At 40.2% G+C, this 143,611-nt stretch overlaps 5 protein-coding genes across 8 annotated transcripts in view; 3 read left to right on the top strand and 2 right to left on the bottom strand.

Moving 5' to 3' along the window:
- LMTK2 (lemur tyrosine kinase 2) overlaps positions 1-24,616 on the top strand; it is a 41,259-nt gene extending 16,643 nt beyond the window's left edge. For both annotated transcript variants that reach the window (XM_065644829.1, XM_065644827.1), the window contains exons 4-14: positions 1,006-1,079; positions 1,596-1,714; positions 3,112-3,199; positions 9,968-10,101; positions 12,733-12,817; positions 13,453-13,574; positions 14,071-14,220; positions 14,477-17,384; positions 18,852-18,987; positions 19,386-19,634; positions 20,751-24,616. In XM_065644829.1, coding sequence (XP_065500901.1) covers positions 1,006-1,079; positions 1,596-1,714; positions 3,112-3,199; positions 9,968-10,101; positions 12,733-12,817; positions 13,453-13,574; positions 14,071-14,220; positions 14,477-17,384; positions 18,852-18,987; positions 19,386-19,634; positions 20,751-20,779 — 4,094 coding nt within the window. In that variant the 3' untranslated portion in view covers positions 20,780-24,616. The remainder of the gene's footprint in view (positions 1-1,005; positions 1,080-1,595; positions 1,715-3,111; positions 3,200-9,967; positions 10,102-12,732; positions 12,818-13,452; positions 13,575-14,070; positions 14,221-14,476; positions 17,385-18,851; positions 18,988-19,385; positions 19,635-20,750) is intronic.
- Positions 24,617-28,528: 3,912 nt separating this feature from the next.
- Positions 28,529-29,029, top strand: BHLHA15 (basic helix-loop-helix family member a15). Its single transcript, XM_065645124.1, has one exon. The coding sequence runs from the start codon at positions 28,529-28,531 to the stop codon at positions 29,027-29,029; it is 501 nt and encodes a 166-aa protein (XP_065501196.1).
- A 3,114-nt stretch (positions 29,030-32,143) lies between these two features.
- TECPR1 (tectonin beta-propeller repeat containing 1) lies at positions 32,144-57,153 on the bottom strand. Of its 3 annotated transcripts, none has more exons than XM_065645063.1 (25): positions 57,070-57,153; positions 54,268-54,500; positions 52,658-52,840; positions 52,105-52,227; positions 51,327-51,452; positions 49,615-49,789; positions 49,418-49,518; positions 47,861-47,962; positions 47,359-47,504; positions 45,992-46,515; positions 45,007-45,152; positions 43,901-44,056; positions 43,234-43,383; positions 42,442-42,599; positions 41,710-41,837; positions 41,336-41,438; positions 40,559-40,655; positions 40,095-40,174; positions 39,711-39,767; positions 38,045-38,219; positions 36,710-36,845; positions 36,271-36,363; positions 35,420-35,526; positions 34,828-34,947; positions 32,144-34,139 (listed from the first exon to the last, which is right to left on the bottom strand). In XM_065645063.1, exons 2-25 carry the CDS (start codon positions 54,496-54,498, stop codon positions 33,942-33,944), a joined length of 3,615 nt encoding a protein of 1,204 aa, XP_065501135.1. In that variant the 5' UTR covers positions 54,499-54,500; positions 57,070-57,153; the 3' UTR covers positions 32,144-33,941. The 3 variants fall into 3 exon arrangements, with proteins under 3 accessions (XP_065501135.1, XP_065501136.1, XP_065501133.1); XM_065645064.1 differs by having other exon boundaries at positions 57,090-57,144; XM_065645061.1 differs by lacking the exon at positions 57,070-57,153 and having other exon boundaries at positions 54,268-54,599.
- Positions 57,154-61,571: 4,418 nt separating this feature from the next.
- On the top strand, positions 61,572-76,531 carry BRI3 (brain protein I3). Its single transcript, XM_065644971.1, has 3 exons — positions 61,572-62,062; positions 63,610-63,724; positions 76,149-76,531. Exons 1-3 carry the CDS (start codon positions 61,897-61,899, stop codon positions 76,279-76,281), a joined length of 414 nt encoding a protein of 137 aa, XP_065501043.1. The 5' UTR covers positions 61,572-61,896; the 3' UTR covers positions 76,282-76,531.
- A 1,079-nt stretch (positions 76,532-77,610) lies between these two features.
- On the bottom strand, positions 77,611-116,574 carry BAIAP2L1 (BAR/IMD domain containing adaptor protein 2 like 1). The gene is made up of 14 exons (XM_065644889.1): positions 116,363-116,574; positions 107,150-107,225; positions 103,521-103,607; positions 86,674-86,735; positions 86,504-86,575; positions 86,039-86,176; positions 84,729-84,881; positions 84,084-84,251; positions 83,228-83,378; positions 81,851-82,058; positions 81,510-81,587; positions 81,001-81,166; positions 78,737-78,777; positions 77,611-78,203 (listed from the first exon to the last, which is right to left on the bottom strand). The coding sequence occupies exons 1-14, from the start codon at positions 116,411-116,413 to the stop codon at positions 78,128-78,130; spliced, it is 1,527 nt and encodes a 508-aa protein (XP_065500961.1). The 5' UTR covers positions 116,414-116,574; the 3' UTR covers positions 77,611-78,127.
- Positions 116,575-143,611: the final 27,037 nt, after the last annotated feature.

The raw sequence follows: 143,611 nt of genomic DNA, 5'->3' as shown, positions 1-143,611 counted from the left end.
TTTATGTCAGCTCTTCTTCATTGCCTTAATTGTTAGACCTATACTTTCTGTCACTAGAAGTTATTTTGGCAGAAGTAAGGCAGTGTACTTGTAAGGTACACTAGTAAGAATGTACTGATACAACATTCTACCTGCTTAGGAGCACGTTGACAGTATATTATGGAGCTATACCTGTTCCAGTAAAAGAATACTGGTATAAATGTGGTTTATGGAACTAAAAATGTGGGTTAGAATTCTCAGTCAGACGTATTTACTATGTATGATGGAAAGTTAGTGTGTCCATCTCTTTGTTGCTCTTCCTCACCAGTTGGGCAGCAGAGGGATAAGCTCCGCTGAATCTCGTGCAGCACAGAGTCTGCCCTTGTTACTGTCCATCCTCTGCCACTGTCTGGGCCTTGTTTTCTGTCCTTTCCATCTCTGGGCTCCTTACGGGAAGGATTTTTAGTTGGAAAATGTCCTCCTTCCAGATGGTGGCGATAAGTAGGGCACTTGGGCTGAAGAGTAAAGCAGTTGAACCTTTTCTCTTAAAATGGTAACTATATAACTATAAATGTTAAAATGTACAAGCAATGAGTGTTGTCTTGGGTTTTCTACTTTTATTTACATAGGAAGCTTTTGTAAGTAGGTTATTTACTTGACCAAACTACAGGATATAATACACTTTTATCTTGGAGTTAGAACTCAGCCTTTTTGCTTGCTTACAAAGTGTGTTAAAAAAAGTTAAAAGTTTACATTTTGTATGGAGAATGAGTGTGTTTTTCTAGGGAGTGTATTCTAGTATGGTTTAGAAGCTGGGGCTGAGAAAAATTTCTCTTGGGTGCTGTTGTCACAATGTTACCTTCATCCTTGATGTATGCCAAACCAGGTTTTGGTGCTTAGTCTGAAAATATGCACATAATTGGGAGTAAATATTGCAGGAGCTTGCATTATTTCCTCAACAGTTAGATAACTCGGGCCATCTGAGTGGTTTAATACATGTTACATTTATTTCTTTGTGTGTGACAGATGGATCAAAGTCTCACGTTGCACGTCAGAGTCTAAACTACATCCAGGAAATTGGAAATGGCTGGTTTGGGAAGGTAAGAAGTTATCTTTTAATATTGTACTGCAGTATGACTCTTATTCCTAACAGACTAGGCTACTGTATTTCCTTTAAAATGGTACTCTAAAAAAACCTGCAAAGTAGTAGCATAAGAAAAAACTGAAGCCGACATTAGATGTTTCATTGCATGCATTTTTTAGCTAGTCAGTGCTGCTTTACTTTGTGTAGTTTCTTACCAGAGTTACTTACTAGGTAGACATTTCACTTCCATGGATTTGAACTAATATGTTCCTGTTATTACCAAATCTTTCTAGTAAAAAAAATCTGAAGTAAATAACTGGTCTTCACTAGAAAATATTTTCTGAAAGTTGATGTGTAGATCAGTTGTCAAGATTTATTAAGTATGGGTGTTTAATTATCAAAACTCTGCATGCATTGACAGAAAAGCCAGAATATCTTTCTTACAACATGCTTTTAGCTCTTGTTTTTCTTTGCAGGGAAACTCTATTTTTTTCCCCTCTGATGAAAGACACAATGGTTATCTTTTTTTCAGGTTCTTCTTGGAGAGATCTACACAGGCACCAGTGTAGCAAGGGTAATAGTGAAGGAGCTGAAAGCAAGTGCAGGTCCCAAGGAGCAAGAACAGTTTTTAAGAAATGGAGAACCATATTAGTAAGTAATGTTTCACAGTGTGGTTAACTTAGACACTTCATATTACTGCGTATGAATTATGGACATTTCTTTTGCTCAGTGTTATTGTCTCTGCTTGCCCTCCCTTATAACTGATACGCTTGTCTTCAAAAAGTGAGAATACAGTCAATCCAAAGTGAGCAAAGTCGAGTTTGCTTAGAAATAAAAATAAGCTCTTTACTTTAAAGTGTTTGGTAGTTATTGCTCATGACTGGAAAACACACTTGGTTTGGTTTATCAGATTTTTTCTACAGCTGTTTGAGACAAACTTGTTGTCTTGCAAACTAACCTTATGCCTTATTACTTGCCTCTGAGAACTGAGGTTCAACTCCTGTACTTGGCTTTACTGTTAGAAGCAGGGGATCTGGCAACACTTTGTCTGCTATCAGACACACATTATTTAAAGTTTCCTTTTTCAAAAATTAAATGCAACATAGTGATAAAACTATTTTTGTTCAGGTAGTTTGCAAGGAGGCTTATGCATACAAAAAACCCCCAGTATTACTTTAACTTTAGTCCAATAGTACTCTAGAACTGAGAAATCACTGATCTGACTGGAAATGCCAATAAACCAGGATTGTTTGGTGTTCTTTTCCTCTTGTGTTATGCTTGGAGGATACTTGCTTCTAGGGGTTGAGCCTTTGTATATTGGAAAGGAATTTGGTATATTAAAGGGAGTGTAACTTCTCTGCCTGTGTTTTGGGAGTAGTGAGAATTCTCTGAAGAGCCAACTGCCACAAATTATTGGCTTTTGTAGATTATTGGGAAAGAGGGGCACGTTGTAGTTCCCCGACACATCTCACAGCGTGTTTTACCTTGCCTGAATATGCTGTGAGTGGTCACAGAGAGCTTTCTGTTCTTAATGCTTTCTAATGTCCTAGTTATATTTGCATCGAGGCTTAAATTGTTGACAGTTGTCAGAAGAAAAGAAATCTCATGCCTTCTGCTGCATTGGCACAAGCGTTTTTGAAGCAATTTAGAAAAAGTAACTGATCTGGCTGGGAACTAACCTGGCTAAAAAAAGGTTTAGATTTTAGCCAGATCAGTTCCTCAGTGTAGTTTGTGAACCAGTTGCATGCTCTGATTTTTGGTACAGAGCTGGTGGGAGGATGAGTGTGACTTTTTTGTGGCAGTGCTGGATTTTGTGGTTTTGAGATCCTCTGAGTTTCAGCTGCTCTCAATGATAAGCTGCAGCGATACAAAGGAGATATAAAGGCGCAAATGGAATCTGTGGCTTTTGGATACTTGCACCTTCTGTTCATGCCACCCCCTGCCAGTGCTATGTGTTGAAACTTCTGGTAGGGATTTTGCTGTGTTGTTACACTGCAAATCATGTATGCTGTGATCTTTCTGGATTTAACTGTATTTTTTTCCTCCAGCATTCTTCAGCATCCGAATGTTCTCCAGTGTATTGGGCAATGTGTGGAAGCCATTCCTTATCTCCTAGTTTTTGAGTTCTGTGACTTGGTAAGTGCACTTATACAAAAGGCTGCAGTTGTTTTTCCATTGGTGTAAATTGTATGTAGTGTATTTACTGCCCTTCACTCATTAAGTGATTTGTTTTCTTTCTGGGAAACTTTTTGAATAACTGGAATTTCGGAAGAGAGACTCTTTTTGGTTTAGGACAGACAATAAGTGTAATTTTTTGTTTATAACTCTTTTCGATTCACTGTGTAAGTTCTAGGTGATAGTGGAATGTTCTGAAGAGGAAAATAGCTGTTACGTCTTTGATAATGGAATTATTAGTCTCTTCTGGCCTGCCTACATCATGTAACATGGAGCTTGGAGGGGAAAGGAGGTCAGAGAAGGAAACGTACTATTGCAGTCCAAGTATCACATGCACATGCTCACAATCACATCCTAAATTCTGTTTGCTGTCTGTGCAGCCTTAATGTACTTTTATTACTATTTCTATGAAAATGTTAATTGAGGAAACAGAAGGAATTTCCTTCCTTCTGCCTCCACCCCTTCCAGAGTGCCTGAATTTTACCGATGCTGTACAGCTTTGGGCTAAAATGCAATGGTGGACTCGCTTCCAGAATCAGTAATGAGCGTATTCTAATAGATAGGATTTTCAGTATCATTGTATTCTCTTCCTGATCCTTTCTGTTACTATATTCTTCTTTTCCCTGCTCTTATCCTTTTCCTTCCGTCCACACCATCCCCAGGCAACTGCCATATTACGCTTCCTGAATACAAAAAGCAGTGCTAAGAGCAGAGTGAAGGGTGTTCTTGCTGCTCTCTGTGGCTCTTAGTGCCACACAGGCTGCTCAAGATGGGAAGGACAGTTGCACAAAAACCTTCCTCAGCCCCCGTGTTCCTGGGCATGTCTTGGAATTTGCATGAATGTTGGGAGAACGGGTTGGTGTGCATGTCTAGAGACTTTGAACCAGGCCCAGTGTACACGGAGTCTTCAGAGAGTAAAATTTGGATGTGGCGATGGATCCATGGTCTGGAAAGACTCGAATTGCTTTACCGTAGCATAACACATTATTAAAAACCAAACCAAGCCAGAACTCCGGGTGGCTATCTAAACATTGTCTGCTTTGAAATTTTGTGGTCTAGATATCATTTAAAGCAGAGCTTCTTGAAAAATGTCAAGACGGAAATGGACTCAGAAGTGCATATATATGTTATTAAGAAATAAGTTTTTTCAGAAGTAAGATAGTTTGCATTTATAAAATTCAGCAAGATCCTTTTTTGTCAGCTTCACTACTATAGAATTTTCCTTTAAACTTGGGTGCACGAATACAGTTCTAGTTGCATCAGTTCCCTCAAGCAATTTAAATAAGAGTTAACATGAACTTTTGAGTTTTCTTGAGAAACATTAGTTAATCTGTGACCTTAAATAACGATATTTTTCATTACTGCTCTTTTGCTCAAATTTATTAGCTATGGTAAATTAATGAGGCAAGAGTGCTTATAAGTGGAAGAAACGCCTGAACTTTGAGTGACTGATCAAAGTGAAATGTTCCGTTTTTGGTAAGAATTAAAAAGTAGGTGCCTAAGGTTATCCAGATAATGGCTTTTATAGCTTTTCATTATATGGAAATTGAATACTTCTTACTGATTTTAAACCTGCTACTCGAATTGGAAGTTCTTTAAAAGGACCCTTGAAAGAGAATTGCATTTTATAGAGTCTAACAGATATACATCCAAATGTTTAATCAGATTTAATTGCTGTCATGTTGTTAAATACTTGTGCTATTTAATCCAACTTTGAATTTGAAGACAGAGTAACTTTTAGAAATTGCCCTACTTTAAGTATACAGAAAAAAAAGTATCCTTGTTTCATGCCTTATGATTAATGCCAGAAATTGTCATGATCCTAGAGAGTAATCTGGAAAGGATTTTACTTAAGGGGATAAAATAGATTTTCACTTTAACTGGGGGCAATAAGCTTGACAGCCAAAATGATAGTTTTATAAATTCAAATGTATTTACGTAATTTCTTCAAAATGGAAAATAAATGTCTGTGCTGATTTCTATTCCCAGTGAAGTAAAACTTGGATTTTAAGAAATTATATATTACAGTGAGTTAAACATGACTTCCATACTGAAAGTCTGGCTTATTTGAAGAGTTCTTACTTGGTAGAGCTGAGTATCTCCTAGACACCATGGCATTTTATTCACTGTGCACACAAATACCCAGGGGCTGGGCAGACAGAACAGCGTTCACTGGAATAGTTTTATGCAGAGACTGAGAGGAGTGCCCTAAGTTAGCACAGTGTTGCTGCATGTCACTAATTCTTGTAGTCCCAGGGCCCAGTGAGGGAGGGAGCAATGTTGGAGCGAGGGGAGAGGAGATGTGAAGAAGGGAGCGATGTGACGGAAGCCAGACGATGCATTTGGAGTAGAAGATACGACTGGATCGCTTTTTATAGGATACAGGTTTTCAGTGGAGCATCAGGAGGCTGATATTCTAGAAGCTGCTTTTTGTCACTGTGCCTGGGATGGCAGTGACTTGGATTTTTCAGGCTTTTAATAAGTGATCTCGAAAGCTGGTAGCTTCTCTTGTACTTTTTTTCTGAGATTGGGTAAACTGGGGGCTGTGGATGTGCTTCCAAAACATGCAAGAGTCTGATTGTTGAACAGAAAGACCATAGGGGCAGAGACAGCTGGAGTGGTTGACTGAAGGTCCTGGTGGCTGAGGTGACTGTGTATTGTTCACGTGGGAAGGATGCGAAACATGTTCCTGTTTTACTAGCAGTGGTATAATGCTATGTTAAAGCTCTTTACCTGCTGTTATTGATGCTGGATATGTATATACAACAAAGAATAAACTTGGTTTAATCCCTTGTACTTACGTGATTAAGAATTTGATGGTTAAGAAAAAAAGGTGACAAATACGTCAACAGTGTAAACATCTTCAGATGACAAGTTCTTTTGAGGTTCATTCAGTGGTGTAGATTTCACTTTGCAAGTCTGGCATATTAAGCAATGAAAAATGTGGCTATTCTACTGACCAACACAGTCTAGACCAGGGGTGTTAAACTCATTTTCACCGGGGGCCACATCAGCCTCACAGTTGCCTTCAAAGGGCCGAACGTAATTTTAGGACTGGATAATGTAGCAGTAGTTACATTTATCCAGTCCTAAAATTACGTTCGGCCCTTTGAAGGCAAGTGAGAGACCGATGTGGCCCCTGGTGAAAATGAGTTTAACACCCCTGCTCTAGAGGGTACAGTGGTCGTCGTCTTCACATTCCTTTGAATTTGTAGCCTGTCACAGCATGTCCCCCTTTTGCAACTTTTCTTGCTGGGATTTGTAGCCTTTTAGGGGCCACTTGACCTTGTCTTGGCTGCCCGGGCAGCCCTGTTGGGTTATTGGTGCCCAGGCTCCTTGGCACTGAAAGCTCTCGGTCAGAAGTGCTGGAAACTGTAGTGCAGAGATACCAGAGCTGGCTGGCATGGTAGCAACGTTGAATGTCATACAGGTTAACTTGTTTTCTTGGCTGTATAAATGGCTTATACGTTTCTGTTACTTGAGATGGTTTGGTTGTATACGCAGTAACTGTATTTGCTACCATTTAGCATATTTTGTAATGTAATCCAAGTTGCTCTGTGACCCTTGCTTAGCAGAGCTGGGCAAAGAGCAAGAGAGGTCAGTTGCACATAAATGATTTAAGGCTTTTAAATCCTTATTTTCCTTTGCCTGTGTTAAAATTGCTTTAAAAAATGGTAAATATAAAAAGAAATGCTCAATAAGTTCTTAAACCACCACACTCCCCACCCTGTATTAGTTTGCTTAGTATGTTGGTGCAGTCTTCTATGAATAGTTAACTGTTCACTGTTAAACATTGTAGAATGATGCCAGGTTAAAAATAGTGGTAGCTGGCTTATTAACTTTAATATATTACTGAGCCACGTGTGGTCAGCATTTTGTCAGCACAGCAAATCCTCTAATGGATTGACATAATTTATGAATAAAGGAAAGCTATTCAAATGTGGAAGTAGCATGTATATTGTGAGGCTGATTTGCCTATCATATTCTTAAAGAAATGGTTCAAGTCTTGCAGTTCCCTGAGCAGCTGAGACAGGCAGGACGCAGCATTCGCCTGGCGTGCCCTGTGGCTTGCTTTGGCAATGCTGCTGTCAGTGGAAGGTGCTTGCAGGGCTTGGTTCTTTCTTTTGTTTGGGCTTTTTCTAATTACTGCCACTTGAACACGTTATTTTCAAATCAAAAAAGACTCTTTGCAATGAAAAATTCTTAATCAAAGGGTTCAACAAATCTATTTAATAGTCATAGTCAATATCAATATGAGGCAAGTAGTAGGAATGTCAGTGGTGTGTGGTTTAAAAAAAGGCTGGGGTTGCGAATTGATGGCAACTTCAGAAATCATGTCTGTGGGTTCAAAGACTTTGTGCTTTCAGAACTGTTTATTATTTCTTAAACTTACACATGCCTGAACAAATTTCTCATGGTGTAAGTGCTCTATACCGTACATTGCTTTCAGGCATTTTAATGCTAGTGACTGCAAGTACTTAAACTGCAAAGCAATGTTGAGGAGGCGGGGGTAGGATTTTGGGTTGTCTGAGAACTTCAAGAGGAGTAATGATGTGATATTGTGTGACTTGGCAGGTAGGTTTCCAACGTGGTAGGAAGTGTTCAGCAGACATAATTTGGTAACCTCTTCACACTTTTAAAACCCTATCATCAGTACCTACTGGTTCAGAAAGTCACGTCTGCTATTTGTTCGGGGTGTCATATGAACCAAATGTGGAATTTGTGCAAACAAGAAAACTACTGAAGAGTATTGTCTGTAGATATACCCCCAGCTTCCGGCTGTTACAGAGATGTTACGGTATGTTTCCAGGCGCTGGATTTAATACAAGTTGTATTTCCTACAAAAATGTGTGCCTACGTGAATTATTTAGTAAATAAGGCATGCCACACAGCACTGCTGTTACTAATGCATTTAAAAAATTAAAAAGTAATTCCTTGGTGCATTTCAGACGTCCTAGGAACTTAATCCACCTAGGACAAACCGTAAGTAACCAGTTGCTGTTGTAATGAATGACAACAATTTTGTAGAGTGTGACTTTCTTCAGGTGTTTGCTGCCACCTAGAGCCAGTTAAGCTCGGTATTTTGTACTTGGTCAGGCTGCACGACTGGGAATCTGCGTGTGTTCACTGTTCATTTTGTGGTTCTTTGGAACTCCACTCTAGTAAATCTGCTCTGGCAAGGTAGAAAGCGGGGTGTGTGTTTGGATATAATGTTTATACATATATACGTGAGCCAGTGTGATATTAAAGCTGTAATTGTAAGTCAAAAATATCTTCCGGGAAACATTTTTAAAAATGTAATTCTGTAGAATGCGAATGTGTAAATGTTACCTAATTAGTAGCTAAAAACAGGATAAAGAGAATGTAATGAAAGCTTCTACAACATTAAACAGGGTTAGAAGTTCTGTATGCTTTCTCCTGAGGTTGTATAGCTACTTGCAGCATAAGCAGGACATATAAAGCAGATGAAAATAGAATGTGTTCTGTAGAATCTATTTGTGTTTTAAAAAATTAAAATGAAGTTTTACGTAAGAGTAATATCTGCTTTCAAGTAGACTGTCCCATTGCTTTTTATTTTATCAAATATAACCCAGGTTGGTCCAGCCAGTCACCTCAGCTGTCACTGCACCAGTAGATTTTAATGCACCACACAGACATCTACTGCTTGAACTAATAGAATTGTAAATTGTCGTCATCAATTAACCACATTAAGGAGAAACTAGATGCTTCAGTTATAACTCCATAATGTACGTGAGCACCAGGCAAACAGGATGTTCAGTGATCTTCAGTTTTTGTGGCTGTCAGAGCGCTTTCCATCCGGTGCCGGATGGTGGTCTGCACGCTCCACCTCCAGAGCGGCTTGCGGGCGCCTGCCTGGCCCCAGGGGACGTGGAGTTACAGCCCAGAATGTCAGTGCTGGTGAAGCAAGTTGCGACATAATATGTTGTGCGGTCTCAATACAAAAATACACTCTGAAATAACTTGCTAATCTTACAGGAAGTCTGTATTTTAAATAAAAAAATATAGGAGTTCTAGGTTAAAAGTTCAATTGTGAAAGTAGGGATGGTAATGGCATGAGAAACTTGTTCTTTTCATTTGCTTGGATTCACTGACTACAGTCTTGCTTTTCCTGAACGCTTGACAACTTTCAGTTATTTTCTCTCTATTTCAAAGCAATTCTTTTTTTTGGTGATTTACGGAGTGCTTCTCTGGCCTCCCTGATTATGTGGCTGTTGCTCGGCATTGCCTGGGTTCAGTAAAACTGCTGCCATCCTCTGAATTCTTTGACCAGAGTGGAGTATACTACTCTACTTTTTATAGCTAAAGCTCTGGTGAGCTGGCAGTGTCTGAAACCCTTTTCTCCGGTCTCTTCCATCCTCTTGCAAATTCCAGACAGTCAGCTGTGATGATTTGGAGAACTTGAACTCATTTCATTTAAAAACAGAAGCTCGTGAAACTCTGTTTTTTAATGGAAAGTATTATTGTCTGGGAGTTTTGTTTTATGTGGCTGTCTGATCTCAGTGTTAATTACTAAATGATTTGACCTAAAACCCTTAAAAGGACAATACCATCTGCCTTAGATGACTTATATAAGAATCCTTATGGGGACTGGAAACCTGCGAATAATTTTTTTATGAAGCACAAATATGTTTAGTTGGTTCTTCAGTAAATATTTTTCAGATACAACCAATATACAAGGCTGATAAGTATTTTCAACTTGTTTTACAGGGTGACCTAAAAACTTATATCTGCAATGAGCAGGAGCACATGAAAGGAGATTCACAAATAATGCTGCTCCAGAGAATGGCGTGCGAGATTGCTGCTGGACTTGCTGTAATGCATAAACATAATTTCGTGCATAGGTATGATTTCCAGATAAATTGTTTTTAGTTATGATGCACTGTAAAATTCACATAGATATTCATTAAAATCCTTGTGTATTGAAGATTGTGTTTTAACAAGCTTCCATCTAATGTGCATATGCTAAGTCATGAAGGTGTGATGCTTGTGAAGATGCTGATTTAACGGTGGTGCTGTGGTGATACAGCTCCCGCCTGGCTCAAAGCCCATCACCTGCCTTTTAGGTTTGCAGCCCTTAGAACACAACCTACCAAGCCAATCCACAAGATGTAGTTTGATTAATTCTTGGTCAAGTTAAATTTGTTTTGTTTATTGGGGTGGGAGGGATGTTAGAATGAATCTTGCCTGCTGTGTAGTTTTGAAAGATCATAGCCATTCAGAACTTGGTTTGGTAATGTTACCTTAGTTATTAAAAATGGAAAAAAAAACCCTGGAAATACTGCCTTTCTGATGCAGTAAGGGAGAAGCTGACTTTAGATGAGAAATCTGACTGAAGCAGGTGTTCTGTCACTGAATTATTGTTCTTGTAATCTTGTAGTTCTCAGTAATGGAGGCACACAGATTTAGAGGAAATTATAGTGGGAGAAAAAATCTGTTTTAATCAGAGGGAAAAAATGTTGGATTTATTTATTTTTAATTAAAGTTAATGCAGTCAGTAGTGAAAGAATGGCAGTAGTAGTAGTAAAAGGCAGGGGAAAAATGTATTAATGAAACTAATTGCTGAGAAATATGCCAAGATTTTTTTTTTTTGCTTTATATGAAAAGGTATTAAGGATCTGGAAGATATCAACCTTAGACTTGGAATGACTGAAGTACTAAAGAGTACCTGATAAAACCTTGGGTATCACAAGATAGCTTAATTTATTTTGGTTTTATGTTGGGTCTGTCTTTTGCTATAGAAACTAAACTTGCATCATCCCTTTCAGCAAGTTAGGAACTTGTGCTAGAGCTTATCAGTGCACATCTTGCTACTTAGAGAAAGCAGAGACCTTCCGTTCAGGGAGAAGCTGAACTATTAAACTAAGTCTTAAAAGGTGCCAGTGTAAAGCAAGAGCAAAACCCTGAGAAAGGCCCGAAGCCTGGAGGCGGCTGGTGGGCAGAGCTGATTTTGTAACATGTTTAACAATTTCACATGACTTGAGGGGTGGTACCAGTTGAACCTCTCAAACTGAGCGATCACTGTTTCCTGTATTGCAGCAGCAGAGCTTTATAGATATTAAATTTAACAGTAAGTTTCAGTGAAATACACTTAAACTGGATAAATAACTATTCTGCACATCTGCAAGATTCTCTTTGTAAATGTTTACTTCTAGCGACACTATCCTGATGCTGTCAGAGTAAGTGGTAAAGCTCCAGCATCAGTGATTTTGTTGTTAGTGGTAAATTCAAGCAGCCAGAAATGTATTTTTTTCTTCCAGGATATTTATTTTAAAAGTATAAAAGAAGCTGGAAAGCTTTTGAGGGTTACATATGTGTTTCTGACCTGTATAGTTCAATGATTCTGGAAAGGAAAACATTTTCTTCCCTCTTTGAAGTAGGGAAACTGTGTGGCTTTCAGATCATTTGTAGTTCAGAGACTCTTTTTAAAGCCGCACAGAAGCAATGATAGAATTCTTCCAGTGCACTTCATTGCCTGGACCTTCTGTGAAACTGAGAAGCAAAATATTTGAGCAATTAGTGTGCGGAGCTCTTTGCTGTCACAGCTACTGTTCCACAGTGAGCGCGCAGCTTCAATAAATGTGCATAAATTGGAGTTTGCACAGTGAGTTTTCTAAAACAGCTTCTTGGTATTATTGCAGCAGCACTGGGGCTATAAATTCTTGTGGTCTGGTTTATGGTTGGAAACTGGGAACAACTTCTGTGTGTATTCAAGAGCTTTTTGATTTGTTTATTAGAGGACTTTTGTGAAATGCATTACTCTTCCTGAAATGCATTATTTTTCCTGACGGTCTTTTTCAAAGTCTTTCTGTAGTTCTAGTTCATAAGTAATATATGGTTGTGTTATTTACAGGAACTTATCTATAGGTGTAAAATATTACTAGTTGCTTAGTATCATATTGTAAATTGTTAAGTGTTTAAGTATCATATTGTAATTGTTAAGTATTTAAACTTTGCTTGTGACAATTAAAATGCAAGACGTGCAGTGACAAGTGTTGGGTAAAGAGGGACCTACATCACTCTTGAATGTGCACAGCCTAAATAACCTATGTCATGGTGTTATTAGTAGAACAAAATAATTGCATACAAATTCTGGTTGTAATTGAGATACTTATGAGTATACTTTACTACTCTAGAGAAGTGAACACATTTTGAAAGTTTTTTTGAAGGGCAGCATTATAGTCTAGGGGTTTTTGTATAAAATCTTTAAGTGTGATGCCTTGTCATTATGTTTAGTTTTATTTGGATTGCAGAACACAGATTCTGCTTGATTGTGTGACTCTAAATTGATTCTCTTTTGAAAACGTGGGTTGTTTTTTTTTTTTTTTTTTTTAGAATTCTGTTGGCTTTTTGATTGATACTTTAAGCTGTGGTCTGAGTGTTCTAAGAACTGTCACTTCTGTTACCCCTCTTGTCTTAATTTGCATCAAAGATTTCTTGGTTTGTTCTCATTACTTATTTGTTTGCTTTTTCAGTGACTTGGCCTTACGGAATTGCTTTCTTACATCTGATTTAAATGTCAAAGTAGGAGATTATGGTATAGGATTCAGTAGATATCAGGTGAGCTAATCTAGTCATATGCCACTTTTCTTAAAAGATTTGGGGCCTAAAAGTTATAACAAGCATACCCTAGAGTTATAAACTGATAGTAGATTGTCCTCTATCCGAATAATGGACTTTCAAAATATAACTGGCAAATAACTGTAGCAAGCTCATGTAACAGAATAGATGAGCTTTCTAGAGATGAGTGGAGTTTATGCTTGTAGAAGGAAGCTTCTGGTTAAATCTACATTTTTTTAGGTCCTATTTACAGTAGTCCTAAAACATGCACAAATTTGTTGTATATGTTTTAAGAAATAAAAAATTCAATCAAATTTCTTAATGAAAATTGTTCAAAGTATTAAATATATCAAGACAGTGAAAAATTCAAGTAATTAAAAATGTTTTCTGAGGATGAAACCTTAAATAATAAGGTTGGCATTTAGTTTTTCTGCTGTGCAATGAACAGTGAATGCCTTTCCACTGTAGTAGTATTCTGTGTTACTTGGAGAAAATGGGATTCATTTTAATTCTAATTTTTTGCATAAGGATCACATAAAACCACGTTAAGGAAAGGACCGTCAGCTTCTGGAAGTCGGTCCGATGTTTGATCAGTCTTTTTCAGTTGTTTTTTGTTTGTTTGTTTAATAATTTAGGAAGATTATATTGAGACAGATGAGAAGAAACTTGTTCCTCTCCGATGGACTGCACCTGAGTTAATAACAAGTTTTCAAGACAGACTATTATCAGCAGAGCAAAATAAATACAGTAACATATGGTATGTAGTAACCTTTAAAATAACTTCAATGAGAGATTTGTGAACATATTTTCAAATCTTACACAATGGAGTAAAAAATATTTACACTTAAATTGAATATTGGCCTGATGCGCTGCTTTTTTATTTCAGCGGATGTGCAGTAGATCCTACTATTGGACTAACCACAAGGTTTATTCATCTTGCTTCTCTAAATAGGCGTTTTCTACTTTTTTAATATGTGGCGGGTTCTTCCATAGTTGAATCGTTTGAGGCCTCTTGTATTTTGTTGCCTTCGTTGGTGTTGCCTTCCTCTTCATTGCCTTCAAGCAACTTTATTCTTGAGGCTTCTAGTATTCTATAAAATAAAATGAGTTAAAAGGTTCTGAAGTTATAGAGCCAGTAGGAGAGTGGTATTTGTTTCTTCTTGCAAATTATGCTTTGCATAATCCTTACTTTCTTAGAAAATCAGCTTTAAAATAGTTGTTAGAACGCATAGTCATTTGCTGCTCTTTTTCAGGTCCCTGGGTGTGACGCTGTGGGAGCTGTTTGAGAACGCTGCGCAGCCTTACTCCGACTTCTCTGACAGGGAAGTCCTGACCCATGTCATAAAGGAGAAGCAGGTTAAACTCTTCAAGCCGCATCTGGAGCAGCCATACTCTGATAGATGGTAAACTTGAAATGTTTTCATTTATTCTTAAAGCTGCTGAATAAGTTTCTCGAATTACTCAGTTTTTTGAAACATATTGAAATTGCTATATGGAATCTTATTCCTGGCAAAGAAACCCTAGATAAAAATAAAAGGAGTTGCTACAGATAGTAATTCTTGCCAGTGATATTGTTACTCCTTAGCTTGTTAGATATCTGAATTTTAGAAATTCCTTTTCAGTGTGAAACCTATTGAAAGGTGTTTCTTATTTCTATAGGTATGAAGTTCTGCAGTTCTGTTGGCTGCCTCCAGAAAAGAGACCAACAGCAGAAGAAGTGCATAGACTTTTAACTTACCTTCGCATGCAAAGCCAAAGGGACTCAGAGGTTGATTTTGAACAGCAGTGGAATGCTCTTAAACCAAACACCTCAAACAGAGAAACAAATAATTCTGCATTTCCAATCTTGGATCACTTCACAGGAGACAGACTTGGCCATGAGATGGAGGAAGTTCTTACTGTAACAGAAACAAGCCAGGGTCTCAGCTTTGAGTATATCTGGGAGGCAGCTAAACATGATCATTTTGATGAATGTGGTCATGTGAATCCTGATGAAGCAATGACATACACAAGTATTTTCTTCCCAGTGGAGGTTTTTGAGAGGTCCCTTTCAGAGCAAGGGTCAGGAGCACAGGATGGAAGTGGTCAAGAAGCATCCCTTGCTGTCCCTGGGGTGTTACCTGTGTTTGATGCGCACAAGCTTTCTGTTGGAAACGACTACTATATCCAATTAGAGGAAAAAGGAAGTGGCTGCAGCATGAATTTTGATAACCAATCAGTTCTACTAACTACAGAAGTTGATTATCAAGAAGCTGTACAAGAAAAAAGTTCTCATTTTGCCGTTCTCAGGGATCTTGATGTTGAAGAATCTAGCACTGACGGGGACTTCTTCCACTACAATACAGATCCTAAAGAGGATTTTCTGCCTGCTACTAGTAGTCCAGAAAGTCCTTTCCAGAATATCTTTAATGACATTGACAGATCAGAAGAATTGACAAACAGAAAAATACTTGGTTTTGCTGAAGCAAGTGATATTCCTAAAGACTTTAAATCAGTTGTTTTAAACTCAAACACAGATGCCAGAAAGGCAGCAGACCTTTCTGAGAAGGAGCATTCTAGTCATACTTCTGAAAACGAAAGAGTTTCCGTATGTGAAAATATCTCTAACCAGTCTGACTTGGTAACCTTAGAAGAACTTTCTGATAACTTCTTTTTTCTTCAAGAGAAAAACTTATTAACAGGGTTATTGTCTAACAAAACCAGTGGTGATTTTGGGAAGAAAACAGATGATGTTCTAAAAAGTATATTAGAAACCTCAAATAGAAACTCTGTAGAGCCTGAGCCTGTGTTTGCTGAAAATGCACAGGTCTTTTCTTTGATCCATGAAAGTCTTGGAAGAATGAAAGATGAAAATTTTAACCCAGTGACAATGAATAAAGATCTGAATTCTCAGGCTACTGTAGAGATGCAGGCATTCTCTAGTCCATCTGCAGCACATGAGTCATATGAAAAACATGCAAATCTTCCTTATTTGAAGGATGAAGGAAAACTTGTAGAAGTCAACAAAGTCATGTCCTGTAATACTGGTATTCTCTGTCAAGAAGAGCTATCCAATAATGCCCAAACCAATAATGTTGGAAACAATCCATATTACAGTGTTGCTGTTGAAACAGATCAGTGTGATGCACAAAGAAAGCAGGGAATGCTTTTCAGGTCTGATGAAAAAGCTTTTAGTAGAGAAAGATGTAGTGAGCAAGAAGATACAAAAAGAAACTTGCAAGATAAGTCTCCTGTGTTAAAAAATGATGAATGTTTATTGGAGGAAAAACAAGAAATATCAGATAATTTTGAGAACTGTAAGGATGTCCCAGAAGAGGTGACCTTAATTTCTGTTACTACTTCAGACTGTACAAGTCAGGATAGTCTTCTGGAAGACAGCACACCTCCTGTCCAAACTGTAGAACAAGCCCTAGAGACACCAGATTCTTTGGATTCTTTAGATGTAAATGAGGTTTTAGAGTCTTTACAGGCTCAAAGTCCTCAGAAGCTTTTGCCACCTGATAAACCTGCTGACAGTGGCTATGAAACTGAGAACCTGGAATCTCCAGAGTGGACGTCCCATCTCGCTGTTGAGGATGCCTCTAGTGTCGAAACTGCTCTCTGTGTTGTCAGCGAGAGCAACATCAGTGCTTTACCTTCCAATCCAGTCATCGTTGTTTCAGAAGCAGCAGCTTGTTTAGATGCTGTGAACAGCAATTTTGAAATAACCCCAAAGGTTTTTCTAGGTGGAAATCAAAACTCGTATAGAGACTCTGCCTATTTCTCTGATAATGATTCTGAGCCAGATAAAAAAACGGAAGAGACTGTAAATCTTTCAAGAGAGGCTGCGGGGGGTGTTCCTTCAAATGGAGGAGAGAATAATCCTGAAGAGGATTACAGTTTTGAAGAAAGACAGCAAAAGTGTGATGTAAGGAACTACCAGGATATCAATAACCAAAATGTAAAACTAGAACTAAATCACAACTTGGAGATGCAAGAGAGAGATGTAGGGATGCAGGGGTGTCCTGATGAGTGGGCTGAGGCGACTCTGAATTCCCTGGAAGCATCGATGGAAAATAACCTAAGGGATGAAATAGAAGTATCTGAGACTTCCCATAAAACCGTCTCTTGTGTTGGCACTAACACTTCAGAACTTCTTTCACACACAGACTTAAAGTCTGTGCATAACTTACAGAGTCCTTTGGAACTGAGTAACAGTGAGAAGTCCTTCTACCACATTGAAGGACAGAAACTGAAAGAGCCAGATATTGAAGGAAAATACCTCGGCAAACTCAATGTTTCTGGAATGCTTGATTTAGAAGATGGTGATGATGCGGATGAGGAAGATGAAAACAGCGACTCTGAGGATGACATGAGGACTTTTCATATGCATAGTCTGAGTTCTGACAGTGAAGATGAGACTATTCATCAAGTACCCGAGATACTTACCGACAAGGATGATGGAAAACATCTGAGAAGCTTGTTGAAACTTCCAAAATCTCTTAATGAAAGGCAACACGAGCATTGGAAAAATGAGAAAAAGGCTGTGACGTTCTTTGATGATGTGACGGTCTATTTGTTTGATCAGGTATCTTTTTTTTTTTTTTTAATTACAAAGTAAAGCTTATGCTGGTTTGGACTTCTTAAACAAGATGTGGTAGAATACCTTAATATTTGTGGACACATTGTTACAAGATTTATCTTGGCAGGGTTAGATCTTGTTTGTGATGTGAGTTATTTTTTCCTTACAAAGAAAAAATAAGCTTTTTTTCTTGGCTAGGCGCAGTTGTGTGTAGCGGCACTCATTTGAAGTGAAGGAGGGTTTTGCTTTGGGCAGGGTTGGTTGCCAAATGCTTTTGGACCCTAGACGGCATGCGCTGAATGCAACGTGATGTTTATAAGCTGTGTGTAATTTCAGTGTGTGAGACAGCGTCATTATGGACCAGATTTGATTAATTTATTTTACCAGAATGTTGATATAACTTTACTGAAGCAGTTTATCTGTTTAATGAGTTAGAGGACTTTGGGTTTAATTTCAAATGCCTTTACAAAAGAAGAGGGAGGGGGCAGAAAACCCAACATGCAAAAAAAAACCCAAACCCCAGCCTAGCTCTGAACCTTGTGTTAGTTGGCATTAAGGTAAATTTACCTTAAACCTTTATCAATGAAGACAACAGTATTTAGTTGGTAATGCTACTTTTTATTAATGCAGTGTGATTCAAGTTCAATGGAACACCGGTCTACTTATGAATTCAAGGTTACCTTTGTTTCCCTATCTGCTTTATCAATTTTTAACTTCTGTAACTTGATACAGAGGGGATTTCTATTTTAACATTATGGCAACTAAACTAGTATAGTGAGTTTGAAAGAACGGTCACATTGTCAAGCTTTGGAAATGTTGCTTATGATGACGCACACAAATATTGGAGATAATTGTGGTTTGGAATAGAAAACAGGTGCTATATTTGTGTTTAGGCAGTCTATAGAATAGTGATCCTTTTGTCAGAGGGGAAGGAAAAGAGTTAGCTGTGTTTAAACTGCTCTTAGTTTTAGAACTCTTATTATTATAGCAACTGATAAAATGTTGGCTGCTTCAAATAATACCGGTCATACAAAGTCTGTCTCTTTATCCTGAAGCATGATTAAGGAGTAAAAAAAAATTTAAAAAACCGTTGGGAGATGGGATAAGGCTTTATTAAATAGGAAAAAAAACATACCTGTGTCAGACTGATAAGGAAACTATTTTCAATTGGAAGATGTTTTAGCTTTGTTCCTAGAAATATGAAACTTTTTCTATTGTAAATAATGTTTAAATAGTCATTTCCTGCATGGATTTTAGCATTGATTTGATACCGCTTTCTTTAGAAATAGAAGTTAGTGCATATGGTTCATCTAGAACTCAAAGTTTTGTTGTGTGGTAATAACTTAAGAGTTTACAGACCATTTAATTCCACAGTCGATCTGATGGTGGGAGAGTGCACCCCGTGATTGCATCTATAGGCACGGGTATGGTGTGTGTACAAGAGAGTTAACTAAGTTACTTTGTTTGCCTTAGGAAATGCCAACTAAGGAGCTGGGAAACCGTGCAGCGGACTTGAACGGCGAAGGCTCTCACAGCACTCCTGTCCCCACTTCGAGTTTTAGTTACTTAAACAGATTCACAAATTCAGAAAGCTCAACAGATGAAGAAGGTACTTGAATATATTTATACACAGCAGGGGCTGAGACTGTTTTCTGCATAGTTCTTAATTGCCACTTAAATTATACAGGATTTGTAAATTCACTGCACCGTACTGGCTTCAATTTTGCCTCCTAAGCACACCGTTCAGCTGGGCTCAGATCCCGCTGGTACCGAGTGTCACAGCTTGTGGTATCACACTGGTTGTTTATATATTGATGTGTCAAGAGTATCTTGAGGGGCAACCAAACTATAAGTGACAAATCTTTGTGAACCCCAGGGCTAGAACAGAAAAGCTACAAGTTTCATTTTGGGTTAATTCGGTCTTCCAGGGCCTTGCTTTTAAAACTCTATATGACTTTACATTTCTGTAATTTGTCGTCTTTTTTTTTCTTTTTTTCTCTTCCAAAGGTGGGGGTTTTGAATGGGATGATGACTTCTCTTCTCCAGAGCCATCCTTTATATCGAAGGCAGCTAATAATCTTATCAGTTCTAAACCACCTCTTCAGTCATCAAAGTACTTCTCTCCACCTCCACCTTCCCGGACTCTTGATCAGAACTGGTCACACTCATCCCCGTACTCCAGGTTCTCCATCTCTCCTGCAAACATGGCAAGCTTCTCTCTTACGCATCTTACAGATTCAGATATAGAACAAGGAGGTAAGTGATTTAGAACTAATAATTTTAAACTACAAATTGAAAACTTTATGCAGAGATATAAGCAATAGATATGACAAATATTGTTCTATATTAAATACTTCAGGAATGTATTTTCAGTGCTATCGAAGTTATGTCTGGTCTTGTGTTTCAGTTAAGACATAGCTTTCCATTTGGATTGAGATTGTTTGCATCCAAATTGCTACAAACTTGCAACTGAATATTCTACAGAACACTTACAGGACAAGCTCACAATTTTTGTGTTCAAAAAGACCTAGTACTACATTTATTTAAATGAGATCTGTGCAGTCCTTAAGCACTTCTGTTTAGCTGCCACACTGGCAGTTGAATAATTGTCATTATTGCACTCTCATAAGTCGCAATTTTATTTTCGTTGCACAGGGTGAGGTTACTAGGAACATGATGTTTCTGCCACTGTTGTCTAAGCTTATTTCCAGTTCAGTTTCTTTTCATATGGCTTTCTAGAAAGTGCAGTCTCTTGACATTCTCTTAAGAATTGCAGCATGTTTTCTAGAGGTGTGAGTGGACAGTTTCTGTTAGGAGAGTTCATAGCAATATTCAGTACTAACATCGCTTTTTAACAGAAGCTTTCTTGTCTGTAACAAAAGCTTTTTTTAAAGTTTCGATACATTTTGAGGGTTAAGAGAAGCAAAAATAAGCAAACTTGAATCAGTTCAATAGATTATTAATCTTGATTAAATGTTGCATTATTTAAAATTTTACTGATCACTGAGCCTTGCTAATGGTGAATGTCTATAAAAATATAATCAGCGTTTATATATAGGATTGCATTGTTGTGTTGTGCTTATTGATTAGATAATGTTTGCTGCTTAGTAACTTAGAGATAAGAGAGATTATGTTGGAGATCCTACATTGCCTTAGATGCCCCGAGAAGTGACATTGAACTATGCGATTTAAGCAGGTGTCTATGTATAAAAGTACCAAATGTTTACAGTAGTTGAAAGGTCTCGGGAAAGATTAACCAGAGCTTGGAAGCACGAAACGGCAGAATGCCAAGTTCTAGGGAGAGTCTTACAGAGAAGTGAGGGTCGTGCAGAAGGATCTCACTGTACCTTATGACCTTTCCTCTACTAATAGGAAGCAGTGAAGATGGAGAAAAAGATTAAATTAATCAAAACTTCCTCGGACTGCATACATAAACCACACAGATGTTGTGTCTGAAACTTCTTTATCTAAACTCTGGATCCTCCTGGAGTAACACAGGTAATCGAGAAGTTCTAAGAAGTGAAAGTAAACACTGAAAGCAATGTTAAATCAGGACATTAATTTGAATGTGTATTTAACTTTGTAATGTATTTTTAAATCAGTGCAATTTTGCTTTTCATTGAAAGATGATTCTGCCGCTGTTTTCAAGTACTTGAAGTATTTTTCAGATAACTTAAGAAACAAGTAAAGCGATTACACTACAGTCTGGTTTGTGTATGAGATTGTATAATATTCTTTTTATATTTTTCCATGTAGTTCATTACCTATTTGAACATCCACCTGTTGTAGAATTGTGTATAACTGTCCTGTGCAACAGGTGGCTGTGTTGCTGAAACTGTATGAATGATAGTTGATCAGTAGTGAGCCATATTTATTCAAAAAGATATCACTACATATTACTTTGCTTATTACAATTGCACTATGGATTATTCTTCCTTTATTTCCTGATGATGTACAGAATCAAGATCTTAAATCTTTCAAAGAAAATAAGACAAGTTGAATTGGCCCAGTTATCCAGTTTAATTTGTCCTTTTTGTAGCCTTTGCTATGCACGGTACTTGTAAAATGTACATAACTTCTGAGTGTTACATTAGACTTGCTGAAATCTTCTATTCAGTACCATTTCTATATGATAATGATTATAGATTGATTGTTAGTGTTAATGTTTTATAGGAAACTGGAAAAGAATATATGATATACTCTGGAATTTTTAGATGAAAGAGATAATTCCTCTTAATTCCTGAATATGATCCTACTGACTGCTTAAACTGTAGTAGCATCTGACTATATCATAATTAAGGGCCTTCCAGTTTTTATTACAATTTCTGCCTTGAAGAGAGAAGATGAAAAATTGGCTGTACAAAACTGTGGAATTTATGAATCTTATATAAAGACTAATTTCAATAGACTGGATTTGGGCACCCTTGGCCCTTCCGTTGTACCTTCTGTGGATTTTGAAGCTCCCTCCTCTGCTGACTGCAGACTGGGGCTGCCATTCAGAGGCCTGTGGTAAATCTACCTCTCAGTGATGTTGTGACCATTAAGAATTAGATTAACGGTTAATGCCCAATTTTGCACCCTTTATAAGGCCAGACCTATTTTAAGATGTCTGCAAGGCTCCATGGTACATCTTGAAATGCACACTGACCCAAAGATGCGATGGTACAGTTTGCTCTGAAGCTGTCTGTAGGGAAGAGAATACAATGCGCTTGTTTTTAACCTTCATAGTCCACCATGCATTTAGCTAGTTTAATCCTTTAAACTGCTTGAGGAGGGGGGAAATCTTCATTATTTCTCCAAAATAATTCAGTTGAGAAACAAATCCCTGACCTCCTGGGATGCCTTATGCAGCTGCGGAACTGTAGGAAACACTGACAGGAACAGTTTCCCTGGCTTTGTGTTTTGTATTTTAGTGTACTAAAATATGAAATAATTTGTAATTTAGTGGCTATTTTGGCACGGCCTCAGTATAATGGTGGTCCAAGCGCTCTGTGTTCAGATTCAGTCAGAGAATTTTCATGTGAAGTATGGGAGGACTAGATATTTTCAGATGTGTAAAGTTTATTCTTGTGCACCTCTAAATGCATTTTGATTTTTTTAAAGTATGTTTTAAAATGGCAGGAATACTTTAATTGCTTTTTCCCTCATCATTCTTTAGCCCTTAACCAGAATGGTTTATATACTGATCAAAAGGGAGCGATTTAGTTATAATGTTATTTAAAGTTGCCAAGGCATTGTTGAGAACTTTTGTTGCTGAGGCACTCAGGTTCATAGTCAGAACTGGTTTTGCTACGAAGTGAGGAACTGAAGTTTTCACGGACTTTTCCCAAAATGTGATTTAAGAGGCAAAGCCACGTAGTTCTTCATACAGGCTTACAGTAGATACTGTAGAGGGTTTAAGGAAGCTGCGTGCCACTCTCAGTATTTTAAAATATAAGTACTTTGTACACAAATTATTGCTCAGAAATTCTGTAATTCCAACATTAAACTCCTTGATACAGCTAGATTAAGAGATCTCATCTGTCTTCTATAATTCTCACCATAGTAAGAATCAAACTCCATAATGGTCTGCAAGGAACGTGTAGGCTTATCTGCCTCGTGTGGTGAAAAATCTTCTGGGTCAGGCCTGGAGTTCAGCCTTAATTTTGGATCAGTTGCTTTAAAATATCATCCAAGGTTAAATAAAAGCAGAATTTTACAATTTGGTCATATGTTTTGTTTCTTATAAATCTGTAAAATCAGATGTTTATCTTGTACATCAGGAATTTCCTTTTCTTGATGGAAATCTAAGATTTTTATTCTTTACCGGGGTTTAAAGAAAATCTTACATAGGAAGTGAGAGTTTACTCCTTTGTCCAAATGGACTCACTGCTAGTGAATTGCCAAAGGAGCATTTTTTCCAAAACCAGTTGGGATGTCTATGATATTAAGCAAGGTAATGTCCTTTTCAACTGCACGATTAAGAGAAAGAAATATTTAAAGTTGACTCACCTCACTTAAACGGTGAATTTTAATTTCAGTAATCCACTAGGCTGGATTGCATTAATACAACGTGTCTTTTTGGAAAAAAATTGTAGTTAAAAATCTGATGAACTACTAACAATATTTAAATACCTACCTAGCAGTCAGTGGCACAATGAAGATGAATTAGTAATTCCAACATGTTACATTATAATTAGGGGATTTGTTACAAATCATTCATTAACCTATATGTAATTTCTTGCACTAGCTACTTAAGCATGATTTCTGTTTTAGAAGTACATGTATCTATTTTCAATGGTTTATTATGACGACTGGTTACATTTTAATTCCTTCTCTAGTAGAATATACCTTGATTATTTGAATAATGAAGGCATTGTCTCAATTTGGCTACTAAAGTGATTTTTCCCACCTAAGGAAGTTTGTTTAAAAATGAGGGTCTGTAGTGAGAAGCCAACAGAGCAAGAAGAGTTGTCCAGTTTTAATGGAAACACCTGTACTCTCCCAAATAAGCTGCAGATATGTTACCTATATAACTCAATTTATGGAAACTGCATTCACATGGAAACGAGCGGATTAAACATTTTTTCATATCCTTGTTGATGCACTAATGAAAACCATTTAAGCCTCATTCTTTTTATCAGTATTTTTAGCAGATTTTTATGTAGTACTCCATCTTTTTCATGAGGAAGTTGTTTGGTAGAAAGACTTTTTTTTTTTTTTCCTTTACTGATTAAGCACTGTGCTAAAATGTCAGCATTGTCAGGTGTTAGTGACATGGCTACTTTAGTTGGAGTTGGTGAAAGGTGGAATCTAAGTCTATTAGCCTTATAAAAAATAGCCTTAAATAAGAATGGAGTATACAAAATTACTTCAGCTTTAAGTCATACAGAAATATCCTTGTATGTTAATGATTTTGGTACAAGACTGGAAAAAATCTAGAGGGGAGTCAAACATCATATAAACTTATTGAAAATAAGTATTTGTAATACCAGCAGCCTGTTTTTCAGAAACTTGAATATATGACTTACAGTTAGTTTTGTTTATGAAATTGTTTGAACTTGCACAGATGTAGGTGTAACTTAAATGATAAATGGTACTGATGTGTGTGTATATATAATGTTTAATTCTATTTGTAAATGAGAAACTATGTAACAAAATCATAGGTATGAGGTTTTCCTATTGTAATTTAATACAGGTATGAGGTTTATGGCAATATATCATAGTTAATGAAATTTCAGGTCAAAATGTCTTTAAATTGTGTACATTTTTAAATTGTAATTTCTACTGTATATTGATTATCATGCATAGTGTGATTCAAGAAACTGCTTGTAATTTAAAAATATTTAATATTAAAAATAAAATACAATTATATATTTATAATCTTTTTGTCTGTTTGTTCATTCTCAAACAGATGCCAGCAATGGATCAGGTCCACAGTATAGTTCTGCTGTAAGATGTATTTGTTAGTGTCCAGAGGTTGAGAAAGTACCCAAAGCTCAAAGCTACAGTCCAGCAGAGAAGTCTACACTAAATAGTGTAGTCGCCTTTAATTTCTTCTAATATCACCTTTGTGTGAATTTCAGGTAACGTGTATATGCAGTCAGTAGAGAAGCAATACTTGTAATACAAACAGTGTAATTCTAAAAAACTGGATATTTCTTTTAATCTTAGAATTAAGCATCTGTAGGAAGAATGAATATTTCAGAGTTTCTAAGTATCCTTCAGAAAACAGGTTAATTCTATGTTTTCTCAGTATTCGTTGAATTTCTTCCTAGATGATTTTTATTGTGTGGTGTTTCGTTTTTTAAATCTAAGTGCATGCACTGGATGCGTGTGGTGGTGGCTTCTTCCCTGTGAGATGGAGGCTGTTTCAGCCTCACCCCGCGATGCAGAAATCTGCTGGTTTTTAACTCTTAACCTGGCGGCCGTCAGGGTTGTGGTGGCACGGAGCAGCAGTGTCGGCAGTCTGGAGACTGTTGTGGAAGCCCCCGTGTGATATCACAGCTGTTCGAGTCCTGGCAGCTGTTGAGATCTGGGAACGCGAAACTGATACCAATATGACTTAATTAGGTAAAATATAACTACTGGGCTGAAATTTCACCAAGGTGGTGGTCATTGTTGAGAACAGATGGAAAAGATCCCATGGCACTAAACTGGTCATCTTATGTAGAACCTGTTATCAAAGAATTCGAGCTCTTGCCATGTGTATCATCAGCAGCCTTCTTGCAAGGGCTGGAAGGGCTTTGGGGGCTTTTCACAGAGGTGCTGTGACAGAGCTGGGACAGACTTGTTCCTCCTGCACTGGAGGACACCCCACCCGCTGAGGTCAGCGCTGGCCTGACCCTCCGGTGGTGACATTGCTGCTCTGCCCGGCTGAGCGCCCAGCACTCTGGTGACAGCACCTCCGTGCACGGGCCGCTGCGGAGCTGGCTGAGTGCGGTGCCCCCCCGCCTGGCCCTGCTGCCGCGGTACGGGCTGCCCTTCCCATGGGGCCGTGTGGGCCCGGCCGCGGGGCGGCGGGACCCCGGCGGGGGCGGCGGGACCCCGGCGGGGGCGGTGGGAGCCCGGGGAAGCCGCGGTTCCCCGCCCGCGCCGCGCCGGGCCCGCCCCCAACGCCACGGCCACGTGTCGTGGCAGCGCAGCCACCTGCGGGCGCGGGGCCGCCCCTGCCCGGCGGCCGCCGCGGGCACGGCGCGGGCCGCGGGCACCGTCCGGGCCGCGGGCACCGTCCGGGCCGCGGGCACGGCGGCAGCGCCCGCCCGGGGCTCCTGTCAGTGCCTCCCGGCCCGGCGGCTCTTCTCAGTCTGAGGCGGGTCCGCTGCTGACAGACCCCGGCCCGGCCCGGAGGAACCGTCCTGCTGTCCCCGGGATTCACGCAGGTCTCTGCCCTGTCACCCCCTCGGGCACTGCGCACTTTCTCCACGGCTAGTGGCTGCGGTAAGTCACAGAGGAGGGATGTCAGTCCTGATGGGTGGGTGCAAAGGATGGAAAGTTTGTTAGTGTTTGGCTACTCTCTCGCTTTGGTTTCTCTTGACCGCCCCAGTCTGTTGCTCCTGATCCCCTCTCCATCTCCTCCTTGCACACCCACGGGCATCTCCCTGGGGGTCCCAGCAGCCTGGTTGTGGCTCCATGAGGTAGTTTCTCAGGGTTACAGCAGTGTGCAGCAGTCTGAAAGCAAACCTCTGCCAGCTAAGCACCCTCTTATCACACGTCATCCCACTTGCCTTCCCCCAGCCTGCAGTTTTAAAGACTACTTTGCTCACACAGTTGGCTGAAGCTCCTTTCTCTTGGACGTTTCTTCCAGCTTGCTCTGCTGGCTGCCTCCATGAACCTCCTCTTCACCGAGTCCTGCAGGCCGTTTTTCTTTCAAACACCAGTGGCTCATTTTTCTGCTGTCCCCAACAGCACTTTTTGCACTGGAGTGGGGAAGTTGACTGGTCTCCCTTGTGCCCACCTTTACTTTTCTGTCCTGCAGTTGTGCCTTTTCTGCTAAGTGAGTTAAACTCAAAGAGTCCAGAACAAACCCAGTGCTTGGCTTTAGTCCTATTTTCTTGTTTAAGATGCCTGCGTGTCTCCAGCATTTCTTCTAGGCTCTCACAACACAAGCTATTCGGTGCTGACTTTCAGCATTCACCACCTGGTGCTACCTTAACCAAACTGCTTTGTGAATTCCTGTCCTTTGTGGCACAGTTGCTTCCCTGGTAGTGAGGAGCCTGGGGATGGCCAAGGTGCCCTCACAGGCAGAGAACCGAGTCACTTGAATGCTGAGCAGCTGAAGACATCTCTGAAGAAATGAGAGAGGAAGGGATGTTTACTGCAGCACACCTGGGAGCTGCTCACCACCTGCTCCAGCTGAGGCTGATGTTCCGTACTGGGACAGTCAACACCTGTGGCTACTTTTTTTTTTTTTTTCCATTGGCTCACCAACTCTAACCACATCATTGCATCAGCATAAATATATATATTGTTTTTAAGACTGAATCTTTCTATGACTACATGACTGGAAGAAAGTGGAAGGAAGCACTTTGGAAATAAAGCCTCGGTACATTGATCGTTGATGTTAGAGGCAGGGTTGCTGTGAGGCTGCTATCTTCAGATGCTGTGTTGGCACAGAATCAGGGCTGGGGAAGGGTGAAAATTCAATGCTGTCTTCTGCCTTGCTCACACGTGAGGAAGATACATGGCGGTGTCTTTGAATAACCTGGAGAATAAATACAGCTCTGCTGCTGTTGAGCTAGGGCAGAAGCTGCAGTGAAGCCCCACCATTATTTGATTGTTGTTGGAAGAGGCAAATGCTTTTTTGGGTGTGTGGTGGGAAGTAACCCAAAATGCAGATGTGCTGTGGAAATGTGTTGCTGGCTGGGAGTTTCTGAGCCCCTGCATGAGTTAGTGTGTCATGTTTCCCTCTAGTGGACTGCTCATAAATACAGTGGAAACCTATTCCTGCAAAAAGCAATTACTAGGAGCTCAAGGAGAAATTACTTTTTGAGTAAGAGCCTGAGGGTTCTGTCTAATACCCTGCACATAAGCCTGCATATGTACAATGAGATGTATGGTTTTAACTTGTGGTAACTAGAATGGGGAGAAAACAGAAGCATATGAGATCAAAAAAACCAGAGGCAATGTGTTACCAAACCTAAATGACTGTTGTCCTCCTGATATTTTTTTGAGTTGTGGTTCACTCTTCCCATAGGAAGACTGGATCAGTTTTAAGACCATTTTCTTATGTGCAGTAAGAGAGGATAAGTCTCTCCAGTTTAAGGCCTACTGATATGAAAGTAAGCAGGTGTCTGGTTTTCACTTGACTTGCCCTAGGTGAGGACACCAGCAGGTGATTCACTGTATCTTGGTTTCAATGCTTCTATTCACTTGGCCTCTGCTCCCCCTGTAACTTCTTCCTTCTGCTGAAGGAGGTTCTGTTGTTCTCTAAAAAAGTACTCCTCTGTTCGTCTGCACAGATCATCTTCACTAATAACATTCACAACTTCTAAAAGGAACACCACTAAATTAAGAGAGGCCATTATGGTTTTCCGGTAGTAAACAAGTAAACAAAAATATCAAACCTGCATCAGATCATTTGTTCAGCAATGAACTGTGCGATGGTTAAAGATATTGCTGTCATGTTTTTACAGCATGTTGGTGCTTAATACCAGTACATCTACCAAAACATGAAGACTAAAACCAAAGGAAAGAAGCAAAGGTGTACTGTTGACAAAGATGCATTTTCTGAGGAGCCAGCACTGAGGAGAAAAGAACTGGTGAAATGTTTGCAACACAGAGAAAGGAGGAATGGGGGAAGTAAGAAGAGCAGCAAGATCACTGCAGCCAGGACCAAGCATCCTTGGAGCAATAAGGACAGGCGTCTGAGGAGGCTGGAAAGCAACGAGCGGGAGAGGCAGAGAATGCACAAGCTCAACAACGCGTTCCAGGCTTTGCGGGAGGTGATCCCGCATGTGAGAGCTGAGAATAAACTTTCCAAAATAGAGACTCTCACACTGGCCAAAAATTACATTAAATCCTTGACCTCCATTATACTCAATATGTCTAATGGACACTTTCCAGCAGCAGAAGGGATGGGGGGAGCCCGGGGGTCCAAACCGTACCAGCATTATCAACAGCAACAGGGGGATGATGATCATGAGGAACATCTACAAAAATATTCCACATAGGTTCATAGCTTCAGCACACACACCTACAGTTAGTTACTACCGTCATTCTTTTTTCTTCTTGCATGATAATATGTGTCAGCGAATAGAAGTTTTAAGAGATTATTTTTGCCTCCAGCTGTCTGCTATTTTTTCTTAAAAAGAACAACAGGGAACACTCATGGCTATAGCTTATACAGCACATTCAGAATTTAAGGTAATTTTTTAGAATTTTTCAGCTCTTAGTGGTTATATTTGTGCGGTGTGTCGGGATCTGGAAACCTATCCTGTGACACTGTAGTTGATTTGAAAGTGAAGATTTAGTAACTTCTGAAAATCACCCTCCCGGGAAGGGTGGTGAGTTGAGCATTTAAGGCCCCTGAGTTCGCTAGAACATGTTGAGAGTCTTGGCTGTAGCGCTGTTCACCAGCCGTTCAGTGACTTGGTTCCTATCTATCCTGCTACGGAGGAAATTAAAATCGATGTGACAACATTTGATTAACTTGATGAGTGAAGTGACACAAATTTGCCACCAAGTTGGAATATTTATTTATTTTGAATGGTTTGGATCTGCTGTGATAATTCTGAACCTTGCAAAGCACAAAAACTTTTAAAGTACTTGTTAATGTAAACATCTACAAAGCTTTCTTAGATTGTAAGCTCTCTGGAGTAAGGACACTTTCTGGTCTATGATTCCAGTGCGTCCAGCCTCGAAGTTTTTCTTTTGTGGGTCTCTGGGTGCCATTGTAATACAAATAATGAATATGGGACAAATGGCTTATTTTTGGCAAAACTATGATCAAAATGCTGTAGTATAGTCATACGTTAGACAGTGATCTATCAAATTACAAATTATTTGCTAATGAAGCCTGTAATGTGATCAGGATTCTTTCTGGCTTAGTGCTAGATTCTGGTATTATAAAACATAATAAATGAAGCAGGAGCTCTTCAAAACAGGAAAATAAGCTCCTTTTTTCCCCCTTTTTTGTTTCTAATCTTACTGTAAAAAGTTTTATGTCTCTGAACTCCCATTTCCTCTCTACTCCCACACCTGGAGAACAAGCCGAGGTTCCCTCAGCAGGAGGAGCCGCGTTGCCCGTGCAGCCCCCGTCTCACAGCTCTTTGCACCTCCATCCCCTGTGCTGCCAGGACTGGGGTCGCTCTGTGGTGTGGATGGCAAAGGCAGAATCTGGCATCTCGTGCACCAGTAGAATTGATAACAATGTGTGGTGTGGAGATTCTCCCTGCAGAGCAAGAACGGTGTCTGAGGAGGGTTTATTTGATTTATCCATCACAGAAGGGCTGGACTGCACTGCGCAGTTTGTAACCAGCTATTTATTTTGCTCCAGCAGGGCTGATGGGGTGACAGTTCCATTTGGACTACAAGGTTTCCCAGACAGGCTGGTAAGGGATGTGAACTGTTTTTCTTCACCATAGCAATCTACAGGTGTGATGTAGAACTATGTGATGTTTTATATCTGTGGTTGCCTTACTGGAGAAATTATTTGAATCCTGCCTCGACTTTGGATTTTCTTAGTTTTCAAACTGTTTTCACACTGAAATAGTTATGGTTAGCCCTCCTAGTATTCAAGTGTTAAAGTATTACCTGGTCTCCTGCAGATTTGACTTGCTGAGTAGCAGTGCTGTATCTTCATTCAACAGCTGCTCCTTATTGGTAAAGCCCTTAATGTATTTGTATGTTGTCTGCTTAAAATGGGAGAAATCAGTAAGACTCAGGCATTTTCTTTGAGTTGCTCTACGTGGCATCTCTTCAAGCAAGAGTGTGTATGCTGGATGTTGTTTGGCCATTCCTCAGCATATAGGCCAATGCAAACAGGACTTGAAGGACTGTTGGTCACACCAGCAGCGCTGTACGTGACAGAGGGGTGTTGTATCGTGAGAGGCATGTCGGACTGTCCCTGCGGTGCTGCTGCTGGCTGTGACCCTGCCAGCTGCAGGGCTTGGGGGGCCGCTGCTGCCCACACCCCCACAGCACCGTGGTGCCGGTGCCAGGAGCTCGGTGCTGAGGCCGGTTGGACGTGTGGGCTAAATGGATTTGGTGTCAGGATGGATTAATCAGATACATGCGATTTTACAAATTCCACTTGCAGGGGGTCCTGCGGCTCGCACCTGCGGCAGCTCCGGGGTCTGGTGTCTGCGGAGGGACAGACAGACCCACGGGGTGCTCGGGCCGGGATGTGGCCACGGGGCTGGAGAGGTCGAGCAGCTCTGCTGAGGGTTGCTGGGCCGAGGCGCTGCAGGGTGGGACCGCTGCCCCAGGAAGGGTCACTGCTGCGGTGCCTTAAATACCGGCGTCAGCCGGTTCTTGTGGATCCTCCATCCTCGGAGGTGTTCAGACTGACTGGACATGGCTCGGAGTAACCTGAGTGTATGAGCCCCAGAGGGGGCTGGACTTCCCGAGGTCACTTCCAGACTAAATTCTGTGGTTCTGTGTTATGTGGTTCATCATTCACAGCGAATGATGACTAAGCACTTGTAGATTATGTCCTTTTTTTGTGTGTGATTCTTTAAAGGTCATTAGTCCACTAGACCAGTGCATTACAAGGGAGATCTGAGAGTTGCCAGACACTAAATGTCACCCCTGAAATGTTTTTGTGGGATAGCTGTGTTTGAATTGCTACTTGATTACTTTGGCAGAGGAAGGAAACCAAAGAGTTCGGAAAAACAATGCCATTGATGAAGAACTGCACGTCACTTTAAGAACCAATTACTGATACTGCTGTTAAAAATACAGAGTTGAAATGCTTGTGGCAGTGTATTTCTGATAGGACTTCCTGCAAACAAAGAGGCATTATTTAAAATATTAAGCCCCAAATGGCATGTAGTATCTACCTATAAATACAGCAGCAGAGGTGACGGTCACCCCTTCTCTGACCACAGCCATCCCTGATGAATAGTCAGGCACAGGACATGTGTTGTAATGGAATAACAACTGCTTTGCTACAAAGTGCTGCTTTATTGGACATGTCAAAAGGGATAAATTGCTTTTATTTTTCAAAATTGTTTAAAGTAACTTATTCCTTATTTTAACTAGCCATAGCAATGCCATTATATTTTTGAATTAAATAATTTTCTAAATAATAGTTTCAGAAGGCAAATATTTAGTACTCAAACAGAAACAACTTATAAATTATCTCTTGTTCACTTAAACCCAGCTTTTTACAAGTAAAATAACTGAAACTTGGCAATGCAGGGGAAAATGCAAAGGTACATTATAAAGCTTATTGTATGAAATCAGTTTGATTGTTGGACATGTAAACATGGACTATTAAAACAAAAAATCTTTTTGATATGATGCAGAGAAAATACAATCCTAATAACTCTCTAAAAATACATGTAATAAAGTTATTTATTTGGGCAAGATACTGTGCAAGTTATGCAAAACCTATTATGGTAATTAATGCAAACATGTTATCTATGGTACTCCCACAATGTATGTATCAACCAGAAATCTCTAATCACATAGTGTAATGATCAACAGGGGTTTTTTTAAACAGTAAAGCATCTCTTGAATCCTCATTCACATTTGCATTTGGAAACAGTGCTTTCCTTGGCATTAAAATACCAAATATATTCTTTAAATACGTGCAAACAGAAGTTTTACTTCTACAGATACAGTACTAAGACCACACCACACTGCTCATCATATAAAAATAACTTCATATACAGTCACACACAGAGAGGATAAATGATTGTAAACTGCTGCTAGGGGAAAAATGTAGTGCCTTCCTGAAGCTTTTCAGCACTTCCCAAGGACTGGATTTTAAGTAATAATTTCACATCACAGTCAAATTACGTTAAGACAGGATAAAAAGCTTATTTGGAGCATAAAAAGTGGTTTCTTGTTGGAAGAAGGGATGAATCAGTCACTTACTGAAAACAAAGAGCTGAGCTTCATTCCGAACCCATGTTACTATACGTTGGCAAACTCCAGTGGTATCAGTAAAGTTGTTTTGCATTCCTACCACTGTGAAATCAGGATCTTATTTAAAACCTCCTCTTGTCTTTCACACTATGAAAGCATAATTTGCACTGATCTGGAACACAGCCGAACTCCTCAAGTGTCTGGTGCCCTCCAGCCTCCTCAGGTAGGCATCTGTGCGCCTCCGTTGTCGTGGTTCCAGGTAAGATAGAGATGGAACATGATTTACCACCATTTGGACTGACAATTTAGAATGAGCCTTTGTCACTCTTAGTCAAGCTGACCAGGACCATGCTCTGTACATAGACCCGCTGTAACTAGTCGTTTCAGTCGTTGATGAAGGTATTACTCACTGTGAGCAAAGACAGCAAAAATCGGCCCTTACTGGTACCTGCACCCTAAGCTGAGTTGTACAGAATTTAGTTTTACTGACGGGAGCAAGCATAGTGTGACCCAAGCTACATGCTCAGATTAACAGGATTCAGGAGCCGAGTTATATGCATGTATAAATGCTTGTACAGTCAGAACCAGCTGTGTTTGCAGTGCAAATCACAGGAACTGTTGGTAATTCATTTAAACTGCTTATGAAATCTTCATCTCTGCTCAAATATGGATCTAAAGAATAGTGTGCAAGGTGTGTGAACCTGAGAGAAATGTAGGGAACTGTAATATTAATTAAAAAAAGAAGGTAGTGATCACGGCAAAGATATTCACATTCGTATGGTTGTGTAGCAGCTGCGGCAAAGGGTCGGAAATACATTGTGGCTAAAAAGCTTGCCTGCTTTGACAAAACCATTAGCTCTATCAAGTCACATTTTACACATGATGTAGTAGAAGAAACCAGTATTTAAAATACCCCATTGCAAACTCCAGTTCAGTAAAATATATTAGTAGCACAAAAAGGTCAGGTTTTTCTCTCAAGGCAATAGACATTTAGTTTCTTTTTAAATTATACTGACTACTGCTTGTTTGCAAGGTGTAGATGGCAACAACTTAACAATGAACAGCATTTCTGTGCAATTCTTGACTTTCACTGACCATCAGGGGGGTTCTAGAGTGTTCTGTTTTCTCCTTACTCGCCTCATCTTCTACATCCTTTGATACCGCTGAGTTTTCCTCAGAAGTGTCATGCATAGCGACCCTGGATGCTTCGGTTGCATTCCCTCTGACCGTAATGTGCTCCCATCCACCCTGTAAAAACATTGATAGAGAAATATAAAAGGAGAAACATCACTCTGCATTTATAACACCTGATGCGATGCTTTATGTACACTACTGGTTTTGTACTATTTTTTTCAAGAGGAAAGTAATCCTGCTCTGGGCTGAATCAGAAACAGGGTTCCTTGTAAAACAAAACACAACACAACACACACTTCCTGAGAACGAGGTATATAGCTAGTAAGCTTGAGGATCATTTTTATTAAAGAGAATTGAGCTTAGTAGGGTCAGGTGTACAGAACAGAGCCACTGCAGGTTTTCCATCAACTTAAAAGGGGCCAAAACCTTGAAATAGGCTTTCTTAAAACACTGAGAGTAATAAAATGAACAGCGGGAAACAATCATGCGTAGACTCGGAAGGAATCAATTTTTTAAAAATGGTACTTACTTCACTGATTTTTCCATTACAACTTTTAAATTACCTATTTAAAATGAATACTTATCAAATGCAAATAAGCGACTCCCCAGCTATAACTGCATAACCCAGTATATTAACTTAAAAAAGGCACCTAAAGCTGTAGAACAGAGGTCAGTTCCCTGCGGGTATATGCAAGCTCTACAAAGCTGGCCAGCTGGAGGAGGATGGCACTTGCCTTTCCGCACATGCCCATGAGTATTTGGATATAGAACTTTTAGGCAGTATTATGTCCCCAGCACTCACCCCAATACCATAATCCCACGAGAGGCCTTTAGGTTCCATTGGCTGAACACCAGTCCGATGGCAGACGGTCCCACAGCTCAAACTATGGCTTCCTTGCACTTTGTCAGCTATCACCCAGACCTCAAGAAAGCAAAGAGAAACAAGAAAATGTGCATTTTGTGCTGCTCTTCCAGACATGAAAACTGTAAGTCTGTTTGACCACCTTCAGAAATTCATCTTGATCTTGCATAGGCCAAAACTGCTCTAATTTAGTCAGAAAGACACCCAAACAAACAACTGGGTAACAATGTCATAATTAAAACCTTGTCAGATAGTAAGACTCTGCAGGAAAGAGATTTTATAAAATAGTCCTGTTTAAAAAAAAAAAAAAAGGAAAAAATTAAAGAGGATTTTTAGTGAAGGGCTGTATGTATCACCATTTCATTGGCATGGTTTTTGTCTTGCTGTCGGGATTCCAGCATTTAGGCAATCACCTTGTGGAATAAATAAAGGTAAACAAAAATAATTCACCGGAACATTTAATTTAATTACAAGAGTATGTTAAGCACAATTTTTAATAAAGTAATGAGATACAAGGAAGCGTAATACACACCTGGTCTAGGGGCCCTACAGACATTTTACGGATATTATTTGAAACATGATCCCAAGTCGATCCTTGTGGGTAACTTGGTGTGATTCCTTGCCGGTACCAAAGATTGCCTGTGAAATAAATAGTCCTGGTTACAACTCAGGATGTCTGCTCTGTAAAAAGTGCTAGTAAATAAGGTGAAACAGCAGTAGGCAATACTTTCTGTTTTCTTTGGAAATGCCTTATGGTTTTGACTAATATGTTACATTGAAGGACAATGAAATTCCTCCTTTGGAATTCATATTTCTATAGTTATTCTTTATAACTTTTCTGGAAAACAGCAAATACTCTGTTTTGTAAAATTTGTTGGGGAAAAATGTTCATATAAGGAACTATGCACTAGAGAAGGAAAACAAATGAGATTATGATATCTGAAGGAGACTGGTGTTAAAGGCTCGTTTCTTTCACAAAAGGATGCTTTGTAATTTATTTTGCAATGATGATGCTATTTCTAGGTTTTGCAACAGGAAGGTATTCCTCTTTGGTTTTGTACGTTCTAGGGTTTCAGACAAAATCCTGCCATGCAGTTCTCTTCTTGGACATTCATCCATCTCTTCCCTCCAAGAACAGCATAGATGCTGGATTGTTGCTGCCTAGGGCGCTATCAGATATAACAAAAACCAAGTCTTCAAAGGCAGGAGTTAAAAGGGCTGCTGCCTTCATCTCTTTCAATAGCAAATATTACTGCTCTTGGAGCAACAGTAAATCAGCTGTCCAAGCAGAAGCTCTAACTTAGCCTCTCCTTTTTAAATCAGTCTGATGCATACAGATTTATTTTTTGTAACATTGATAAATAATTTCTTTAAAATCCTTACCATTTTTATCCAACACAAACACAGACGTTCGTCCTACTGAGACTTGTTTTAACTTTTGTTTTTGAGGTGAAGGAATATGGTACCAGCAGTCGCCTAAAGGTCAGAAATATTTGAGTAAAACATTGAGAAAACAGAATTATGTATGAGAAGTCTTGGAAATGTCTGCAGTTGAAGTACATAGCTGTGCAAGAAAGGTGTGAATGACACTACACTTAATATATTTTTACTAGCTTGTTTTTAGAAACAAACACTTTAAATCATGCAAGTGAAGAGCAAATTAACTGCTATAGTTATCATGAATATTATTCATATGTGCTGTTTCGCACAGCTATTGGAAAGGCCTCTGCTAAACAGATTTGTCTGTTTCAGACATGGCAGTGTAGTAGACTTTACACAATGTATAAGATGAAGACTGTACTAAAAAAGTACAAGTACTTACCTGCAGGGTTTTTTGGAGACACTGAACCCCGATAGAAGGCAGAACCATCTCTAGCAATAGCCCACACTTGGTAAAATGCTCCAATTGAGACGGAAATGAAGGGCTGATCTGTTCCCACGTGCAGCCAGGATATTCCCTAACAAAACATGGAAGATGAATTATAAAGCAATGGTTAAAAACTCCCAAGACAAAATACTGTTGATGACCAAACAAGAAAATCTCTACATAGTGAAAAATATTTTGAAGAATAATTCTTGCATAACTTTACAACTGAAGAGAAACAAGGTCCCCGATCCTCCCAGGTATTTGGATATATAACTCTTTGAAAATAGCTATGTTGGACTGTAACAGGGTCATTTCTGTTGAAATCACTGGAATTTAGGCACCTACACGTCTCTGAATAGCTGGGCTAGAGCCTTTTTTTTTTTTTTTTTAATAATCCCTTGGTTTTGATTATACAGAACAATAGTCTCACAAAAATCAAATGATATGGGGCTTCAGATTCCAGACACAATATTCCAGTTTTTGCTGTTGCACTGCCTTACAGATCTGTGCTATTGCAACTACTTGAACAGGAAGGAAAAGAAAAAGAATTCCTATAAATTTTCAACTTCTTGCAGTTTTTCTCCAAATTCCACTAAAGTATATTGTTAGATTCTTTCTCCCTGTTGTAAATATGGCTTAAAATCAGTGCATATCAATCCTGATTTGATGTTTCAGCATGTGTCTATTAGTAGGAAATAAGTATTCCTATTGAAGTTACTGGAACTATTTGCTTTTCTGCACGCTTTACTGGACATTCACTCATTTCTGTCCCAGTCCATAAAAAAAGTCAAATCTGCAGGTTAGTCCAGGCCCACCTGTCTTAAATAACCAAGTCAGTTCCAGGCCCAGAAAAGTCAAAGGATAAACTCCTGCTGGTATTAGCAGGCATTAGACTGGGACCGTACTGTAGAGAAATTCTGTTCCTCAGTAGTTCATTTGGATGGGATACACACATTATCAACAAATGAAAAAAATCAAAAGAGAAACTAAACTATCAGTGCAGAAAGTGGAAATAAAATGCTTCACAAGAAGATATACAGGAGCTGAGAGAGGCTGCTGCACGTGACGTGGCACAAGCTGAGGCAGATTATGCAAGAGAAGCGCTGCTGTAAGCACCGTGGGCAGCAAACTGTGCTACAGCTGATGGACAAGGACTTTCATATCTGGGACATAAAAGGGAAAAAAATAACAAGGTGCTTTGAGAGAGGGCACTGCATGATGATGTGTACGTACTTGTATAATTACACTAAATACATCAATAAGGCAGTAAAAATAACCAGGGAGCCTTACAGCTGGGTTGTGCTGTGTCACTCCGAGCCTGCAGAGCACGTCTCCTTTGTCACTGATTGCCCACAATGCTACTGCTTCTTCATCGTCTGCATCTGAGCTGGGCATGATGGAGATGTCCCACAGGGTAACAGGAGGCACTTCCAGCCATGGCCCGTTGGTGACTATCTTACATTTTCTGAAGCAGAAAAAACCCAAACCCGTCAGAAATATGTACTTTCTGTAAGGGAACTTGTTTCCTGGTCCATTGTTGACTTCAGTGCAAACATCCTGAAGTCTTTTCATTAAGTAGGTACAGCAAGGAATAGTATTTTTAATTTGAGAGAGGCTTATGACAATCAGTCATGTTTTGCATCAGGTTTTTAATTTTGATGTATTACTGATTTCTCAAAGCTTGACGTAAAAAAATGTTACTTATAAAACCAAGGTCACCCAAGAAGCCTGCTGCTTGTGCTACCCTGCTCCCTGGCTCTCACTGGGCAACAGGTGGATAACGAGTATTTGACCCCAGCTGAGAATCCCATTGCAGCGAGAATTCCACACCCGGTTCATTCCTTCTTCTGTCTTGATTAAGGGAATAATTTTACAATTAGTTTTTTGGTGAGGCCTGTTAAAAAGTTACGTAGGCAGAGATAAGGCAGCTCTAAATTCAAGAGTTGGAGGTAGGTCATTCTCGGAATTGGTGTAATTTTTTCTATGGAAACTGCAACAAAGTACTGCTGGTTATTAAGGAAATTATGTTAGATTCTATCGTCACAACAGTAATTTCTGTGTATGAAGAATGTTCTAAAAAAACTCAGGACATTCCTCTGTTTCCCAGTTCTGAAAAACTGGATCCAGTCCGGAGCTGTTCCCTATTTGTTTTCAATTTTCAATTGACAGTAAAAACAAGAGGAAATGTTTAAACTTGAGAGTATTCCTCAAGTTGCTCATTTTATTTTAAGTCACCATTTTGATTGATTGGATGTCATTTGTTTTGTTGCATATCCTGGAATAACAAGAGTTTGATGCTTCAGGACTTCAAAGACTTTTGTACAGGGGCCAAAATACTGGCTTTGTAGCATCAGTAACAAACAGAACAATGCGTAAGTTCACAGCAATTTATTAGCATAGCTATTAGACACTCTAGTATAGAAAGCACAGAAAAGCTGGAAAAATAGTGAACGCACAGACTTTTTCTGCTTAATAGAATATAATACAGTGGCAGTTTGCTATTTTCCAGGTTCCACCTGAATACAGTGTCCTGTGACTTAAATGGGGCTGGGATTATCTGAGGCCTAGCATGCAGTGTGTGGAATTCATATCTTAAAACTATTAATGGCCTATTACCAGTTGTTACAAGTGACCTAACAGGCCCTAATATGCCTAGACTCTACCATTCCTTAATCGTTTATCATAAGGAAAATCAGATACAGAGAATAACTAGCTGACTTTTATCTACAGATGCCACAAAGTCAAATAGGGTATCTACCTGTAAAGGCTTAAAATTCAAGCCATAATGCTAAAGATCATCAGCTTCGCTATTGGAGATGGGCTATTTATTGCAGGTTTCTTTACTATTGCTTTTGTTGACTGAGTGACAAGACTCTTCTCCTCATAAGTAAAGGAGACTTCTAGGGAACACTTAGCATTTAAGTTCAAAACTTTTATTTATATCTCGGTTCCTCACCTTGCCCAGCGCCTCCGTCGGACAAAGTCTTTCATTGTCTTGTGACCATGGTAGGACCTACCAAAACAGATTTAAATAGGTCTTGATGAGGATGTCAGAGCATCTCCAATGTCAGTGCCAGCCTGAGAGCACCGTTTATGTATCTGCCCCCCAGACACGCCTGCTGACTTTAAAATACTGGGAACTATAGTTTGCTAAGCTCACCTTGCTGCCCTACCTCCCCGGCAAATTTCAGTGTTAGTGTCCCCATAAAAAGGCAGAAATCAAGGCACGTTTGTCCCTGTTAAGCACAGTTAATGTGCAAAACAGCAAACGAGAAGAAATGAGGACTTAAGTATGGCATTTGCCTGCTAATATTTTAGGTAGAAGAAGGGATCTCCTTACGCTGGAAAGTCTGCTGCATACTGCCAGCCTTCCCGATCAGTTCCGCCTGAAGTATTAAAATCAATATACCAATCGGAAACCTATTGTCAAAAGGAGACAATAACAAGCACAATCAACACCTAATGTAGAATAAAAATAACCTCTTCCACTATTTCCCTCCACCTTTTTGAGTGCAATGACTTGCTAGAAGCCTTCTAATACTTGCACACTTCATACAACGGTTCTTTTCAATTCAGTTGAAAAGGATCAGAGCAGCAGTCTAAGTCCCACTGAACAAAAAATCCCACCCAGTGCTCAACATTCTTTTGACTATGGAAAATTATTGCTATTGCATAGATGGGGAAACAAAGGTTAAATATTACGACGCATAAAATAAGAAAATCTGGGTCACTTAAGCCCAAGTCTTGTATCCTACTTGCTAAGCCTTGCCTTCTTAGTAAAAAGACTTTTAAGACAAAACTTACCCAAGACCATTGTGGAGAAGGAGGCTTGGTATTGAGTTTTGTGCATTCCTGCAGGCCAGATGCATCACTCCACATGTATCTGTCTGTGGGCAGACCTCTGGGGTGGAACAGTGTACAAGGAACGCAAGGTCATTCACAGCAGAGAATTTAAAAGGCAAGGGAAGAAAAGCCTATTTGTAGCACCTCCTGCTTTCGTATGTGAAACAGTCTTCTGTCATTAATCTCTATATTTAGAAATACCATGTGAGTGATGAGGACAGCGGGAAAGAATCTGTACCATTGCTTCCAGTTACACCAAACTTGAGGACCACGTAAACTTTTCTCTGTAGAATTATACTTCTCACTACTATGTAAAATTGGAAGGTGAATCCTGAGTTTCTCTGGCATAGACACCCACATATGTGAAAGCTTTTTCCATATTTTCAAATATACTATTCAAGGGCCCAATGTATTTAGCATAATATGTGTATGAATAGGTAGATCCTAGTAAGAATTTTACTATATGGCCTTAATAATGAAAGGTATTGCAAGTAGGCACACTTTGTGCGCTCATAAAGCACAAATCTGTAATGTTTTGCTACAAATGCATTTCGAATGGATAATTACAAACCTAGACAATTGAGAAACACTGCTTCTTCCATCTCATGTTAACAATAAATGTTGGAGGAGACCAAAGATACTGTAATAATTATTCTGAAAAGCTAGAACGAACCCCTTGTTTCATTTCACCATGGTAAAAAATTACAGTAAATAAATCCAATAAATTGAGTGAATAACCTGCTGCTGTATCCGGTGACTGGGTTCCACCGTTGGTTCTCATAGATGTAAACACATTTCACATCTGACTGCGTATAAATGTTATCAGCACTACTGGCCAGTCCTGTGAGAAATAATTCATTTGGATTACAGTAAAGCTAAACCTCAAAGACACTACATGTTAAATTCCAATATCCACAGTAATATTGTTGATTATTCTATTTCTCACTCTGAAGCTTAAAATATAAATATAAAACTGCAATACCAATTCCTTCCTGATGCGTGGCCTGTTCACTGTATAACCCTACATGTTACTTAGGCTTAGGAAGGACAGCTGAAATAGCTTGAACACTGACCCTGTCAGGAAGAGATGTGCACACTGCAGTCATCCATACCTTGAATGAAGCCACCTCCATATCCACCAGTATAAACCCAAGCTGTGTGATCATATCCTATGCCCCACACTATGCCTCGGTTATTGCACTCTATCATTCGAAGATGACCTCCAACTTGACGCCAGAACCTGCCAGAAAAAGGACATTTTACATTTAGTCTACACCACATCATCAGGAACGTATGCCTTCCCCTCCTACAGCTCAACAACCTCAAGGACAGGCAGTTTAACGTCCTTGCTTGTTCAACATCTGTCCAATTGGCAAGTGAAGGTGGTTGCCAGTTGAAATCATTTCCTTCTGAACAACTACTGAAAAGTAGATGGAAGGAACCCGTCTGCCTCTACTTGAGTTTTCAGGCTTTGAAGTATTTTCCTTTCCTTTTTTTTAATGGCTTGTTTTGTATATATACCAACAATAATCACAGTGATTAGGTTTACTTTTAGTCTAGGCCATCTCTTAATTTAAGTAATTATGACATTAAAGATGCAGTCACAAAAAAAAAGGATCTCAATAAGAAAGGCTTTTGAAATCACATTAATATCTCCAGCATCTAAGAATTACAATATGATTTGGTGACTTTTTTCACGTTCAATCATGAATCTGAAGGCAGCCATGAACCTTGTCATTGACAGACATCTGCAGTGCACAGCCCACCAAAGTCCCTGAACTGACAGGAACGACATCTCTGCTGGACGGCATCCCCAGCTGGGAGAACAGCTGCTGAAACCTTACATTTGATCACAGGGCGTCAGGTGCGGTCCCGCCTCCAGCTCGGGGCTCGGCTCACTGACAAAGATGTCTCCTTTACAGGTAACTGACCAAATGGCATGCTGAGAAGGAGGGCCTTGAATCCGTCTGCTTTCACAACACGACATGGTCAGCAAAGACAGCTACAAAACAACAAGCGGAGAACTAAAAGCTTCCGTTTACAGTGAGAACAAAGATTTCCATATAGATGCTTCGGTATTACAGAAAGAAGTTTTACCTTTGCATGTTCTTGCAAATCAGCAAAGTGAATTTGCAGCTTTTTCTCAAAAGGCACTGGAATTCAGTGTTTTAGAAATGATTAACACAATCACTGACACCAATGTGGTTTGCAGTATCTGATCGCTATGAAGAATCTTTCAGGTTTTCCATTGCTTCAGTGTGTATGTGCCTGCCTGCCTACACACAAGACTCTACAACAGTGACAACAGATAACAGTTCTACCAATGCAGACAAATAGACTAACTGAATTAAACTCTTAACTCATTTGTAGCCTAATCTATGTCCAGAGATAGGAAGGGAAGGAAAAACAATATTGGTTTTACTGCAGATAACTGCAGCATCAGAAAGCATGCAACTCCAGGGGAGATAGGAAGCCTCAGGTGCCTCTAAAGAGGTTTGAACAGACTTTTAAAATCCCTGAATTGTGAACAGATAAGTAGCTTAGATACTGTAAATATAATGCTCAGATTTCAGAGACTAGCTTTTATGTTTTATTTCAGATATTGCCAGCTTGAAATGAAAAATACACAGAATTACCCAGTCATGCATTTCTTGCTCTGTTGCGGCTGCCAGGCGGATTGGCCATCGCTGCTTCGTCCTTTCAGGTGTATACAGTGCAAAGGAGTGTTTGGCTTCATTCAGAACTTCAACTATAATAGTGACTTCATTCAGGAACACATGGATATACTAAGACAAGAAAAAAAAAATGGTGACTAAGCCAAACTCAGATATACCCTCCTCAGAGCCAGCATTTTTGTGCTTCAGGACTATGAATGAGGCATTCTTGCCAAGCATAGCAAAGGATCGGTTCTTGGAAGGAACGAGGCACAGTTTCCAGTCCTGCACTACCTCTGATTCCTCCTGCCCATACACATTAACCCTACTTATGAAGACCCTGCCCTGCCAAGCTTGGCTCTTTCTTCATAATCAAGAACATTGAACTTCCAAAAGAATTCCTAATCAGTGCAAAGCTGATGGTTTAAACAATGTGGCTGGTTGCTGACTGGGTATTTCTGACATAGCATTAACATAGCTACAGCTTAGAAGAGCCTGCAGTTTGCTACTACCCTCGGCTGCATTTGAATTAGTTCCCAAAGCTTAGAACAATAGCATACCATAATTCGCCTCCTTTAAGAAAACTGTTTTCCCTTCAAAGGTTTTCCTTTGCCAAATGCAACTCCCAAGGTTCTCAAGCAGAACACACCTTTTTCTCCTCATGATACATGTAGTAGATGAACAGGATGCTGTCACGCGTTCCATCGCTCCCAGTGAACTGCTCAAGTGCAACTCGAACATCCATCCATTTGTGAGGCTTCCAATTCCTCCACCATTGCAAGGTTCCAGTTTTAACCCAAACCGACTGCAATGCAAACACATCTTTACAGGAGGAAGGACACTGCATGACTCACGCTGTTTCTCCCAAATGGTATTTTACCTGACCACAAGAAATCTCTGCTGCAGGTTAGTCTGTAACATATCAGTTAATTCTGACACAAAGTATACCAGCGTGTTCAGGAAGCTGAAGACAAAATGAAAACTGACAAAACTGGATAGAAAGGCACTGAAATAGCATGTGTACAACAGTATTAACATTTTACCTCTGCAAGAATGCAGTAGCACACAGGTAGTAATTGCCTCTAGTGTGCTCCTCTTATAACGCGACTTCTGTTTGGACTTTGAAGGCTTTTAACATAATCTTTTTAAACTTGATTAAACCCCTGGACTCCAAGTGTTTTTAATCAAAGGAATTCCAGATCTCATTTGGCAATTAGCAATGAAGGGACCAAAAATGTGAATGAATCTGAAAAGAGCCAAGGAGTCATAATAAAGGGAACATCAAACAAAAGTGCTGCTGTTGACATTTGCATCATTGTTTTATTTATGTGAGTTACATTAATCCCTTAATGGTCACAGAAAGGGAAAGTTCACCTACTTGAGTCACTGTTTCAATTAAGAAGTCTCATCTTGCGGTGGAATAATTCATACAATATTCCACTGTTCCAAATATTTCTCTGTGGAACTGAGGTTTCAGTGTGCTCAAATAATGTTGACTAATGCTTCGTTTGCTCCTATAGAAAACTATCAGTGAATGTTTTTAGATAAAGACTTCTGCTCCTCGTTTGATAAGATCCTAGTTTCCCACAGGGATCTCAGACAGTGATAATCCAGGAAAGTCGTCACAGACAGAAATAAGGACAAGAATACAAAGGTGACAGTTCAGTTCAGATCAGTACATCAGAAATGTATTCCTGATGCCCATTATCGATAGATGTGTTTAGGAGACAAGAGATAAGTGTGCTCACTGCTTACCTGCTCAATAGCCTGCTCGTAGTGCCTAAAATTCTCCAGTTCCCGCTTTGTCCTTTCACTGAGCTGCTGAAAAATCTGCTTTCGCCACGCTGCTGTCTGCGCCGGCGTGATGGACAGAGACAGAGATTGCACAGAGGATGACAAGCCTGGAACAGAACCAAAATCCATAAACTCCAGTGAGCTTTGAATACAGTTCTGTGAAAGGTAAAACACGACGCTGAATCAACCCAGTCTAAGACATTTTTTCTAATTATTTTACTTTGGAGTCGATGTACTACAGCCAAACTTTGCAAATGATGCACAGAAATGGGATCACTAGATGTTTATGTAGAATGTTTCAAGGCCAGTACCTTGTAAAATTGGGAGTTTCGTCACTGAACTGCAAAATAATTAGGTAATACAATGCATTAAGAGTTACCCTGTTGTTAAATACTGTGATGTCACAGTTCACGGTTTATTTTGAAAATATGGTTGTATTCCACTGTCTTTCAATAATCTAAATTCTAATGACATCCAGTTATCAGCTGGGCTCACATTCGCAATGGCCCTGAGTAATTTCTGTATCTTACCTTTGTCCCAGTAAGAACGGTAGGAGTGAGGCAGTTATTTGTGGCATCTGCATCTCTCAAGAGAGCCCTTCTCGCTGCTCTCAGTTACTACACAGTGATATTATGGGGTCTGCCTGAAGCTGCAGTTTCAGTCCAATTAAAAATGAGATGCAGAACCAGCACAGATTGTTTTACAAATTCTTACAGAAACTCAGAGAAAAAATCACCTTTACATTTATGTATCTCAATCCCAAAGTGCTGTACAGCTAAATACATACAACACTATCCTCAGACACGGAGCGTATTAACAAACTGCAATAACAGTAAACGGGTTATCAGAAGTTTTATGGCATTGTTTTGTTAAAGAAAAAAACAAATCAACATTTTTCTTAAAAAAGCCTTGGGAAGGAGGGTCTGTTCTGGTGACTGGGTAGTACCTGACGGAACAGTGAACCACTTCAGTGGGCTGTGCAAATCTACAAGGCAGCCTCCCCCGGACACCCAGGCCCACAGTGGGTGCTCGTCGGCTCCATACTGCTCGTCAGCTCCCGCTGAGAACGTGCCAAGGGAAGACAGGCTGGATGTTTCTGCAAAGGTGCTGACGGAGAGGACTGGATGCTTTTGGGCCTCCTTCAAGTCAATGTTTGTCCACTGCAGCTCTGCAGAAGGATTTGGGTTTGCAGAAGTTTTATGCATTTCAAGATCAGCTTTCTCATTAGTCAAAGCAACAGTGGCTTCTCCTTGATCAGAGCCCAGAGGATCCACAGTCAAACCTGCACATGTTTCTGCTGCCTGGTTGCCTGTGCTGTTACCACTGCTGCTGGCTGCAGCTCCCGTCGGGGCGGTGCTGGCAACGTTCATGGGTGCATTTGGAAGCTCTGTATCGGACGAAGTATCTGCATCACCATGAATGATTGTGTTTGTTTGGTTCTGAATATCATCAGTAAAGAAACAGCCAGCACTGAAGGACAAAGAGATAATTATCATTCAAAGCATTATAAATTAGTACAGGCCTGAGACCACAGACATATGGAAATCAACTGAGAGTTTCAGTTTTAGAAGAGAAACAGCAGACTTCTTTTCTGAAGGTCAGACTCCATATCATCCAGAGCAAAGAGTCTACTGCAAATCTGGCAGACCAGTCTAGTAAATCTGAACACAGGAAGATATTTCATTGATCTTTTCAAACAATCGGTGGTGTTGGCTGCCTACAACTCTTAGGAAAACACTGAAGCAACATCACATTTTCTGGATATGAAATAATGAATAGGATTTTTAAAAGCCCATTATTAGCTTTATTATTTTTGTCCTGGCTAGAGAGGGCTTTACTCAGAGCACACTCTGACTCAAACGAGTCACTTCTGCAGCACTCCCAGCTTCATGGGCACGTCTTGCCCAGCCAAGAAGCCAGCAGTCAGCAGAGTTACTGACTGAATCTCTCTAGGAAAGGAAACCTACAGTGACACTCAGGAGAAGGATCATTCCTAAGTAGAGCTTCATGATATTTCACACATAATATTTTCTCTTATTAGAGACTAGTTCCAGATAGTGATAGTAAAGCTCACAGAAACACGCTTTACTGCAAGCATGCAGTGAATTCTAAAGTGGAGCTTCAGTTTCTGCTCCAAGTGCAACAACTGCTGCTTATTGTTGATTTTAATGGCAAAAAAAATGCAAATGCTTTTTGGCATACAAAATGATTAGAGATGCTTTTCCTTCCTGACTGTACATTTCAATGTAAAGAAATATCTCCTAGCACTGAAACTCTTGGCGTACAAAGTCTTGAGCAGGTATTACCAAGTACCTGAGCAGACTTGTCGAGCTCCCGGTCTGAGATCTGTCACTCTCTCGGCCACATACAATTGCCTTCCATGTCTTCCCACTGAGCTCACTTGGCGTGACACCTTGGCGAAAATAAATTGCTCTGTCATCACAGCCAATTCCCCAGACCTAGGGAAGGAAAGGGCTTGGTGAAGGAAATGGCATGGAATGCAGGTGGATACCAGCTACAAAAAAGCTGGAGTTGTGGAAAATACAGCAGAAAAATCTGCTGGACACAGCGTTTTCCTTTTGTGTTCTTCCCTAATGCTGATACTGTAGAGGCTGAATGTGCCATACAGGAGACGTGCTGACTGTTCATGTTCTGGTGAAGAATTCAGCCACACATTCCCTCCCAGCAGCTTAAGCACATGGACCTCTTGTTCAGCTGTCCATAGTGGCACTGCTGACAGTCCTCACCACACGTGAACAGTGCCTGCACAAGGGGGAACATAAATATCTGCATAATTGGTACACAGCTGTCTTACCTGGTTATTTAAGCCTACAGTTACCATCATCATTTCTCCAACCATTTCAATCCAACTTGTTCCACAAGGATTATGTGAGTTCACTCCTCTTCTAAACCACACCTACAACAGCAACAGCAAAAACTCTTAAATTTTGCTCCTTCTGCATTAGCAAGCAGAGAGCTGGAATTTAGTTTCTTTAGTGGATTAGTCTTATTCTCTAATACTGACTGGCTGCATTGAGTTAAGAAGTCTCTTACCTCCTTAGTTCTTTATCAGGTAAATATAAAACAATTATCTTAATAGTACCCAGACTGTGTGTCCTTGTGACCAACTACAGCCAGAACAGTCCATGGCGAGACTTTTTGTTATGACTTCCTGTGACAGAGTTAATTTCTCTGCCATTGGAAAAATACTTTCTATTACATATCAACTGTAGGCTATTTTTGGCCACTCTGAACGGACTTCTAAATAGCGTTCTCGTGTTCAAACTCTAGAAGCAGGGCTGATGGAGGGAACTGTCAGAGGGATCTTGTCAGTGGTACAGCTCTTTAAGTTGTCTCCCCTTGGATTAGGTTTTACTAATCCGAAAGTGTCTGTGGGCTGGGTACCTGGAAAAATTTCCGTCTGTATTTAGTATATAGTCATATAGTGGCAAGCAGCTACTTTAGAAGTTGTTGTCTGAATCCCATAACAGACAGTATACTTTACTATCTTGTGGCAGATCTGAAGAAAAGTATGGAAGCTTATCTACGTTTATTATAGTGGTTTTATTTGGCAGATGTTGCAGGCTGGACACAGTCTTTTACCATGGCTCCGCTGACCGGTAGTGACTCATTAAACCAGAGCAACTCAGTTACTTAAAACTGCTACACATGCACAGAGTTGATCTATGTTTTTGAATTCGATATGAAGGGATTGGATTGTAACCAGCACAAGAGCACTCTAGTACATTCTTCAAGACTTTTGAGACTCCGTGCGAGGCATGGGGAGTTGGACTCTATGATCCTTATGGGTCCCTTCCAACTTGAGATATTCTATAATTCTAAGTTAAAATCCCAGTAAGAAAGTAATCACACATAAACATAACAGGTATGTCACTTAATAAACACAAAAAAACTACATTAAAAGGCTGATGAAGAGTTACAGTAGGAATATAAAAAAAATAGGATCATATAGAAAAGCATAGATGAAAATATTCCCCATGCCTCTTCTGATGTAAGTTTCAGATCATGTGGAAACAAGACTGAGCAGGTAGGAGTCCCTTCAATGTCGATACTTAATATCTCTTAGAAGCAGGTTCTTATTACATCCCCACCCACCTACCACATCTGTCTGGCTCGGGTTTAGAAAATTCATTCCAAGAGAAAAGCAGAAAGTCTTCCTTAATTAAATGCCACTATGTGTATCACAAACCACAGAGTATTCCTGTGACAGCAAGGGGAACTAGAATTCCCCAAACCACGAGGATAGGGAGTCCAAATCACCAGTATTTCCTATGGAAGTTACATGCCTGTTTGAGAAAAGCAGATAGAAAAAAGGAAGAAAAAACCAGAACCAGAGCATGACACCTCTTACTTTTCTATCCTTTGTAACACACCACACCACATCGACACCCACAGAGACGTGCATAATCCCATTTTCAGAGCTTGGAGACTCCACAATATTCCAGGAAACTCCTGCAAGAAACAAAACCCAGAAGGCACTGTAGGTTAGTTTCTTATTCAACACTATACAAATCAAAAGGGTTGCCAGCTAAATTTAACAAACTTTACCTTGCGGGTTATTCCTATCAATTCCTTCTCTCACAATAGCTTGCCCTTCCCAAAGAGTTGCCCAAAGGAGGTCATATGGTCCACAGCTGATCTGTACAACTTCACCCGGGGTGGTGATTAAGGACCACATGGAACCTTCTGGATTGTCATGGCAGACGTTTTCTCTGTACCATACCTAGACAAGTTAAAAAAAACCCAGACAAATAAAACTTAGAAAAATATCACTGCAACAATGAAATCATTGAGAAAAGCATAGAGACAATCTGGAAAGAACAGTCCTCCTTTAACAAGAGGGGGTTTTTATGCAGTGTATGTGCTCTGACCTTTAAAGGTGGTTTTTTTAATGTTGATTATGCAGTTGAAGACTTTTTCCTTATGTACTAAGGGAGGCGGCTTTTCTACAGACTAGCTTTTATCAGGGAAGCAAATCCAGACTGGGCACAGTAACCTACTGCTACAAGTTCTGTGTATATTTCAACATTTAAAAACCACTCCAGTGTATTTCAGGGCATGTTATATAAACCAAGAATGAACAAATACGTAACACAAAAATGTTACTGTTAGATGATAGCCCCACCTCACTTTCACTGAACAAAGCTTGCCGCAATATGGGTAAAAAATCCCATTCCCTGTGCAGCCTTCAGAGACATCCAGCCCATTTGCAAGTCTTGGTCCTACTGTCTGTGAACTTTTCTGTGGAACGCAGTCCAAAGAGGAAGGTCAAACATAAACAGCATCCCGCAGTAGTTGTATGAGTGCTCCAGAACATGACTGCTGAGTGCTAAATCCTCATTTTTAGAAATTTTACTTTATTTCTTTATTTACTTTATTTCTCTGGGGACTTTTACTAGGGAAACAAAAGCATTTTACAGTGTCAGTCAAGTAAGCCTGTAGAATGTGGATGCTTGTCACTTATTACTGGCAAGCATGAAGCACGGGGCATTTTATTTTAAACAATTTAACCAACATTGCTTGCCTCTCCAGGCAGTGCCAAGTGTGACTGAAATCTCAGGCTATCTGTTCAAAGCGGTACACTCTTCCCCATGAGACCACAAGTTAGAAATTGTCTAAAGACAAATGAATGTCAGATACATGGTGTAAGGATGAAGGGTGGAAAGCAAGAATCGAGTCTTTACAGCACTGACCAAAGGAGGAGAGACCTTATTGCCTAAAAACAACAACAAGAAGATGGATGTATAGTTTTCAATAGAAAATAAATTTAAAGCATTCCAGAGCTGGATTCTACATAACCAAGTCAGGAAGTACCACTTTCTGATCAATAAGTCTTAGAAAACCGTTTGTAAACTCTCTCGAGTCATACCTGACTCTCCACCACAGAGACAGGACACAATACTTTGCAATAATCTTTATCAGGTTTTAAGGATCCTTCTCTTTGTTACCAGTGCCATAGTCTGCATTCTGGGCATTTTTCAGGTTGTAAGACACTACGCAGCCCAAGTTTTCAAGGTTCACCTGTTTATAGAGGTTTAAGGCTTCCATAAACCAGCAACCCTATGAGATACTAAGCCTTTCCATTTACAACACAAGTTGTGATATAATCTAGTCCCAAAGCAGCTTTTACATCCTCTGCCAGAGGCGCAAACAGCCTTCTTTATCAACATAAGACAACAACAAACCTGCCTTGCTTTAACAGCACTGAACACCTTTTCAGCAGTAATTTACACTAGAAAACTTCGGGAACATGCACATACCCTTCCTTGTAAAGAAACTGCCCAGACTGACAAACGGCCAAGAGGCTCATCGGTGATCTCCCATCCTCCGATGGAGATGTCATTGAAAGGGTCTGGCAACTGGTCTGGATCATCATGTGATACGATCTGAAGCAAAGAGAAGGGGGGTTGAGGGACAAAAGGCAGTGATGGGCTGGTGGCCTAACTCATTTCTTGCAGATTGGTTTAGGTATCGCTTACTAAGGTGGCTGAGCCTGGAGATTCTTCCTCTCATTGAAGGCTGCGATATGCAGAGAGAGGAGAAATGCTGCTGAAGAAGCACAAAGAAGTCTGTGTTTCATCCCCTAACTAAAGGAAATTTTTACTCACAGAACAGTGCATAAAGACATTATTTGAATTGGAAAGCTGGAACATCACAAATTACAATTTTTGTACATTCTTAGAGTGGAACAATTATTCACCAACAGTTATCCATACGGATAAAGGACAGAGCTGGTGAATGATGCTGGACAGGTGCCACCTCGAGAGTGCTTTATCAAACAACCAGAAGTTAAAAAGTTGGTTTGAAATCTGCAAAGGAGCTGAGCATCTATCTCCAACTGCATTATCATGAGATTTGGCACCTTATTATGGCAGGTTTCTATGAAAATTCCCAGCCTTCCATTGCAAGAATTACAAGTTGGAAGTCAAGGAATCCAGGTTCAGGCTACAGAGTAGTGATACAGAATGAGTTTCCCTGCACCGATAATCCATTAATTCAGAAGATCAGTTTATTTCATATTTAAAAGACATCCAGAACCTTTGCCCAGACGTCCCGTGATTTGTATCTCCTGTATCTGATCCACCTCCTGCGTCTGACACAAGAATTCCATCTCTTATCCTTTGTGTAGGTGCTGGGGAAGTCTATGGCATAAGTCCAGCCCTGCAAACAGAGGTTTTCTTGTATGAAAATCAGGACCAAGGGAAAGCCTGAAATCATAACTTAGAGCAATTCTGCACAAGTCATTACAAATACAGTCCAAGTTACTGTGCATGTCTCAACAGATCAGCTAATTCCATGAACGATATATGAATCATGTCCAAATTCCTTTGCAGGATAGACACAGAACAAACAAGACACAGTAAAGCATTTTACTTGCTTCATAGTAAAGATCCTAAATAACAACGGCATCCAGCTGCCAGCATTTCGTGGCCTGATCAAAAGAAATAAGCCTTCAAACAAGATCCCTGCTTGTGTTGCATTATAGCTGAGCTATTTCCCAGAAACAAGTAGCTATGGGAAGTTAAGTGCCTTTTATTTTCACAGACTAAGGATTCCCAGAATAGATCTCTTTTCGGTATTGTTCACCTACCCCTTTCTCTGTTGGTTCCCCTCCAATATTTTCATCCACATACCAGTCAGACTCCCACTCCCAGTGTGCCGAGGGCAGTGTTAAACTATCAAGCTGCTGGTGTTTCAGCCCGCTCACATCGCTCCACTGCCAGCGGTCACTAGGCAGTAATTTCTCACAAAAGCCACCAACTGGATTCCAGCGCTGCCAGAAATAATAAATAAAACGTTTTATTTGAGATCACATCGTCTCATTGGACATCTACAGGGAGTCATAAATGATACATTTCTTATTTTCTGCAGTGGAAGCATTCACACTGTAAGCCCCTACCTAATGTAGTCTTTGGAGGAAGCTTTTTTAAGTACCAAAGAAGGGCTGACTGCAGAGCTAGTCCCAACCATGTCATTTTCAGCTACATAAATAGGCACATCTGATGATGTGTTTTACCACTAACAGTGCTTTTTCCTTTGGTGATGTGTGGCACCATGATCCTGCAGCATTAGGATAATGCTGTACAGACAGACTTGGGATCTCGAATCTACTCCATAAGAAAGACGATTCGCATCTTGCATGCACGAGAAAAATAACACAGCTGCCGTGCCAGAAACTATGTCAAGATAACTATATCAGTAAATCTTCCCTGAATCTTAAATTATACCAAGGAGGTTTTTTTCCAAATTTGGCTTTAATCAGTTACAGAACAAATAACTTGCTGGGGTTTATGCCAATGCAGCTGTGATTTTTCTTTTTTTTTACCCACACTCTTACCTACTATCAAAACACTGCCAAAATGAGTAGTTCAAAAGCCTTCTATGGTTTTTATGCAAAATATTATTTACTTTTACTACGAATCTGGCTAAATTGCTTTGTATGTTATCTGCAGACTGAGTTTAATTTTGTCATTATGTCTTGCAGAATATTTCCTTTTTGTGCTTTCTAGTATTTTGTTTTCCATTTTTTCGTAGCCTAGGACAAACAAACCAAAAAATTTTACATTTTTAAAGAACACGTTTATATAACAAAAGGAACATTCTTTAATGGCTGGAAAGCTGTGTCAATATTAAATAATGTATAAAATACTATTTTAAAGGTGTTCTTTTTGAAGTACATCATGTAGGAATGATCATCTTAACACTTCTGTGCAAAAAAAAGCTGGGAACATTGTACTTCAATGGAGAGTTATGCCTTTATTAGACAAGTCTTTGAAACACTTTAAAAAAAGCATTTTCGTAAGAATAATATATTTCTGATAAAGTATTTTTGTTGCATGGAAGTTACACTGGACATTTTCTTAAGGGGATTGTGTATTTGTCACTAAGGAAAGGAAGACATCAGGTGAAAAGGTGAATGCTCCTGTCTGAAATGGCTTGCATAAAACAGGCTGAGTACACACTGGTGTTGGTTTTGGTCAGAGCAGGGAACCTTCCTTTGGGAATTAAAATATTAAAAGAATAACCTGCTATTAGGCACGTGTGTACTCTTCAGAAACATCACACAAAAAAGGAAAACAAATAAACCCAAGCAATCTTCCATGACAAAAACATGCAGAGACAGCTGACGTGTGGATCTGCCAGCATTCCCTTCCGACGAATACGTGGCGGTGCGATAGAGGCACCTGTAAGACGCCATACCTGATTCTCATAGGTTTCTTCCTGGTATCTAATAGGAACATCACCCGAGAACACGTAGGTGTATACTTGATGATCACAGGCTATTCCCCAGCAGCACTGTTTGACAGCAGAGACCCGTTTGAATTCCAGCTGTGTGTCCTTACAGAGCTCCCAGTACTGGCCAACGGTGGACAGAGTGTAAACCCTCCCAAAAATGTCCACAGCCCACAAAAGGGAACTGGGCATGGCCATGTCTGAAAGGCAAAAAGGAGGTATTAAAGGAAATGACAGTACATCAGTCCTGCTCTGAGCCATCATCAGTCAAATTAAATAAAGAAGTAAAGAATGATCTTTTGAAGAGTCTATGCAAAGCTGGCAGCCAGATCTCAGTCAGGGCTCTGCAGTTACACCTCTTGGATGGCTCTGTCCATCCTACAAGAGCTGACAGCATGAACAGGACAGCTTTGGCAGGACAGAAGTCAACACTGATCTGAGATGAAGTAGCACAGACCGGTTTATAGCAGAAGGCTTCTTTGTGAAGAGCTGGTAGTGCTGCTGGTGCTCCACACTCCGCTCATCTCAGTTCCACAAAGCCACAGTATCTTACGATACCTCCTTCTGAGCCTCCTCTTGGTGTGTGCCAACATAGCTACACAGGTGCAATGGAAAATTAGTGAAAAGGAGCTTCTCCATAAGCACACATCTAGTTTTAATCCATGGGCATATTTACCTCCTGCTGCCAAGAAACCTCTGTCCAAAGCATTCTGGTGACCACTTTGAGACCTGATCTTTATTTAACATACATAGGTGTGATATTTAAGTATACATAGAGTGTGGTTTGACAGCAGAGACCTGGTTGAGTTCCATTCCAGTCTTATCACTCAACAGCCTGTCATTTTCTGGGCACTGCAGCTCCACCCTTTGTGGAAGAGTCAGCATTTTAGGTGAGGCAGGTGTACGCCAATCCTTCTGGAAGTCAAGAAAGGCCAGCCTATTTCTAGTTTTTATTTAATTTCTTTTTCTCACTGTTGCTGGAAGCCTGAAGGCATGTATAACTGCCTTTGTTTGCCCTCGGACCAGACGTTTATCCTCTTTATATCCTGCCTTTCTACATTAGTAAAAGTAGGACAGTACAGAAGGACAAAGTATGGAGAAAATCGAATGGAACAAAGTGAAGATGAGGTGAAAATTATAATATGCGTACCAATGGGAAAATAAAGGCCATGAAAATAAGCCTTTCAGTTTTAGCACTTAAAATTCTGAAAACAGTATTTATAACAGAGGAAAATATTATGCATTTAATCTTAAGCAACCAGAATTCTGGTGAGTCTGGAGTAAAGGAAGCATTATGGATAATGCAATGAAGATATCTACCTAGCCAGATAATAAAGTGATGCTCAGGTGCGTTAAAGGTGAGCAAATATATAAATGAAGGCCTGTACATCAAATGACAGTGCAGGCAGGCAGGAAAGTACCTGGAACAGTTCTGAAAAATGTAGTGAAAGTTCCAAAGATTATGAAGTTAGGAAAAACATAGACCGGACAGAATTAAGATAATCCAGGCAGATGCAACTGGATTAAAACACTGAAGGCAGCCAAGATGAGTGAGAGTTTCTGCATATTCTTTCTTCTGAACTTTTGAGACTGAGTGGAGAATCATGGAAAAATCCCAAATGCATTTAGGATTATAAACTACTTTTAAGACTCCAGTTTAGGCCCCTTCGCACCGGTTGTGCTGCAGAAGATGAAGACAAATGTTGCCTGAAGGATGCTCAGTGCTTGCAGTTCATGTGCATTTCAGCAAATGCAGAAGTTGCCTGGTGTGCTCAGGGGACTGGAAAACAAAAAAACCTAATCCACCCCTGCTAATTCTTCTCATCCCTCAGGTCAGCCAGGTAATTTCTCACAGAATTAAAACTACTTAAATTAAGATGATATGTTGTTAATTAAAATTTCCAGCTGCCTGGCGTAACACTGCTACAGAATTCAAGGAAAATATCCCAGCTTCGTGCATATTATAAAAGTAATGAAGTTCCTCAGGAGAGAGCTGACATGCCTCTGTCTTCAAACGGCGGTGGTGGCAGGATCTCCTGTGGGTGCCCGGGGTGAATTCAGCGCCACAGGACTCAACGTGCTCAGAAGATAAAATGCGCACGGACAAGCTCTACCTCCCGTGCAAACGAACGCACTTGACAGCTTGTACTCGCACGGAGACATGCGAGCACCGCTTTATATCCGCGGGATCTCCAAGCGCTTTACAAACTTGACAAGGTGAAAATAACAGCCGGGAACAGCCCGAGGTGCGGGGAGCGCCCGCTGCTCTTCCCGGCGGGCATTAAGGTCGGACCGGCTTAAGAGCCCCCGCGGGGCCGGGGCATCCGTGCCCGGGGCATCCGTGCCCGGGGGCCGCGGCATCCGTGCCCGGGGGCCGGGGCTGCTGGCCGGCGGGGCGGCCCTCGGCAGACATGGCGGCCGGTCCGGGCGCCCCCTCCACCGCGCTCCCCCGCACCGAGCAGCCGGCCTGCTGCGGCCACAGCACGGGAGCGGGTCCCCGGCAGCGGCGGTGCGGACCCGCTGCCCGGAAACGCCCCGCGGCCCGCCCCGTGCGCCTTCCCCGAGGGGCTGCGCAAGGCGCCGGCGCCTCCCCGCGGCCCCGCTCACTCCTCCCGCCCGCACCGGGGGCAGGGCCGCGGCGGGGCTGCACCAGGCCCAACGGCGGCCCGATCTCCAGCCGCGCTGCCCTGCCCGCCCCTCTCCCTGCGGCGGGACCGCTCACAGCGAGCGGCTCTGCCCCAGCCCGGCCCCCCGGGGCTCGCCCCTCACCTGCCTCCCGCCGGCCTCACCTCTCCCGGCCGCCGCTGCTGGCGGAAGGAGCCGCCGCGCCCCGCCCCGCCCGGGCGGCCCCGCAGCGGCGCGGATGTAACGGAGAGCGCCGCGCCGCCACCGCCTGCGCCGCCACCGCCTGCGCCGCCACCGCCTGCGCCGCCGCCACTGGCGGGAGGGGCCGCGGCGGGCGCGTCACGGCGCGCGAGGCAGGGCCGCCCCGCGCCGCGCGGGGGCGCTGTGTGAGGCGGGTCCGGGCGGGAGCGGCGCGCGGGGAGCGGGGGCCCGGGGTCTGCGGGGAACCGCGGGGAGCGTGGTTGTGGGAAGTGGTCGTGCCACCGTACTCGGCGCTGGTGAGGCCGCACCGTGAATCGTGTGTTCAGTTTTGGGCCCCTCGTCATAAGAAAGACGTTGCAATACTAGAGAGAGCGCAGAGGAGGTGACGAGGCTGGAGAGGGGCTGGAGCACAAGTGTGAGGGGAGCGGCTGAGGGAGCTGGGGGTTCAGCTGGAGAACAGGAGCTGAGGGGAGACCTGATCACTGGCTGCAACTGCCTGAAAGGAGCTTGGAGCCAGGGGGGGTCGGGCTCTTCTCACAAATACCAAGTGGCACGACAAGAGGAAATGGCCTCAAGTTGCGCCAGGGGAGGTTTAGATTGGATATTAGGAAAAAATTCTTCCTGGAAAGGGCTGTCGGGCATTGGAACAGGCTGCCCAGGGCAGTGGTGGAGTCACCATCCCTGGAAGGGTTTAAAAGGCGTTTAGACGAGGTTCTTAGGGACACGGTTTAGTGCTAGAGTTGGGTTATGGTTGGACTCGATGATCCTGAGGGTCTCTTCCAACCGAAATGATTCTATGAAGAGTTCACCCGTCCGCTCAGCCTGCTGCACAGAGAGGGCAGTGATTGCAGTCGGAGTTGGAAAAAACAGCGTTTGCCTGAAAATATGTTTACTCTTGATGCATTAGTATATGTCTTGCCCGAGGTATAAGGAAGGAGACGGCGTTTACTGTCACAACTTGTAGCTGTGTAGTAGTATCATAGTAGCAGGCCTTCCCAGAACACCAAAGGTGCTGTGTAATATTTATTGCAGGTCATCACTGTGACTTGCCCTGCTACAAAATGGTAAGCTCCGTTTGGAACTGCTTGCTTATAAACCTCATTTTTTGCCATCACATTCCAGTTCATTTTGAATGGTTTCAGAAAATCTAACAAGATAGGCAGGAACTTCCATGCCTGTCTATTCAAATAAACAAGCAAGAAGGAGATCAGCAAAAAGTATCTCAGATCTTTGTGTATCTCAAAGGCACAGTGAAGGAGGGTGGAAAAGCAGTTGTCTTACAGGCCTTTTTCAGAGGGAACTGGCAGATCCAATGTGAATCCAGCCTGAGGAGTTTCTAGTTGCCGGTTAAAGAGAACACATCTGCCTTGCTTTTGTTCTGTGGCCTGTAGGTTAAGATGGTTTTGACGTGCAGAGGGTTGTGGTTTGAAGGGTTGGTATATACATTTAATTCTCTAGAACGATGCCTGTGTGAGGCAAAATCATCCCGTCTGGGTCGTTTCCTTCTGAGCCTCAGGGACACTTGACTCATGCTGCTGTGGTTTGGTCCCTTGCACACATTGGTGCCTACCTCAACCTCTAGTAGAGTTTTTATGATTTGAGCATTGGAGCAAAACATTTTAATAAGAAATCAATTTTGCAAGATTTGTAGCGACTGGGACTCCGATACATTTGACATGTATTCAATCCAGTTGCCATTTTGAGCAGGTGGAAACAAGACTTCCATTGTTTTCCATGCGAACTGGGTTGCAGAAGTATTTAAGGAGCATTTTCTGGAATTTTCTCAGTTTGGCTTTTGAACCACAGTCCGGTAACCCTACAGGATGGCAGCGTGAATGACTGATTATGCAAGGAGTTCACATGATAAATCATTTACAACCAGGACAGTTTGCTTATGCTTATTTTAAGGAGGACCTCACATGTGAAACCAACTGAACGCTCTCTGTAACAGTGGCAGCATGTAACTTTTTGTGGTCTGTGCCCAGCTAACGAGTGTGCTGGCTTTGCTACCTCTGTAATGTGATGTAAAGGTTAGGAATGAACTGATGCCTTATGAAAACTCTTGCTTACTCTGGCTGTCCGATGCTGACCCCTGCTTTGTTCAGTTGCCGTTGTTGCAATAGAGGCTTCTATTCTGTAAGAGGTCACAAGAGAAAGGTTTTGCAAAAACAAACAGCTAAATGTAAACAGATTTTCCTTTTGCCATCAATTTGAACAGTGGATTTGCTGCATAATCCTGGAGCACTGGGTTAACGTGAACCTCACTCCCAGTCTCTGGCTGGTGAAGGGGGTACCCCAAGCCTTCCCTGAATGGAGCTCTGAAGCCTTGCAAAAGAAAGAGGAAACATCCAGTATCCTTTCCCGCTTCTGCCCTTCAGTCTGTGGTTACTGCGTGACTCAGGAGGAAGGAGTCATCTTTGGTGAAACACGTTTCCCTCAGCTAAGGTTGCCCCGGTTGGCCGTGGACATTGCACTCAGTTCCACCTGTAATTGTAGCAGTGTAACCAGCGTACCACGGCAAAGCCGTGGTTTATATTGAAAATGCAGCAAGGGGAGGTCTGCCCCCGCGACTGGGACACATCCCTGACCTGGACAAGGCTAGAGCGCTCCAAAATTAACTTTGCAAGTTTTTAAATCTCTTGTTATTAAGACTTTGCTCTGTCCAAAGCATAGTCAAGATATTTTAAATCATTTCCATTGTTTTGCAGCCACTGTCCTAACGCAGCCAGAGATGGTTCATACAGGTAGTTTCCCTACTGTCAGCTATTCCACACTTTCCCAAATCTCACTTCTTTAAAAGGGGGATTTTTCCTTGTCACTTGACATTAATTTTAGGGAAGTGTCTTTCCCCTAATGAGGAAGTACTGCATTGCATTTGTGCTTTTAGCTTTTTCTTTCAAAAACCTCATGTAATATTTATACCACTACAGTTAGAGTAAGCAAAATCTTTCCTCAGAGCAGGAGCGGTCTGTGAATGTCGCTGCAAACTGTGAGCGGTGCCGCTTCCCGATGAGTCAGGCGCTGCAAACCAGAGGGAGCAGACGGAAAGCAAGAGGGCAGCGACCTTCTCACCATCATGTGATGCTGGCACTGGCTTGGATTTTGGGTTGTGTGCTCTCCATCCCTATCTGTTTCAAGAATCTGTTTGATTTTGAGGCAAATTGTTTAATCTCTTTTCCTTTTTTATGTTTTGTTTTCCCTCCTTACAATGAAACGGGGCCAAACCTTCCCTGCTGCACAGGAGCGCTGCTGTGGGAGTTGCTCAGTGTTTGCTATGGTGGTACCTTTAGGGAAGGACAAACTTGTGCATATTTCAAAACCAAACGATCTGGTGAATCAGACAGCTCATGGGGTTGAAGGTGTGGAGGGAAGAGGCCAGAGTTCTACTGGTGATAAAAGACATTTAAGATCCTTTCAGCATCCAGCTGAGCTGTCCAGCCGTCAAGAACTTGGATTTCAGAAGCAGCTGAGTTAGGTGAAAGCGCTGTTGAACTATTTGCTTTAGTTTGCTGTACAGGAGAAAGCAGCGTCCCTCTTGCTTTTTTTTCTGTTTATTTGATTGATTTTGTTTGGTTGGTTTTAACTTCAGTATTTCTTCTTCTGCTTTTCCCTCAATCTCTTTTCAAAACCTTTCCCTCTTTTTACAACATTCCCATTCTGTGCCTCCACCCCCAGAACTCTTGCTTTTTTCCATTAATACTCAAGTGCGGCTCTTCCCAGTGGGGATGTAAGAGTTTGCAGAAGTCACTGCAGAACGCAGAACTATTTCCTGCTGATTTTTGCTTTTTCCTCAGACTGGGGGTTCTGTGTAAATGCAAACACATATGCGCACACAGAATATGTATATGTATGTACGCACACATGGACACACAGTGTAACTCCCTCAACCTTTCCATGTTTCCAGAGCTCAGCTGGAGTCACTTGGCTACTGTAGGATTCAAAGTGGCTCTTGATGTTGTCACAGATGCAGAATTAACCACCTTCCGCACCCTCTTTTCTGTTGAAGTCCTCGGGGTCGAGCACCCTCAATGGGGACCAACCCAGCAATGAGTCTCGTCCTCGTCTTGTTCGGGTGGCCAGTTTCCAGCAGGGATTGCATTTTGGGAGAGGAGCACTTGAAGGAAAACGATGCATAAAAAAATAAGGGTCTCAGCGAGCATGCTAAAAATCCATCATCGGCTTAATTAAAGAGCAGCCTGCAGGCCCGGTGACCGGCGGTAGCCGGTTCTGCTGGCGGCTGCTCTGCTGCCAATACCCGGGGAGCACAGCGCGCTCACAGCCCCGCTGCAGCCGTGAGAGCGGGGGCAGAGCGGGCAGGCGGCAGAGCGGGCAGGCGGCTGCCGGCGGGCAGGCGGCTGTCGGCGCCCGGCGCGGCCCCTTTAAGGCTGAGGGTTCCGTGCGCCTCTCCGCGAGCCGCCCCGCGCCGCTGGGGAGCGGCGTCACGTGGGGCGCAGTCTTGTGACCGGCCGCGAGCTCACCGCAGCAGCTCCGGAGCCGCGCGCGCCGTGCGGGGCGCTCGGGGAGGGGCCGCCCGCGCGCCAGGGGCCGCTCACCGCCCCCCCCACCCCGCCTCGCGGCCCGTCCCTGGATGCACGAGGCACCGCCGCCGGGGCGCTCGCGCCGCCGCTGAGCTCCGGCGCCCCCGGGCGGGGCGGAGGGGGCGGCGCCCGCCAAGTTGGGCGCTGAGGCGAGGGCGCCGCTTCCTCCCCGCGCTCCCTGCGCTCCCGGCCGCTCGGCTCCGCGGGCAAGGCAGCGCCGCCGCCCCCCGGCATGGACAACAAGCCCCTGCTGCAGGAGCGGCCCCCCGCCTACAGCCCCGCCGCCCAGGGCGCGGGCTACGACTACGGGCAGAGCAACTACGGCGCCATCCCCCCGCCGCAGCCCGGCTTCCAGCCGCCCCCGCCCTACCCCTACCCGGGCGCCGCGGCTGCCGCAGGTGGGTCTGAGGCGGCGGGGGCGAGGGGGCGCCGGGCGTGTGCGGGAGGGCGTGAGCCCCGCTTCCCTGCCCCGGGACGGGGGCGGTGCCCGGGGGCCGCAGGCCGGCAGCGGGCTCTGGGGAGCGGCCGTGGCCTGCGCCGCGCAGGGGCTGCCCGGCGGGAGCGCCGCCAGCTCTGGAGCCTCCGGCGCGGGGCGTCCCTGTCAGGAGCGGGGCGGTTCCGCCGTCTGGGCTCTCACGCCTCAAACGGGCTCAGGGAGGAGGGTGAGCGGGGATCCAGGTGTTTAAAAGCGCCGCCTCCCCTTCCCCTCCTTCTCCGGTGCCTCTGAGGGCTGGCGGCGTGTTTGTTTTGCCCTCCCCAAAACACCGGGTGTGCACACCGCCCTCGTGTGCGGTTTTCCGCCCCAGGACAATGGCAGAGACACGGCTGCGGTACCGGTAAAACGGACCCCCAACCTGCGCTTTTCTTTGCGTGCGCTGCTCTGTCCTCTGGTTAACGTTTGTTCTTTTCTGATACACTTCAGTAGTCTTGGACAGACTTAAGCAGGTGAGTAGACACAGTGCTTCTGTTAAATGAACTCATACCTGCAGCCTCTCTCAAAGAGAGCAGCAGCCCCTCAGGAAAGACTCTGTAGAGTTAAGGGAATGCTTCAAAAATTGAAAAGAATACACTGAATAGAGCAGACGTTAACCCCAGTCATCAAGCATTGGGATGAATATTTGGGCTGTAGACTGATTTCCTGCTAAGAACTTGGAGCTTATTTTCCTACAATACAAATATTGCTGATTATTTTCAGTTTAAGTAGTGGGGTTGGTGGACCAAGAAAATCTGAGAACTGTGCCAGGGAGAGAAGTTCAGAATGGATTTTATCTGGGCAAAGTGTACCTTGAGTGTCTGATACACTGCATACATATAACCATCCCTTTTAAAAGCTTTTTTTTTTTTTAATGTTAGTGTGGTAGTGAAGGGCTTGTGTTTTCTAGCTACAGCTGTTAAAATTACACATTTACTAGCTAACAACATGGATTTTCTGAAAGGCATGGAGTTGGATGGTTTTTGTTTTCCGCTATGCAACCTGTTTCCACTTGCGTCTTATCACTCCTACTTCTCTCTCTAGTTATAAACTTAATATGTGGAAGTTAAGGTGGAAACCCAAGGAAGATTTATTCTGTTTCAACTAGTTTGTCTGCTGGAGTGGGACATATCTCATACGTAACATCTGGAGTGAAAGCTGTGATCAGCGTTTGTTTAAACTGTTTTTTTCCTGGCCCTCAAACAGCATTGAAACAAATTCTCAAAGTTAATTATTAGCTCAGTGTCTTTTTTAGATGGTTAAATTGTACTAGATACTTGGGGTTATGAAGTGGCTTTGCTAATAGATTTGCTGAGTAATATTTTCCAACTGTGATTTTGATAGAGCTTCTTGAAGTGCTCAGTCAAGACTACATTTCTATTTTTTTTCTATGTTCTGTTTCCATACTTTTTAATTATTATCATTGTTCTTTGTACTTCACATGCAGTGATTGAGGTTTTTCTCTTATTTTAGGGTATGCTGTTCCTCCACCGACATCACAGCCAAACTATTCGAGCACGTACACCATTATTCAGCAGCCTGCCACCACCACTTCTGTAGTAGTCGTTGGTGGCTGTCCCGCCTGCAGGTAATATAGCTCTCTAGTTGAGAAATAAATTCAGTCTTAGGTTTTATTTTTTAAATTACAGGTATCCATATAATTCCTTGGTTTTCAATAGTTTCTCATTGTGTGTGTATTAGAATTGAATTAATTGAAAAGCTAAAATTCTATTAGGGGAGAGCTTTAATTTATGAAGTGTGAGCTTGTCCTAATGGGCTTGTGACAACTGCCATAATTAATGTGGTAGACTTTATATATAAACATGAATCTGTTCTTTATGATGGAGGAAGATCTGTAAGTGGTGTTTTTAATGAAAAGGCGGGTCAGTTCTTGAGGGAGAGGATGACAGGAAGCCCTTTCTGATGTGTTTATGCCCTGTGATAGTGAGTAGTGTGATCGTGTTGTGAAACTTTGTAATTTTTGACCATAGTCACTTCTGGTTATCTGGGAGTCCTGTGGAAGGGCTTCCACTGCTGTGGTGTGTGTGTCCCTGTTCCCAACATCCAGACTGCAAAACTAGGTAGGGCGATTGTCAGTGTTAGTTGAAAACGTCAGTATCTTAAGGGTTTAAAAGATGCTTTACTTTAAAAGTCTTTTGACTGCAGAAGAACAGGGACATTAATAGATTTGATTCAAAGTGTTAATCTGATGAAGTGGTGAAAAGCAGAAAAAGTGGTGGGCTATGAGCTGGAGTTGCAACAAAAGAACAGCTTCCCCCTTGGAGATCAACAGCCACAAAAAAAGGGAAGGAGGCCCCTGTTTCGCATCAGTGCTGTAAGCCAGCTGCAGCCCCTGTGCACTTCTCAGTTCTTCTCATCCCAGGCTATTCACTAATGGGTGAGGGCAGCCAGATTGCTGCTGGTGCCGTTCGGACACGAGTGCGCCTGGCCAGCTCTGACTCAAATGCAGAATCATCCCCCTTCTGTTAAAATGTATGGGAGTTACCCTTGTGGTGTCTTGTGAAGAGGTACTTGGTATTCTGCAAGCCTGAGCCCTTGCTTACCCGTTTCAAAAAGTGTAAGAAACGGACATGCTAGAATAGCTGGAGTGATACCAGTTTTCAGTGTGATGAATGTGATAGAGATGGTTGCAGTGGCAGAGGCTTTTGGTTTTGTAAGAGTTGGTGTTTGTCTGAGAGTCAGTACCTGCCTTCAAAGATGGATTCAAATAAGTCTCTTTTGGTGCTGTGTAAAAACAGGTGCCTGCTGAAATGCCACTAGTTAAGGCTGAAAAACCTGCACCAGCTAGAGCTGTTGCTCTAGAACTTGTGAGGGAAAGTAACCACTGAGCTCTTCAGAGGAGGTGGTAGATCCTGCCACCTGAGTAATTACGTTAAAATGCTTATGCTTTAGCTGAACCAGCAGACATGAAAGATGTAGGAGTTGCTTAGTAAAAGGCAGGCAGAGTGTTTATACAGACCTTCTAGCCCTAAATCCAATAAATCTCAAGACATTTTACTGTGGAAGTGGTCTTTGCAATGGCTTAAGATTGGTAGACTATTGCTGCTATCCTTAAGGTTTGTTTTTTTCCTGGAAGCTATCCTGGGATGTTCTAGGGGACACCTTTGAAACAATCATTTGCAAATATAATATCTAACTTTAGCCAAACTTTGGAAAATGAGCTTTCTTTTGTAAGATGTTTTTAAGTGAACTCAGTTGAATAGTTTTAAAGTCATCAGACTTCTCTGCTGGAGGTACCCAGTGCTCTGTACATTGTAGGCTCTTAACTAAAGCAAAATACCCTCCACAAAAGCTTGTTTACTCTTGGATCCTCGGGTTTTGTTTTAGGCTGTGAAGAAGAAAAAAAAAAAGTTGTGAGGAGAACTATGACATGTTGATTACTCTGAGGCATAATAGTGCACTAGTTAAAGTGTAGGACTCTTCTCAGCAGTTCTGAAATACTCCTGGAATCCCAAGGACAAGTAACTGTATCTAGCAACGGTGTGCTATAGTTGTCTTTGCAGTATTACTGTGTTTTTTTCCTAGCCGTCTTTAGACGTGTCAGGGTAAAAGGGAAAAAAAGAATCTCAGATTGCTTGTCTTTTGACTACTTGAGGAGTTTATAGTCTGGTACTTCAAGAGAAAGGACAGGGAGGCTGGGTGGGAAGCATAATATTAGAAATATTCGCAGGAACCCAAAGGGTCAGGGTTCATGTTCTGGGCAGTTACAGTGGCTGATTCTGTTAGAGATAGAGCTCATAATCCTCTTTGACTTCTCAAGACCTTAAACATAGTTCTAGCTTACTTCCTTGGCCTAGAAACCTATTTTATGAAGAATGCAACATGCAGCTATACTCTGAATGCAACACTGAACAAAAAAGTTGTTGAAAGGGCATCGCTAAACATAAAGTTACTAATGATACATAAATAACTTTATTAAACTGCTTTATTATATATATATATATATAAAAACTAACTTTATTAAAGTTAGTTGTACTGTTGCTGTTCTGATTTGATGCTTGATCGTTAGAGAAGTCCATCTGCCTTAGATGATGAGGAAAGACCTTGCTTGTGGCTGTGGAGTAATGTAACTGGTAGTGTGGGCTAGAGCCCATCGAGAGGATTTTTACCATCAGAAATACAAAACAGTCTTTTGCACGGTGGCATTTGTGAATGTTGCTAATTGAAGTAAAAACCATTTCCAACTTAAAATATACACTGTTGAGGAGAAATATGCAGTATTGGCCTGTTATTTGGGTAAGAGTCTGTTTTATTGCAGTCTCAAATGATCTTGAGGTTAATAAACTAGCTACAGTATAGTAGATCTTTAGGCTTGATTTATGCTATGAAGGAATAAAAAGTACAGAGTATCTCCAAAAGTAGCCTCTCTACAAGTAGGTAATATGCTCCTAGTCACTACGTATTTTTTTTCTTCTATCCGTGATGCATTACTGCATCTGAGGGATGACTCTCCAGTCTTGCAAGCTGTGCCTCTTGCTTAGAGTTATTCGTTAGTCACATCATCCTAATTCATCATTGGTCAGTGTTGCTTTGTAGTTACAGACTTCAGTGTTAATGTGTGTTCTATCCTTCCCTGCATTATTAAAACCTCTTAGGTGGTTGTAATTCTGTTGTCTTAGTGCGAATTCTTCTCCCAACCCTGATGTATGGAGAATTAAACTGAGCTGCAGAATATTGTCAGCTTTATTGTTTGTAGTTGACACTGAAGGATCAGCCTAGTCTTGCTTTTCAAATATTTTATGTTGCCAAGTACAGATTGAGTCATTACAGCCACCAACTGTAGAGATCCAGCCATGTAATTTTCTTTTTAGCTTGGAGAGCACAGTCTGGCTGCTTCTCTTGTGGTCACTTTCATTTTCTTTTTCTCTGTCTTGCTTTGCTGGGTAGAACAAACTGCAAAGGAATGATTGCTTGCTTATTACTTAGCAGAAGAAAGGTCCCTTTAAAAACCGTGAAAACATTATCTCCATCTGATGTTTTGCAAAAGCTGGTTCCTTCAAAATCTGGACAGAGCCTGTGATAGACCCTGTTGGGTTTTTATTTTCCTGTTTAACAAGCATTCAGTTGTTTGGAAGGGGTGAGGGAAAGGACATAATGCCACTGCATTGTGGTGGCTTTCTCTTCTGACGATTACAAAACATCTGTTTGAGAAGCACTGCAGTGGGTTCCAGGTTATAACAACACTGAAGCTTCTTCCAGGACTGGAAGATGAGACAAGTTTGATTGAACTGCGTTTATTCTCAGATGTCTTAGAGCCTTCTTCCTACCACACTGGTGGTTTGTTTTGTTTCGTTTTTTGACTTACTATTAAGTTCTCTTGTTTTGGTTGAAATTTTTTCTTCAATAAAGTGCTAATATACTCTGGGAAAATTACACTTAGATTATAAAGTACTTCAAAATTTCAGTCTTCTGGTTTTACTTCAATCATAAATGCTGTGTGTGGTTTGATAGAAGGCTGTTCAGGATACAGGATTTCTATAGTTACTCACAACAACTATATTTAATCTTTATGCAAATATGATTTCATAATATATACTGTCTAAATACACAAGAAATTATTTAGAGAGCATGTCTGATATTCTGAGGAAAACCTGCAGCTTTTCAATTTCTAACAGCAGGCTGACATGCTGGAGGTCCTTTTGAATCCTGTGAGTAAAGCCAACTTTGAAACACCATTTCAGGAGAGCTACAAAGAGGAGAAGCTATAACAGTGCAGCAGCTCCTGACGCTGGTTTTTGTCACAAGGGTGATCAGCCTGTGTTGGGAGTCGGTGTAGCTCCCTTGTACTACAGCGTGCAGCTTTTTGTAGCTGTGTGCTGTTCGGGCAGGCTGGGGCATTCATCCCCTGCTGTGCTGTAATTTGGTGGCTGGAGCAGTTAGGGCATGAAATTCAGCAATGACTTCTGCACGTGACTGCGGAGAAGAAAGCCTTGATACAGCAGACTTGAGCAGATGCCATGAGTCTGCCATTTGGAATTACTGGCTAGGATAGCTGTAACTTTTTTCCCCCCAGCCATACAGCAGGGGCACGCAGCTGCTCAGCAGCACATCTGATACCTAAGCCCAGAAGAGACGAGCTGGTAAGCCTGTTAATAGGGTCCCCAGTGAGAACAGCGTAGCACTCGCTGTTTCTGAGGATTTGTGTTCTACTGGTCTGAACTGATTTGTGGACAATAAGCAAAACACAGTTTTCTAATGAATGAGACTTCATATGATTAATAAGATACAGCAGGATTGTATTCCCTAATGGGGCCAAATAAAAATGATAATCTGGTCCCTAATGCCCGGTCTGTCACGGGGCCTGAGTTGATAGCTTTTTTTTTTTTTTTTTTTAATTAGTGTCACCATTTGTCTTGATGTCTGTATTCTGGCAATTAGGATTTCTTTGTAGCAATGAGTTGTTCTGGGTGAGAGGAGCAAACTGGTCTGGTTTGTTGGTAACCAGAGGTGATACTGATTTGGCTGTGTGTGCAGATGAGTGAGGAAAAAGCTTCCCAGGTCTCAGTCCAGTTCATCATAGATAGGTCTCCACCAGCTACAGGGAATTTTAATTGGCATGTGTAGTCTCATTTGTGAGGCTGGGTTGTTGGTGTGAAGCCATGAGGCTTGTCTCTCAATTAGCGTGTTCTCAGAACTGGAATTAAAGCAGTGGTGCTACTGCATTAGAGAAGGCTGGTGATTTGTAGACACCTAGATAAAGGCTGTTCCCATTGCCAGCATTTCTCTGGCTCTGCACCCAGCCCTCTTTATAGGAAGTGGGGCCTAAAGCATAAGCAGGTTCAGATAAATCTGCAAATACTGTGGTGTCTTTTACTTGAAGGTGACTTTTAAGGGTAATTTTGTTTACATATATGTACAGCTTGTGTTGAGGAGGGCAAGCTAGTTGCCTTGGATAGATTTGGGCTCCTTTCTGTGAATACGGATCAACAACCATTCAATACACCTTCAAACTGAGGCTAGAGGAGCTGGCATCTCTCTTCATGGAAATTAAAACCGTAAGCATCCCATGCATACTTAGTAGTTGCATATATAATTGTCAGTTCTGCTGCTGCCGCAGGTGAAATTTAAACACGCTTGACCTAGCTGCTGCTGTTGTTGCATTAGCTGGGACAAACATGAAGAAAAGCTGTCTGTATTTTTATGTTCAAAAATTGAAGATGCGGTGTGCAGCTTCCAAACTCCATGCTTGTCACCGGTCTGATGTTTCCATTGAAATAAAGTGAAAGACTCCACCAGGCTCAGTGGCAGGAGCGATGGGATACTGACTTGAAAATTCTACTTTCTTGATTAGTGGGAGAGTATCTGTGTAGAACACAGCTGGAAACACCCTTAAGTGAAGTGCAGTTTCTTTTCGGGTCTTGCAGAGCTTGTCGTGCAATCAAAGTAGCTCTGCTTAGCTGGAATGACCTTTTGAGTTTATTTGTAAGGGATGAAAAATGCTGATAAGCACACATTTAAATAGTGTGATGGAGTGTCAAGTCTAAAAATGCATGAGTTAAATTGTACTGATGCTGTGTATGCAGATCTTGCTATTGGCCCTCTGATCTTGAGCATTTGACTTAAGATGTTAATGTTTTAAGACTTACTTTCAAGAAGGGAACTGTCCGAAAAGTAATTTCGTTTTAAATACTTGTCAGTGGGAATAATTGATGTTACTTTATGGAGTTGGCAGCTGCAATTATAGCTTAAATCCATGACACTGCTTGCAGTATAAATAAACCTTTCCGCTTTATTTTTAGATGGGGAGTGGTGCAGTTATAATCAGCTTTTATGTGGTTTATGCTGTAGAACAGAATTTATGTTTGGTTACATTAGTGAATCTACAGTTTGAATATGGAGTCTCTAATTACTCTGTAGCTCAGGTAAGATACATAAGCAAAAACTAAAATACTCGTATTCTCCTTTATAAAAAGTGTTATTTTTTTCCTCTCCTTCTAAATTTAGTAACTGGCTAAGCAGTGATTGAAGTGTTCATCCAAAATTAGGTGGTGACACAAATCACCAGAAGCCAAAAAGTGTTTGTATTCTTACTGCTGTAGTAGTAATCGCCGTGCTACAGATAGGAACTGGCTCTGAAATAACAGGTGTGTGAAGGTGGGGGTCACACAGATACAGTTCTGGTGAGCTTTCCAAATGAGCGTCGTTTGAGCTGACTTGGGGTGGGTGCTGCTTGGCTGTACTGACACAGCAGCACATCCTGGGGCTCGCTCTGTCCCTCGCTGCTGCTTTTCCCTGCGTCTGCTGTTCAATATGGATGATTTTTTTTAATTGATATTTTGCATTACCACAAAACACTTCCTGAATAACTCTCTTTAGGGGGAAGGGATTTTAAAATAAATTCCTGCTAACCAATAGATGTGGGCCTTGCAAGCTGATTTAGAGTGGTGATTGTAATGAGTTAGCCGGTAGTCATCTATGCTTGGGTTTGCACTTACTCAGGGCTGACCAGAAGTACCCTGATTGATTCTTCTCTAATGTTTAATTAGTGTGTTCATTCTTTAACGTCAGATCAAAATTAGGCTGCTTATACTTGTAAAGCACACTGAATTACTTGTCACAAAAGTAGACTTCAGGGCAGGAACTGAATATGGAATTATTAAGAGACAAGGAGAAGACTTAAAAACACCAACAAAGCAGGAGTTCAATGCATGCGGGAAGGGAATGCTCAATCTGTGTGAAAGAAGAAGATGCTATTAGTGTAACAGCAAAACAGGGCAGGAAATAGAATGACCTTAATGTGCTGTGTACCACACTTGGCATGCATTTTCCAAAGTAATGTTACTTTTGGTGTCATTGAAATGTCTGGAAAAGGGACTTTGCCTTTCTTGGATGGATCTGTAGCACTGAAAACTGCCTAAATCTTTAATTACTCAGAAACATCTAGGTCTGGGCCTCTTGGTATATATAGTATGTTACTGGGTTAAACTGTGGCGGCTGGAAAACTAAAGACCTCACCTCTTGTGCTTCTGTTGCTGATTTTTTTTTTTTTGATCTGAGGGTGCTCAGCATTTTATGCATTTCCACAGGTACAAATTGCTATATTCAACTTCTGCATCCAGGTTTGCCATGTTTACTTTCTACCACTGTATCTGTAACCAGTCTGGTTATCTAAACAGTTTTGAATCACTTTGCATTTCAGTCCTATTAGCAGATTCTTCCCGGGAGATGGCACTTCTACTAGCACATCTTCTCCCTGGTGAATGAAGTTGGTGGTATGAGAGCCTTGTTTACTGACTCCATTCTTTAATTGCAGTCTAATTTTGAATGTCATTGGAATGTAGTTTTGCAGTTTTACTCTCCAGATATGCTGTAGGCAAAGTGGGTGTATGGCAAAGAGGGTGTATGGCAAAGAAATTATGCTAAAGCTTTACTGTTAGCCTTAAGACATGCTACATAATTCCCCCTCGTACACAAAAATATGCTCAGGTAGGACAGCTAGTTGGAAATCTCTGGAAACAAGGGTTAGTAGGAGGCTCTTCAACTCTGTTTTAGAAGTCAGTGTAATAAATCATCTCTGCTTGGGTTAGTACGCTCTGAACTCAACCTAGCAAGCAGATTTTGATGCTTCCTGGCACAGGCTAATGGTATAACAGCTGGTTTGGGATTAGGACTTGGAAGTTGGGTAGCAAGGGTAAGTTGATGGGAGCTACATTTTTCTTTACTGTTTTTCTTTCCTTTTGACTCTCAGTAATCCACTTTTTTTTTAATGAGGACAGAAGTCCTGTATACAGTGATCTGGATGAAGCAATAATAATCCAGAGTATATGAGAAAAATTTACTTCATGAAATGCTACTGTATGATACTTGCCTTTTTTCTAGTAGTGACAGTGATTGTGTTCTGTTTGTTGTTTTTCAGTAACTCCTTCCATAGTTCTTTCCTCAGCGGTACTATCCCATCCGACAGTTCTCCCCATTGGTATTTCTCTTTGCTGGGGAACGCTCTGTGGGAAGAAGGGAAGCAGGCATTGCTCCCATGGTCTGGTGGGGATCCTGGGCTAAAGTTCTTTGTAGTGGAACACTAGACACAGACTAAAAAGAAGTATTAACCAAGCTGAGCAAATCTAGTGCTTGTACAAGAGCTGTTTGCTGAGGTGATGTAGGGCAAGTGCTGTGACTCAGTGACTGATGTGCCAAGACCAGGGTGAGTTTCTGCTTTGCAGCAGAAATGGCCGGGCTCCTTCGTGTCGTCTGGCATATGGCGTAATTTGTCAGCACTTTTGCTGTAGAGGTAGAAATGCATTGCACGCCGGGTGGGGGTACATGACACCTTTCCCTCTGACCCTCGTAAACCCACTGGACATACATGTCATCAATCCAGCAGAAGCGTAGAGGCCATTTGATGGCACACAATTGTGTTCGTCATTCCCACAAAAAACGCTTGCGGTATTGGCTGGACAGATGTAGGTGTTACCAAACCTGACCTCCAGGAGAGCTCTGGTAAGCTGCGTCTTGAAGACAAACAGTGGTGTTGTTTCCAAGAAACTTGTTCCTGCTGCTGCTGAGTGTGTCTGTAGTTGATGGTCAGTATTAAAACTCGAAATACCAGAAATGAAAGCGGGATTCTGTGTATTAATTCTGTACATTCTGTAAGTCAGCAACTCATTGTGGCAAGAATCGGTCATTTGAATCAAATACCAGACCCCAGTAGGTAAGGAGGTATGGCAGTCTATTTGTTTAGGTCTCATTGGTGGAGACTGTCATAGCCTTTTGGTGAAGCTGCGAAGAAATCCATTTATAAAGAAAAAAGTTCCACTGTTACCTTATGCTTGATTCCTTAAACATCCCTTTGGCTTCAGCTGCAGAATAAGATACTGATACCACAACTGTTGTACAAAGTACTTTGTAAATGTTAGGGATTTTAGCACTTCTGGTATTAACAGTAGTATCTGTGGGTGACATGCCAGAATCATTGTCCTTTACAACCTGTGCTGACTGTATCAGTGTGCTGAATATGGCGATGCCATCCTGGAGAAAAAGGTCGTTTTGTGAATTTGGGCAGTATCATGGATACTTTTAAGGTGATATCTGTTATGTTGATATCTGGATTTGTGATGTGGTGATAAAGTTATGGGAATAGGAGCTAAAAGAAGACTGGAGAGAGAGGTGAGACATTTTCAGTGTTTGGGGAGGCTTTCCTGAAGTGCTTTAGAGCCGTAGGGAAAAAAAGGTGGTACCTACACTCCTGAAACTAATTCTACAGAATGTATTCCAGCTCTGGGAAAAATGGTAAGATCTGAAGTCCTGGAGAGTTTGTTATGAAAGCAAAACACTTCCGCAGAGCTGATCTCTCATTCTTATCTCTCTGGACACACAGATGTCAGTGTTCAAGGCTAATCTTACATTGTCGTGGTGAAATAAAGTTCTCGCGCTGATAGATGAAGCTCTGATAGTGTACATGCCTGACTTAGCATAACATCACCCCTTTGTTCCGAGTTTGTAGGAGTAGCCACAAGAAGCAGCACAGGCTGCAAAAATCTGAGCTTTGGGACACTTGTGTGCTGAGACTAGAATCTGTATTGTGGTTTGAGCATTAGTCTACATCGTTTAACGTATTACCTCAAAGGAGTGTTATTTGAGGATATGAAACCATAAAACTACTGCTGGGATCAGCTGTACCCTGACAATGCCTTTATACCAAATATAAAGTTGACTTCTATCACAAGAACTCTATAAACAGAAATAAAGTCAGTTCATCAAAAGGAGGCGACCGATATTGAAAACTTAGGTGGAACATGAAGTTGTGTAAGCAGCAGAATATCAGGAACACTTTGAAAAGCCAGTTATGATGGTTGAGGGGAAGGAGAATGGTTCTTAAGTTTAATCAAGTTGTAATGTTTTAGCCAACTGCAGTAAGGAAGTGGTCTCCGAGTCTGCATCTTGTTCCTTTGCTCTATTTACGTGTACAACAGGTTGTCTGTGACTGCTCTGTAGGGAAACAACATCTTGTTGGCCTTGGCACCTTGCTTGTAGCATGTATTTCAAGGCCACTTAGCTCTATTTGTTGACTTTCACTGTACCAGGGAATCTTAAGAGGACATGCGTTGTTCAAGTGTTTTGCTAAACTCCAAATTTTGACTATTTAGTATGGCTGCTTGAATTTCTTAAGTCTGAATACTCAGGCTTTACTGTTTGTCTTCATTTTGAGGGATGTTTAGGTACAGCATTTCAGAAAGAAGTAGGGACTGACATTAGAACTCTGCTCAGGTAAATTTCTGCTCTCACAGAACTGTGCTGAAACAGGATTGCTCAAGTAGGGTGGTCATTGATTCAGGACTCAGCCAAGTGATATCAATAGCAGGTTCTCCTACAGTTCTAAAGGAACATCAGTTTTTGGAAGTACCTACTGAGGGTTATTTTAACAGTGATGTGTGTTTGGCCTTTGGACTTTCCTAGCTACCAGAAATAAACTTGTGAAACGGCGTATGACAGTAGTGCTGCACCTCTGAGCTGTTGGTGACTTAGGAAGTCTGAATGTGAGTAGTGAGCGTAGTCCTGCATATGCTTATTTAACCGGCACCTTCCACAATGAAGTGCTGACATGTGAAGTACTCTTTCACCGTAAATCTACAGTTAGAATTTTTAAAGTTCTCCTTATCCTGCTAAATGGGTCAGAGCCCTAAATGCCCAGTGCACCTACCCCTTTGCACATTAATTATACTGATCTGTGCTCTCTGAAGAAAGATAAGCCAGCACATCTGAGAGAATGTGCTGGCAACTGCAGGAACCAGACATTGCCAAGTTGTGTATTAATTTGCAGTAACAGACTGAAACAAACCTGTTTGCATCTCGCTCTCTGCAATGGTTTTCACTTGCTTAGTGAAAGCATGAGCTGGATGTTTCAGCAGAAGCCCTTAACCAGCATTACACAACTTTCTGCCCATTCAAATCTTTCCCTTAGGAAGAAGCTGAGAAAAAGAACCAAGTCATCAGATGAAAACATTCAGAGAAGGATTTTAAAAATATATTATTTTTATTTTTTTCTCAAAGAGCTGTAGTGCACATATACTGTGGGAGACTTGAGGCTGAATGAACTGAGAGGGTTCACTCCAGGACAACTGTGGAAACTAGGCAGGCAGGGCATATGACACAAGTGTGACTACTGCCTGTTGTAAGAGACCTAAAAAGCTGAGAAATGGAGTTTTTTGGTGTGCAGTAACCAGTATAACAACACTGGTACAGTTACATTTTTAGCATGGTATCATTCTGGAAGAGTCAGTAAATTATTTTAAAAGCAAGCTTCTTTCCATTTTTATGAGAGTAAAATTTAGTGACACTAAGGTTTAGTTCTAGAAAACTGTATCCTCACTTATACAGAAAAACCTGACCCCAAGAAGGACTAACAAGGAATAAAGTTTGATACTTGCTTACAATCTCTGTCCTGAACGTGTGATCTTTTATTCCTGGGTAGTTACTTGGCAAGGTGTGTTGAGCTAGGAAGCAAGAATACATGAGAAGAGCCATAACTTTCAGATTCCTCAGGGACCAGAGGTGGCTTTAACACAAAAGCCTGTGTCTCTGCAGCTTTCTGAATGGAGAGTGTGTGATTTGTTCCCATTGCACAGCAGGTGCTGCACCTGTGTGTGTTCTTCAGTGTACTTGATTAAGCAGTATTTGGAGCTGATACAGCTGCTCAGAGGTGTGCTGGCTGTGTTTTGTTCTAAGTACCAGTCCTGGAGTACAGTGACAGAAAAGTGGTTGCTGTCTGGAACAAAACAGCTACTTTGAATTAAACTTTGTAGACTTCTTATCTACAGTCTGCTCATCTGCATGTTTCCTGTTTTTCTTTAAGTGGTATAATTCAAAATCTTCTGCTACAAGAACAGAAGTCTTTTAATGGGAAAAACAAAAAAAACAAGAAAAAACAAACTCTTTGTGCTTTATTTTGCTTTATAAAAATAGTGTGTTTTTCGGTGACTGCCAGATCATGAAGCGGTAGCTTTTGGGCAGACGTGGTGGTTGTCCTTGACTGAGTCTGTTTTCTGTTTTTGCAGGGTTGGCGTGTTGGAGGACACCTTCACCTGTCTCGGTGTTTTATGTGCCATTGTATTCTTTCCAATTGGGATTCTGTTCTGTCTTGCACTGAGGCAGAGAAGATGCCCTAATTGTGGGGCAGCTTTTGGCTAAGGGGATGAACGTGGACGTGGTTATGGAAGCGACAACTGTTAGCATATTCTTTCTAATGTAAATGTCATGTACAATCATTTTATCTGCTTCAGACCTGTTTTGTAAAGTGTGAAGAAATTCAGTCTCTTGCATGTAATTTAATCTTTTATGAGCATGTGCATTGCAAAACATGAAAACCCAACTTGTTTTCCATGTTTAGTGGCACCTGTTGACAACTAAATAAAACTGCTTTTCCTTTTGCAATCCTCAACTTGTGGCTGGATTATTAAGTATGTGACTAATGTGTCTGATAACATGTACTCCAAAAGTGGAGTTAGTAATCCTAGCTACAAAGAAGGATAAATATTTGGCAGAATCCTTATGATAATAAAAAGACACGGTTTGGAGCTCTACTTGTTGAAGCACATCAGGTGTTTTTGAGGAAAGCGTTGGAAGTTTCTACAGGCCAGGTTGACTTGCGTTGTAATATGCTTTAGAAAACAGGCCCTGGTGTAGGTTATACTTCTGAAAAGCTGGTGTTTCAAAATGGGCTAATGGATATTTCTGCAAGGTTCCATAGCAAGTGAGGTGTCCTCAGCCTTGAACTCACAAGGCAATGAGAGGAGGTGGAATGAGGGGACTCTGCAGCCATCACATGCTCATATACTATTTTTTGATATTAAGTAACCGAAAGGCATTTCACATGACTTGAATTCACTGTTTATAGTAGTAGAAGCAGGCACAACAAGATCGATACTCCTGGGATGGTGCGGGAAGTGTGTACGTCTGTAAAGTGGAATGACTTGGAGTAAGGGTTAATCACTGGCAGTCGTCACAGTACGGACTCCACATGGCAGGTGGGAAATGTCACCTGAACTGTTCTGTGGTAAAAACACCCAGTGTGAAGGGTCAGTTTTTAACATCCTGTATTAATTTCTGAGATGATTATTACTGTAGGAAAAGTCTTTCAGATAATCTATCTCCACTGGGTTCAGACAATCTGAGCCCGAGGTAACAAACGGTGCAACTCTACTTGTGACTGAAGTTAAAAGCAAGATTTCTGTACTATGTGAGCATTTAGGCTTCTTAACCAGAAATTCTCAAGCTGAATCTGTTTGAATCTAGGCTGCAGTAATGGAGTAACTTCAACAGCAGCTTTTCATATTAGCATTTCAGAAAAAAATCATGGCACTGTTTTATTATGACTTTTTATAAGACTCAAGTTTGACAATGTGTTTTAAAGAAAATTATCATTGAAGAATGTGTTGACAGTACATTAGACAAAATAGATTTATGTTAACACTTGAAAATTTATATCTGAACGTTAAGCAAAGCATTACAAATAGTCTATTCCTAAAGGATAAATATTTATTTATAACCTAGGGTGTCTTTTTAAACAAAATAATGCATAATCACTTTATACAGGCAACTCTCTATTCTGGAATAAGGCAGTTGTTACATTGTTCTGTTTAGAAAAAAAAATCATCTTATTTAGTAAGTGGCAGGTGCAGGCTTATATTCTAGAACTTACCATTAGAGTTTCCAAATGATGACTGCCAAAGACTCAGAGTTGTGAGCTATTGGTTACACTGGTTTACAAGAGTATCTAAACTATCTCCAGTATTTTCACAATTCCTACTACAAAAAGGCATACTGTAAAGTCAAGCCAAAGTGCTCAAACATAAGCACAAAGCAATTAACTCATTAGAAAGTACAGGTTTTCCAAAAAATCAGAATCCATTCCAGTATGATTCTATTGTACAGTAATGAAATTTAAATAAGTTTTTAGAACCAGTTTAGATAGTAGTTATCATTACTGAAAATGGTCTTTATGAGGAGGAAGTACAGGGGTATGGACCGTGTATATTCATCGAATAATTGGTGCTGATCTGTCATTTGTTACTGTTGGTCTGAGTTTCACAGTTGCAAAAGGATTTTCTCCGCTGAAAAGAAATGCACAAAGTTACTATAAGGCTTGCTGCAGTACAGAACCAAATTTAAGCCATGCAGTTTCTTCATCTGAGTTGTCTGAAGACAGACTCGTGGTTTTAGACTAAACAAGTCTGTGCAACCCATTAAAACTGCAAGTTAAACTGAAGTTTAACTTGAATTTTTAGAACAAGCTTAGGTATGAAAACTCACACAATTTGAGAAGTTAATGCCCAGTTAGATCTGGACATTTTTTTTTTAAACAGCTCCCAGTCTCACAAGATTTTTGGTTTTAACCCTCGAAGACATAGTTTAAGTTTTGCTTCCTGTTAAATTACTGGAGAAACCCTTATTTTTCCAAGAAGGGCCTGGGCATTGCGTGCCACTTGACGCCACTCTTGAGAGAAGTGCACCCCATTTTAGGCATCGTGTTTTACCAATGCAGAGAGTAATTCAGGAAAACAGCCTTATTTCCCCTCGCAATCAATACAAAAGCAAATATAAACCCCAACACAATTAAATTAGCATAAAGGCTTTAAAAATATACCTTAGAAAAGGTGGTTTTATAATGCCATTCATATCAGGTTTCTGTAAAAGAAAAAGGAGATATTTACATAGATTTACAAAAACATGTTACAGGTGATCTTGTTATCGTGCTAAGAAGACTACTCTGTCATTCCCACAGGCTAAAATATTTTGCCATGTAGAATAATTATTGTGTAGTTTAACTGAACTGTGGACAGGCAGTTGTGGAGAGGAAAATTATCTCAAAGTTATTTAGAAAGTTAAAAACTGGTGTTAGCATTATCTGGCTGGTTTTGTTTGTGGTGTCCATCCTACCCCTCCCAGATTTAAGATCAGCAATCACCTGAGGTCTAGCTGGGCATTTTATAGTTAAAATAGCAAATGAAATGTTGCTGCAACAACCATAAGAAAAAGGACAGAACTACTTGCAGCACAAACATCATACCATACTGGTTTTGTAACGTAACTGATAAACTGCCAGTTGTCACAGCAAAAACGCCAAAACTAGGCTGGAGCAGATCTTGCAGAATAAACAGTGAAGTCATGAAGTTAAATCCAACAAACCAGCAACCAGCATAATGACATATTTAAATATTAAAAGCCTGAATTGAGGGCAGATGTGTGACCTAGAAGTTTTTCTATACAGTACAAGTTCACATATTTCCTGGGATTTTTGCTAGTAGTGGTGGTGAGTAAAAAAATGTGTTCTTGTGGCATTAAGATAACCCAAAGGGTGGCAGTGTCGCTCTGTCGTCGTGCTACTACTGATGCAGTGTTTCAGGTGAGATAAAATGGAAAACTGTTGCAAATTACCTGTCGCTGGCCTGTTGTGCTACGTGGAAGTTTGGGCCAACAGTTAATTTCTACTTTTTTTCCTCCTCTAACTTTTAGTAATAATCATACTTAATGACATATTTCAAACTGCAAACTCATTGCGTTGCTTCTAATAGGTGTCAGATGAAGTTCAAAGTGAAAATTTGAATATACATTCTTGCATGTAGAAGCAGGAATATCCAGTCAGCTTTAACGTAGCAGCTTGACTTGCACGCATCATTCAGTCCATGTGGCCATTTTGGTTTTCATACTTACAATTTCCCTGCTGAACACAGGCCTGGAAGCCTTTCCTTTTCAGGGACACCCTGCATTGTACCAGGGGTTCTGAGCTACCATCTTTGTGATACCACGATGCAGGTGAAGAATTCTCTATTTATTCAGGACATAATTCAGCTGGGTTCTTAAGCACGTGCTTGACTTGTGATTCCAATGAAATTGCTCATGTACATCAGTTGTAGATAGACTCAGACCTTAGAAATAGGGCTAATTAGCCCTTAAAATTAATTAGAATGATCAAATGCCCCAAATACATGCTACTCCTTCCTGAACACCAACCCTCAAAGCTCTGTCAACTACTGTCTTTTTTAGTTGCATTGTTCTGCGTAGTACTGTCCTATGTAACACGGCATGAAGAATTTAACTGGCAAGAACCATTCTTCATCTTTTCTTCTTGAAATCCTAAGCTATATTTTTGTGTCAGAATGCACAGAAAATAGACGCCTCAAAGAAATGTTTCCTGCTTCTGCATAAAGACACCATAAGCACAGTGTTTTACATGTGTGTAAATTGTAAATGAGCCTGCAAGCCAGCCTGGTAAAATGTTTATTTCCAAAGCCACGTGGCAGTGTGGGGGTTGGTACCTTGCACAGAAGTGGGAAAGGCAAGGAAGCTCTGCGAAGTTCCAAAAGAATGAACGTAAATAATGACTTCAGAGCAAAACCATTGGGTGCAAGTGCAGCAACTCTGCACTACAGTTCTCTTCCTTTGGATGGTAACAGGTAAGGACAATCGTGGGGTCACAGTAAGAAATTACCTGCTATGAGTTATGAGGTACCTCAACAAGAACAGCCAGTATTTTATACTCCAGAATTCCTATTTTATTTTTTTATCTTGCTTTACCTGCGGAAATTCAGAATCTGAAAAGAAGATGTATTTGTTTTCCACTCCTAAGAGGCTACAAGGCCATTCTGGCCTCCAAAGAGAATACACTGTTCTAACTAGAATTCCATCCTAGTCTGTCACCTAAATGATCTGCCATTCCTCTTGGTTTTCTAGTTCAACCAGAATGTTTGTCCACAAGCCATGATCCTCCTGGGACAGCTGCATCGAAGGGCCACTGAAAGTACAAGTAGCTAAAGTAGAATTTCCCAGGGCCTCATTTAAAGCTCAGCTACATAGGTCAAGAAAAGCAAACAGGGCAGAACGCTTGGATTCAAGGTATTGATTACTTACCGGAGCTGCATTTTCTGGTCTGTCGGTTGGTGTTTTAACAGTAGCACCTTTGGAAGACTCCATTCTTTTATCTGTTTGTGAAGAGCCCAGATAGTCTGGCAGTGGGAGGACAACATCTCCTCTTTCCACAAGATTTACAGAACTAATACTGCGGATTGGTGCAGGACTGCGAGACAGAACCCAAACAACAGCATCTTCAGTTCCTATAATACATCCCTCTCACTTGTCTTTAGCCCCAGGAAAGCACAGAAGTGCATGAGCTGAAAGTTAATAAGGGTGTAAAGTCCCACTACAGTCAGTGAGACTCTAAATTCTAAAGTTGGGGTGAAGCAAGTTCTTGGTGTAACCATTACAACATGTGAAGTAATCAAGGCATCATACTACAGACTGTTAGAAAGCACTTACTGTATACATTGCTGAATAACAAAGAACATGTGGAGAAAAATAACATTTTTAATAAGTGTTAGAGAAGATTAAGGCATTTCTGCAAGTTCCACACAAAATGTTACCTTGGAACTGGGACAAATGCTTTTTCTCCTGCTGGTTCTTGTAGCGGTCTAGTATACGATGATGGGAACCATCCTTTTCTGTAATGGGAAAGGTTTTCAATGTCATAGTATGTAAAGTTGGAAAGATCTTTCAAAAGACAACAGTGGACAAAACATTAGACTCAGTGAACTGAGATTTAACTTTTAAAGACGCGATTTCTGCTGATACCAAATTAGTGTACAAAATCTCCCTAAAAAGCCAGCAAAAAAGGTGGAAAACCATTTACTAATATCTGCTAACAAAATCTGACGAGACACATTTTCCTTCATGTTCAAACTGGCTAGTCTATGGATTATCTTACAATTTAGTTGAGTCATGTTCCCCGTACAGCCAGCCATCCTTTTCTTCAGCTACAAGAAGCGTGATGATATCGCCCTGTGCAAAGCTGAGCAACGTCTTGTTACTTCCAGCAGTATGTGGGAAAATTGTCTTTACTTTTTGCCTTTTCATTATATTTAGTCCTGTGGCAACAGAAGTTGAGCGCGATAAACTGGCATCATCTGAATTCTCTGTCGAAAAAAGAGAAAGTGAAAACGGCAAAATTAGCCACACACTAGAAAAATTAAATACAATTAGTAGTCTGACAGGAAAAAAGAAGTAGATAAAGGAATACTCAAGTGCAAACCAAGTTCTGAGACTTCGTACTGCTTTGGTTTCCACTTCAACACCTCTCAGTCGCCTGCCAATGTTTCTCATCACCATCAGTTCTTAACAGCATGTGCATCACAGTAGCAATAGCATCACAATAAAGTTGAACCAACAGACATTAAAACTTAGGTAAAGCTTTAACTTGCTACTTCTTTGCTATTTTGGCATGAAAAATGCTAAATGTTCACAGCTGTAAAAAAACCTTTGAGAATTTTCCATTCTAAAGAAATGTGTGTATAAAGTCCAAGATTTCGCTTTCAAATGTGCATTGCACTCGGCTTCAACTGAATCGACAAGAGTTGCAGGTACTTGGCACTTCACAGAGACCAGATGTTTACCAGAAGACAACTTAAAGGAGGTCTCAAAATTATATATTATGTGACCAGTATAATGTATTGTAAACACGTTTTCAAGGAAGAAATGCTGGAATTGCTATTATCACACTGAAGTGTTCCGTGTTTCTTAATGTTGTGATCTAGGCTTAGTTCTTTCCCTTCTTTCCCTACAGCAGAGAAAGTTTAAAAAATCAATATACTAGAAACTTTGAAAAGAAATCTTAATAGGATTTTACGTTTCAGGAAAGAAATACAAGACTGTGCTCCTTTTGTCCCATGTGTGTTCTTCCCTAACTGCCACATGCCCTCAAAGGAAACCAAAGCAAGACTATAATAGTGATTTGTTCGTGTGCACTGGAATAATCACTCAGATGTATCTTGTTCAAAATTACAGAATGTGTTCTTCTGATAAGACTGGAAGTCATAAGAGCAGTTAAACTGGGTTAATCAGGGACACACAGTGATTAAAATAGAATTTACCCATCTTGACCTGGATTTTACTGCAAACAAGTCTTCTCTTCTTATAACGCATATTTCTCCTGTTAGATAACAAGTAAATACTTTATAAAGGTCATTTTCTACTCCTATATGTCGTGGAATTCACATCATCACAGTAGTGAAGAATTCCTGAGATAATTTGGAATGCTATAGTACGCAAACTGTGCAAGTGTAAATGACAATGGAGTGACACTCACCTGCTGAATTATGTGGTTTTTCAGAAGACGGCTTCGGAACCGCTGCAGGATTGTTAAACATGTCAACCAGCGGACTGGTGTAGGCCCTGCCTGGGGGAGCAGGGGGCACCTTCGATGCATTTTCATGATGAGGATAAAAATCACTTCCAATCTAGAGTCACAAGAACAACAGTATCCCAATACAGAGGAGACAGTGACAACTTATTTGCAACATTAAATTCTAGAAAGCAATCTTAAATATTCCCAAATGGTACATATTTAGATGCGTCAGAAAGTCCTCCTGTTCCCATGAAATTGCTGACAGAATAGTTTGTAAGAGGTTTTTGTCCCTTGATAAACGTTTGTTAGTGGGAATGCTATGATAGCCCTTTTATTCCACAAATCATCCATCATATCATTTAGAAATTTAACAACTAATGGCAACACAACATATGAATACGTAGAATTTAACCTGTACTCTGATACGCTATTAAGAATCATGGAGGAACAAGGAAAAAGGAAGGTAAGTAGAAAACATTTTGTTTATATTGAACTACGGAGTATGTAATGAGTCTCACTTGCCGATGAGGACATAGGAAATGGAAGGGTTAGAACAGAAGTAGCCCTGAGGCTGGGCTCTGCATGAAAACTGAGCCTTGCCTCCATACGTGCTTCTGCTGACTAGACTGGGTATTTTTCCAGTAGCAGAGCTTCAGCTTAATGGTTTCGCTTTTGTACCCAGCCCCAGTATATTCCAGCATTATACATTATGTACATTATACACTCAGCCCCAAATGCTCCAGTACAAAAGAAGCCAGTGAAGCTGCTCTGCTCCCCTTTGAGAGAGGGAACCGTTAACCATCAAAGAACAACATACCAGGGAGTTTCTCTCTATCATTGGTGAAGGCTGTGGAGTTCCTGATACTGGAGTGGACCCAGGCGTCCTCATTTCATCAATCATCATTTGGACTTTTTCAGGCACTTTGGTGGCATCACTGCAGATCTCCTGCCACCCGGGCAGCTTGGCTTTTAGGAAGTCTGCACACTGCATCCGAGTTTAAAAGGTACTTGTCAAAGATACGCTTTTTCATAAAATTGCACACATCTACTTGATAATTATTATTATTATACCAAAATAAGAACACTTTCAAAATGCAAGTCTTTGAAAATATTTCCACAAGTAATACGTCTTTGAAACAAATAATATGGTTTAGAAAGAGAGTGTCCTCCTTCTGTGTCAGATACCGGAAATACCTGATCAGTCCATACATTTTTTTCTTAATATATTATTTTTGCAAAGTCACCATATCCCTTTATTGTTGCTATGATACATTTAAGAGAATATTGCATTGTAAACTATTTCTATGAGCTGATCACAACGCTTGTCTGGCACCACAGTGTTCCCCAGTGCTACTGTAGCTATTTATGGCAGTCTGATCTCCATACTGCAGGAGATACTGAACATCTCCCACATCACTCGATTTCAGGAGTTTCCATTTCTGTTTACACTCCTGCCACTGACCTGAACGTGATAGAAGTGCATGTGCTGGGTAAAGCTGCAGTGCTTGTCAACCAGGAAACAGAATCTCCTTTTCTCTTCAAGGAGAGCTTCTCTGCAGCCTTCTGCGATAAATCTCTGAATGTCACTCTGTCGAGAGCTCACGGTTTCCAAATACTAAGGAAAAAGCAAAATAATCACATACAGTCTCCAAGTTCTATTTGAACCTATACCCAATTACTGAGGCAAACTCCAAAAGACTTAGAAAAAGTTTTTGGGCAGGTGGGTAGGGCAGGGTGGCTCTGCTGCCAAGTCATTCTGTTCTCTGTTCATGCACACCCAACTTCCCCAGTCTCATCAGGTAAACGCATCTTCTCATTACAGGCAATCGGGAATCTACTTAGGGGGTGAGGAGGAGGGGGAGTGAACCAAAGCAAGAAACAGACTTTCAGCCTCTAAATAAAATGCTGCAGTAAATAACATGACAAAGCAGCGACTGAGCTGAGCAATTTTAAGGTGTTCTAACTAGACTAATTACCTTCATCTGCTCCATAGCAGTTACATTTACTCTCTCAAAGCTAGGATGAATCTCCATTTTAGAGAGGGGAAAATGAGTTACTAAAAAGACTCATGGATATTTATCTGCATTTATGAGGATTCATGGCTAAGCTGTGATTAAATGCTAATCCTGAATTCTCAGTCCAATACCTTAAAAAAAGAGAACTGTTATGAATGCAGGCTAAAAGACAGGTAGCAAAAAATAGGTGCTAGTACTATTTACTTTTACTGTACCTTGTTATTAACAAAGCTTTCTTTGAAAAGAAAATTAAAATAGAAAAATAAGGAGAAAAAAAATACACAAGCTACCACGAAAAAGTATTGTGCAAATACAAATAACAACAGAAAGTATTTTCTGAGAGATACATGACAACCAGAATATGGCTTGCTATGAAGTCTCCTCATTGCCTTGCCATTTCTTACTTCACCTCAAGATGGCAATGCTGTTCTAAGAGCAGTAGGAAAGGTCAAAATAAGTGATAACAAGTTGGCATTTGCCTACTTTGCGAATTTATAGCAAATTACTACTGAATTTGCATAGCATAGCTGAGTCCCTTTGTAAACCTCTGCCTAAAGGTGTAGTTGCAGAGATACTTAAAACTAAATATAAATATCAAGGAGTGGTCAAGGGTTGAAACATTGCAGATCCAGAAATTGTGGGAAGTTTCACAAGTTTTAAAACAGCCTCAGATGTGACCTGTAATAGCTTAACATGTCCTGTTGACCAGTTCTCATACAAAGAAAGAAACACATAACTTAAGAGACAATGCACTGACCTCCATTTCTTTATGTTCGTATTTCGTTACATTTCGTGTCCCTTGGCTTTTCCTTCTGATTTTTTTCAGCTCAGCCTGAGACTTCTCTAAAGAATCTAATTTGCTTCTGTGTTCAGTTTGGTACCTCTTTAAAGTTGCCTGCAATGAAAGCGTTTAAAACATCTCATCATGCACTCTGCCGTGTAACCGAGTGACTAAAAAGTGTTACCAGAATCTATGAGATATTGCTGTACACATCAAACGAGTTAGGAAATTGCCTTTCTCAACTTTAGTTTAAAAATGCTATTAAGTCATGCATTGGTTCCCTTTTAAACTCAAAAAAGCATTAATTTTTTTGCCATGTTTATGTATCTAAAGCTCAGTTCTAACGTGTTGATTAATTAGCTGTTAGGGAACAGTTTCTGAAAAATTTTTTGACTAGGAATAGATAAATAAAATATGGCTTTTCGAATTGAATGTACTTACAGTCATGTATTTTACATCCAGGTCTGTTTTCCTCTCCAGTTCAGATATAATGTCTTTATGAAATTTTTTGAACTTGAAAAGCAAATAAATGAAGGGTTATTAAAAAACAGAAAAAGTAATTTATAATTTCAAAAGGAAAATAAATTTTGAAAAGAAATTGTTTAACTTACACTCTCCTCTAGACTGTCATTAAGTTTCTTGTGTGTTCTTGAAATTTCTATGAGAACTTGGCCTGTTGATAAACACACAAGCATATTTGTTTCTTTCATAGAGTTCTGAAGTTAGTTAACAAAGCACAGTAATAAAACAGATTTAACTACTATATTTATTAACTAGAATATACATTTAAGAGGGATAGGAAATTTCTTGCTGGTGCTCATCACAGCAGTTTAAATAAATAACTAGATCTGGCCACAGACAAACCAAGAAGCTCATAAGTGATAGAAGAATAATTAATCATCCGTTATTGTGCAAAAGGAACATGGAGTGCCAGGCAAAATAAATCCTTCCTTCTCTCCAGAATAGCTCACACGGATTTAGTAACAGCCTCTTTTCTTGCCAGGTCAGAGAACAGCACACAGGAACTAGAGATAGTTATTACTATCCAAATAGCTGCTATCCATTTTTAGTCTGGAAATTAAACTTTAATGTTTATTAACTAACTGCACCTTCAGAATTAACTAAGTAACCTTTCACATCCATTCACAGCACACCTGCTAAAACAGATCCGATACATACGCTGATTAATTTTCATGCTGTTTTATCAGCGATTGCAGCCTGACTGTACGTCATTAACTCAGCCGAGGAGCAGCACATTCCTCAGCATCCTCTCAACAGCCCCTAAAAACGCCTGTTACACTCCGCTGTCTTCCAGCGCAAGTTACACAGCTCACTCTTAACTGCCAGCACTTAACAGCTGAACTGTTTCATTTTGCTCTGGGAGGATATAGAGGAAAAACTCCTCAGTCCTTTGGGTGTGGTTGTGTTGTGCAAACCAACGTCAGCTGTGCCGGCCGCGGTCCTGCCCTGTGCGCAGCCAGCCACATTGCACCACCCTCTGCCGGGACTGATGCCACATCGCACCACCCTCTGCGGGGACAGATGCCACATCACCCTCTGCCGGGACCGATGCCACATCATCCCCACTCCCTTCTTTGCGCTGGCAGTGACACAGGGCCTGTGTGCCAGTGCTGTCGGGGAGATTGCACCATCCTCCTGAGAGGAGGAGCAGCCAAAAGTGCCGTGAAGTGCCTGGTTTGACTTCACCAAATGAGACCTGTGGACAGTTACCATGTCTCGACCAGGAGCCGTTACAAAAAAATAAAATCTCAAAAGCGGCAGGTTCCCAAACTGTGTCACAACCCCAAGTCTCGACTAGAGACCTGTTTTATGGTCATTCCATCTCCACGGCCAGAACGGCAGGGTCGGTCCCGCAGCTGGTTCACTGGCATGTCTCCTGCAGTGATCCATCAGGTGATCCATCCAGCGAGCCATCCAGTCCCCAGCTGGCCTTGCAGTTCTCCCACCACGCAGGTACTTGCAGAATTAAACCTGCAGTATTGCTGTCCTAACGCACAGGCGGGCCTGACAAAGCCGTGCACAATTCTGCATTTCTGTTATGAATCACCGGCAGAGTCGCTGCCTGGGACTGCTCTGTATGTCCCTTCCCATTTGTTATCTTACACCAGGGCTGTAACTACTCCTACACTTATCCAGTCCTAAAATTACGTTCGGCCCTTTGAAGGCAACCGCCAGGCGGATGTGGCCCCCGGTGAAAATGAGTTTGACAGCCCTGTCTTACACGATTCTCAGTTCCCTTTTCTCTAAGATAAAAGAGAGCATGCATTAACTATTCAGCACGCCGCTTTACAAATCTTGTTTTCTACCATCCATGTTCTTTGAGAACCCCTCCCAAGTTAGTCACCCTGTAATGCTTCAGATCCTTCAGGTGCACACAAAAGCTCCCAAAAGGTGCAGATAATTTTAAAAAATTGGCTAAATAAGATGAATGACAGAACTTTTCGTGAGAACCTTCTCGTTTTCTTTCTCAGCATCTCCCCAGACATCAAAACCTGTCTCCCCATAGTGCACGGTAGTGATTTGGTAACCTTCCCACCCAACATAGATGCCTTCTCAAGTTAAAACATCTCAAAATTTTAGTTTCTTTGAAACGAGAACCACATCTCCTGTCCTGCGAAGCAGATCTTTAACTAAATACTGTAAATGTGGGTCTGCATTATTGCTTATGGGGAAACACGAGGCGGTTCAGGAGAAGCTCACGTCCCTCTTGCTTTTCCAGGAATCCTCTCCATGTCTCAGCCCCACCTCTGCAGCTCTTTGCACAGCAGACTATGGGAGTCTTGGAAGAAGGAATTAGAATATAATGAGAACAGTCAACCCCTTGATTGGTAAAAAAGGGAATTTACACTCAGAATGGTAGATGGGACAGAGGGTGCTGTATTTCTCTCTCGTCCTTGTGTACAGCTGACAGAGTGCTAAACTTTGTTCTTATTTAAAGTTGCTGGTGACTACGGAACTACAAATACTATGAGAACTGAGAGGTGCTGTAGGAAGTAGTTGCTCCCAGGCAATAGAAAAGTAAATACAATGTAGTTACATAAACAGCTGAAGTAACAGACGTGAGTTAAGCCAGGTTATTTTAAGGCTGTAGAAGTGCATACACATTAGCCCACAGTGTTTCTGTTTCACCCAACTCAACTGAAAAGATACATTTTAGACTGTAATAGGCTGTTAAAATTTGAAAAGTTTTGTAAACACTTATCTGCAACTTAAAAAGGAAAACGCGTTAAAAGAAGTCAGGAAAAGAAATTGAAGAAATACAGATCTTAATAAAACTACAGAGTTTGTTTAGTTTTAAATACACAGACTAGAAAGCTATTTGGGAAGTTACAGAAATTCAGTGAGGGTTGAAATGGCCCTCGAAATGATCGCCCTTATAGATTTTTGTTCCTTTTTAGAATGATCTTATTCCCAGTCTTTGTAAAAAGGCCGTTCCAAGACTCTGCTGCCAGAGCAGCTCCCTTAGCTAATGCTTGGCAAGGGGAGCGCGGCCGGCCCGGCGGCTGCGCCTCAGCCCCCGCTCCCTGCCCGGCCACCGCAGGGTAAACGCTCCGTCAAACAGCCCATTCACCTGGGGCGGCAAGAATGGAAAACCTGACGCGGGGAGGTTGTTATTTCGGTCTCGCACAGCACTTGAACTGACTGCAGCCTTCAAGTCTTTAGGCTTTGAACGCTGGGTTAGAAACAGGGGTTTTTTCATCTTCGTAATAAAGAATGCTGCCAAAACATGTCCTGAAATGAAGAGAACTTGACAAGCTACGCTTCCCTCTAAATGGTTTGTGCTGGATTATTTTATGAGTTTATTTTTGAGTGTTCTAGAACACTTTAAAACAGTATTTTTAGACATCAGTGACTGTATCTCTACTTGCATTTTCTTTTTCTCTCCCCCGCAGCCCCTGTGTGCTGTGCACCAGGCAAAGGCCATTTCGTGCTGGAATCCCCCACTGCCACTGCTGTCCAGAGGCGTTGGATGTTCTGCCTCACCCGTTTAATTTCCTCTTTCATGTTTTGAACAAACATTTTGAAAATAACCCATAGTAAGCACACTCTGGCCTATTAAGATTTAAATTATATGTAAATTATAGCTCAGATTCTGCACTTTGAATAGAGAACATTTTTTAGGTGAAGGTATATCATGGTCTTTTCTTGCCAGTTTAAGAGAATGGGTTAGCTACATTTCAATGTCCCTCCCAAATAAGATTTATACAAGGAGACAAGTTTTTGTAGAAGACTAATTCAGGAGGAGCAAAACAACCCCTAGCCCACATGTAATGGTGTCCAAGCAGGACGGAAATTCAACAACTTCAGTATAATATTTTGATTTTAATTACAGCAGTGATTTATAGAATAGCTCTAATGAAGACAATGGGTTATTCTGGATTAATAACAGCATAAACTAAGGCCAGGCTCTAATGTTCAGTAATTATTCATCTTATAACAAGGTACAAAAAACTATTTAAGATGAAGACAAACATTATTTCTCACATCAACTAAAAATATTGTACTGTGTATTAAAGCTGCTCATGATCAGGTTTTATATTTGAGAGCTTGTAATACGCAATAACCAAATATTAACCTTGTCATCCTTTATTGGCAAACCTCAAACCTATTGAACACAATAAACTGACTGTAGTGCATGATAATAGGCCATTTAGGTCCAGTTTGTGGCAGACAGACTGTAAACGTGAACCAGTTTTAGGCATCACATTATACCACAATAAACCAAACCCACTGGTCTTGATGATAAATTGTTAAAATACTTGCCTTTCAAACATACTTTTTTCTACTTTCCATTCCTCCCTCTCTGAACGTGAAATCTTTGTGACATTAAATACTCCCTCATTTGTTTTAGAAAACAAAAACGTAGTTGTAAATGTTTATAGATAGCTGTTCTGCTATTTTCCTATTACAGGGAAGAAAAGAAATAATCTCATGCGTGGTTCTTGAGACCATCCTGCATAACACAGCTATAATACGAAATATGACCATGATCAGTAATACCAAGTTCCACAGTAAATTTATTTTAGTTTCAAATAGGTTCAGTGCACAGGTAGAAAGATATTTTAAACTGAAATTTCAGGAATTTGTGGAATATTTTTAGGCTTAACCAAGGCTATTAGTTGTATCTATATGTTCTATGAGAAAATAAGACAGACTAGAATTCCATTAATGGTGTTGGTTTTGTTACCAAAGAAAAAAATCACTACCCCAAAACGTGTAACAGTTATTTCTCCACACACAGCATCCCGTGAGCAGGAAGACATCCTTAACGGACTGTCTTCATTGCAGATGAAAACCAATTTCTAACAGAAATTCTCACTGTAAGGCCAGAACACAGAACTTCTGCAGCAGCTACACTTCAACCCCCTGTTCACACTGGGTGACTGTACCGCTTATTTGTCTTTTTACCTTATGTCGAGTGTTCTTGCAAATAGAAGACTAGAAGAATTAGTTCAAGTTAGAAACCAAAATGGAGCTCAATCAGTAGAGTTCTATCATAGAAACAAATAGGAACAGCTACCAACAAAATCACTTAAAAATATTAAATGGCTGTATTAGAATCAATACAGTATTAATTGCATCACCTTATTTCAAATATACTTCAATTTTCTTTCATTTAGAGGAGGCCGCTCTTGAAAAATTTCAAGTCTCTTAATAGAGAGACTTCCTTAGATGTCTGGGAACGGACAAAGCGCTTAATTATATCACTCATTTATCTCCTGTTGCCCTAGTTTGCATTCAGGCAGGTCTAGTAACTTCATGTCTTGGAGATGAAACTGCATAATTATATACATTAAGCAAGAGAATGAAAGGCTGAGTCGAAGCTACACATGGAGACAATATGGTACAAATATATTATTATATTATTTCTGTCAAGATGCTCTTTTCCCCAAGTCACCCTTTGCCCAGAAGAAAGGTGTTTATGACAAGGGAAAGTCAGAAACAAAGTCTTTTCAAGCCAATAGCCCCTAAAGATAGTAAAATAGAAAGTTTCAAAGGCATACAGCATACCAAGTAAAAATGATTGAACAAAGCACCTGTAAGCCTCAAATGCATTATATTTAGCATTCTTTCACAAGAGGGATTTATTGCAGAAGGATTTAATTGTGCAACAGATACTTTAAAGAAGGTAAAAAGCCTTAATGGAATTTAATGTGAAAGAATAAAATCATAAAGAAGGAAAAAGTAACGTCAAACTTCCCAAGCTCTAACTGTACTTTGCTTCTAATACAATTTGTCCAGATTGCTTTAAAAAACCCACAAGCTGTAGAATTAATACTAATATGCACATAAATCAACAGGACTAGGTCAAGTCTGCCTTTCCTTACTGCATGAACGGACATGAAATAGGAAGCAAGGAGTAAATATCTCTGTAGTTCATTTTATAGAATGGCACTGACACATGACCATTCAGTGCCCTTTTATGAAGGTGACTGTGGAAGGTGAAGAATAAAAAAAAAGAACAAAACCTAAAATAAAGGAGAAGAGATTTCAGAGTATAATAAAGTATTTTGAGTCCACTATCCACGCTAGATGTATTGCCCTGAAGCAGCACCTCTAAATAGATAGCTATGTTTTGCTAGAGCAGCAGATAAATAAATAAAATATGTAAATAAAACAAAAATAGAAGCAAAGAGAACTTCTTCTAAATGGCATTCTCAGATCAAATTTTATTTTCAAATACACAGAGTTCTCACTAAGGCTGTGAACAACAGATATGTTTCTGTGATATAACTTGCAAATAAGTTCATTAATTTCAAACAGATTAAAAATGGGTTAAAGGAAATGAAATAAACCCCTCCAAGACACAATGGCCAAAATCTGCATTTACATGTACTAGTCCAGTAAAATAAAATCCAAAAGCGATATTGATTATGAACCATGAGGAATGAAATTGAACATGGTGATATTATTGGACATGTAAAAATATAAAGTACTGTAGACTTGAAGATATATAAAGATATGAAAATGTAGTCCTGTTAACAGCATGTGTTGTCCGTTGTTTACATGAGGCTCCCACACAAAATAAACGGCAGCAGTTACTCATTTAACATAGTGTCATGCTTTCAGCTCCCCTTTAACTGTGTCAGCATTTTATATGAAGTTGCTTTAAAAGCATCATTTCTCATCTAAAGGTAGCTCACAATATTTCAAGTAATTATCTGAAACTGATTCAAAGCTCAACTAAGAAGTTTCAATTTCTCCACAGCTCAGTTTTATCACTATTTTTTCAGAAGTTCCATTACTTCTAAATATTTAATCTCTTCAGACATTTTACGATCTCATTGATACACAAGAGGTGAAGTCTTCCGAAGTGCGGAAAGCCCTGGAAGGTGCCCAGCTCTGAGTATCGCGCCTCCGCACCCAGCCCAGCCCCACAGGCGGTACCAGGATTGTTCAGGACACCGCCGCTGATTTGGTGAGCGGCACCGCCGCTGATTTGGTGAGCGGCACCGCTGGTGTGGGGCTGGTGAACCCGGAGCGCTCTGCTCCCCCTTCTCCCGGCTTCACCGCCGACGTTCCTCAAGTGGATCCCTAGTGGAAAAATACCTTCTTGCCCATGCACATGGTTTTCATGTATGTTTGACCAAAGTCAAAGCTTCATCTGCTTGAAATGAAAAATCAAGCAGGGGAAGCAAAAAAGTAAACAAAACCAAACCTCCTACAGCCTCTGTTTTTATCCAGTCAAATAAGTTCTCTCCCGCTACTTTAACAGGAGTCCACAGCTGGTTTAACCTGCAGAGACCACTTTCTAGGTAAAACGTACCTTCTTCTATTGGAAGAAAAGGACCTTTTACCATTTTACTTTTACAGCAAATGCTGTACATCAAGTTCTGTGCTTCCCAAAATATTGGCTTTATTTTGATTTGTACATATTTGTATGTACATATATAGCATATACATACAGATATCTATCTATATCTCACTGCCAGCCTGTTCCCTCTGCACCAGACACAAACAGCATCAGGGGAAAAACAGAAAATGGAGGAGGTGGCCAGGTGCAGGAGGAGGTGGCTAGCAGCACAAGGTGGTGGCCAGCTGCAGGAGGCAGGGGCCAGCTGCAGGAGGGGGTGGCTAGCAGCACAAGGTGGTGGCCAGCTGCAGGAGGAGGTGGCCAGCTGCAGGAGGCGGGGGCCAGCTGCAGGAGGCGGGGGCTAGCAGCACAAGGTGGTGACCAGCTGCAGGAGGAGGTGGCTAGCAGCACAAGGTGGTGGCCAGCTGCAGGAGGCAGGGGCCAGCTGCAGGAGGAGGTGGCCAGCTGCAGGAGGAGGTGGCTAGCAGCACAAGGTGGTGGCCAGCTGCAGGAGGAGGTGGCTAGCAGCACAAGGTGGTGGCCAGCTGCAGGAGGAGGTGGCCAGCTGCAGGAGGAGGTGGCCAGCTGCAGGAGGCAGGGGCCAGCTGCAGGAGGAGGTGGCTAGCAGCACAAGGTGGTGGCCAGCTGCAGGCTGCCTCTGCCGTGTTCTCCTGGTCACCCTCTCTCCCAGCCAGGAGAACAGAGCCACCTGGATAGATTGCACTGGTGGGGACAGCCCAACCGTAGCCACCACCTTCTCAAGGACCTTCTGGTCACAGGCTTATTATGTTGTGGAACTAGCTGGAAAAATGCAGCTACAAGATGATGGCTGGGATTCTACCCAAAATCAATTTCTGTCTCCAAAGGGAAAAAGAAAAAGCCTCACCCCCAATTCTCAGCAGCATAGTTGTATATTATTTAGAAGAACATTTGCCAGAACACATACTCAGCAACACTCTTTAACACTTCACCTGTCATTAGATTACGCATTGCTCGCAGCATGAGGAATATAATCACAGAATCCTGCTATTCAAAAATCCTTTCCCCACTTCATAATTAGACAAACTGAAGGGACAGAGCCCAGTTCATCCGATTCTACTGCGGCAGCCCAGCACCTCTCACTGGTGACAGCATTTTCTTTCATAGTTCAGGATCAAAATTATGCAATAATCTTTTCTTTGTCCTAAAACTTTGTTAATGATCATGTGAAAGAAAATAGTGTAAGACTGCATAGTGAAGTACTTTCCCAATACATAAGATAGAGTTAAAATTATGACTTTTCTTTAAAACTTTGGAATATTTAAGTACTAAAGGATACGGAGAACTTCTCAGCTCTTTATACCTCAGAAAGTCTATGACTGTTTATAAAAAAAGCCATATTCAGTTAAACCCAAGGATCAACTGGCTTTTTAAATATACTTTTCTTAGACTAAAATTAATGCCAATTTCTTTCAGGTTGACACAAGTGATTTTTAAAAGTACTACAAAATTCATACCATGCACTACATGCTATAAAGTGGGCAACGAACTGTTCATAAATCAGCTATTCCCACAAAAGACTTTACAAGAGTGAACACTTCAGAGATTATCGAGACCATTACCATTTCCAGTTACTCTGAGTTTGTTCTTGGTGTGATGCTCCTATTTCACAATTTCAGACAGAACAAAAATATTACCTTACATTGTATTTTAAAGAGGAATGTGACTTTATTACAGTTTTAGCAAAGTTCAGCCTGCTAGTCTGATTCTCCTTTCTCTCCCAAGCTTTTTTGATCTCTTAGTCAAAAGAATTCAGAGATCACAATTTTTTAAACCTGCTATATCATTGAACAGATGTTAATTAACATGAAATATTCATCTTGTTTCAGATGATTGGTAAGCATAGTTACTAGATTTTAATGTTAAAAAAATGAAAGGAAAAGCATATGACACATAAATAATGCATGAAAAGTGGCAAACTTGTTTTTCCACCTGTTATTCCATTACTAATATATATGAAGACTGCTGCAGGCTTTTTTTTTTTTTACCCGAACATATAAACCCACAATATATTAAGGTATGTATGTCAGAGACTGATCTTTCATACGGCCTTAAACGCCTTATATACAACAGTTTTTCATACTTGAGCTGCAATGGTGCTAAACAAGCCACTTGTAACCCTTACATTAGTGAGGTGCAAAGAAAATAGTTTACAATACAACCACAAGCCTGGACTTGTCTGCAAGAACCCTGCTGCTTTCAGCAGATTAGTTAGGAACGATCATACAACAGAGCTAAGCTCCATTTTTCAGCAGGACTGGAACAAACAAATCATGCTGAACAGCAGAAACTGAAGCTCTTTATGGGTTTCCAGTACCAGAAAGGATAAATATGTAAGTTATCATTATAAATGTTACATAAGACTCAATAAAATGCAAGGAATCACTGCAATTTTTACTCCAGCGCTTTAGAACCGCCACCAAGTTTCCCAGTCTTAGCAGCATCCACAAAAAAAAAAAAAAAATCCACACCCAAACTGAGCCAAAAGTTTTGATAAAAGTATTTTTGTCAGAAATCCAAGACAACTGCTTTGGGTTCCTCCCCTCCCCTCCTTAGGAACGTTAATGACATCTACAACTGATACTGGATTTTTTTTTTGTTTAGAAATAATTAAGCAGGAAGAGCTGACTGTACATACAAAATATAGGTAGACCTTTGGTTAAGGGATTTACAAGCTAGTTACACATATAATGTCATTTTCTTTGCGATGTTGTCATTTACTTTCCATTTTCTCTCACTGATAAGACAACTAAATACATTTTCTCTGCACAGGCTCGCAGGTTATTTCTTTGCCAACAGACAGGCACAGGCTCATGAATATCTGAACAGTTAAATTGATTTATAAATCAGTGAATAGATACAGCTTCCAATAGCTCTGCAATAGATGGTCAGGCAAACCATTAGATGTGGAGCTAAGTTGTTCGTATTTAAGAATCTAAGGCAAAAGTTGGTGTTTCTTCCAGCAGGCTTCTATTACAGGTTTACATGTAGAGTACTGAACATCAAAAGCCACAGTATCAGTTCTAGAGAAAAAGGGTTGTCAATATGATCGTTCGGTTTGCTTTAATCTTACAAATTACTCTGAAAAGTAGAAATATGAATAGCAGGAAGTTTCCACTAATGCAGTTACTGTTTTCATCAGTAGAAATGTTCCTAGAAAGGCTGGCTCACCTCCTTCTAGCTTTCTTAGAGCAGACTGGAGGTCTATACAGCACAAACTCGGAATGTTATTATAAAATTAGAAGATACAAAACCTCACTCCTTAAAAAACCCCCAAAGCCACAACACACAACGACTTTGTATTTCCAAGAGAGCTCTCTGTGTACTTTCCTTTTGTAAGATAAGTATGAAGTGGCTTCTTCCAATGCAATTTCATTATAAATACAGTAGCAGAGCATTTTATGAATGCTCCATAGGAAAAGCTGGACCAATGCATCAGAACTTTCCACCAGATGAGGTGCTAAGGGATCCTGTAGTTGCTGGCACACTTCACCTGCCTTTCTCTCCAACACAACCTGTTCCAAAAGCAGAACGTTTTGCTACGGAAGAGACGACACTGATGCAGTAAGTAAGGTGAGAGAAGACGACAGATCTCTTTTCTTTAGCTCACAGGAGCGGGTGATGGGCAGGGTGCAAGGTGTCATCTTTCTAAGACAAGTGAAATAGGATTCCAGCTGAAGAGGTCAATTTATATACTAAAGGAAGCCAACAACTCCATCCCTTGCCCTTTCTTTTTTTTTTCTTTTTTTTTTTTTTGGCTTTCTCAATAGTGAGAGTGACACTTCAGTGCTGTATCACAGAAGTAGCTTTGAAAAGTACCCACTCAAGTGGCAATTTTGCTTGTTAATCAGGAAAGAAACAGACAGTTTTGAATGACAAATACTTGCAAGATAAGTGTTTTAAAAATACGTTATTTTCTTACATTATGGTCTGATTAGAAATTTTTTATCAAGGAAATATGTTCTTTTGAGCAAAATAAGAATTTTCCAGTTCAGTTCCAAAAATTTTTCTATATGTGTTGGCCACAAAGCTCATAGTTTCTCAGGTAGAAAAATCTCTCATTTCTGCAAATAGAAATGAGGAGAGAGCGAAAAGTCCACAGGGTTTCTCTTAGTGGCAAATGTAAAATGAAGTGGTTATCGCTAAAAAAATCAGGTAGAACTCTATACGGTTAACCTCACACTACTAATTACATTAATATTAAATTTACATTATTATCAAATTATTGTTAGTTTGCTTTAGAAAAAGCCTAGAAAACAGTTACCAAAGGATCTCTGTGATCCTGTTAGATGTTACTCAGGAGCTCTAACTTACCAGCTTTCTCACACAGATTCATAAGAAATGCTAACTACTGGATAAATTGCAGGCCTATTCACTAATCATTAGGTTATTTTCTTACTGACCAATGGTTTATAGCCCTTGACTCTCAAACTAATATGCAGTTACCCCAAAAACTCCAGCCAGTGGGGTCACTGCAGAGAAAAGGAAACGTGGGTACAGAGAACCCTGCCCCCGGTTATCCATAGCACGGTATCACTGTCATTACTATATTATTATGTGGATTACTAGATCACTTCGCAACTGAAATTTTGTATTTGACAAAGCTTGTCAGAACTGAGGTGACCTTTAAAATTACACAGCTTGGTGAGCAAACCTGTATTTCATGAATATATTTAAATATTGTCTTTTAGACCCAAAGAACAGTCCTTTCTTTTGCACATGAAGAGAACACCAAGTTCAGAGCTCACCCTCTCTCAAGCAATAATTCCACTTACTATCCGCACCATTAGAAGCTTTTTATTTCCCTCCCCACCTCTCCCTGTCTTGTGACTGCCACAAGACAGAACAACCTTTTCGTCCAATATTTGCTTCTCTAGATTACCTGTAGAGGTATTGAACCAGAAAACTTTTCCTGAAAAGCACACAACTTTTTCCAAATTCTTACGTTTCAGACTGTAGATGAATGTACGCTTTTGCAGACCTGTTCCCAGATCAGTTTTAACAGAATGAGACTATTAAAAAATAAGCCTATAACACAGGGTAATCTTTAAGAAAATTACCAGTCATGGTCAGATTAGGGAAGAAATTTTGTCTCCTGATTTTCCTATTAACATGCTGAATTTCTGCAATTTAGTTCCATTGGTCAAGACCATGCAATGTAATATTTTTCTTAACAGTTTGGCTTTTTATAGTTTGATAAGCAGTGCATAATTTACACTTATGAGGTCTTGAGCAATAACCTATAGGTACAGACCCATAATATAATTGTGGGCGACTGCTATAGATACTGTTGCTACACAGCAAACAAACTGGGACTTTACACGCCCAGTATCATAAATGAGTTGCAGCTACAATTACTGGCAGGTGCTAGAGAGGATAGTTGGGAAGACAGAAGTAATATTCAATGAGTGAGCAGGAAATAACTTCCTAATTCCTTGAAGAAGTGAAGACTATGAAGACAGCCTATGTTACAAGAAGAGAGAGTTTATTGAAACTTTAAGCACTAGAAATCAATAAGACAAAGCCTCATAAACCTGTATTTTGGGCAAGAGAAAAAAAATTAGCAACACATCACAAAAGTTACTATTTTAGCACTGAGTGGCTTAGTATCTATGTGAAATTATTCTTAGTGCATTATTGAAACCCAAAATTTTATTGTGCTGATGTGGTGTGGTATGCTAGAATTTGAATAGTATGAAATCTTAACATTTTAAAATGTGCAGTTTCATGTCTCCTATCTTTTCTTCCTAGTGGTATTTCCAAAAGGTGCTTAGGAAGAAAAAGATGCAAATTTCATATTGCAGAATAACTTGAACTACATAAATTGAGGTTATGTTCCTAAAAGCTCATAGCCAAGTCTGAGGGACTACAAGCTTAGAAATTTAGGGAAATAAAAAATTAGAAAGAATGTTCACCTAAATCAACTTATACTACATTCATAATATAATCCTTATGAATAAGGGATATTCTGCTTCCTCAACTTACTCATATTCAGTTATTCTGCACTAAAATAAAGCAGAGAGCTTCAACCAGACTTGAAAGATACAGATACTTAGTATAAAAGCTCTGAATCAGCTAGAATATCAGATTTCCATTTAATTCTCGTTTCCCTCTTCTGCTCCTATCTCATTCAACAGAAGAAAGCACTTCCTGGCATTTTTATTTTATTTTTTTGCCCCACTTCCTCTCTGCTCTCTATGCATTTTACCCTCTGCTTCAAAAATTTTCTTCCCTATTTCTTTTCCATTTCTGTTTCTACCCTGCCATGGGCTTGGTATCCACTTCACTGTCTCATTACAGGAAGACCATGTTCTGCATTTCCTTATGAAAAGGAAAGCCTGACTGTGTTTTTGATACAAATCTTTACGTCACACTTGGCAGTAAATATGCTCTAGGTCACCCAGCAGGTTTGGGTTTGAACTATAAAATGACTCAGTGCAATATTCCTGTAAAGATTCTCCATAAATTCTCAATAATATTGTGTTTTAGCCATCCGAGCCTTCTAGTCTGTTCGTAATTAAGTGTAAGTTGTTAATGCAACACAACTGAATTTAGAATAATACATTGTTTTTCATATGCCACTACTAGAGGTGAAGTTGCTACAGGAAAGACCTGAAACCTTCATTCCTGCCTCATTCTCCTGTTCATTATTCAGAAAACTCATTTTAATATGAACCGTATCTGCAAAAGTTATAGTTTGATATGCTAACTATCAGAGAAGGGGAAAAAGGGGGGAATCTTGTTCTAACGCCTTCTTTTACAGCCAAAAAGTATGTGCTGGCTGATGGGTGAAACACAAAGCAAAAGGAGGAGGCGTGTACTTTTAAGATGAGTCAAAGATAATTAATTGGCAGATATGCTTTCCCTTCATTTCTGCTGTAGATGATAGGAGGTTAGAAAAAAACCCAACAGCACAGCACCATGGATTTCTGACTGCTATGAAGTCTTGCCATCCATAAGCCAATTGTCCTGACTGTGGTTAAATTCGTAAGCCATGGAGGGCTTAGTTTAAATATTTACTTTGGATGTTTCAATTTTTTATTACTCAGAGGAAAAAAATTTACATTTTCTGTTTTTCCAAAGACCTTAACGGTGGAAATCCAGACCACAGTACCTCAAGTCGTGCTCAGGTGTTAAAGCATTCCAAACCACTTTAGAACTTTGCCATTGTTCGTTTATCTAGTTCATTGTGAAAAGCCAGGATAACGTCTTTAATGTTAAAAACATAATGATCTCCTGCTGACATCTGTGGGAATGTTGCTATTGATTCAAGTTAATACAGGATACAGGAAGAGGCCTTATAACATAATTTGAAACAAGGGAAAGGTAAAAAGCTACAGAAATATTCTAAGCAGACTTGGATACACATAACACACACACACGCACGTAAAATTATAGAAATTGCTCCTCTGCTTCTTTGCCAGTCACCTCTCGACTGTTGCTGTTATAAAACAAGCCAGTGTGTCAACTCACTCGACGCTCAAGAGAACATTCCAGAAAAGCGGTTCACAGGCATATCACAAAACTGAACGGATGACTGCTGACCTCTGTTCTGGCAAAAATCAGAGCCGTACGATGCCTGACAGCGCCGGGTTTTTCTGGTAAATCTGAAGGAGCTCCCAGAAGGGGCAGTTCACAGTGGGCTGGGCCGGCGGTACCTGCCCCGGGTAACCGAGTCCACAGAGGAGCAAATCCCAGCACAGTTTGATCTGGTCTTTACACAGCCAATTCTGTTCAGCACACATCTTCATACTTTGAAAATACTGGAAGGTGTAGTAAATTATTTTTTTCTTTCCAAGCAAAGATACTTTTCAAGACATCTGGGGTATATCGTATTTCTTTGCTAAGTAGTTCAGTATCGTAGTGCAGCTTCGGAACTACTCAGACTTTTTCAAGAAAATGCAAATGATCTGTCACAGAGTCCTAACCACATTATCCTGCCTTTTCCCATGTTCATTGCCTTCTCTTATCTCTAAATTAGGTATTCTGTTGGTGAGTACGCTGGGAGAAATCCAGAGTTGCTGTTTTCCTTAAGAAAATATTTTTCTGCTGTAACAGTTTAAGTAGAAGATGAACAGAAGCAGTGTTAGAGGCCTGACCCTGAAGAAAGCCATGTTTTCTCAATACAATATCAAGAAAAAGGTTTATAATTGCAGGGAAGAATTAATAGTTACACAAAAATATATTTTCAATCATAATTCTGTATTGTCCCCAATAATAGAGAAAAGCAGTTATTTTCGGAATTTAGCTCGAGACTACCCAGTGATATTTTCAAACGAGCAGATAATATCCCACAGTCATACGAAGTTCAATAAATAGATTATTTCCATGCACTTGACCAACTGCTTGATTGCAAAAATTGTAATTGTGCATTCGTGGATATTTTTATAAGACTCTGCACAGTTATTACTTTTAACTTGCTCATACTTTTGTTCTATAGCTTGAAACCAGCAACTCTGCTTCCTGTAAACAACTTGCAAAGCAAACACAGCAAGCGGCGGCGTTCGGGCTGTTTGCTTTGGACTGTTTGCTGTTCTGCCGCTCCCAACCTTCAACACAGAATGTGAACACTCACCCCGAGGTGCTCTCAGAACAAATCATACCCGTGTATGCAGGTGCATAGAAACCAGTGGTCTTTCCCCTCAATTCTGCTTCAGCAGAATCATTAAAAAAGCATTTACTAAAAACAACCTTTTTAATCAGCTGAATTAATGTACTATTGTGAGCCACCGGAGCAGATGCATGTTACATCATAGAAAGAATCTTCCATTGCCCATAAGCAAAAGTTCAGAGACAAGACACTTTATCAAGTTATTTTTGTCAAAAAGCAAATGAAAGCTTTAAAGAAATGTTTCCTCTTTGCAGTACAGTTTCTACTTCTTCATTTTGTAGTGATGTTAGAAACTTTTGTCAGAAATATTACAAATACTTTGATGACACCTTCATTTTTGTAGACTGGGCATTATCATTTCAACGTTAGCCAAAGGAGAACAAATTAAAGTGCTGACGACAATCTTTTAAAAATTCAGTAGTTATTTTCAGGAAAGTACAGAACTTAATTTTACATTAATGTAAACATTCTACATCTTTGATTCTACATTTTCTCTTTCAAAAGCTCAACTAGAAAAGCAATATAATGCACAGAACTTTTAGTGATATATTTGATCAAAACAAGTGAAGTAGAACTAAACTCTTCACAAAGGAACTCACCCAGAACATCATTCTAGTTTAGAACTGCTGTCACACACTAGGACTCCTCACACGAATATTCTCTTACAGAAATCATTCAACATTCATCTCTCTACTAAAAATCACGCTACACATTTTTCCATATTTATTTATTATGTGAAGTTAAAAAATACCCAATTTTGAATGCATAGGCAGAAATATATCCACAAAAGTTTAAAAAAAGGTGATTTAGTCAAAACGTTACATCTTGAGAAATAATATGCCTTAAAGGTATCTAATCCCTTCCATCTCTGTGTTATTTAAGAGTAAACCACTTTTTCCAATCCTTCTCCACATTAGTTTTGTGAACTGCCAGCAGGAAAATAAATGAAGTTTATATTTTGAAGTAATTTTGAAAAATAAGATTTCACTTACCTAATTCTTTAGAAACTGGAGAATCAGCTGATATATCCCCAATCTTTGCAAGGCTATCATAATATGCTCTTCCAGCCACTAGCATAGCTGAGGGGGGAGAGAAAAAAAAAAGTTGTTTAAAAAAAAAAATCCAAGTATTTTCCATTTCCATTAATCTATATCCTATGAAATCTGGTTATCCAGAGCACATAGTAAGAGAGGGGTATATGGCAATAAGAAAATCATGCTACCAGAGAAAGTTACTCAAGTCCCTGTGCTACCTGTTAATTTGTGAAACCAGGTGACAAAGGCAGAACACCAGAATATACCAATGAATTGTCAGCCTGTTATTTAATTCCAACTCTCAAGCATATCCAGGAGCGATCAGCATCCAGCAGGCAGGTTTAGCCATGAGCCATTGGACAGGACATAACAAAACTCCTCGGTACAGAGAAAACTGCTGGAAAAAAGCAAAATGCAACCCCAAACTCACTGGCAACACCAAGGTCTCTGCCCTGCACTGACCGGCCAGAGCCCTGAGCTGAAACTGCTCCTGCCATGAGACACAGAGTCCTTCAACAGCACATCAGCGTTTACTGTTTAAGTTAGATGAAGGAGTAACTCGCTTCAAAAAAAGCGATGATGAAATACAGTGCGCCACGTGCGATATATTTAAAAGAAAAGTGAAATGTGAAAGGTTTGATACATCAGATACAGCCACACCTAAAAACTACTGTTATGGATAACACTGCACAGTCATATACTGCAATGACAAATACGATTTCTTGTCAAAACAATAATTTTCTATCAAAAGATCCTACATATAAACAGCAACTTTTCCACTTTAAGGAGCTTTAATGCTAAAACTTCAAACATTAATTCTCTGAAAGACAATGCTGAGGCTATGGAGATAACCCATTCGGCATTATTTTCTAAATTTTCAACATACCATCAGTGTTCCTGTAATTATAAATTACATTGTTCAGCAACTTAGCGAGCTTAAATGGTGGAAGATCTCTGGTTTCTGAGACAGACATGGAAAATTACCATCGATATATACAATTTGTGCACAGAGTTATTTTGACGCTCCAGGAAAGTGCCTACTTCTGTCTTTGTCACGGAACTCGGAGCGGCAGAGAAATCTGTATTCCAAGTACTTTAAGCAGTAAAAGCCTCAGGCAACAGGTGCAGATACAGTTTAAGAACAAACCTGAAGGTTTAACATTCCCAACCAACCAGACAGACCCCGTTAACACTTGGCTGCTCATCTATTTTTTCCTCCCATGACAGTTCTCCCCTTTTTATTAATAATTCGGTTCCAGTTTTACAGGAACCAACAAGCTCTTAATATATATCACTGAGATTTCAGTTATTCTCAGTTAATCATTTCCTGGTTATAGCTGATTTAAACAGCAAAGCCAGTTTTGCTGGAACGAACACGAAAACATCAAGATTCAAATAGCAGGGAGGCCGGAGTGAGACACAGGTTCTGTGTGTTGTTTAACAGATGCACACAATGGTCGCGTCGCATCTTCACAGCACCTAGGACTGATCTGCACACCACAAAGAAAAGAAATAGCCAGGCCACACTGGGAAGGTTTCATTGTAAAAGGCACTGAAAAACACTTATTGAAGTATGTTTTCATAATTTTTTTTGTAGTCGTACATTTTCAACCTAAAGTGGAAGCCAGGCAGACTCTCTGTTGCCTTGAGAATACTTTTTTCTCGGGGCAGATGGCAATTACCAATTACAGTATTTTATGGTTTTTACTAGCAAAGGTGACATCTTCGGTTACGTAACAGTGTGTTCACTGAGAAGCCTGAAACTTTTCCAAATGAAACAAAGATTCTTTTGGAGGCTCTGTTGCATTAGACAAGATTAATTTCTGTCTAAACTGGGTCTCTTAGGTGCTCTATATTCAAACACAAGAACTACACTGGTGCTGCTCACAGAGCAGTATGCCACCTGTACGTGAAAATTTTATGCCATTCCAACTCTTCCTATCTAATGTTTTCTCAGTGTAGCCCCAAGTCAATCTTTTATCATAATACAGGCATTAAAAAGAAGGAAAAAAAAAAAGTGCAATTTCTCCTCTGCTAATCAAGAACTCCACTTACCTAGTCTCTTCACCAGCACTTGGGCTAGTAAACTACTTCTGCAGAAAAGGAGTTTTGACCTTTTATCCTCAAAATGTAGAAAAAAGACATTATAAACCTATCAGAAGTTCTTGTAGGTTTTGTTCTTTATCAGCCTACTCTGACTTGTTTGGAAAGCTGCAAAGTATTTGTTTAGCAACAGAGTATTTACTCCTTGTGGCAGATCTATTTATACCACTCAGGACTTATGGAGGAAAGATTAAGAATTTATGAGGGCTCAAAGATGACTTTAATGTAATTTCTCAACAGCTGTTGCAACACTGTAAACATTTATTCACTTGAAATTAAGCATTCATGCTAGATATTCCGGTCTTAAAAGACCTATCAGCCTCTCTAGTGTCGCTGTGCAGTTATGTTGTGAATTAACTGATGACAAACGGAATTAGAGGAGAAGAGGCACAACATAACATATAAACAGTAAAGTGTATGAAAAGTAGAATTCTCAGAAACTGGTATAAAAATTTTTCAGCCAAATAGGAAAACACTTGTTATTACTTCCGGTGCTACCTATAATCCCTAAGGTTAAGTATTAGGTAACCACAGTGTAATTCCTCAGGTTAGGCATTACTGCAAATAAGCCTGCATTTCCCTCTTTTCATCTCCAGCAGGCTTTGGTTTTATTTTTTTCTCAAACCTGGTGTAAAATTTGCATTAAGAGAGATTTCAGTGTCTATTTGGCTATGCACTGCTCCTGCAGTATCACATTTCCCCGAGTACTACAGTACATGTAAGGCAAAGATATGCTGCAGACTTGAATGAGGCAAAACGAGCGAGATTTTACGTTGCTTTAATATGGTATCAAAGCAGCTCAACAGGTCTGCATGGGTGAAATGGAGCAAGCTCCAACAGGCCCCACAATGGAAGCTTTGGGAATTCAGAGCCCAGTCTTGGAAACCCGTTCTTCAATAGTAACTGTGAAGTCAATAACGGAAGTGAACAACCACGTTATAAAAAGTTTGAGAGACTCGGACCTTAGATTCAGATTTATTCATTCCGATTTTGACTCCATTAAAAGGATACCAGTGGGTTTAGTATGGATAAGAAAAAGAATTAACGCTGTCCCACAACTCTTCCTCACTCAAGTTGTTCTGTTCACAGGATTACTTGGGTAGTGATGTGTACAGGTGAGCAGGAACAGGTCTAAGAATGTGAAATATCTTTGGAAGGTATTTCCAGGGAAAAAAAAGAGCACATTTAATTTACATAACTTTGTATTTTTCCATTTATATTATTATTCTAATATGTGTTATTTACACTTCCTGTTCAGTTTATTTTGCAGTGGCTCTGTGTTTGGGACACAACTTCTGCAGGACACTAAAAAAAAAGTGAGAGAAGGTAGGTATGGTTGGGTGTTTGCGCCTTTTTTTGTTTGTTTGTTTTTTTCCCCTTAATTAAACATATCCAAAGTTCAACTTGAAAATTAAGCTTATACTCAACCAACATCCAGTATGTATATTTAGATGAAAATTAAACATTCTAATGTTAGCACTTACCATTAACAGCTTTTTCATAATTCTTCCCCAGATTTATTAAGTTCCTCAGTCCTGGATTGAACTGTTCCATAACATTCTAGTGAACAGAAAACAAAATTTGTGTTATGACCAAGGCAATTCCACAGTGGGTGAAAACATCTACCTCAGTGTCACTTAAGTCTAGTTTTATGTTTCGTATGCACAGCATATATCTGAAAAGTCTGTGGATGGATGAAAAATACAGACTTCGGAGGAAGAGAAGAGCAAAGGATGGAAGGGAGAAGAAACGGAGCATTTCAGATCAACAAACAGGAAAAAAAAAGGTAAATTATTTCAATAGGGGTCAAAAGGAATCTGGCTGTTTATAATACAAAAGGATGTCCAGTATGTGATCAAAGTTTGCACAGATCCTTCTGTTACAGTAGGTGATGGTGAAATAAGAACGAGACAAAAACCTTTATCCACCAATTGTTTTATAAAGTCAGACAATAACAAGAACTTTCTGACAATGGATCAAGATTTGAGTTCTTTCCCCCCACCCCACACTGAAAAAAAATAATAATGCTGGGAAAAGGAAAAAAAGAAAATAAATTCACCACATATCTGAATAGGGGAAGGCTAAGCACTTTATTCACCTTTTCTAAGTTTCAGAGAACATTTAGGGAAATTAGTTGGGTATTTTTGTTGTTTATTTGTTTTTAGTTTTGAAATACTGCATTTTATTGTGTGAAGCTGTAGTTCTTTTAGAAAGAAAGTGAAAATTATGACCTTATTTAAAGAGAAGGAGAAAAAAAAAAATCCACTGTGGCTGCTTTGGCTGTTAAATACAATTATTGGCTGAAACAACCAGAATCTGAAATCCAGCAGCTCCAAGCATGACTACTCTCATTCCCGGCAAATTCTGTGAACTGATGAAGTGGTAGGAATTGTGACTGGTAGTTTCATAGTGCAAGAAAATAGTTACACCATTATATAGAAAAGTTTCAAGTCTGTAAAAAGTAGAAAATAAGTTAAGCCATGAAGTATGAATCCAAATTTGAATTTGTTTGAAGTTGGGGGGTGAAGAAGAGAGAAGTTTTGTCCACTCCAAAAAGGAAAATCACCTGAGATGCCCCTGCTCACAGGAGAGCTTCGGTTTCCCTCTTTCTGCTCAAAGACAATAACTCTCCTCAAATCAATATTCCAAAGTTACTTTTATCTTGTTATGAGCACTGAAAAGGAAAAACGCTGACATGCTGATATAAATGCAGTAGTTACTCCCTTTAAGATGTCTCGAACACATGTAGCATAAATAGTGGTAGTCCAAAATACTGGACATTGCAATTAACTTTTAAACAATGCTACATAAGTTGGAAAGAGAGCTCCCTGAGCTGCCCTTATTTGCTGATTTCTTGGTTTCTTCAGGTAGAATTGCTGTCTGAATTAAGGACACAGCACATTTGTTTAACAAAACCCCCTTTGTACGTATGTAAATAACCAACTCTGAACAAGTATTCTAGAATTTGCCGTATATCATTTTTGCCGTCATTTAATAGTTAAGTAACCACAATGTTCTAATCCTTTCTTCTGTCTCTTCCAGAAATTATACCATTTCAGATAACACCAGCTGCTAAGTCTCAGGAACAATTTTATAAATTTATTTTTGAAAGAAAATACTCATTAATACAAGCCCTATCTTTCCTTAAAAGTTTTTGCAGATTCTAGACCTTCTTTTCCCAGAGTCTTCCTAACAAAACCATAGCTGTGACATTACCCTGTAAAATTTTATAGTCATGAAAGGAAGATCATGAGATACCTGAAGACACCATTCTGTTATTCTTACTATTTTTATGACAATATTTTTATGGCACAGCTGACATCTTTCTAGATACTGTTCACATGGCAGAACTTTCAAGTTGAAGGAATTCAAAACAGACACTTTCTGTTTACAAGAAATACAAGACACGGGACAAGTGAAATAGTGTCAAGCTTTTGTCTGTTATACTGCTAACAGAATGAAAATATTTATATTTAGTATATACATGGACCCAGAAAGAACAGAACTACCATCAAATTTGTCTTATTTTCAGGCAAGGTCATTCAGACTGAACTTTATTATTATTTTTCAAATACAGTGCTATACCTGAATTCCAGTCAATTTAAAAAGTGAAGAAAAGAATTAACTCCAGATTTCACCAATTTTAACAGTCATATTGAGTAAAAAATATAGATATTAAATATATATATAACACTATTAGGTTCTGATACAGGTATAGCATGTACAACATCAAAACCAGACAGCAAACAACAATACCTAGCCCCACCGTCTCCATTTGTACAAATTAAATGCAACTGGAATTGTTTTCTGGTCCATACCACTAAACTCTTACCCACCCAAACACGATCACTGCAAGCAAATTACTTATTGTCCCCGGGCCCTTGATTTGTGTTAACTCACAAACCACATCCAGAAATCATTTGGGAAAGTATGTTTCACATTGAGCCAACAATGCCAAGGGCTATTCTGACAACTTCACGGGATGGATTTTCCGGCTCTAGTGCCTGGGAACATCCCTCCTCTGCCCCAGCTCCTTAATCGCTGCTGTGGAGCTGAGGCCGTGCGACTGTGAGGCTCCTGTTCCAAGCCTTAAGTTGTCTCTTCCTATATCAACTTCTTGCCATTTCTTCCCAGCAGTACTAAAGATGATGTCTGTTGGCATATATGGAATCAGCAAATCATAATGAAAAAAAAAAAAAAGGGTGAATTACGGGATTGTGCTGGGATATAGAGTCCTGTATGCCAAGGATACGAGGGAGAGGAAAGGTGTACGTGATGTAGAAATCATGCATATGCATGGCTGGCAAGAATCCCAATGCCACCTTGAATTGTCACCTTATGCCGAAAATAATTTTCTTGAAAGACAGATCCTGTCCCTGCTCACCCTGCTCCTCACAACAAGAACTTGTAGGGTAAAACCCTTACTGCTGCTTATCCCAAAATTCTAATGGTAACATGATAACTATTGGTCTTGAAATATTGATTTTTTTTTTTTAATGATTCAGGGGCTAAGATTCCAGTTCTTGTGACATCTTCTAATCCAGATTTCAAACAGAGAACAGTGATTGCACCTGTGTGAGTCGTTTTCATTGAGGAGGAAATGAACAAAAGCCAGCAACAACGCCCTGGGCAGCTCCCCGCTCCGCAGCCAGACCCCACAGCTCTTCCCGCTCAGCAGGTGACCTGATGTGCATCAGGTATTCACGCACAGCACATACAGACCACGCTGCGGAAACACAACAGGTCTGCTGAAACAGACAGCGCCGTGGAAGAGCTCCAGTACATCACATCTGCTCCGTGTGTGTGTAAAACCGCTGGGAAAGATGAAGAAACAATTTATAGCTCGGTGCCTTCAGCAGCTGGAAGGCATACAACTAAGGGATCTTTTCTCCATCAGACCACGCTGTCTCTGGAAGGTTTTCAGTCTTCACGCTGCCACAGTGGTTGATTGTTAGCAGAAGTGTCTGCACCCGCCTCTAGACGTGAACGCCCGAGAAGCAGCAAAAACCTTCGCAATGGAAATTCCCCTTTGGAACTGGCTGGTTTAAGCCAGGGTACGGTGAGCTGATCCTCCCAGCGCTGTGCGGGCTCATCTGCTTTCCTACTATGAGGTTCTGTTTGATAGAAAGACTTTGCTTTTCCCTCTCCCCCCCCGAACAAGATGATCTAATGAAATAATCCTTAGATTATTTTCCTCTCTTCAACACTAGCAAGAAGCATAGTATGTATTTTTAAATTTCTACTGAAGACTAGATTCTCAAAGCAAACAAAAACCTGGCTGTCCTTCTAGTGCTCTTTTTATACAGTTAACCACTGTTGCTGTCTTTGAAGCACTGTCCAGGAAGAAAAATCTAGAGAACATTTTGAAAAAGGGGAACTGTCACTGGTAACTCCCTCTTCGGGATCAGGTATACCTTCAATATTGCCAAGACATTTCAGATCCGTTAAAATGATCGGAATATTCTTTTCAACTTCAGAAGTTACAGGGGAAAGAAAGCCACTGAGAAGTCTATTTTTAGAACTATTTATTTTCAGATGATGTCTCACAGTTTTATAGTTTCCCTTATTTGCAGTCTAAAGGAAAGATCACGAAAATGAGTGGGACTGAACACCAGCGCAAAACTGCAAGTAATCTCTTAAAGTCGGACCTGAAAACTTCTAAAAAAAAGGCAGAGACACAAGAACAAAGAATTTCTGATCAAGAGAACCACTAATTTAAAATTGTCAAAAGTCTCAGAAATATATCACAATCTAGTTATCTGCCATGCTGTACAGTCATGGGAATAAAACTCTTGTTTTAATCCCAATAGACATGACAAAGTAAGAAAAACACTGGGAGATATGCAGTAGTTCACAACACGTCATTTGCCTGTACAGTGAGGAACACAAACTCAGCGCCCTAATTGTCAATCTGGTGTAGTGTGACACTACCTCTCATGAACAGAATAATTAACTAGAAAAGAAGAGGAGGCACATGATCAGATCCTACAGCTTTCTATTATTTAGGATGAATGGAAATAAAGCGAAACACTTTCCAAATAGGCAACTGGAAACATCTTTTTATGCAGACAATTTTAGAGTTGGCAAAAGTGACATTCCAAGAAAATGCATAAGAAAAACCTATTTTGGTCATTCGAGTCATTAAATCCTCATGTAATCTGGTGTGAAAGTTGCTATGTGCCTTTCCGCACATAAACCCGACGGGAGTTGCCCAGCCTGGCAGTGAGGAGCAGACTGCAGAGGAACAAGCCGTGTATTTCCACTCGGGTATAGGTCTTATACTTTCCGCAGTTCCTGATAGTCACATAAACAACGTTAATCTTCAAAACAAATGACAGCCATTGTAAAAGTGCCTTCCTGTAAATGCTCAGCTTTGCTTTTTACTTAAAGACACACCTCACAGAACAATAGCTCAGCAGGTATGAATACAACTGAACAATGCATAGACTCCCTGTAGTTTCAAGTTTACATCCTGCAGGCACTTTTGAAAGAGCAGGTAACAACGTATTTGGGTAGAAATCTGAAATTATAAAACTAGCACAGAAAAGCAGATCTTGATGTCTAACATTAACTCATATTACCATCACTATAGCTATTCATAGCTAACCTTTCTCTAGTGCTAATAATTTAGTTTAAATTGTTATTCCTTAATTTGGAAGACAGCAAAACTAAGTTTTTGGGGAAAGTCTTTAGTGTTGCTACACTGTATCTGAGAACCCACTTGAGAGGACTTTGTGCATTATTGCATTTCATATCCTTTAGCTTTTGAAATCCACAATGCAGTTTTCAGAAGGGCATGATTAAGCCCTCAGGACATCTCACATTAAGCTATCTCAGTTTTAAGTTATTTTTTTCCATTCTGTTAAACCTGTTCTAAAACAACATAAAGCTAAATCAGGACGCCAGTGTTCATTCAAAAAGACTAATTCTTATGACTAATGATTATTCAGCTTGATGGAACGTTTCTTCTTTAAGAGAAATATTAATACATCATCTATCAGTGTGTTTCAAATACAAAGTTTTTCAGGTTATGAACACATGACTCAGGAGAGACTCTCAGCAGCCATAACTCTAAATAAGGTCAAAATACATAATTTGCACCAAGATAGAACTGGACTTTATACACACGCAAACTCTCTCAAAAACTCCTCTTTCCCTGCATGAGGGGAATTTTATATTTCAGTGATGCAAAACAATAGCCTTACTGCAGCATGTGCTAGGACTAGAGGTGCATTTTAATTTTGGTAAACAAGTCCGGTAGTTTAACCTAATTGCAAGTCTTTTTAAAACATGGAAACATGGTAGTTAGGGCTTTAAACTGAATTTATCAAATATATTTCCATGATAAAACAACGTAGCCTAGCAAAATAATTTCACGTGCCCCTGTAGAGAGTGCATGCCCCTCAGGAGAACACAGTGCTCCACTGAACACAGTTTTGTGGGTTTAGTTTGTTTGGTTTGGTTTTGTGGGATTTTGTTTGTTTGTTTTTAAAATAGTCTAATCATACTCTTCAGTTGATTATCAAAATTTCTGTGTAAGATTTACTTGAATGCAGAGAAACACATCTTTAAAATCCAAGACTACCAACACCGATGAATTACAGCTATCACGCTATTATGAAGAGCTCTGGAAACCTCAAACCACAGGAGCGATTTGCGAGCCGCCTGCCCAGCCCGAGACCACACGGACAGAAGGACAGGTCTGTAACGCAGCACTTCCCTGCTTTGTCCCCTTTCCCTTGGACCATCCGGATGCCAAACGGTTTTCCCCTATATACAGCAGATAAAATGAATCTGTACGAGCTGTACACCAAGATGTAACAACGTCCCTGGCTGACACGGTGTGTGTGTGAGGGGGTCGCGGTGTCCCCTCGCAGGCAGCGTGCCACATCGCTGCGGGACGTCCCGGGCAGGGCAGCGTCACACCAGTGAACCCTCAGCAGGGCCCTGGCAAAGGGAGGCTCTGACCTCTTTAGTCATCGGCTCACACACCCTTGGGATTCATTTTGCACGTGCCATTCCGATCACGCATGGAAGTGACTCTTCAGGTATTACATAAAGAGTAAATGTCAGCCTTGATTTTTGTGTTTGCACACATGCACATTATTTGTGGATTATGTTGTTTATTTAGTCAGGTTAGCTAAAAAACGTTGAGGTATTGACTTTCCAATGTTGTTGCCAACAAAAAGGGTGAATAACATAAAAATATGAGGGCATTACGTAGCAACCCGATGACTTCTGTAAGTATATTTTGAAGCTTTGGATAACACAGGTTACTATGTATTTAATAAATCCAATGGATTAGCACTGTAAGAAAGAAAAGCAATGGAAAACAGACTAGCAAGATATTCAATTCCATTTTCTATTATTTTTTTCCAGGTCACTCAAAAATTGATTTTTTTTTTGAGAAGTCAAAAACCTGTGTTTAGTCCTGAAGCACACAGATGCCATCACTACACTATACTGAATCGGTTTCCCCAGACCAAGCCTTTCTTCTTATTGGTAAGAGAAACACAAACACTGCTCCTGATTTCATCCATTCCAGCATAGCGTTTCAAGCACTGTATTGCTAGGATGGCACACATCAAGAGCAGAAGTTCCATGAGCATTCTAAAGCAAAGGAGAGCATGGCACAAAGAGGTGTTCATTTGTTTTAGATGAGGGAACCGCGATCACAGTCACAGCAAGTGCTGAATACGCAGCCTAGTGCTCTCTGCCCGTAAGTATTTCCGAGATTTTAACTTCGATATAGAAATAACTGCTTTAAAGTAGCTCCAGAATCCATTCTCTATCTGAAGCAGCCTTTATACCTTATCTGGTTAAAGTTTCCATTTGCAATGAGGGCAGGGCAGGAGGGTTTCCAGGCCTGTGAGTACCAGCTATGTGATGCAACATACCAGACCTCTCAAAATACCCACAGAGAAGACATTTCATCACACTGTCAACATTAACTGTGCATTACTGTGTTTTTGCTGGTTGTTTCAGTCTTAAGTATCCCTTTGAATTAGTTTAAAAAACAAAAAGGTAAACTTTCCCAGGAAATAAGTACTGAGTAACAGGGAAGGTTTTGTTTATTTAGAGGTCTGTCCTTCCTTTTAAGCCTATTTTATATTATTATCCACTAAAACACACAAGATATTTTCTTCCCCCTCCTCTGTAAAACTGTTCTAGCTACATTCTGGAAGTCAATGACAGGGTAGGACGTTCCTTTGTTGGAACAGCCCTGAACAGTCAACTTCCCAGGTTTCTCTTCTGCGAGCCTGTATTTACAGGCTGCTCTTCTGGGAAAAAGGAATTTATGTTTGCTTATGGCCTTGCTGTGAACGTAACTGATACCAAAAAGCACCAGACCGTTTAAGATGACCTGCACTGATTCTGGAGGACAAAATTTATAGTCAGGTCGTCTCGGGTTTTTTTTGTGTAGTTCTACATGAATTTGATATCTAAGTCCAAATAAAGTAAACATCAAATACAACGTCGATATAAATGGACTACTTGAAGGGGTAAAGCTGACTTAAGTGTGTTAGAGAACAACAAAACTAACAGCAAAATACTCCAGAAAATGCTTTTACAGAGCTTTAAATGATAACATGATCAGAAATATGAAAACATTTGATGGTAAACCAGTAAGATTTAGTAAATTGTAAAATAAAACAATCCCCCAGAAAGCCTTCTTTTGGGCTCGAAGCTGCGAATGCATTGCAGCTTTAAATTCATTTGCATGATTAAATGCATTCGCAAATTTAAGTGCTTTCTCTTGTTCAACACACTGTACAGAACCAAGATTAGAGAGACAGCACTACTCAACCAAAAGTACCATTCTTAGGGGAATTTTGCCCAACTAGAATTGGTGTGTTTTGGAAGGGCTGAGTTTATAGAGGAAAAAAAGGTTCAAAACAAGTGGATACTGCCCATATGCAAAACATTTTAAATTCTACAAATAATGAGGCATTTTGGAAAGGTTAAAAGTCTTCTGACCTAAACTGGAGCACCCTCACCGGTCGGTGCTTGTGGGCAGTGCTGGGATGTACCATCACAGACCTGATTACCAGCTCGGGATGCCGCCACGCAACTCAATTCTGTGTTACGCCGTTTTTAGGCTCTGGCCCGTGTGAAGAAACGGTTTAAGCAGAGGACCACAAGCACCAAGACCTCCAAACCACCTTATCATCAAAACACACCGCGGGAATTACGGCTCGCTGGAGAAACGAGCCTGCTAGAGAGGGCGAAACCAGCCGTGAAGCCTGCCTGTCCCGGAGCTGTTGCTCCCAGCTGCCAAGCGGCCCAACCCGTGCGGCCGGGCCGCGGCGGTGCCGCCCGGGGGCCGCGGCGGTGCCGCCCGGGGGCCGCGGCGAAGCCCCGTCGGCTGCGGGCAGAGCCAGCGCTGCGGCCGCGGGGCGGCGAGGGGAGCCGGGCCCCGCTGCTCCACCCGGGCCCGCTCGCGTTATTGACGAGTCTGTGACACGCTGGGATGGGCGAGATCCCTCACAAGGAAGGGAAAGAGAAGGGGAAAAGACAAAAAAAAAAGTTCGGTCTCTGAGGCTGCCCTGAGCTCTCGCACCGGCCCCCGTGTGCGGAGCGGCGGCCAACAGCCCCCGCCGCAGCCGCCGCCGGTGCCGGCCAGCGGGGCAAAGGTGGCCGCCGTCTCCTCGGGCGAGGCGGCTGCGGGCAGCCCCGCCGGCCCGGCCCGTACTCACTTTGTAAGTGCTCTCCGTCAGCTTGTTCACCTCCTCGGGGTCCCGGGACATGGTGCCGGCGGGGAGGCGGCCGGGGGGAAGAGCTTCGTCCTCCGCAGAGTGCCTCGGCCCCAGCCCGGCCCCGCCGCAGCAGCCTCCCCTGCTCCCTCCGCCGCTAAGAAACTGTCAAAAACTTGTGGAACCAGCCGGGGAGCGCCGCCGGGGCGGGGCCTGCGGGGCCGCGGCTCCTGACGCGGCAGGACTGGCTGGGCGGGCGGCACCGCCTCACTCACCCACTGTACTTGAGCCGGCACCGCCCGCGTTGTTCGCGGTGTTTCCTCCTGCCTGCCTCTCCCCCCGCCCCGGGAGCCCCTGCCTCTCCCCCCGCCCCGGGAGCCCCTGCCTCTCCCCTCCGAGGCCCCGGTGGCCGTGGCCCCGCGGAGGCCCCCGGTACCGAAGCGCAGCCTGGGCCGTGTGGAGGCCTCGTCAGGAGGCAGCTCTGCTGTTGGGTGCCCAGCGAAGCCGGAGGTAAACTTTTCCTCCCAGCAGTTGAGGGCTCTGTAAGAATTAATTAATTAGTCTTGTCAGAATTAATTAGCATAGCCCCAGCGGTGCTAGTGAAGGTCCCTTTCTCCCTTCCACATGAGGGGGAGTTTGGGGGTTTCCTCAGGGCCTCTCAGGCAAGGACAGAAATGGCCTTCTGCTGAATCCTGGTCCAGGATGCCACCCAAGCTTCGTGCTACGTGCTTAGGTTTTCTGTTTCTCTTAAATATACACCGATAAAACAGTGCCCGCGGTGATCTTTCCTCCGTGAAATGCCTTACGAGGCCTCCATGGGCAGGGTGATGGGGAAGGAAGACTGGGGTGAGCTATAAATTTTTGTGGACCATAAATCTTCTAGAGATTGTGAGATTAATTTAAAGTATGCTTGTTGGAATATCTTTCTGATAATGTAATACCAGCACTATCTTGAAGGACTTTATGGGAATTTCATAACCTTGGATATTTAAAACTCGGATGCAGTGCTAAGTATTGAGCGCCTGAGGCGTAATCAACATCCTTAAGCATTAGAAATCCTTCTCTTGGTCACAGTCTCTCCCTCTGTTTCCCCCACTTTATTGCAGCCATAAAATCATGGCAGGCACATAACAAAAACTGGACTTGGAACAGAACCCTCAAGGTTGGACTCTGGTGTGGGAGAAGGTTGTTATCAGGTTTCGAGAGCTGTAAAAATGTTTTCATTCAAGCACGTGGAGGTGTTCGTACCTCTAGAACTACAACTTCTGGGAGAAAAGTGGGCACTCAGGACGTTATCTTGGACAGAGCTAAAATACTGGGCAGAGAGGGAGTTCTGTGAGACTTCATACTCCTAGGTAAAGTCTTTGTAGACTTCTGGTATTTATGGTATTCATCACCTTTCCATAATAATCCAATTTATAACATTATCCTGTAGGTATAGTGAATTATTTTGGGCCCAAGTCTACAATTTATGTTACAACTAAGCAGTGTTTGCTCATACAGACAGCCTTCTGGAATGTGTGGTAGCTGCTTGCCTGAGTGTGGGATGAAGAATCCCACTGTTTATTCCCAAGTCCTTTGAAGAGTTTTTTACAACTCCAGAAACAGACTGGGCCTGGGTACTACTGCTTTTGTGTTACCATATGCCAATGCATGAAAACGATGTTCCTCCTTAACAGGCTGGCATTCAAATTTGAGGGAGCAGGTGTCTAAAGGAAGATGTAGAAAAGGATTTTTCCTTTTCCGACTCCTGCTAAAGAAGCTGGGAGTACATTGTATAGCAGGGAGGGTATTATTCCCATTAGGGGCAAAGCATTTGTCTGGTTTCCTCTGAACGTTATTGACCTCTGGAGCTCACCTGGGATTCAGTGTGTTGGTTTCCAACTGGTGTGCTAAGTTCAGTAAATGGCAATGTAAGTATTAATGAAATACACATATCAGAAAGAAACTATATGGATAGGTAATGTAGGCAGAATTGTCTAAAAATGGTACAATACTTAACATATTTTGGAGATGCTCGACATTTCAAAATCTATGTTTCTAAAGGTCTCTTTACTTTGTAAGCAGATGTAAATGTTTTAAAGGTCTGCTGAACTTCATGTTCTCTTGCATTCTTCTTGACCTTTGGTATTAGTTTTCGCACTCTTCAGGTATATACAATTTTTAGAGTTTTCATGTAATATTTTAAAAATTTTTAGTGCTGTAGACTATTTTAAAAAAGGAAAATAAAGTTTGAGATTGATAATACAGTTGGGAAGTAGTGGAGGAAAAAAAACAAACCAAGAAAGAGCAGTTTTTAAAGAATACCTGAGTGGGAAATGAAGCTAGCAGGAAGAATCCTTAATTTGCATTAAAATAAAAATGACCACAAATAATTGAGACAACATAAGATAAAATATTAACAGATGGAGAATAGTTGGACTGACCTCTCTTATAAAGTAAAAGAATTAAAAATGCTTTCTTCAAATTTGTGGAATGAGTAGTATAAGTAATACTTACAGAACCATTACGAGATTAGGTTGAGTTTATTGAGGAAAAAAACCAACCTATTTTATTGTTGAAATTAGATGCTAGTATAAAAACAATAGCATGGAAAATAATTTTTATATCTTCATGTTTTCCTTTGCCACTATAATTTTGTATTGTTTTTCCCAAATCTTGAGAATATTGCAAGTGCATACAGCAGTCGGAACCATGTTCTGCTTTTCTTTCTGTTGTGTTAGAAATATTTTATGTATCAATCATAATGATTGGTAGTATTGCTCTGTTCTAGTTCAGTATTGTGTTTTACTCAGTGACAGAAAAGCTTGAAACTTGACAGGCAAATCCAGTTCTTAATGTACAAGTATCCAGATACTTGCTATAAATCATAAACTTTCAAATTCACTCAGAAAAAAAGTCTGCTTGAGCTTGTAATACAAATATCTTGTTCTCTTAGCAGGAATTTTTGATCTTGCATTGTGTTAAGATTAGTGTTGCGTTACTGACTTAGCTGGAACTAATCCTGATGTGTGCAAACAACATGAATTAAGAACGGTTGAATGATGTTTCAGTTTTGCAAGTTACTTAAGGATGCTCTTACATTTAAATGTGTGCAGGAGTCCTCTAGTGTTTTGTCTGATCAGGACAGAATACTTAATAAATTGCAAAACTGAAACCCTGATGAATACACCTTTATGCTCCGTTGCCTACATGCTACTGTAAGCGTTTATAAGAAACATGCTAATATCAGCTATATTGTTTTTATTTAGAACTTTCGGTTTTATCGTATTCATCAATAGCACTGGATTTTGGGCACAGCAGTGTTTGAGTACTCAGGGTTGTGAATTTGGAATTGTTTCTTAGAGATTCTAAAGATTCCCTGCTAACTTTGCTCTGGGGAGGTGTTCAGAGCAGGAGTGTGGCTGTGATCACTGGTCATATATGCTCTCTGAACTGACTGGAACTAAAATTAATCTGATTATGTTCTGATGCTTACTTTTAACATGTATTGTTCTGATGGCCAGAAAAGATGAAGGGAATATTCTTACTTTGGTGGTGAACCCATCCTGTGGTATAATTATGTTTGTTGCGTCCATCTTTGTACTGAATCTCAAGCAATAATTTCATCTCAAGAATAACTCAGGTTAGAGGGAACTCGACAGGTTAGTAGCTGACAGAATCACATATGTTTGGTAGCAAAACTGCTGTCGAGGGACTAAATCAAAATAAGTTCTTATATTTATTCCACACAGAAGGCCAGTTCTCCTTTCTAGCATTTAAGCTTTGGAACGTGAGTAGCCACAATAAAAATTTCCCCATGCATTGTCAGCCTTATGGAATTGAAATTGTAATAAGAAAATGAGATAATTGGTATCTATTTTGAAAAAGTACATACTCAGAAATAGTCCTTTTAGTAGAAAGATGTATTTCTTTCGAATCAGTACTATTCTTATGTATGATTGTTTTCTGTAAGTATCCTATTTGCATGTCAGCGGCATATTCAAATATTCTTTGGAAACGATTTAAGTATGCTGTAATGACCCGTTAATGTCAGCTCATCATTAGATCTTTAACATATGTTTTAAATAGCTTAATATGACTGTAACTAATGACATAAATTCTAGCTAAGCAGCAATCGCATATGCATGATACAGCCAGCTGTGGCCTGTTTCATTCCCTGTGGTCATTAGCAGACATTTAACTCGATTAAGGAAAAAAAATATGTACATAGCATGTTATTTAGTGATATCAAACAATATTCAGAGTCAGAATAAAACTTTCTGAACAGGAAATTAAAGTGACTTTACCAGCTTGTTTTTCTGATTGATATCTATTTCTTGTTCTCTCTTGACCTTTAGAAGGAATTTTTCAGGTATTTTAATCCCTTCAATCTGACAATACAGAAGCACAGTAAAACTGACACAAAATGTCATTCAAAAGATGTATATAAAACTTTTGAAGGCTTACTGAACCTTTTGGTCTGATTCAGCTCTGATTAGTTCAATGGATTTTACCCCATTTTTAAACTGATGCAAGCAAGCGCAAAATCGTTTTGTTCCCTGCTGTTCATTGTCCTGAGCTGGTTTCAGAGCAAATGAGCTGTAACTCAGAACCACAGGTCGTTTCAATAAGATACTGAGCACTCTGATCACAGAAGACACTTAATCAAATACTTGATTTAAACCTGTAATTAATTCACTGTACTTTATGGGGGGAAAATCAAGGAGGTGCAAAATGCTTTTTCTGAACTCTTTTCAGACTAAAAATGGCATGATGGGTTTTTTTTGTCTTGGAGATGAACGCTTCGCATGTTTGTATTTTGTGTCTCAGTTGTCTCATGTTGCAAACTATTTTGGCAATATTATAAGAAGAATTATAATCTGATTTCTCCGTTGTAGTATATTTTTTGAGACAGGAATGGTATAGAAGAATGCAATTTTTTTAAAGTTTTTTGAGATTGCCTAGGATTTACACAAAATTTAGCGTTGAAGGGAATCTAATAGGCAGTACTGTTAGCAATGCTAATCTTTTTCTGCTGCTAATTGCAATATTTAATTAAAACCTATTATGCCCACACATTTTGTCACTGCTCACTTCTTGGTGGAAGTAGACATGTTGGCTTTAATTCAGATGCTCTGTCCACTAGATGGCAAGCAAGCTATGTGTGATGGAACAAAATCAACTTGTCTAATTTTTATGCTCAAGGCTTTCTCGAAGTGTTTTATAATGTAACGAGATAGATATTAGTGGTAAGCAAATGGAACAGCCTTTATATTGCTCATACACAGCCTTGGATTCTCTTTTTCTCAAGAGTGTAAGTGCTGTTAGGATGTTCATGTTATTGAAATCTAGATATGCCTTGGGACCTGTAACTTTATTTTGGAAGTCAGTACTAGTAGAAAGCCAACATTTTGGTGAAGCTATTGTTAGAAACTTCTATCCGTTTAGGTTCCAGGGTTTTGGCTCACGCCAAAACCACAGTATTTTAAATAACTACATATTTGTTGTTCTCTCTTTTTGTAATCTGTCAATTTGAGATTAACTAACAACAGGTGTACTCTGTTCCAAATGGGTAAACTGGGTTTGTCTGAGGCTGAGTGCAGAGAACTGCAGCTAAGCACAGCATCTGCGCATTGCTGATCTTAGTAATATCAATAGATTGATAATTCTTGCTCTGGTTATAATATGCAATGTTTTTTATGGGGTAGAACATAAAGACCCCAACTGGTACGTGATACTGCTGCTGGGCTGGGAACTAAATGTGCACCAGGTGTCAAGTAGCATTTCTGTGAGTATTTTCCAAGAACTCAAACATAAATTTTGATGCTGTCCTTATCTCTTCCTTTTCACAGCTAGAAAAAAAATAGAACAAGTACATAATACTAATAATTCGATTATACTTTAAAAATGGCAAAAATCCTAGAACTGCATTTCCATATTGAAAAGAAACTTGTAGCTCATCAACACCTCTTTTATGCAGTTTTACTGTAATGAGGAATTACTAGAAAAGTGTTCAGGGAAGATTATTGTATTAATAATAAACAATTCAAAGAAAATACCATTACATTCTTCCTGTAACTTACCATTTAGTTATGATCATTGTTTAGAATCTGTGCTGATACCCAGAAAGTAACCAATTTTTACTTTTTGGTAATAAAAATATGATGATTCCAAAACCATACATTGATATTTTTGGATTGAACCGCGCTGAAGTTTCTTTGGATGGACTCCTTATGAGCCTGCCTTCCCCTCTGCTCTTCAGCTGCTGCTCCGGGAAGCTGCTGAAGCAGAATGCGACGCTGCCCTGCCTGCCCATGTCTGGCTTCAGATACCCACTGCCTGGTGGCCACACCAGAAAATATACAGGCAGTGATGGTTGGTGCTCAACAGCACACATTTTGGGAGCAATCCGTGCAGCCTGTGATGTGTATTTATAATCACGCCTATCACAAGTGTGTACATGGCATGTGTCTCTGGAGCAGACTCCAAAGCAGACACTGAGAGTTATTGTCTCCACTTGGGGTCTTGTACCTGGCTTGCAAACCGCCTGAGAAGGGCCATGGTTGGAGGCAGTGGGTTGTTCTGCAAAGATGGGACAATGTTGATTAGATTAGATGGCAAAGGCAGTCTTGGAGATTCTGATGGAGAGGATGATCAGTCTGGTTGTCTGAAAGGTGGTAGCTCCAGGGTCAGACTTCCTCGCTTGAGTCACATTAAGACTGGGAAAACTGCACTGTTAGGGAACTTAGAGTGATTACGGGTGGCTTTTCAGCTCATGAGTAACTGTCTTTGTTGAAGTGAGTGTAGTTCCTAAGGATTTGCTGAAAGAGTTTGGCTTGACATTAATACTTTCTGCTCAGCTTTCTCATTTGAAAATAAAATCGTGGGCTGCGTCATGAGTGGTTCTTAGCCTCAAGGCAACGTGATGCAAGATGGCTCAGATCTACCAGGTTCTTGGTGGGTTTGCTCTGGAGCGTACTGACGGCATCCGTGCTGGTGAACACTTGGTTTGGATCACTGCTGGGCTCCACTCATGGGGCTGTAAACCCTTCACCATTACTTTGTTTTGCATTTTTCAGTTCAAAGCGTCTGAACTCATCTGAGGGCTGTGTCGTAGCTTGTCTGAGTAGCATTTGCATGGAATGATACCGCAGGTATGTGGTGCATGCCCTGGGGCTTGGCATGAGGCCTGGGAGAGTCTGAGGGTGGATGGAGCTCCACAGCATTACAGCAGCACGCTGAGGGGAGGCACCTAAATCCAAGGTGGTTGTACATGTTTGGCCTTTAAGGCGGGTCCCTGCAATGAGTTCTTCTCAGAGTGCAGCTCAAATTTCACTTTAAAGGTAAGTTAGCAGCAAAAGAGATCCTGCGTGTGAAGTAACACGTGTTATGTAGATGATCAGGGAGCTGGGATCTAGGGCTGGACTAAGGAGCTGGTTTGTCATCCTCACCTGGCACAGGAGAAGAAAGCACTTGGCTTCTGGTAGCTGCACAGTGGGCCACTGACTTTCTGTGGGGTTCCAAGGCAGAATTCTTCCATGATATTAAGCCAGTGAATTATCAGAGTTACAAAACATTTATTAGGTAAGAATTGTTTGTGTTGTGCTGCAATATAGATATAGCAGCTGATCAGTTGTATGGCTTCTAAGGGAGAAGAATTTCGCTATTTCTCTTGTCCTTTTCACATAAGGACTGTAGTTTCAGTTTCAGGGGTTCCTGGGGACCTTTTAGAGCTCGCTCTGTCCTGAAACCAGAGAATCTTGTGTCTGGGTGCAGGAGATAAATGGAGTTGCTTTTATGCTGCTTATTAATGCCACACCACCTTAGAGTTCACCGAATCGAATATTGAGATTCTTATTAACTTCAGGGGTTTCTACATGGATGATACGTTAAATTTTGAAGCTATTTTTCATATAGAAAGCCTGTACAATACTACTTGTCCAAACTAAGGAAAAAGGCATGTAGTAGGTCTTCTTTTTACCAAGGTCGTTTATGAGATTTATGTCTCTGTTAAATTTAGGACAAAATTTTGCTTGAACTGTAATCAACGGGAGTTTTTGATTTATTTCAGTGAAGCCCAGCTTTCATTTTTGTTCTCTTAATTTGTGTTAAGCTTGGAGTAATGTGGACTTTTAAGAGAGAAAAGAGTTCCTCCGAAACTCTTACACTGATAGGATTGTGAAACATAATTTCGTACTATTTCCTCCTTCTTTGACTCTTAAAATATCAGGATATAGCTGTTGTACATGCCACATTTTTACTGCCTGCTCCTCATCAATCAGTTGGCTGTGCTGTGTATAGAGATGGAGCTTCTTTGTGAAGCTGTTTTTCATTAGTATCAAGGAATACACAAACTTTGCAGCTAAAGCCTTATATAAAAGTTTTATCTCTCTGCCCACATTGTTACTGTTGTAATACTGCTTAGCAACTAGAGTAAATCAGAAGAAGAAAAACAAAAAACCACTCAAACCCTCTCTTGACAATAGAGAAGGACCTAAGCTGTAAAATTCAGATTTCAGTTTGGATCTGAAAATTCCAGAAGCTCAGGGACCTGAGAATGGTTTTATACTTTTAAGTGTGAAAAGTCGCCAGAGTGACTTGGCTCTGCTTTTGGGTGTTCTGTATAGAGCATTTACAGGCACAAGGATGAAACAAAAGTATTACAATACATAGTAACACATTAAAAAAAGACAATTACGATTGTCCCCTTTTTTAGATACCCAAAGAAGATGTAATATTTTACTGGGAGCTTATTCCAGATCAGTAAACTAAGTCCCCTTCCTCCCCCAGCTGACAGAACAGATGGTTCATCTATCTCCTACAATTTCTGAATCCTTATAAATCCACACTGTGAGGACCTGGGGACTGGTCTTACTTTCCAGAACTTCTGTACCACTAGTCCATTTTAATTCTCAGTTTTATGGCAAATGCTTCTAGTATTAACCTGTTTTGTTGATTTTTCTGGAAATTTCTAAGGGATGAGATGGTGTGTAGGATTAATACTGCCCATGAAAATGTCAATACAAATAGTAGTTCTTCAGCACTGCAGTTGGAATGTACAGGGAGAGTTTCTACCACCTCTTTTCCCCAAGCTTTATTATATAAGCCTTTCAGCGGGGGAACTACTTTACCATGAGAGCTGTGTTCTGGGGAGGGTGGCCAGTGGAGGTCTGTCTATATCCCGTGGATGGCTCTTTAGGCAAAAAAAGGATATTGCAAATTATAAAGGTAAGATCAGAGCTGTAACAGAGCAACAATGACAACATTACAAGGACTGCAAAGGGGAGGGCTGAAATCTGGGTTTACTGTGCTTGGCTATGAATTCATAATGGAATAATACTTATAAAAAGAATAAATGCATCCTTGACAGCCAAGGACCAAAATCTGTACTCATAGGAAACAAAAAGGTCGAAGATAAGCAGCATTGTAGCAAATGGACAAGGAGATCTTGAACACCTTCATTAGTACCAACAGTGAAACCAATTACAGGAATAACTGCCGGCAAGGAGGGAAAACAGCATAGTTAATTTCTTTTGATTTTCTTTCATTGTGGGGAATTTTCCAAGTCTTCAAGAGAACTATGGCAACTACCTAGCATCACGTCAGGAATGACGTCAAAATGACCAAGTCAACTGGTCTGTGTAATTGGGAATTTAAAACCACGCATTGCTTAGATTGATGGATAACTTTATAGAGAAATGAACATTTTGTTATGGTGATTCACCAGCTAGCAGCTGGATATTTTTCCCCAAATGTTCAGAAATACTCAGCTTGCAAAGTAGAGCCAACAGTTTGTGCTGTTTGGGTAATGTTAATGGGTTAAGGTAAAAATGTGTCATATTTTGTTAGCTCTCAGTTTCTAGACAATGTGGGTGAAAATCACATCTTTTCTTCAGCAGCAGCACAAAGTAGTTGAAAAGGCGAAGTGATTGGGTAGGAATTCCACTTACATAGGAGGAATCCCTCGATAATGGACAACTACCATAGCAGCTTGATGTAAACATTTCTCCAGTGTCCAATCTGCTAAAATTCTTGAGCAAAACAAGAGTTGGAAATTTGTTCCTGCTCCAGAGTCAGGCTCAGCTGTCAGCACCCAGAAGGTGGGTAGCAGCATAGGAATTAGGGCAGCACTGTAGCTTGGATTCTGTTTGATGTTCATGCTGGTCTGACTCACAGTGGGATCTGGGTTTTACTGCAGCTGCTGGGGAGTTTGGGGTCTGAGGGTGGAGCTCCCTGGCTGCCACCCAGCCTGGAGCATCACATGCAGCTGGGATCAGGTACCTGTCAAATTCCAAGCTCATTTTTCCTTGCCAGTTTTGAGTCAGTCTCTTATTCTGTTTCTTTAATTTTCCATTTCTCCTGGCACACCTGTAAGTACTGTTTACCAAGATAATAAAGTGAAAATATTCCATAAAACAAACCACATACACACAAGGCGACAGAATTCCTGTTCACCGTTTTCAGATCTCTAACGTAATGTTCCCTTTCTCCTTGCCTTTCTTGCTCATTTTATGGCTCTTTCCCATCTCAATTTCTCTCTGCAGTTGTTGATTACAAATGTAATATTTCCCATATCAAGTTCAGAGCTATAAAAATAGTTCATAGTGCAGAAAATATTTTAGAGAGAAGGTGGTGTTGTTGAGTTAGTGAGGTTGTGTGTTGGAGAATAGTGACACATTAATTTATTGCTCTTCAGGGAATTGTTAGTGAAGTTTCTTGTTTATGCCCTCTCATTCTTTCTACTGATTCATTCTCACCTGTTTTCTGAGATTGTAGTGACCATGTAGAAATATGATGTGACCTAAATAGCTCAAATTCATTAGAACATGATTATCGTGAAGCGAGAGGGCCAGCAGACACACTTTAAATGAGAATGTAACATAGATAGGTAGCTTTTGATTTTTATGAAAGGGTGAAAATTTGAGATATATTTTTAAGTTAAGGCAACTAGGTCTTCAGCGTAATTCGTCTACCTGCTGTACACACAGTGCTGTGAAATAAGCTGGGAGCAGCATCCTTCCCACTGCTTCCTCCTGCTTTTATTGATTTAAGCGAGGCTCTTGGGTAACTGATCCTATCCTGATGCTTGAAGATTTATTCGTATAACTCCCCATGCATCAGCATGATATTATACCACTTGTTCTCTAGAGAAAATAATTAAGTGAATTACTAACGCATAAAATGCTCAAGTTAAAATGCTTAAATATTCCATTTGATGCAGTTATATATAGCTTAATGTAATAACTGCAGTATCCTCTTAGTCAGAATGCCTTGTGCGGTGTCCTCTTAGTCAGAATGCTTTGGCTTTCATCTCCAGTAAATGGAATACTAATTAACAGTTGATTCCAATTTTGTCAAGGTTGCTGTGTTGTTATATTCTTAAAGGAGGCCAGAAGGTGGAAAAAAGACTAACCTGTGTATAAATTAAAAGTAATCATCAGAGGTCAGTGCAATGGTGTTATTGCTGTATATAAATGCAGACTTTGGGTTGCAGTTACCAGCACTGTGCTGTCACACACAGTTTCTAAAATGAGACAGGAGCTTTGTCTACTGACTGACTTGTAGCAGGAGTTGCTCCTGGGGAAGGCACGTTAGTTCAGCATAAATACAGTTATTGCCAAGAAAATGAGAATAATAACCAAATACAGCCAGTGATGAAGCAGGTAATAGAATTCAGTCTTTCATTGAAGGAATTAGCATGAAAATGCAATTCCAGAAGAGCTGCGTGTAACACTCAGCAGCTGGTGGGTGCACATGAAGTTCCCAGTATCTTGGCCAAGAAAGCCATCAAATAACTGCCAATTGTGTATGAGCTACTGATGGCTGGAACAATTAATTCTTATTCTGATTGCTCCCCCCCCCCTTTTTTTTTTCTGTAGAAAAGCTAATTAGTTGAAATCAAAGTTTTACATGAGAGATGGTTTAAATTTTTAGTCCTGAAATGCTTAGATGACATTTATTACAGTGTAACAAAATCTTTTTATGTTTGGATTTCTCCATATTGCTTAAAAGATAAAAATCTGAAGTAAATGTGATGAAATATTTTACGTTACCTATGTCAAAATTTTTTGCTGGATACAGTTCCGTTCAGCTGGCAACAGAACTAACAGTTCTTTATTTGTTTTTTCCTTTAATTTTTGCCTTTTTGTCTTGTTTTACTATGGAAACAGGCGTTTTAACCCCTAAAATCTGTAGTGAAAATACAGCTGAAATTCTCCTTTTGATTGCAAAACATACACATAGTGTATTCTGATTATATTCCAATAAGCCATCACTGAATACAAAATCCACTTCAAGGACTCTCTCGTTGCACCTTACCAAGAGTTTGTGCCTCATTTGCTACAAGGGACCACATTGTAATATTCATCCATATTCACGATTCCTGCTATATCCCTTTCCCTCTGTACTTAGACATATATATAGTAAATGTCTGGTACTGGAAATTGAACGTTATACGTTATTTCGTATTGTTTGCCAAAGCTGACCATTTATTATTTGTTTAATGAGGAGGTCCTTCACATCTAAACTCACTTTTTTTGCAGTATTTACTTCTGTGGTTGTCTGTAGGTGCAGTGAAGTTCACTTTGCGTGGAATCAAGTCTAACATCACAGGCAGTTTGTCCTGCTTTGGCAAAGACAGGTGTAAGATACAGCTCCTAGTCCTGGTCACCTGGAGCCTTTCTTCAGGATGCTGTTTTGTCTTGTAGTTTTCCCCAGGTATGGAATTTGTCTGCTGTATTCTCCCCATTAGTGGCTCTGATTTACAGATTCCTTGTGTTGTGACAGGAGAGCAGGAGGACGGGGCCCAGGCCCACCCCCCACGAGAAGACCACGTTCACTGTAACCTGCCTACAGCTCTTCTTGTTTTTCAGTCTCTTCCTTATAAAGTTAAATATAAATATCTGTGTGAGTATAAATACATGCCTGAGTACTGGCATGATGTAGATTACAACATGTAGGTGGCATTTGAGGGTGAGATACCATCTTCCACAGTGCAAGAAAATAACATAGTAACGATGTACTGTGTGGTTTATTTCTAGAAGATGCTGTATTGAGATGGTCTGATCCCACGGGGTCTCAGTGCCGTACTCTTCCTCACTGGTTCACTCAAGGTGGCTTCGCACTCAGAGCTTTCCCTGGGCTTGCATTGCTTTTCAGAAGTGACGAGCACTTGAACTTAGGTGTCACTTAATCTACCCGAATATACTCACTATAATAATGTATTATCTTTCATTTCTTCAGAAACTGCTGCTGCTTTTTCCTGCACTATTTCTCATCAACGTATTAAACCTCTTCTTCATGTGCTTTGTGCAGCTATTGTATGAATAACCCTCTAGGTGGTGTAAATTCAGGGGAGTTTGGTTTGGGGAAAAGTTTGCAAAATTAAGCTGTAAATTGTTGGGAAGTGTTTAAACTGATAACAGTGTTGCAAGTTTCCCATGGAGATTTAAGTCTGATCAACTTAACTGAAATACATTTTTCAATTTATATTCAATTAATATTCATCGTTGTTTTCTTTATTATGGATTTTTAATAACTCCAAGGGGAACATTTCTCTACAGATATGGGTCGTCTTTACAATAAGCCCAAGTATTGCCATCGACTGTGAGTATTTTCAAGAGAGGAGAGCAGGGGAGGCAAATAAGTGCAATTTCAGGCCCCATTTAAGACATCTTTTAGTGTGCCAAATGTCACAACTTCCACTGACTTTGAGGAACTCTAATCTTCAAATTATGCGAAGTGTAGATATGACATTTGTTTTGAATGTGTTATAAAATGACAGTTAATGCATTTCAGTTATTCAGGAATGTAACGTCAGAGCCAAAAAATATTCTAAGCTGAGTAAATTTAGCTATAGTGTAGGCTCTCCTGTCTAAAATCGTGATCTTAAAACTTTGAGGTTTCAACTTCAGGACACCTGAAGTTGCAGTTCTCTTGGTCAGAAGCGTGCCACTGTCCGTGAAAAATATTTGAGACTCATTATGACTGAACATAGGGATGGGATGAACTAGATCTTAATATTCTAGTGACCCACGAAGTGCAGAGCCTTCGAACCTAAACCTTATTACTAGACCTCTTTCTATATTTTGTCCAGTTACTTAATGCTTATCCAGTAATTATTTTGTATGAAATACAGAAATAATCAATACTAATAATGATTTTGTAGTGAGAGTTGTCAACCATAACTTGAGTTACTTCACCTTGAGGCAGGACTTGGACCTGGTCTGTTGTGTGTTGAGCAGGAGCTGTCAAGCTGGCAGTGGAGCGAGCTCAGCGTTTCCAGCCTTTGGACAGGACTTGGACCCATCCGGATGGATCCCAGCGTTTTGTTCTAGACAACTACTTCAAGTGTTGACTTTAGGCATCTCTGTGCTTAGCATACTGCTGTTCTGTTCTGTTGAGGGTTTGAACTTTCCCTCCATTTTTTATATAGCACATAGGTCACTCCTAAAATCTAGCTGTGCTTAGGTTTAATGTTCCTGTGTCTTTTATTGCACCCTTTTTCCTTTATTGTAGCCTGTTTCATGGAATGGCAGCCTTTTCTACTCACTCAATCTTAGAATAATGAGTACGGCATCTGTCCTGTTTGTTTTCTGAGGAATTGTTCCTCTAACAGGTTTTGTGGCGTTTAAAGCCAAGGAAAGGTGTTTCTCAGTGCTGAGTGTGTGTGGGCGTCCGTCCTGTGCTAGGGAAGAATTGCACCTGTGCTGCAGGCACACTGTTTTCTAGGAAGAGGCTGTTTTGCATTTCCATATTTATTTGCAGTTTCTTTTAAATTTTTTTTAAAAAAATCAACATGATCCACTATAGTAGTGCTGGATTTATTTGATTATAGTTTTGTGTCTCAGTTAATGACAATGCGTTACCACATCAACAGAGACCTTTTGAGGCAGGTAATATAGCTGGTTTTTGGGCCGAAACTGTTACAACTGCTGGTGACAGTATACTGCAGTTCATTACAAGTCTGTATTTTAGGTAAGAAATTGTTGTCCTCTCTCATTGGAATTTGTAGGATAGCTTTGTTTCAGATCCATTTATTTGTATTAATTCAGAAGCACTCTGTTATCACTGATGGAAACAGTAAAGTGATTCTCTACACTTGTGTAGTTTTGCTTAACTACAAATGCAGGTGTTTTCAATCAAAACCTTTTTTGGCCTCTTGAGGCCTTTGTGAAGACAGGGAATTTAAAGCTTATTTTAAGCAACTTACACAACTTGTACAAGGTTTACTGCAAAGTCAAGAACAAGAAAAGGAACTTGTAGGTTCTTGATCTTTTATAATTTATTCTGTTTATGTGGGATCACCTCTCATGTTTAGCAATGCTTAAAACCTTCACAGTTACTTAATTCAAAAGAAAATTCTTTTGTAATTTAGAGATTAGAAGAGGCTGCATATGTTTTGGATTGCTATCCTTCTGTACTAACACAATTTTTTTTTCGTTTGTTAACCTCAATACCTTTGGCTTTCATCCAGCTATCTAATGTCTAGTGCAATAAAATAGAATTTTTCATATGGTGTTATCTACAGTTTGTTTCTGAATTGCTAGTATTTTTATCTTTCTCAAGCAGGTGATCTTTAAATAAGTTCTTTTCCAGATAAGTATAAAACATATATTGCCTCAATACTCTGCAAGTGAGCTTCTTTTTCATCTTTAAAGATCTGTAGCAGTATTAATCTGTTCATTAAAGTGTTAGCCAGTAACGGCAGTAGTAACTACACCAGTGATACACTTGTTTCAAAAATGGGCCCGATAGGCGTATTTAATTTTGTATTTCAAGAGTGGTCAGTTGAAGCTGAGCTCAGACATTATATGAAGACTGTTTGCTCATTAAGTCATAGCAAATACAAAAAAGGCATGTTAAAGAGAATAAAGATGTTCAAGACATTATAGAAATATTAGCTGACAGTTCATTCATTTGGTTTGACCCAGGAGAACAGCACTTAGTCTGCTGGGAGTGAAATTGAGAAAAGAGAAAGGGGGGGAAAAGTGAAGAAATTAAGCTTCAAACCTATATTTTGATAAATTTCCAGTGGAAGTTTTGGTGGGAATCTTACAGGACTTTTCAGAGTAACAGTTATAGCAAGACCATAACTTCCCATTACCAGTTGTGTCTGTGCCAGAGATTGGCGGGTACTCAGGTTTGCAGTCATCCTTTGAAAACATAATAGTTCATCTTAGAAGCGTATGAAGAATAGCTGTTCAGAGCCAGGAAAGCAGTTGAAATGATCATAAAAGATAACAAAAATCTGTTATATATGTATTTATGAGTGATATTATATGAAGTAATTCAAAGGACAAATCCGCATAGCTTCTATAAAGTTAAATGACATCTTTTCAACTCCTACAAATTCTTGAAGGATTTAATGAAACATAGAATAAGAGAACTGAGAGCTATAGTTTAGACATTTGAAAGGTTTTTGCTAAAGTAACTGATATAAAATTATTAAGGAAAATTGGAGCAACTAAGGCAGAGGGAATGTTTTGCCAGTTGTGCAAAATGCATGAAGAGGCAGGAACATAACGAGCAGGATCTCTGCCTGGGAAGGGCTGGAAAGGAGTCAGACATTGGGGTTATTTGGGGCTTTGTACACCAACTGATATATTACTGTGTTATCTGCCTAGAGTAATGGTGAAAAGCAGGATGTCAATACATGCTAATGTCATAAATTTATTTAAATTGGGCAATATTAGAAAAGATTACTAAGAGCTTCAGGAGAATGTAATAGAACTTGGTAATAAGATGTCAGATTAAATTCAATTTAGATGAGTGCACGGGAATTAAAATATAAATCACTTCAGTGTGTGCAGTTCTAAATTAGTCCTTAAGAAAAATGCATGATATTGTATTGGATTATTTGAGAAACAAGGGTTTGATTATGTAAGTAAAGATTATAGTAAAAAGTGCAATAAAGGCATTAGTTATTTTAAAATTGTATGGGCTGTAGTCTTGCACTTCTTGCTTACTGACCATTGATGATAGTGTTTCTATTAAGTGTTCCAGGTGCATGAGCCAGATTTGAGTGGCTTGGTACAAATCCAGAAATCCCATTCACAATAGAGAGCTTGGCGACCTGATCTCTGGCTTGTAGATTTAAAAGTAAAGGTTCAGATATTAATTTTTGGTCTTTTTTCCTGCCAAAGGGAAAAGAATTCAAATCCCAACTATACTGAAGTTGTGGATTTTTCCAAAGCTCATTATTCTGACAGCGGACCTGAGAAATTTGGGGAGGTCTCTCCTTTCAGGCATGGACTCAGTTCTTGGCTCCTGAGTGGACAGAGGAACATTAGACCCTTCGGTCTGTCAACTGCCAAAGCTAAATAGAAAATACATCACCTTCCTGGTGATTCTGTAGTCTGCTTATTTGGGAGTTCTGCAGGTCAGGTGGCACAAATAATCCAGGGATCTGAGAGCGCGACCAACATCCTTCCCTTCCCAGCTGAGTTTCGGTGTTGAGGGGACTCCTGCTGTCCTGGGCTTCTACAGAGATGGAGGCAGAGTGGCAGCATCTTTACACATCATTTCTGAATCGGAATTACCTACCAATAGGCACTGAAATGCTTCTGAACCTATCTGAGTTTTGCTGTTCGAAACATGGGTGTTGATTGAATTTAGGTGGGTATATTCTTAAAGTGCTGCTGGAGAACAGATTTCTGAGTTGTATTGGAATTAACCAAGCCTGGGGAGGCTGTTTCCGTAAAGATGTGCACTACAGTGTAGGCAGGGAAGGAATTTCTTTCCATTTCAGTCTCTGTTTGTTTGTTTTGGTTTTTAGGTGGCACAGAAATGTAGCTCTATTCATAACCAAAACAATGTGTTGTACCCACGTCGTCTGTATAGTAATTGTAATTTTGGATGTCATATAAAAACATGAGCAATAACTTTGCTGTTCACATGCTGCTTATTCTTTGCAAGTTTCTTTTGCCTTAAAAAAACCCACCCAAAAACCTCCACTAGAATATTGTAGGAAAAAGTAAGGTATCCAGTAGCTGGGATGGTTATTAACACTCAGAGAAAAAGATGCCATGTTCATTTGGGAATCACCCTGTTTATATTACTGTTAAGTCTCTGAACATGTCCATGGTGAAATATGGACATATTTACAGAACTCTGAACAGTGTCTAACTGAGTTTCAGACTTATGTAGTTAATAAAGGAGCCAATTCTCTTCAGACAGCTTTGAATTCTTATTAAATGTGTAAGTGTCATTTTAGGCAGCAGGTTTCTACATACTGGAAGCCTCAGGCTAAAGCAAAAATAAAAGGGAACTTGTATTTGTTTGTAACTGTAGTGCAGAAAGGAACATTTCTGTTTCTGTTGCCAGGGCTTCAACTAACTTAGTTGTAAGGTGGTGTTTTTCCCCTTTAAGTAGGGCAGATAAGAAATATAACTTGAAGAGAAGGTAATTTTATTTCTGGTGCTCTCAAGTAGCTAATGTACTTTTAATTAGAAAAGGCATTGAAGTGGGGGGGAAAGCAACTGCTGTTTCTTAATAAAAAAATTTCTATGTCCTGCACAAAGAGCAGTAGAAATCCAGCTGAGAATATTCACTAGAATTAACAGGACTAGTTGTAGAAATGATGCATACTATAAGAAATGAAGAAACAAGGTCTAAATTAATAAAGCCTTAGAGCAGTACTGTGTAGTCAGTGCAGAAACTTCTTGTTTCTCTCATAGCTTGAAAACTAAGGCCAAGTCATTTGGCTTGAATATAACAGAGCTTTATGTTAGAGTGGGGAATTGAATCCAAATTATTAATTCTGACAAGATCTTCCATCCCACTTAGAAAACAGCCTTTTTTCAACGCTTAGAGGCAGTAAAATCATTGACATATTTCTGATAAAAGTCCATATAGACAACATTGTCTAATTTCAAAAGTGGAACTGAATCAAATGAAATAACACAATAAAAACTGCATTTCTAGGTAGGATACTCTTCACAGCAATACCAGCATACTTGTAAAACTTACTAAAATCAGATTTTTCTTCTTTAACTTAGTTCAAATAGTGCGTCACTGAAAAGATATCCTCCTAAATGAACAGCTGCTGTGGGCTTTGCCATTCAGCTTCATTGCTTCCATCTCCAGGCAAAGTGGCTCTCCGGAATTCTGCGTTGTTTTCTTTAGCCCAACAAAAGGCTGAAATTGCTTCTTTTGGAGGCGATCCTGTGGAGCAGGAGGAAGGAGCACATGTGGAAACGGATGTTTTAAAACTGCTCAGCTCTCCTGCTGATGGGTGGTAGAAGTGACAGCAAATTTCATATCAAATAAGTAAGAAATACATACATATCACTGTCAGTTCTGTGTAAGGTTGAGTATTTCTAGGTGCCCAACACAACAGTAATTCTTGAAGCAGCTGCTGCTGTGAATAAACACGTGTGAGAGTATTTATCTGGAATGCAAAGCTTAAAAATTATTTTGGAACCATATCATTGACATATGGTACAGCAGTTTAAATGAGATGAGGAGAATCATTGTTCTGATACAGACTTTACAGATAACAGTAGCAGAAGTAAAACTCATGAAAGGTGCAGAGCCTTATGGAGTGATTTACAGAGAAACTGGATGTGACAACGCTAGTCAGTCTAAAAAAAACCAGCCCACAAGTTAAAACAGTGGAACAGCTTTTCCTTGGAGTGTAATGATGAAGACAAACAGACGAATGTAGGAGGAATGAAATCAGCTGTTAACACCCTCTTTGAAAGCACTTTTAAAAGAGAATAAATTACTTTTTAGGAATACTTTAATTTTTTCATCATTTTATAGAAGAAATTAAAGTATCTCTTCATTCTGCACATATTAAAAAATGAAGTGTTGCCCAATTCTTCGAGCAGTTTCACATCACAAAAAGTGTTATGTCAAAACGACAGCTGTGAGTTTTGAGAACAGTTATCCTTCAACCCTATTTTTAACAAGTGCAATACGATGACTTAACTGCCATCAGCTATCACGATTTTGGCCTCCAGTCCAAATCCATTTCAGGCAAAATTCTGGGGAGGGGAGATGGACTTCGTGTTGAGAAGAGAAAACAAAGAAATTTGGGTCAGAGAGTGTTCCAAGCTGGACAGTTCTGCACCAAAATCCGTCTGTGACTTTCTGCCCAGACTGCACAAATCAACGGCAGCATCTGCAACTGGACTGCCAAGCGAAAAAGAGCACAGCAAAAATAGTCTTGATGTAAGATGCTCAATAATGTCAGTTTCCCTAAGGAAATGATCCCATAATCTCTGCCGAATCCTAATGGGATGTTGCTGACGTTCCCCTCCCTATTTCTACAAAAACTGGTAGTCTTGGTTCTGATTATGGCTTAAAACCCTGATTTCCTGGGTCTTAAGCAAGTGCATCAAGCTCAAAGTTTTTTTAGAAGGTCCATCTTTCCATTCAGGTACTCTATGAACTGAAAGGAATGATGTAAACTCTAGTTTGGAAGAAACATGAAACAAAGTAACTAGAGTGGCTCAGAGCAGCATCAAGACTTCCCCAAATTTCAGGATGGGTTTATTGGTAAGATCTTGTTTCCTTCAGGTGTGATGAGAGTACGCTTTTAGTTTTAACGTAGAAAATACTGTTACATTATGTTTTTTGAAACGAACCACTGAAAATTGAGTATCTGAGAGTAGTCTGCTTTTTCTTTCTATCTCCTCATCTCGCAGGTTCGTAATTACTTTGCAACAACTCTAAATCATTAAAGAGTGGAATATTTTTACCTGTCTATGCTGATAAAAGGGGAAATATTTTCCTTTTCAGATTTTAAGCATCTGAGCTGACACTTACCTTCTTTAAACAATTCTGTTGCTACAGCCTACTGAGTGTTTAAAAAATCTGAGCAGCTTAAAATTACTTTTCTATGTTCTTCATGTGTTGGGTTTTTGGGGGGCGATGTTTCTTGTTTCAGATTGTTTCAGTGCAAGAAAGTCAGCTTACAGATTCATGTTACAGCTTCGGGTATTTTAGAGATCATTGCTTCCTGCATCCATTTTTTTTCGCAGAGTAATTAAAAGAGGGGGAAAATACCAATATTAAGGGAAAAAAGCCTTTTAAATAGTATTGTAGACTTAATTTTCAAAGGATGTGGCTAAACAAATTAATATTTAGGCATAAATGACCAAAATTTGACTTTTATAATTAGAAACATGGGAAGTAGAACATCACAGACCAGATAGGATCAGCCGGGGCAGCCCAGCCTGGCCCCAGCTGAGAATGCGTGAGCAGAACGTTGGGGTTAGTTTTGGTGGGGGTGGGTTGTTTGTTTGTTTTTCCCACCTCCTATAATTTGCCATTTTAATGTAGATTTTCAAATCTGTGAGTATCTTCTGGTAATTTCAGAAAAACATATTGTTTACTAGTTAAAATGATGTATATTTGACCATTGCATGGTGGATGAGGTAAAACAAAATGCCCTTTTGGTTGTGGTATATATTATTTATGTGTATGTTTTATTTGATAGCTGCCATTCTGCTATAGCTATTTAATGTGTGTGGGTTTTTTAATTTTTTTTTTTTATTTTGCAATCAAATATTAGAGACCCAGGTGGGCACTGAGGTATGCTGCGTATGGTTTCACAGAAGCGTATTAGTGTTCCTTATTCATTAAGTATCATAAACTGTGGTCGTATATCTTTTAAAATAACACACATGATTATAGCTCAGAAATGCATTAAGAAACTTAAACATCAATTAAGTGCATGAAAACATTGCTTTGAAGATCTTGCAGACTCCGTTCCATTGTGAACAAACTGTATTGTTACGAGTGGTGAGAAAGGAGAATTCTTACAGTGCTTTCTGTCTGTGGGTTTTAAAAAGGGCTTTACAAAGGATTTTTGTACCTATTTGCAGATGAGAAGATTGAGACAGAAAGAAAAGAAACAATTTATCCAAGGTCACCTGGGAAGCTGATGATATGGCTGGAAGGAAACCCAGGGAATTCAGAGGTCTGGGCCAGTCCTGTGTTCGAGTGCTGAGCAGCCTCCTTTGCATCCAACTGCTCCGAGTTTCCTGAAGAAAACAAACGTCTCCACTGGAGTTTCCAACCAGAATGTGGTAAGTATTCTGAAGAAAACTCTGCTGTTTATTGTTTGCTTCTGGCAATATTATACTGTTAACCACATCAAGCTTAATTGTTTTTACTAGTTGATACTACTGTGATTCCAATGTTGGTTTTTGAAATTAATTGGGTTATTTTGTGTTTTTACCAATACAAATGAAGGTAGTGTAGTCCAAATTTTCTACATAAGAATTCCTAATGTTCTGTCTTTAAAGACAGAGATGCTCCCTGCTGCAATATATCTCATAATCTGTTTATATAAATAGAAATTGTACCAAAAGCAAAATTAGAGGAAAAGTCTTAACTTTACATTAAGTAAAGTTCTTATTCAGATTTAATTTATTAAAAAAGGGGGGTGAAAAACCAAAAAAATGGAATTATTTTTCTTATATTTCTTGACTTCACTGTTTCCTCAAGACAATGCTGTTCTTGCTCTGACATTAACAAAAAACTACAGTTACATTTTAAACTTTCTGATGGAAACGTTGCAGGTTAGAGTTGGTTGAAAACCTTTTAATGAATCCTTTCCACCTGTCTAGTGGAGCCAGTAACTTCTTTTCTTTTAGCTGTTCTCTCCATCTCCAGGTCTACTGGGCCTATTTCGCTATGTCACTCTGTGACTCGTGAGTCGTGTGTATTAATGGGCTTGCAGATAATTTTACAACGAATAAGGTAAAATTGTCCCTCTGCACTGACCACTTGGCTGCTTTAAGTGGTGCAAGTAAACCACAAAGATCTGTAGACTTTCGAGCTGGATTTAGTATGACTAATCATGATTCCACTGGATTTGACTGACGTTTTGGTAACGGCTTCAGCGCAGGAGAAATGAGCCTTTAAGAATCAAAATGTTTTCTGTATCAAAAGGATACCCTTCGTATTACTGCAGCACGCCAAACAATGAGTGGCTGGTTTATGTGCTGAGAGATCATGTGAAAAGCAAAGTAACCCAGTGTTTCAGTGTATACACAGGGATTTGATAAATGGAATAAACACAAACAGATCTAATTCTGTTGCTTTCTAACCTGTGTATACTTGACTTTAAAAGTCAATAATACTTTTCAAGACTGACTAGGTGTACATTATCTGAAATGGAATAGGTGCCTTTCTTTGTCTGCTTAGAAGTGGGGTTTTTTCATGAGACTATACAATAATATACACAGAAGTGTATGGACTTGTTAAAATTTATACTTTTTCCTGAAATTTGCGAATCATGAATTGTGTATGCTTTGAAAACATTAATGCTAAATTTTTCTATGAAAACATAATGTGGTATTTTTTGACATCCAGATATGACCTTTCTTTGAAAAACAGGCTTCCAGCTTCAGGATTCTGTGACGTAGTGTGTCCTGCTTATTAACGGAGGAGATCTAAGACTTATTTTTTCTTCTGTAATCCAAGTATTAGTACATAAGTTTCAGTCCATAAAATTAATGTAAGAACATCTGTGGTTCCGAGATCACAGTTAGTTACATGTGTTCAGACTTTCATAAGAACTTTCTTGATATCTTGTTCCTTATAATTCCTGGCTAAAATCAGTCTTACCACATCATTTTGTGCGGCATTTTCAGAGGTGCTGTTTGTTCTATCTCAAAATTTCTTTTTTCGTATCATTCAGTACTTTTAGCTTTTTTTTTTAGTCATCTTGGCAATGTGCAGCATATAGATGCTAAGAATATGTGACTCAGGAGAAAATGTGTTGATACTCATTTTGGAGAATCCAGTTGTATTCATACAGAGCCTGAGCTGAGACCCAGTGGAGCAAACAGAACACTGTTCATTACATACTGTAGAAAATCTGTAGTTGATGTAAATTTTCATAACTCAGTTGACTTCAGTGAAGCTACGCTGATTTATAGGAGCTGACTATTTTTTGCACAGTGATGGTATTTTCTTTGTTTACTTAAAAACCAGCTGTGCTTGATGTTGGCCAGAACAGCAAAATAATGTTCCCTGACCTGTATCCCCATCCTCAGTGAAGTTCTTCTGGATTTACATTAATCAAACTACGATGAGAATCTGGTTCAATATATGCAAAATACTGAGAGGCATATCTATCTATATATAAAAAATATATTTTTTTCTTACTGCATTGGGCTACTTTGTTGGATCTGAGCTGGTTGGAAACTGAGCTCACCAGCTGGTTGGGGATTCCCTGTGATAAACTATCCCACAGACACAGAGCTGGGGCAGGGGATTGCTTGGCTGGACAGGTACCCAAAAGCATTTGCCTGGGCTCAGGTGATTATAGACTGGGAGGCATCATGTAGAGCACCCCCAAAGCTGCCCGTGATTGCCCCGCGGATGGGGTGGCCGTGGGGTTTGTGGGTAGCGGAGGGAATGTGCCCCCTCATCTCCTGCCTTTATGGAGTGCATCTCAGCTTCAGTGAAAAACTCCATCTGGGAATTACAGTTTTTACTTGAGAAGCCAGAGGTTTATATTTTCATTCCGAGGAGCACTGTTTGGTATGCAAACCTTCCCAAGCATCGAGCTGAGTGTATTCTCCAAGGTGTGTTACTGCTGCTTCAAGTACGTGGTTCTGCAATTCATTAATCTCTTCTCTCTTGCATGAAAATGTTAGTTCATATAAAAGCCTGTAACGTACGTCTATAAAATGGCATGTATAACCATGTTGCAGTACATCTCCATTAATCACATTGCGGTTACTATGCAATCTGTGAATTTAACAAGTGTTACAGAACAAAGAATGTCCTTTTAGTACTATTGAAAGAAACCTCAGATGTTTCAAATTATGAATATTGCTGTTTTATTAGAATAATCCTACAATTATTTCCAATACCGATAAAGAATTTCTTAGGTATTCTTCATATTATTTTTCTAATGGTTAAACTGTCTTACACATCACATTTTTAAGTCACAGTATGAATTTAATCTGTAATAACCCAAAAGTCTTGACTGTATCTACCTGAGACACCACCTTGTTCTCCAGGGAACATTGTGACAGCTGGAATTTTTTACTAGTTTGAGCAAGTAGTTCCCAGATGCAAATGGAAGGCAGTGAACTTTTCAGTCAGAAGCCCATAGCAGCTGAATCGATGACATGCGTCATATCGTGGGATGATATAGGAAAATATATCAAACACAAATTTGACATATTTACAAAAATTTCTTCTCATACCATTTGCATTGTTAAAAATTGTGCCTAAAGTTGGATGCAATCAGCCTGTACTTCTGTTGTTTATGTGAGTGTAAATTGGTGTGATGGCCCTACCCAATGTACAATTAACAGAAGAAGAAAGAATTGGATGTTTTGCAATTTGAGTAAATGTAATTTGTAAAAGTTGCATAAAAATTTAATCCCTTTGGCTGCTGCAAATACTAGAGGAAATCTTGGCCAAGCATCTTAACTACTTGTGGAAGATCACCCTTAGAATAAGGATTAATGTACATTTCAATATTTATTAATATGTTTTTTCATTTATAGTTTCAGCAGATATCCATAGTCACACTCAGTCAAAACATCTGTCTTAATATTAAATGAGAGTGGTTCTGGTTGTGAAGAAAACAGTGTTATGAAGTGTGAGGATAGAATAATCACCTCTCTAATACAGTATTATGAAATTCCCTGCATGGAGAAAGACAGATTTACACTTGCTTTATCTTGTGTGGGTGTAAGAGATAATGGGAGTATAAATCTCCATGGGATAATAAAATGTATAATTTAGAATCTATCTCTTCATGAGATTAATGCCATACAGTTTTTATCCTTTTTCTTTTTTTTTTTTTCCAGTTCATGGGTTACAGTTTCCTTATCAATTAAAATAATCAATCGAACATAATCTTATTACAGGATTTTTGACTTGAAAAAAATTCTTAGGGCTATTTGTTTTAGGAATAAAATTGTTCCTTAGTAATTTTAGTGTAGACTCTTAACACTCAATTTTTATTCAGTTGCCAGGGACTGTTTGTTAGGCGTATTTTATGATACTGTTTGTAGTTTAGGAATTGATACTTCCTAGAAATACGGTATGTTGTGATAATGAAGAACTGGAAGAACAAGAAGAAAAAGTAATATATAAAGAAGGAATGTTTTCTAGTATCCACGTAAGCACTGGTCACTAACATGCAAAAAACAGACAGTAATTTTGGGAAATACTTTGTATTAGTAAGTATTGTTCATACTTCTAAAAATAAAAACTATTGTGTTAATGAATTCTGTTCAGAGACTGAACGTCAGAAGCCTCTTCAAGCCCTTTCCTACGGCTTTGTCAGAGCCATCGGATGGCGGCGTCACCGGGGGTTTGGTGACTAAACTGAAACAGGAGTCACTAGTCCCAGCTCTTCTGAGCCGTTTGCCATTTCACCTCATTTTCTGTGTTCTAGCTTACTAAGTAAAGGCAGCAGTACAAAGCTGCTTGAAAAACCCCATTGATCCTGGCAAAAATACAAGTGATACAGGATGCTGTTCTATAATTTTGTTGCTAGGAGTTAGTGTTCAACATGCTTGTTCTAATAAAAACTCATCCTGTTCTAATTTATCTGCTTGGAAATATTGCTTCTCATTGCATGAGAGTACCCTCAGACAAGTGGTTCTTGTGATCATTTTGTCTTTTTATACTTTGGACTGCTTGTTGTCTGACTATTTTAATGCTTTGCAATTGGATTGGATCAGTTTCCCTTTTTCCAGATTGAAGATGGTTTCTCTTTGAGGTTAAACTTTCACCTTCAACCTATAATTTTAACTGTTCTGGAATTTAGTTTTTATTTCTAGGTTGAAGATAATTTTCCTTTGTCAATAAACCATTTTATAATCTCCTCAAAAATGCTTTTTTACTTGCCTTTTATATGTTCATTTAAACTACTCAAGTGAAAGGAATGCTTAAGTATTTTCTGGAATTTGATGATATAGAAACATTTGTTATTGACATCAGTGTGAACTGTGCTGTGCTAACTTTTTCTCAAAATCGTTTGCTATAAACTCAGAATTTAGGCTGTTTATTTTTAGAACTTACTAGAAGTATTTCTAAATATCCTTCAGCAGAGGTGGGTGTGTGAAACATGCTGCAAAACTTCAGTGATTCCAGCTGTTGCAAAGTACATTTTGCTCCATCCAAGAAAATGTAACTCGATGATTATTCATGTTTTCAAGCTCTACAGAGGACACGGACCCTGCGGACAGTGTCCTCTGCCATCCTCTCTGCCTTGCACCGTCTGTGTGCATCGTGTGACTGTGATAATGCCACTGCTTTAGAAATCAATTCTTAACAAAA

This window comes from Caloenas nicobarica, chromosome 14 (genome assembly GCF_036013445.1).
Source record: "Caloenas nicobarica isolate bCalNic1 chromosome 14, bCalNic1.hap1, whole genome shotgun sequence".
NCBI classification, from domain to species: Eukaryota; Metazoa; Chordata; class Aves; order Columbiformes; family Columbidae; genus Caloenas; species Caloenas nicobarica.
The sequence above is the reverse complement of the archived record's forward strand: the minus strand, read 5'-3'. Positions and strand labels throughout refer to the sequence as shown.

Bases quoted from the DNA above. Each gene is read 5' to 3' on its own strand.
- BRI3 (XM_065644971.1), top strand. From the start codon at position 61,897: ATGGACAACAAGCCCCTGCTGCAGGAGCGGCCCCCCGCCTACAGCCCC. The intron at 62,063-63,609 runs GTGGGTCTGAGG...CTCTTATTTTAG, and splicing joins GGGCGCCGCGGCTGCCGCAG to GGTATGCTGTTCCTCCACCG. The intron at 63,725-76,148 runs GTAATATAGCTC...CTGTTTTTGCAG, and splicing joins GGTGGCTGTCCCGCCTGCAG to GGTTGGCGTGTTGGAGGACA.
- BHLHA15 (XM_065645124.1), top strand. From the start codon at position 28,529: ATGAAGACTAAAACCAAAGGAAAGAAGCAAAGGTGTACTGTTGACAAA.
- BAIAP2L1 (XM_065644889.1), bottom strand. From the start codon at position 116,413: ATGTCCCGGGACCCCGAGGAGGTGAACAAGCTGACGGAGAGCACTTAC. The intron at 86,576-86,673 runs GTAAGTTAAACA...TTGCTTTTCAAG, and splicing joins ATGACAGTCTAGAGGAGAGT to TTCAAAAAATTTCATAAAGA. The intron at 82,059-83,227 runs GTGAGTGTCACT...TTTTTTCGACAG, and splicing joins AAAACCACATAATTCAGCAG to AGAATTCAGATGATGCCAGT.
- TECPR1 (XM_065645061.1), bottom strand. From the start codon at position 54,564: ATGATGGCTCAGAGCAGGACTGATGTACTGTCATTTCCTTTAATACCT. The intron at 51,453-52,104 runs GTTCTGGATGTC...TCTTTGCTTCAG, and splicing joins CACGGGACGTCTGGGCAAAG to ATCGTATCACATGATGATCC. The intron at 45,153-45,991 runs GTACTACCCAGT...GTTCTGTTCCAG, and splicing joins GTGGTTCACTGTTCCGTCAG to GCTTGTCATCCTCTGTGCAA.